Below are 144,179 nucleotides of genomic sequence, written 5' to 3'. Positions count from 1 at the left end.
CTAAATTAATTCTCCAAACAACTATAAGTTTGCAGCCCAAAAATAGAATTTAACATGTGATCCAATCCATATACAATATAAAGATCAGGCCAAGAAAAAAATTCATACTTTAATAGGAATAGAATTGTCTGATAGCCTTCTTATTCAAAAAATATGAGATAAGCATAAAAGCTATTGGTAGAGGGGGAAAAATTGAATAAATTGTTTTTCTAAATTCTCAAAAGCCTACTGACTTTATTACAATCTAAGATATTTTTTGAGTATTAATTTTGGAATTTCCATGTCAAATTTTAGTATTCGAGGGATCCACCTTAGTTTGCAGTAGATTTCACATTTTTTCTAGGCTGAAAGTCTTCATATATTCAGGTTTTTTAGGGTTGGATGTATGTTTCTTTAAAGCATACACAAATTCCCCTAACTACAAATAAATATTTTGCATGAAATGTTGACTTATAAATTTTTTGACTTCAAGTTGACTTTCAAAAACAACTAGCAGACTTGAGAATTTTCAATTTCCTGACAGTCATAAACAATCATTTTGCTTCATTGTTACATTTTAATCAAACATTTTTTCTGCGAAAAATTTGAATTGGACTCACTTGAATTTAACTTATTACTATTGATATATTGAAGGCCAACAGTCATTATTATCTTTCCTTCCAATTAGTGTGTCTCTTGGTTTCCTGAGACCATACATATGTAATGTAATTGGAGCCTACTTGTATGCTACTCCTGCTCATTTGTAAACATATTTTTATATACATTAATCTAATACTCTACAGTCTAGATGTAGCCACTATTGTGGTGAACTAGGATAAATATGGTGTTGTGTATTTGCCTTGTGTCTGCTATTATTCTTCCACATTTAAATCCTTTCAATTGGTATCAGAGCACAAGGTGTGTAGACTAGAAATCAATGTTGAATTTCCAAAAAGATGGAGGATGCAAAAGTGGAGAAATTCACAATTAAAAACTTTAGCTTATGGAAAGTGAAGATGCATTCTTTGTTGGGTAAGAAAGACTTACTAGTCGCACTTGAAGGAAAGTCTAAGAAACTAGCTACAATGTAGGATGAAGATTAGGAAAAGACTGATGAGAAAGCAATGGCATCAATTTTTCTCTCTCTGTCACAAATCATCTTGCTCAATGTCTCAAACGAAAAGACAATGAAAGAAGTTTGGAAAAACTTAAAAGTATGTATAAAATGGCATCGGCTACAAATAAAATCTTCATCATGAAGAAGCTCTACAAACTAGAAATGAAGGAAGGGACTGCCATATCAAATCATATAGATGATTTGAACGCTCTACTATGTTAAGCAACCTGAGTTGGCATGACTCAAGATGATGAAGCCAAAGCCACCATCTTGTTATGTTTCTTTCCTGATAGTTGGGATCTCATAGTTACAGTAGTAAGCACTTCAAAATCCACAAAGACAAAGCTAGCCTATGATGAAATTGTTTCCACCATACTAAATGATGACATGAGAAGAAGTCACAAAGACTCCTCATCTAGTGATGCTCTCACCATGGTCAACACAAAGAAAAGTGGAAGAAGGCATCATAGAGGTAATAACCATTACAATCAAAGGAAATCTAGATCACCCAATCGATCAAGGTCAAGAGGCAGGAATGGACAGTGTTTGTTTTGTGGTAAGCTTGGCCACATAAAGAGAAATTGTTGAGCTTACAAGAAAGCACAAGAAAAAGTGAGAAATATTCAAGCAAATATAGCCTATGAGAAAGATGATTTTTTTTTAATTCTTTCTACATGTGACTCAAAATCAGATTCTTGGGTGATAGATTGTAGAGCCTTCTTCTATGCCACTTCATGTATGGATTGTTTCACAAATTACCATGAAGGACAATTTGGAGAGGCATTTCTTGGAGACAAAAAATCTTGTGAAATAATTGGCAAAGGTAATATTTTGTTACAACTAGAAGATGAAGGACAATGGTTCTTAAAAGATGTTCACCATGTTCCCAAGTTAAGAGGAAATATGATTTCCGTTAAGCTTTTTGCACAAGGATATTATCCATCCTTACATTTGGATACTTGGAAAGTCACCAAGGGTTCGAGGATCATTACCAAGGGAAATAAAGTTGGTAATCTTTATCTTTTTGAAAAGCCTACCAAAGTAGGCATTGTTATGACACTCATGGGCAGTGATGTGACACTTTGGCATTAAAGACTAGGCCATGTGAGAAAAAAAAGCCTTGAAGCAATGCTCAAAAGTGATCAACTATCGAGTCTCCAATCGGCAAACTTGGAGTTTTGTGAACATTTCCTTATGGAAAGAAAATGTGGGCCAGCTTCTTGAAAGATAGACACGACCTAAAAGAAAAACCATTGGAACTTGTACAATCGAATGTCTTTGGTCCTATTGAGGTAAGTTCCTTAGGAGGTGCAAAGTTTTTTGTTACTTTCCTTGATGATTGTACTAGGAAAGTATGAATGTATATATGATGACCAATAAATCTAAAGTATTTTCTAAGTTCAAAGTTTTCAAAGCTCTTGTTGAAAACCAAAGAGGTCACAAGATTAAATTCTTGAAAATGGATAATGGATGTGATTTTTTTTTGTTGGAGTTCAACATTTGTTGTGTAGGTAATGGGATTCATACGGTGAAAGTTGTCCCTTACACCCCTCAAGAAAATGGGGCAATGGAAAGACTCAACAAGACAATAATGGAGAAAGCTTGGTATATGCTTTCAAATGCAGGTCTGGGAAAAGAATTCTTGGTTGAGGCATGTAATATAGCCACATATTTGATTAATCAAAGTCCTTCTTCAAGGTTGAACTTTAGAATTATAGAAGAGAAATGGCAACAAAGACGAGTTTCATACTCTCATCTTTGGGTCTTTGGGTGTGAAGCCTATGTACATGTGCCCAAAGAAAAAAGGACTAAGTTGGATTTTAAATCAAAAAAGGGCATCTTCTTTGGTTATGGAGAAGACCAATTTGGATTCAGAATTTGGGATTTAGTGGAGAACAAGTTTGTTCAAAGTAAAGAAGTCTTCAATGAGAAAACATTTTCAGCACTATATTCTCAAGAAATGTCTAAAAAAGAATTTGTGTCAATCTCTGCACAAAGGAATGTTGGATTGGATCTACAAATAGTTCCTAACACTATCTCATATAGTCAAATCTCTGTCTTAGTTTCACTTCCCTCCTTATCAGTTGAATCAAGGAATATTGATAGTAACAATGATACTAATCTCAAAATAAGACATGAACTCTCCCCTCACTATGAGGATGTCGCACAAGTCAGTAATGTTGAGTGTAAGGTATTGCATTCATATGATTGGTATTCTACAATAGTAGAAGGAGATATTCATCCTACATCTATAGACAATGTAAACACAATTTCTAAGCTTGACTGGCATCTCTTTAATGAAACAGAGGACTCCATCCACCACAACCTTGAGATAGTTAAGAGGCATCAAGACTTTGTTCATTTTCATGGTATTGAGGGAAGCCAAGGTGAATAGGACATCATCAATCAACAACCCTCCACATTCACAACCAATAGTAAGTTCAATAGAATACAAGTGACACATAATACCATATGTGATCTAGGTATCAAACTTGGTGTATGTGCACCCTCCAATGGCACAGGCCATAGTGCTACAAATAAAGATTCTTCCAAATTCAACACCAGCTTTAGGCTTGGGGTAGTTAATCTGTAGGAGACTATCGAGGTTGCTAAAGTAAATCTGCATGTTGCTCTGTCCACCAAGGACAATCCATCATAAGAAGGCTCCTTACAAAACTTACACAAAGCATTCGAGGCACAATCTCATCCCCACCCAATGCATCTAGTCAATGACAAATTCCATCATGGGACAGTCAGTGGAGTTCAAAATCACACTGCTAATCCACCCGAAATGGATATGCATGTTAGTTGTGATCAAACTCAATGAGATAGCACAATTGGCTTGTAGTCACAACCATAGCTTGTTAATAGTATTGTGCAAAACAGAACATTTTCTTGGAGAGGAAGTAACCATGGTGGAGCCTATGAAGAATACACTCGTGGAGAAATTTGTAGTGACAGAAGATTATACAAACAGAACAATGATCTCAATAAGAAAATTGAAGCACAAATTTTAGAACCTCAATCAAGGAGATCCAATAGAGAAAGAAGAATGCCAATTAAATTTTTAGATTATGAGTTGTTATTTGTTGAAGAGGCATAGCCCTCACTTTTGATTTCCAAATTCTCAAAACCAACAACTTATAAATATGCACTCAAAGATGTAAATATTGAAAAATGACAAGCTACAATAAATGAATAAATGGATTCTTTACTCAAGAATCGAACTTGGGACCACTCAGGAACAAGTGGGTATATCGACTGAAAGAGGTAGCAAAAGGCAACAAACACTTCAAGGCCAGATTGGTGATAAAAGGATTCGATCAAGAAAAAGGGATAGATTTCAGTGAAATCTTCTCACCTATTGTCAAGATGACAACTATCTGAACTATTTTCAGATTAGCAACAACTTGGGATCTTGAGTTAGAACAACTTGATATGGAAACTGCATTCCTACATGGTGATGTAGAAGAGGAATTATATATGGAGCAGTCTCAAGGGTTTGTAAAGAAGGGAAATGAACATCTTTATTGTAGATTAAATTGGAGCTTGTGTGGGCTCAAACAAGCCCTGAGATAGTGGTATATAAAATTTGATCACTTCATGACTGAATACAATTTCACAAGATGCAAATTAGATCCATGCATCTACTTCAAGAAACTTCCTAGTGGTGAGTTTGTCATACTTCTTCTTTACATCGATGACATGTTAGTAGCTAGCACAAATAAAAGAATAGTTAATGAGTTGAAGGAGAAATTGGCGAGCAAATTTACAATGAAAGACTTAGGAACAGCCAAAAATATTATTGACATAACAATCACAAGGGATACAAAAAAAGAGGGAAATCACTTTGTCTCAAAAACAATACATTGACAAAATTGTTGAAAGATTTGGCATGCTTTGAATTTTACCCAAAAACACAAGAAGAAAAAGAATTCATGGAGAAAATTCCTTACAAATTAGCAATTGGCAACATTATGTATGCTATGGTTTCTACACACCTCAACATTGCTCATGCGTTGGGAGTTGTGAGCAGGTTCATGAGGAATCTTAGAAAAGCTCATTGGGAAGTTGTCAAATGGATACTATGGTATCTAAAAGGCACTTTAAATTATGTCTTGTATTTTGGAGGAAACTAGGTTCAACTACAAGGTTACACTAATTCTGATCTTGTTGGAGACTTGGACAATCGAAGGTCTACCACTAGTTATACCTTCATGTTTGTTGGGCTTCATAGTTGCAACATTGTATTGCTCTTTCTTCAACTGAGGCTGAATACCTAGCTCTTTCTGAAGGTGCAAGGGAAATGATTTGGCTTTAGTGGTTGTTTAGTGACTTGAAAGTTCATCAAAATGAATATAAGTTGTTTTGTGACAGCTGCAACATAATCTTCATGGTGCATAATGACTCATCACAATGTCACTCCAAGCATGTTGATGCACATCCTCACTTTGTTCATCATGTAGTCAAAGAGGGCAAGTAAAAGTTGTCAAGATTGACACCAAGATCAATTGGGCTGATATATTCATGGAGGTTGTTGCCAAATAGAAGTTTGAATGTGCTAGAACTTCCCTTGGGCTTGTGAAGAAAAGATAAAATCATTTTTGAACAGGGTATTGGGTGATCAATTGCAACATTGGTTGTCCTTCAGGTGTGAGCTTGTTGATATATTGAAGGCCAACAATCATTATTATCTTTCCCTCCAATTAGTGTGTCTCTTGGTTTCTTGAGACCCTTCATATGTAATGTAATTGGAGCCTATTTATATGTTGCTCTTGCTCATTTGTAAACATCTTTTTATATACATTAATCTAATACTCTGCAGTCTATACATAGCCACTATTGTGGTGAACTAGGATAAATCTAGTGTTGTGTATTTGTCTTGCATCTGCTATTATTCTTCCACATTTAAATCCTTTCAATTACACCATTAGTATAGAACTTGGGATTTAATGCATAGATACTTGTCTAGGATTTAATGTAGTGATAAAAGGAAGTTTTTTATGCTAGTGGCAATTGCGTATATCCTGTGGAATATGCAAAACTATAAAAGAAGAACATAAATTTTCATTTTATATATATAATTATTTTTGGTAGGTTACTTTTGAGCCCATTGAATGTAGCATTCAAACAATAGCCTTATCCCAAGAACATATTTATGAGTCAATCACCACATTAATTTTTTTTTTTTAAATCAGGCCCAAATCTTCATCTTAAAACCATGTCCCATCACCATATAACCCTTATATGCGCAAGAGCCCTTCAAAATTAGGAAATCGCTAATATTAAGATCTAATGCCTTAAGGATCTCTGATATTTAAAGAAATTTCAATAGGGATAGCAAATTCAAAAAATAGTTGTGTTCATGCTTGGAACTAGTTTTAGAAACTAGAGTCTATGGTGCAAAGGTGTTAAAAACCGGAGAGATGAACATCGAATGAGAATAGTTGCATCTACAAACAAGCTGAGGTACAGGCCCTGGAAAAATCTGACCAGAAATAAACCCTTAATACAGAAGAAGAACATTTTTACCAAGTTAAGTTGTATAATCTGAATATGCATGAGGATGATAGTGACATTGAAGATATCCTTAAAATAATGAAAACTCTGATTTTTTGTAGTCTTCAAGGAGCTCTGCCTCCGATACTCCACTAACCTAATCAGAACAGTAGCATAAGTGCCAAGACTGGAAGGTATAGATGCATGCAACTGATTTGAACTCTTGAAGTTGCCAAAGTAAAATTTCGTAATGCCTTTTCACATGAGGGGGCGTTGCTATTTCTGAATAAGCACGCAATGTAGGAGCAATTCGAGGGGTGTCAACAATTGACACAATTCACATATCGGCGGCAAGGGTTCCCTTAGTTTGGTGAAATCTATGAGTTAAGGGAATCATTTAAACAGGTCATTAAGCGATATATAACATTGCTAAATCTTATTTCGTGTCCAATGGATATCTCAGCATGCTTTTCGAACAAGAAATAAATTACATTGTCCAACTAATCCCTATCACCGTTTCTGGTCAATAACCAAATAGGCATGCATGAAATGGTGCACTGGAGGGTTTATCCAAATGAGCATAATTGAAACGAATGAACCCTATAACCTGCAAATTCTTTAGAGGCAGCAGAATAAGAGAGAAGGTTTCCCATACCTTGAGTGCCCTCCAAAATCACGTAGTCGTATTCGTCTAACTAGTATGCCCTACCTAATTTGCATAGGGAAGTATTCATATCTGTTGTGTATGGAAGGAGTTCTCCTCTTTCTAATCAGCCTTTTCAGTTGGAAAAGCCACACAAGTGTCACATCTGCATGAAGCAAAAGAAACCCTATCCGAAAGTTGGTGCTTTTGATCATCCCATAGCAAGTGAGGGCCTAAGATCTCGGTTGGTGGAAAAAGTCTGTAATAACCCTAATCTCAAGGTCTGTACCTCGATTTCTGCCTCTTCTCTTACGTTGGATATTGTGAAAGCATTCAGCTGCTCCTATTGCTGGTAACAATCGATGGATATTGTGAAAGCATTCAGCTGCTCCTATTGCTGGTAACAATCGATCATATTCACCAGTTTGTAAAGATTAATTATTAGAAATGAACATATACTAGGGAGAAAATAGAAGTAAGATTGGTTGTGATTGGTTATGCAGTGAAGGATTAATAACCTGTTAACTGAATCCCTCGGCAACAGGAACTAATAATAATAATAAAGTAATGATGATAAAGATAATGATGATGGTATTAATAATAATAATAATATACACATCTTAATCAAATGGGAATTAAAGAACTATCACCTTCTTAACACGTAAATCTAACATCCGTCTAATAGAATTACAATTTTATTGTTTTAATTATTTTGATGACACCAATATTATCAATTACCATTTTCAATTTAACAATGATAATATTAATATAACAATAATAATTGTCACTATGCTTAGTATTTCTATATATTCTTACCTTAATTGCTAAATGCCAAAACAATATCCATTTTAACTAAATTGGTATCTTTTTTATTATCACAGCAATCATTATGATTTAATAATCATTTTACTTTAATCCTTATTACTACTTTGGTGAAGATTCTTTATACAACATATCATTATACCGTTGCCATATTCATTATTATTATTTTAACAAAAGTATTTGATCGTCATATAGTTATCATTATTGTTAGCAATAAATTTCAACCAAATATATTTAATTATTTAATAGTAATATTAATAATAGTATTAATAATATTAATATTAAAAATGATAACCATGTTTAAAAAAAAAGGAATTTAAAGTACTATCAAATTTAATATTATCATTTTAATTACTTAAATAACTTTTATATCTTCATTATTATTATCATTGGTGACTTTAGTATTATAAAAAAAAGATATTAATGTTGATACAAATTTTACATTTTGGTATTATTTATTTGTTAATATTATTATTATCATTATTTTTTATATTTTACTAATAACTCAATACCTCTTTACTGACATGGGATGGGACATGATATAATGACATGAGAAATATCAAAACATACACACAAAATACTATAAACAAGAATGTAAAAGTGAAATCAATTTCAATACCTAACCAAAACAAGGGGGTAATGTGAGTCTCAAGAACATCTCCATCAACCACTGATTTTCCTTCAAGGGAATGTAGACTCAATCCTGTCAATTTAGGGGAATGTGAGGGGTACCTATAGCTGCCTCACAAGGTTGAAACATATTCATATATAAGTGGAAAACAAGGAGGAGGAGTGCAACATTGTGTATTATCTCCTAAAAGAGTAACTATGACTACCTCCCATCTTCCTAAAAATATGCTAGACAATGTGGTAATGTCATCATAATCCCTAGGGTTAGTATTGTTAGTATATGATATATATAACATAAGCATATATATGAAGAACGAAGAAAGAGATCATTACATATATTTAAAACATATTTAAAATGAATTAAGACAAACAATGTAATTCCTTAAGCAATAAGATCCCTAATTGTAATACACACACATGATTTTATGTACAGAAGTAGAAATGTATAATTAACTCCATATCATGAGAAACACATACATACATGATCATCTTGATTATACCATTATGAAATCATGAACATGAAAATAACATCATATCAAAGATCAACATGTGAAGTGAAATCACCATCACATAACATAGTTAAATCAATAATCATCAAGTCTAAGTATATATAGTAATAGAAGCCTCTATAGAGAATCTAGGTGTTATAAATTTAAGAATCATCTCTAGTGTCCACATCACATAAAAAAACAAAAAAAATTGAATAATTGACTTCATGTAGAGGGGCACTAGAAAACACACACATAGCCACACACACACATCCATATGAATTACATACACCTATACAATCATGGTGGGAAAAACTATACCCTTAAGTGGCAGTCTAAAATCATCAAAACATGTTTATATCAACTTGACATGCAATTTTGAGCCATTTATTAAAATTATATTAAAAATGTTGTAGGAATAGAATATGTAGGAAATTGAATGTAGTTTCTGAACTATTAGGCCTTATCTAAAAATAATTTAATCTGATTGGTCAAAAAAATTATATTTTAATGTGGTAGTACAAAAAGTTAAGGACAAAAGTAAGAAGTAGGTGCATATCTAACTGCCTTAATCACAATCATATAATAATTTTTTTTTATAAGATTCTAGATATAAGAAGTAGACTCATGGCTGGATGTGAATCATTTTTGGGTGTTTTTATTTCAAAAAAAATATTAATTATGGATTCTCTATTACAACATTTTCATAAAAATAAAGCTCGTGGCTGATGACCTTAACTAATTAAAAATATTAGTAATTTTTTTTTTCTTTTCTTTATTATAGTAGGCGAAGCATAAAATGTGACGCATCTTTCAGATTTCAAAAATATTTTATGGTTTGAAAGTTATAGCTATTTTTCAATCAATATGTAAATAAACACTTTATAGATATCTTCATTTAAAAATAAGTAATAATAAATTATCGAACTCATATTTTGACAACAATTATATTGCTAGAAATCTAAGAACATCCTCAAGAAACCCTTTTCACTTTAACAAATTTGGTCATATTAAAAGTTGTCAGGTACCTTCTCAAAGTCTAGAAGTCACCTAAATGGGGAGAAATCACATTTTTTGAGTTGACTAAGTTGGCTTGGTAATTACCAAGCCTAATCAAATACCTGATATCTCCCACCTAAATATGTAAAGGAATGAAATTGAAAATGGAGGGTGGGGATTGAAAGTTGAGGAAGTGTCTTCAGTGTCCTATCTATGACCCATGTGAGGTGTTTTTACTATTACAAATGGTATTTTTGTTTATGTGTTATAATATTATATTATATTATACTTTGTTATATTATATTGTATGACATTATATTATATTATATTATATTCTAGTATAAAATAAATTATATTGAATTATATGATACAACATATGTCCCTTTGGGTCCTAGAACCCCTAGGGACATATGTTGTGATGAAATGTGTTGAAAGCAGACATAGGTTAACTTATGACCCCTTTTGACCCATATGATCAATTAGAATATGTCCCTAGGGGTCCTAGGAATCCTAGGGACATATGTTGTCATGAAATGTGTCAAAAGGGGTCATAGATAAACCTATGACTCCTTTCAATCCATACAATTAATCATAATATTATAGAATATAATTTATATTATATTATAATAGAATAGAATAGAATAGAATATATTATATTAAAATATAATATAAAAAAGTTTAATATGAATATATTATATCACACAAATAAAAATATTATTTGTAATATTTAAAACAACTCACATGGATCATGGAGGGGTGATGAGGACCTTTCCTCAACTTTCAATCCCAACCCTCCATTTTCCATTTGATTCCTTTATATATTTAGGCAAGAGATATCGATCATCCAATATATTTGATACCCAATATGCCTTGGTAGCCTTTTGTTTGCTTTGATATTAGGTTTGGGGGAAAATAGTTAGAGAAAATTTCAAATCATTTTTGGACTAGTTTTTTTTCCATATCCCCATTTTTTGGTCCACTATGATCCTACACATACCCAAAGGTATATGTATACATATGCATATACATATAGTGTTAGTAATAACAATGCACACACAACTTAGAGTGGGGAGTAAATCAATTGTGACCAAATTAAAATATTAAACAATCCATCACATATCATATCTAAAAATTTATACGTAATAAAAAAATTTAAAAAATTAAACACTATAATACGTAACATGAGATTTCTTTATCAAAACCCAAAAAGGGAAAACTCCACTCAATAATGTACAAGCATAAATAAAACCCTATAAAAGGTTAATGGGGATTGCACATGCATTCAGGAACTCTCCTAGAGCTCACTTCTCAATAAAAATAAATAAATAGACTTCATTAGATAGTAATCCAAATATAATAAGAGAAACAAGACAATGAGTGAACAACAATTCATTGTAGACAAAAATCCACTAGGATGAACTGATTAAAAGCATCAACTATGCTAATGTAGTTTCTTTGAAGTAAAATATTAGATTTCACTCATAGCTCTTCTCAATCAACTCTAATCTCTATCTTTGATCCAATCTTTGCTTCATATCTTCCTCTCATTAACATGCACCTCTTACATATTCTCTCTTTTGAATTCACAAAAAGAATTCACTCTCTTATATACAAGTCTCAAACACTTATTAGGTCAACTCAACATGAGACCAAATAAAAAAATTAATTAAATCAGGAAATGTGATTCTATAATTGTTAGCTCAAACACATATATATTATTTATTACAATATCAAGTAACATGATATCATATCTAACAAAAAAAACTTTGATGGATGATGGCATGCGAGAGGGTAGGGAAGGGAGTGGGAAGGAAATTTGGGTTTGAATTCCTCAAGTGGGAACATGACTAAACCGTCTAGTTATGGAGTGCAATAAAAGGTAGTGGATGATTCCCCTACTGAGACTAGTGATCCTAATGATGGCAGGTCTTTTGAGGACTTTGGAGTGGGGGGGTGCCAAGTAGAACTAAAAATAGTCCAACTTTTTTGGGATCCATCCAACTAGAAAATATATCTTCTCATTGGTCAAGGACACATCTTCAAAGGATAAAGGTATGTATTCCATTGAAATCCTAGATCAAATCATTGACAAGAATGTTTCTTCTATGGACTCGACTTTGGTTGGAAGGGTTTTAAGGGGCTAGACCCAACCTTGAAGTTGTTAGGGCTTTTGTGAGTAAGAAATCGAGGTTGAAAGGCCAAGTTGATATTATGGCGATGGCCAAAGGGTGTCTTTCTTTCATCTTTTCTTGCGATGAAGACAAGCGGGATATCCTTTGTAGTAGTCCTTGGGTTTTGGGGAAGCATACTTTGATTTTATAGAGATGGACTCCAAATTTCTACGCTTTGGATGCATCTACTATCCAAGCCCTAGTTTGGGTTAGGTTGACTAGCCTCCCACTTGAGTTTTGGGTGGAGGATGTGTTTTAGTGTATTGCAAACATGTTTGGGGAGCTTCTTTCTTTGGATCTTGCAACTATTTCTCAGAGAAGATTGAACTTTGCAAGATTTTGTGTTGGGGTCTACCAAGGCACTAATATGCTAATTCTGTTTTGATTAAATCTAAGTTGGGCATATGGAATCAACACATTGAGTATGAATCTATTCCTTTTGCCTATTTACATTGTAAAAAATCTAGATACTAGGCTAAAAAATGTTCTTTTTTGAAGGGAGAACCTAAGAAGGTCAAGAAAGTGTGGATGAGAAAGGCACATATCAATAGTGTAGAGTTTACAAAGAGAGGAGGTGTTTCTTTGGTTGAGGATGCTACCCTACTAGAATAGAACAATCACACTGAGATCTCACAGGGTGGATGTGGGTCTTTGGGTATGAATGCTTTGTCCTCGGCTGTGGATCCTTCTCATCCCAGTTTGGGAATAGATAAGGAGAAGGGGATAGGAAATGAGGCCGGAGTATAGGAAAATTTGGTAAATCCCTTAGGTGTAGATGCTTCTCATCCTAGTTTGGGAATAGATAAGGAGAAAGGGATGGAGAATGAGGCTGGAGTACAGGAAAATCTGGTAAATCCTAATAGTGATTTTCTTGACAAGGTTCAAGGTAGGGAAGTGTGTCACCCTATGATTGGGATTGATAGTACAAGTGGGCTTACCCATAAGGATCTATCTATTTGTAAGATGTGTGTTCCTTTGGCTTAGGATGTTGCTTTGGAGAGAAACTTTGTAAGTGGTGGATATTATAACTATCTCACAAGAAGAGGAAGAGTTTTGGGAGGAGGAGACATCAGGAGCTGAGTTCCTAGTTGGTAAAACATCTAAAGCTAAGAAGAAAGGAGGATCCAATCATAGAAAGGAAGTGGAGATTATTGAAATCAAAAACAAGAATAAGAAAGGAGACATATTTGGAGTTTCTTATAATATAGTCTCAAAAAAGGGGGACTCTAAAAATAAAAAAGGATAGAGACTATTGTCCTTCTTCAACTCCTAGGAAGATCCTCAAGAATGGGGATGTTGGTTCTTCCCCTTCCTTGTTGGGTAGACCTTCCAACATGCAAAAAGGAACTACTAAGGCTAATAGAAGTATTGGGGATGGTAGTCAGAGGACTATCCTTGAATCAAAAGATTTCATAAAAGATGAAGATTATCTCATGGAATATCTAAGGGTTAAATAATCCTCACAAGCATGACATTTTGGAAAAAATAATTAGGGATAATAGGCGAAATATTTTTGTTATTCAAGAAACAAAGATGTTGAAGGAAAAGGTGGAAGATCTTCCAATTTTTAGGGGTGGGAAGATCATCAGAAATGATTCTAAGGGACCTTCAAGAGGTATGGCTATTTTTTGGAATAATAAGTAGATTCAAGGAGATCTTATTTCTTAGAATAGAAGGATGAATTTTCTTGGGTTCTTACTAATGTTTATGCCCCCAATACCAAGTGGGGGAGAAAGGCTCTTTGGGAAGATATTACCAATCAGAGAGATTTTTGCTGATGAGAGTTGGATAGTTGTGGGGGATTTCAATTCTCCTTTAAAAGAAGCTAAAAAATGGCAAGGCAATCAAACAAATTTGGATAATAGATTAGATTCAATGGACTTTATTGATAATCATCTTCTTCATGATCTTGATTTGCATGGGGTTGAGTACACCTGAACTAATAGAAGAACTGGAAATGATCTTACACAAGTTAGATTGGACTGAGCACTTATTAGTAGTGACTGGCTCCTAAAATATAAATGTTCTCTTAGTGCTCAAGTCCAATTGGGATCATACCATTATCCTATTGTCTTAGTGCTTGACATGCTTAACTATAAGAGAAACTTCCCATTCAAATTTGAAAAACTGTGGACTTTTCACCTAGACCTAGAGAATATCATAAAGGAGTGGTGGGGTATAATTGTGGAAGGTACAATTATGTTCAAATTTCCAACTAAATTGAAAAGTGTCAAGAAAAAAATTTAAAAATGGAATAAAGAAACCTTTGGCAATATTTTTTAAAATAAAGGGAAGATTATGGAGGAACTAAAAGAAATTCAAGATAGAATTTAGGTTAATGGATATGAGGTTGTCTCTAGGGAGGAGGAAATTGTCAAACTAATGGAGATTCATGAAATCATTACCAAGGAGGAGATGTATTGGAAGTAGTGGTCTAGAAAAATAATTTTGAAGGAAGGAGATTGGAATACTATATTTTTTCATTTGACTACTTTGAAGCATAACACGGGTTATAGAATTTCTAGACTCAATAGGGCAAAGGGACTCACTAAGAATGAGGAGACTATTAAAAGGGAGGCAATGGATTTTTTTAGTAATTTACTTAAAGGCTACCATAATTTGGATGTGGCTAAGTAGAATTTGTTTCTTGATTGCATTCCTAATTGCATCTTTGAAAATTAGAATAAATCTCTTACATCCATCTGTCCTTATGAAGAGATCTCTAAGGCTATCTTCTCTTTTGATGGAGTTAAAGCCTCAGGGCCTGATGGGTTCCCCTTATTCTTTTCTCACAAGTACTAGAATATCATTGGTTTTGATGTCTGTAATGGGGTTAAGGAGTTCTTTGGATTGAAAAATATTCTCAAATAAGTGAATGGTACCTTCATTGCTCTTATCCTGAAGAAGCCAGAAGTGGATAGTTTGGATCAGTTCCAAGCTATTAGCCTTTGTAATTCCTTTTATAAGGTTATTTCTAAAGTATTGACCCTTAAAATATAGTCTCTTCTTCCTTCTATTATTTCTAGACAGCAAAATGGGTCTGTTCCCAGCAGAGAGGTTTTGGACTCCATCATTATAGTTCATGAAAATATTCACTCTCTTTCAGTGTCTAAGAAAGAAGTGTTTCTTCTTAAGCTAGACCTTTCTACAGCATATGATAGGGTGGATTAGACTTTCCTTCTTCAAGATCTTGAAGCATTTGGGTTTAATAAGAGATTCAAGGATCTAATCTTTATGCTGGTTTCTTCTACCTTTTTTCTAGTACTTGCTAATGTATCTCCTACCCCTTTCTTCAAGGCTTCTAGAGGTCTTCAACCATGAACCATGTTGGGCTAAGGCTTGGGTGAAAGATATAACACCTAAAATCAATATTTTCTTTTGGATTCTTTTGCAAGATAAGATTTTGATTGTTGACAATTTAGTGAAGAAAGGATTCATTATTATTAATAGGTGTGTTCTATGCAAGAATGATTGTGAATCAATCAACCATATTACTTTACATTGCTCTTTTACCAAAAGACTCTGGGATAAGGTGTGTGACTTATTGAATATGGTCTGGGTCTTTCTAGACACTATCCAAATGTTTTTCACTAGTTGGATTCCCCCTTCCAAGAATGTTTTGATCTTAAGACTATGAGATTTTATTCTTTCTTACCTTTGTTGGTAGATATGGAAGGAGCATAATGATAGGATCTTTAGAGATGTGGAGTTTAGTGTTGATCAAGTCTTTTATAAAGTTAAGGATTTAATTATAGAAAACATCAAAGCCAATGGTTCTGGCCAGCAACCTCAAAATGTGTGGGAAGATAGGGTGATCCAAAATTGGAACATTAGAAGCTTGTTTAAAGATCAACAAGGTCCTAATCCAAGGGATAATGCTAGATGGAATAGTCCACCAGAGAATTGGTACAAGATAAATTTTGACAAGGCCTCTAAAGGGAACCTGGGTATTGTTGGTTGTGGTATATTTATCGAGAATTCCTATGGTGGGAAAGTGGAATTTATGGCTATACCTATTGGTATTCAAACTAATCATGTGGCTGAAGCTTGTGCCGCCTTTCATGGTCTTATTTATGCTAAGAATTTGAATTTGAGGAAGGTTTGGGTGGAAGAAGACTCACTTAATATCATCAATTGTCTTAATAAAATTTCTAAGCCTTCATGGACTATTAGCAATATTATTTTTTAGGCTAGTAACATTATCAATTCTTTTGATAAATGTGTTGTTACTAGTAACTTTAGGGAAGCAAATTGCGTTGCTGATTGGGCAGCTAACTTGGCCTATTTAACTGATCATAAAGTTACTTGGGATTATAATAATCCTTTACCTATGGAAGGTTGCCAAGTTATTGATTATGATAAAGTGATGTGTAAGAAAAGATGTTTTAATGATGATGATGTCAAAGATCTACAATTATTATTCGATTATACTTGGGAAATGATAAGTGATGATTTTGAGAACTCCCAGCTTTATTACACATGGATTGTGGGTTGGTAATACCATTTTGTACTTCGACTGTAGAACTCATTTTTCTAATAGTCTACATAGGTTTTTTTAGAGAAAGCTTATCGATGACATTGAAGGGAAGAAAAAGGAAGGGAAAAGGAAGAGAGTGGAACCCACAAGCTGCAAGGAATGGAAGAAGAAAGATGAAGTATGGGAATTATTGACGAGTGGGAATTTCATGGGCTACATGGAAAAGATCAAAGGAAATAATCCTATCATTACACAATAATTTATCAAAACACGGAGGGATAGCTCTATCCTTGTCAAAAATCAGAGAATGGAGGTAACTAAAGAGGTGATTGTGGAAGCGATTGGGCTGGTTATGGAAGGCATCAACTTATATCAGGATAGGAAGTTGTTTGATAGGGCTATTGAGGAATTTGTGGATTCAACAAAAAAGTGAAATTGATTGGTGAAAATTGGTAACTCTTATTTCAACCCTACCTCTATTTCTTGACCTTGGAGATTCATGTTATTTGTTATCATGGAATACCTTACTCTGGATGGATGGTTCACAAATCTTTATGGTTACCATTTTATGTTAGCTAACCACTTTAAGCATGGTATAAGGACCAGTTTCCCCTTTTATTTGAGGTAGTCATTGGGTTTCTCTATTCAAGCAATTCAAAATGACCTAAATGGGGAACATCTATGTCATGAGGGACTTATGGTTCTTATTATGAATGTTTTAAAATCCAAAAAGGCTTTAAAACCTAGGGGCAATCTAAAGGGGGTTGAGTATGAAATGAAGGGTAGCATTTCAAAGAAAGGCTATGATAAGGACATGGAGGATGAAGTAGAGGGGAGAAATAGGATTTTGAAAGGTGGTATTGAACATAGCTCTGAGAAGAAGAAGAGGAAAGTTGAGGTGAGTGACTTTGACTGCGATAGTGGCTTGGGTGAGGAAAAGATGAGAGGTTCCCAGAAGAAGGGGAACAGTGGAAGGGGTTGGATATTAAGGGTCACAAGGATGACAAGATTTCAACCCCATCAGATTATGAAATTCTTGCTCACATAATGGAGAGGAAGAGAAAATTGATGAGGTCTCAAGAGGAGGGGGTTGAAAATCATATGAAGGTAGTAGTGGAAAAAGAGGATTTTGAGGATCAAGGGAAAATTTTGGATTTTGACAAGGAGGAGGGTGAGGTTAAGATTATTAAAGGACTCTTAGGAAGCCCTGGAACCATTCTGTAGGATGTTGGAAATTTGAAATAGAAAATACAGTTTATTGCTAAGGAAGTGGAGCATGTTAGTAAACTAGCCAAAGGGGAGAATACTTTAGGTCAACATATTGATAAGCTTTTAGAGGTTAAAGACCTTATGAAAAATATTCCATAGATTGATGCCAAAAATAGGGTATTGGAGAAGGCTAATATTGATAATTTGAACAAGGTAACATGCTTGGAGGCCAAGGTGAATAATATGGAAAAGATGATAAATAAAATGACTGATAATAATAGTAATGCTTTAAAGACTATGCCAGATAATGTGAGTAGCCTCCTCAGAAAGCATGAGCAAGATAAAGGATAGGATTCCCCTGATGTTGTTGAAAACCAAGGACCTAGTAAATGCACTCAAGCTCACTCTAAGAAGAATAAGGAGAAGAACAAGATGGAAGAGGTAAAGGTCACTACGGATAATATGTACATCTTGGTAGACCAAGCTACTGACTTGTTGAAGACTATGTAGTTGTTTGGGTGCTAGTTTTTTGCTATTCCTTTGCTTTCTTTTTAGCTCTATTTCTGGTTGGCCTCCTATTTTCCTATTTTCTATGCTCTTTTTAGAGGCCTATTTTTTATTGAACAATTCTTTTAGACTTGGATGGTAGGTTTATGCTTTTTCTCTAGACTTTTGGTTAATTTATAAAAGGTTTGGGGACTTTTAAAACCTATTTTTACTTAATCAAAACATGATATCATATGTAATAGTTAATCATAATGATCCAATCAACACATTTCTTGACTGGGACACATAGGAAATAAATTATGTTTCACTATCCAATAAGCAAATAGACTTTTGATTCATTAATCCTCAAGAAAATCCTTGTGTATCCTCATGAAACATCCTTAATCACATATTGAAATCCTTGTCCACCAAAATTCACCAAAATGTAATAAATCACACCACTATCTAACATAGATCTCAATAAATACTATCAACAACAAGTCTTCAACAACTCCTCTACTACTTTTTAAAATCAATTCTTGTGGTTGTTCAATGAATATCTCTTTAAAAAGATATCAATGGATTATCAATTCCAAAAAAAAAAAAAATGATCATAGATTTGTGAAACCCAATGTGTCAAACTCTTCTTTGATTTTAATTTTTATTGGGTCCTTATAAAAAATAATTGGGAGATTTGGGTCTGATGGTTGTATATCCATATTGACATATTTTAGGTCATTTCCAAATTGAAAAGTATATGCATTTTATTAATTGTATATTTTAGTTATTATTGTTATATCATATTTTTTCAATATGTGGGAGGTTCATGGGATGTAGCTCAATGTCTAGAGTAAAGTCAAACTTGGGACAAATAGAGAGAAAATCCATAACCAAAACCATAAAATGTCTTGTAGAAATTTATTATTTTCATTCAAGTCAATTCTTTTTTTTTTTGTAACTTTTTTTTTTGAAATATTTCATATTAAAAATTTATTATATTATATATATTAAATATGAGCATAGTAAATATCTTTTAATTTTTATAAAATGCAAAGGAAATGAGTTTTATTATTGTCACTAAATATCTTTTTATTTGATTTTAATAGTCTACAATACTAGTCAAATTTATTGGTCTAATTTTAAGTCTAAATATCTTACACCTATTTGGATTTGAGATTATGACCTCTCTTTTAAAATCATGAGCTCCTATAACTAGGTCATCTTAGAGTATGAGTGAAACAATCTAGTGTTTAATTAGTGGTTTACTAATTGGTTCCTCCCAATTTTCTCTATTTTTTATGTTTTTGTCTATTATTTTCTAAAGACAGTTCACATTTATTTTTCTTTAATCTGACTCCTGGTAGAATATTCTCTACTTTCCTTATATAAGAATTTGTTGTGGGTTTGAGCCTCTTCCCATGCCAATATAATCAAATTATTCTCTTAGTTGTGTTGGATACACATTATATGTTATTTTAATCACAACAATTTTTGACTCTTGGTCCATTTGTGTTGGATATAGAAGATTTCTTGATAACAATTACTTCTATTTACCAATGGGTATTTGATCCATTTAAATTATATGTAGGTTATATTTTAATTAAATTATGATATTCTACTAATAATAAATGATACATTTTTGTTTTAATTACTAGATAGTTTTATATTAAGTTTCAGTTGATTTTTTAAAAACTCATTTTAAAGATATTTCACTCTACAATTGAGTTGTTTTGATGATAGTTGTACATATATATGTATCTACTTAACTTTTATTTTATTTTTTAAAAGGTAATGCAATATTTTATTGAACGATGACATGTTGACAAGGTTGGCTCACACAAGAATTATCCCCTTTCCCTATATATTTTTTTAATAAACTATAATTAATTTTTCAAGAAGATTAAGTATATGTTATGGACAATTTATTGAATATATAGAATTGATTTAAAATATATATTAGAAATACATTGTTTATACTTAATTGATATAAAAAGTTGTAAATGGTTTTTGCTTAAAAGATGAGTGGGAGAAAATATTTCTTGTGAAAACATTTTGGAGTGTAGTGCTTTATGAGAGTCTTGGTAGTGAAGGAAATTCTTTTTTAATGAAGAAGGTTTCAAAAAGTTTAGAAGAGTGTGATTTGAAATAATTAGAAATAAATTCTTGAAAGGGTATTTCAAAGGATTTATTTTTTAATTAGTAATGTGTGGAAAGAGTTAGTTTTTTATTCATAATAAATCAAGTTAAGCTTAGAAATAAGTGAATGTTCTTTTTTAATGGAGGGTTTAGACCTGTGAGGTAGCCTAGCAAAGGCATGAAGCATGGAAGATAGCAACCAAAAAAGGCCACCATAAAAAAATTTTAGGAACCTGATATGAGCCCATTCATGCATAAAACCTCTTAGGAAAATATTATGCATGCAACAAAGTTGGTTATATGAAAAAGGACTATAAGTAGTATGCTAACCCTACCTCTAGTTATTGTTATAATTGTTATGGTTATGGACATAAAGCTAGTGAATATAGAAGACCTATATTTAAGAATAATAATATGAATCAAGGTACCAACCCTATAGGTAGAAAACCTATTGGAGGAACCGATGTTATAAGAAATAAAATCATGTGTTATAAATGCAACAACTTTGGATAGGTTACTAGAGATTGAAGTTTACAAATCAATCAATCAAGATCTAGATATGGAAACAATGTGATAGCATGCTAGATTTTTAACAAAATGGGACATAGAAGAAGATTTTTTAGGATGAACAATATGAGAATGCCAAACAACATCAGGAAAAACATGAAAACACCAAACTTTAGAAGGAGTGTGAACAATGATAGAAGGAATGAGAATAGTGATAATAGCTAGAAAGAAAATGTGAAAAAAAATGTAGAAAACCTAATGAAATATTTTTTAAAGGTAATACATCAGCAAGTTCACAAGTTTGGTAGAAAAGAAGTCAAGTAAAATGGCTAAAAAAAAGTTGAAGTTAGTAATAGTCACAAACCAACCTTTATCAATCTAGGAAATCATTTCAATAGAGAACTATATGGGAAATGACATTAGAAAATTATTTGAACCCTTAGAAAAGGAATTAAAACTTGTGTGGATAACATGAGCTAAATATGAATGCAAGGAAACTATACTTGAGAGCACATAAGATTCTAAACTCATATGTGATTATGCAAAGAGAAACATGTTTGTTGGTTAATAAGAACATCTTTTTCACCTATGTGCACTTACACAATTAATGCAAAAGTTAATTAGAAAGAATTTAAAGGATGAAATTATATTTTTGAGCATCATTTGATCATGAAAGAAGTTATGGAGCTTAAAGAAGAAAATTGAAGTGTGTTGAAGTGAATTCTATGAGCCCTAGTTTTACAAATTTAAGGTTATTTATAGCTAAAAAATGGCAATTTGAATGTTTAAAGTGTCAAAATGGCAACAATAACTATATGTGATGTAAGTAAAATACCTAGGTACAAGTTTAAGAAGTATCCATAAATTCCTTAGAAGATGAGTAGAGTTCTACATGTAGAAGATATATATATGCATATATTCAATGTAAATATCAAATAGTTGGAGACAACAACATTCACCAAGATATGAACCTAGTATACAAAAAATGATCTATCACTCAAGAAAGGGTTTGAGCTTATAAAAAGCTTAAATATCATAAAGCATATATTCTTTGAGGAGTTTGATAAATGTGACTAGAGAAGGATAATTCTGAACCTTATTGATGAAGACATATTCTGGGTAGGAGACATTCCAATAATGATTGATAATGACATAATTCACAAGTTGACTGGATTGACTATTGAGGGTAGTAACCCTATTAATGTGAAAAATGTTAAGAATCTAGTTGAAACAAACTTGAAATCAGTATTAGTTGGAAGAAACATGAAAATAAACAATATAGAGGAAGTTGATGTGAGATTGATTAGTAAGATTATAGGATATAAGATGAGTTAAAGTTCAAGAGTAAAATTTGTACCTGTTGGATTCATCCATGCAACATTTATGATGACTATAGAAAGAGAGAATGTTAATGTGTGTGAAATTCCTAGGCAGCAATTACTTGACAACATAGACATAATCAAGAAAACAAAAAGATGAAGCATTCAAGATTGAGTCCTTGTTCACAGATTTTTTTCTTTCAAGTAATGAGAAAATTCTCTAGAATGCCTAATTATGAGTGGAATTCAACCAATTGTACCATGGAATTGATCACACACTATTATAGGAAATAACTTGACAAGCTAATTATAGAATATATATCTAGAATGATGAAAAATTTCCAAGCTAAAATGAAACAAAGATTTAGGATTTCACCTACCATAGTAGAAAAGTATAAAGATGAGATTTTTATTATGGTAGAGATAGATCTATATGAAATTTGTAGAACAAAGAGTCAAATTTATTAACCCCATGTGATATGAAATGACAAAGGAATTGATAGAAGGTTATGCAAAGATAATACTTGAATCTAAGAAGGATAAAGAGGATCTTAGATGGGGCACTAATGAAGAAAATTTTAGAGAAGTGGACAGTCAACTGTATAGGGAGGACATTAGGAACAAAGTTGACAAAATGATAAATGAGATGCTTAAAGAAATTGGCATGAATAAGGAAGAATTCAAAGAGGATATGGGCATATCTGGAGGGATGGAAGAAAGCAAACAATTAGAGATCCTAATAGAAAAAACTTTTAGTAATTGAAAGTAGATTTGTTGAGGAGTAACTATTACAACACTACCCACATAGTCACCCATTACATAATAAACAATAGTTGGACGAGTTCAACCATATTTTGTTCCAATAGTTCATCCTAGAGATGAAGAAGATATTAGCATTGTAAAATTTCAACCATCTACACCTAGAAGAACTAGAAGATCAATGAGGTTAGTAGAGCCACAAAACCACAAGAGAGTAAAAGAGTTTTCTAAAGGTCCAGGTAAGAAGCAAAATAATATAGTGACCTATGTGGATAAGAAAAATAAGAAAGAGACAAAAAAAAAGAAAGAGAAAGTAGAGAAAGAAAAACTTGATGACACATAAAAGAAACACGAAGTTAAACCTAAGGTGTCAATTAAAAAAAGAAAGAAGTGAAAACCAAAGATAGAGAACATGAACTATATGATCATCAATGATGGGAATTTAACAAAGTTAAATAGATTTTACCACTTGTATGATAACCTTGACAAGTTGCAATTAGAAAATGCAATAATCAGATACACGATTTTGTCCAAGAAAAAGTTTCAAAATATTCAGGGACAAATTCCTAATGACTCAAGTGTATGAAATATTGAAAAATAGAATGGAAAGAGTTAAGGAAGAGGATAAATCAATAAGGGAAAGAGTAGTCAGAAAGCTTTGTGAAATTAAGAATGAAGAATAGTTCAAAAGAATTATGAGTAACTTAGAACTTTTGTTGAGTAATAAAACAAGAGTCATTTTAATCATGGGAGGCAACTATGAGGAAGTCAACAAGAAAAAAATAAAGTAGATATTAAGGTCATGACAGAGTTACAAGATTCTTTGATAGAAACTCAGAAGACAAAATAATGTTGACTACTTTTGAACCTAGCAAAGAAGAAGAGAGCTTGAAGTAAGGGGGAGAAACTACTACTCCTATTACCACTATTGAAATTATAGCATAGGACATAGAGATGAGAGATGTGTTAATCAACAGAGTTTCAAAGATGGCTACTGTTAGAGTAAATAATTAATTAATTGTTAATTATTTATTCGATTACTCAAGCTTACTTAGGTTAATGCATGTAGTTGAGGTTAGTTGTTGACAACACGAGAGTTTGTTCCCTTTAGCATACTTATCTATTCCACCTCTTGTGGATGTGTACTTGGTTGTCAACCTTATCTCCTACCTCATTCTAGCTTGTTCTACAAGCTTCCATGAGGCCTTTTTATTCGGTCTCTCATTTATTGTAAATTCATTCCATTTTCACATAGCAATTCTAATTTTCTATTGTGAAATACTCTCTTGTGCGGTATTTGCTTCAAGCTCTTTGCTCCCTAGGTTTCTCTTCAGCAAGCTATTTGCATTGCAGGTGATCTTTGCACATTATCAGAGTTGGATTCTCAACTCCTACATGGTATCAGAGCAACCCTATTGCTTCTTGTTTGAAGGATTTTTGAAGCTATAATTTGGAGTCACAAACCCTAGTTTGTTTGTGCAATTTTCTTCAAATCAGGGGTAGAGAAATTTTTTAGAGCACTTTGGGGTCAAACAGATGCCGCCATTGGATCTAAAAGGCCGTTTACAATCAAGTTTCATATAAAACTTTTCATTTTTGGCTTTAGGCATTTTTTTGGAAATTTTTTAGCCTCCCAAGTAGCCATACAGACAAACAAAGTGAAAAATAAAAATAAAATAAAATTATAAAATAATATAAAACACACACCACCGCAGCAGCACTCACGTGCCACCATGGGGCCACTCGAGTGCCACCAGTGTGCCTCCTACTCACTGCTTAGTCGACAGCTCCCGCCGTAGCACCACTGGCAGACCTCGCCACTAGCGCACCACTTGCGTGCCACTAGCCCATAGCCAGGGAGAAACCACAAGCAGCAGCGCCATTGGGTTTTCCTCTTAAGCGCCATTGCCATTGGTGGTCCTCTCCATTCTATTGCCTTGTGGCCTCTCTGGTGTGATGTTACTTTTTTATCACATGATCTCATCTTTTCATCACCTCGCGTCACTTCCTATCACGCTGATGTCATTTTCCATCAGCTGACATCATTCGAGACTATGACCTACTGACATCATTGTTCCAATGTTTGACATCATCATTTTGGTGACTGATGTCATCATTATGGTAGCTGACATCATCATTCTGGCACTGAAGTCATCTTTTCGGCGATGGCCATCTGACGACCATACGGGCGTCAAATTTAACCTAGTGTTTGTAATTTTCTAGCAAGGTGCAATTTTGGAGTAGTAGTCAATTGTTTGACCATAACTTGAGCATACAGATGTCTTTTTCTGATACAAAAGAAGCATGAAAAATTTTACTCAGAGACAGAGACATTGGTGTTGGTTTCATAAGATTTTGAGTTCATTTTAGCTCCCATTTTCAGCATCAAAGTAGAGGCTTGTGTTTCCTCCTATTTTGCATCAACAAACCCAGGTTCTCTTCCAGTTTTTTGCTTTCCACAGTTGTTTTTCTAGTATTTGAGGGATATTCTTGTATGTTTGTGGGGGTGTGTCTTTCTTTTCTCTAATTTACTTCAATTAAGACCCTTCTACTTCCATCTTCTTTCTCTCAATGGCGGATCCATCTATGACCCGTCTCACACCACACAACTACCACACCTAGAAGGCACAAATGACTAGGATTCTCATGTCAAGAGGTCTATGGTCTTGTCTGGATGAGAATCAACCTACTCTTATGCAACCTTTTGAGGTTCTATAGCATAGGAACAAAATGGATGAAGCCATGGGACTGATTGCACTCAACATTTCAAATAATATCCTATTTCACTTGGATGGTTTGACAACTCCACAGGCTTATTGGTAGAAATTTAAGACTTTTGTTGGATAGGTGAATGAGTTTTGAGCACTTTAGTTGGATGCAAAATTGACTTCTTTGTCACCAAGCAACTTTCTCACCATTGAGGACTTTTTGATGAAGTTCAAATCCCTACGTGCAATTTTACAGGGATGTGGGAAGAACAAAACAGATGATGAGTGTATATTTTTTATACTCCCAAAGCTGAAGGGGCAGTGTTAGGTTTTTTCTTCTACTTTCTACTTGACCATGGATTTCCTTGGTGACAGACATAGGATGCCTAGACATTTGAGACATTTTGTGACAGGTTGAGTAGGGAACAGGCAAAGATCCAACAAGTGGATGGCTCTGGCTCTTCCAGCCAAGCATTGGTTGCTCAAAATTCTAAGGGGAAATCAATCTTGAAGAAAGGAAAATCAAAGAAAGACACATCAAAATCTAATCCTAAGCCTCCAACTAATCCTCCAGAAAACCCTCCCAAGGGTAGAGATTCTTGAAAGTCGGGTGAGTCTACCTCCAAGACCAAGGAGAAATCGAGTGAGAACTGCAGTTTTTGTGGGAAACATGGACACTTAGTTTCTAGGTGTTGGAAACGATTAGAGTCTTTAGAGGAAGCCATGAAGGAGCATCACATTTCAACTCCCTAGTCTTCATCTCCACCTACAGGGAAAGGTCATGCTCTTTCTGCATGAGCTACAACTTTAGCACCTTTATGGATTCTTGATTCTGGGGCTTCTCACCAATTAACAAACACTCCTAAGTTGCTTACTTCACTTGCTCCTTGCACCACCACAGATATTGCAGTTGGGAACTCTTCATAAATTTTAGTTTTGGGTTTTGGCACTGTTGTTTTGGCCGAGGGCTCTCTACAAGATGTACTATGTGTTCCTGATATGTTGATGAACCTTTTGTCTATCTATCAGATTTGCCACTCTAGCTCTGGGAAGACAGTCGAGTTCTCACCACATGATGTGGTTATTTGAGACTTTCATGATCCAAAGATGATTTTGGCTACTGGGATTGTTGACTCTGCATCTTGCCTCTATAGATTTGATGGATTTGAGTCTTCTAATGACACAGGTTCATGTTTAGTTGCACATGCAGATTCAGTAAGCAGACTTTGGCATGAACATTTTGGGCATGTCAATTATAGATATCTTCAGCAGATGAGCACACAAGCACTTGTTCTTGGGCTACCCCAGATTTCCTGTCTAGATGGTGTTTGTCAAGGATGTGCACTTGGCAACCAACATAGGGATTCTTTTCCACATGGATGAGCCACTCATGCTTTAGCACCTTTAGAGTTGATTCATAGTGACCTTATGTCATTTCCTACTCCTTCTTTTTTAGGTGCTAGATATGTTCTTACATTCATTGATGACTTCTCTAGATGCACATTGGTGTACTTTCTTAAGTACAAGTCTGATGCCTTCGACTCATTTTGAGTTTTTAAGGCATTTGTAGAGAAGCAGTTTGGACTTTCTATTTGACATATGCATGGATAATGGGGGGGAGTATGTGAACTAGGCTTTTAGAGATTTCTGTTCTAAGCATGGTCTTCAGCATCAACTTTCAGTGCCCTACACTCCTTAGTAGAATGGTGTGGCCGAGAGGAAGAACAAAACCCTTCGAGAGATGGCAAATTGCATGATTCAGTCTAGGTCCATGGATTCATGTTTTTGGGTAGAGGTAGTCAATTGTGCCAACTACATTCAGAATTAGATGCTTCACAAGGCACTTTGACATATGACTCCTGAGGAGGCTTGGTCCCATGTCAAGCTTGATGTGTCATCATTTAGAGTTTTTGGGAGTACAACATATGCATTTGTACCTGATGCTCAGGAAAAAGAAATGGAACCAAAGAGCCGACCACTAATTTTTGTTGGCTACTATGAGGATGTAAAGGCTTACAGGGTTATTTGATCCTGATTCCAGAGAGGTCCTATTTCGACAGGATGTCTAGTTTGATGAGAGCCCTCCTGTAGTTCATTCCTTACCTCCAGCGACTCCTCCAGCTCCCACTACTCCCTCTTCATTGCCAGTTTGTTCCACGGATGATGGTGATGATGATCATGGTGATCCCAATATACCTCCACCACAAGATCCTCCCCAAATGCCTAAATGGGCTCGAGCTACTGTTGAGGCTGCAAGATCTCTAGCTGGTGATCCATCCACATCCTGTCACACCCGTTCTCACACTACGGGTTCCAATCTACTTAGTCATGTTGTTATTACTGATCCTCAGACTTTTGCGGAGGTGACAAGACATTCAAAATGGGACAATGCAATGCAGGAGGAATATTCTTCTTTGATGAAGAACCACACATGGGATCTTTGTTCTCTTCCCAAGCAGAGAAAGCTAGTGCGTTGTAAGTGGATTTACCATACTAAGTATGTTGTTGATGGTTTCATTGATAAGTATAAGGCTCATCTTTTTGCGAAGGGTTTTTCACAAGTCGAGGGTGTTGATTACTCCAAGACATTTGCCGCTATCACCAAGATGAATTCCGTTCATCTTGTCTTATCCCTCACAGCTTCATAAGGATGATTAGTTTATCAGATGGATGTGAAAAGTGCCTTCCTGCATGGTGATATCACAAAGGAGATTTATATGGAGCATCCTCAAAGTTTTGTACAGGATCCCACCTTGGTTTTCAGGCTTTGACATTAATTGTATGGTCTCAAAAAAGCCCCTAGGGCTTGGTATGAGAAGATGGACTCATTTCTACTATCTACAGGCTTCACTCATTGCCATTACGATCCCATAGTGTGCATTCAGTGTCTTGGTGATGAGATTTTGATTCTTGTTTTGTATGTTGATGATCTTACCCTTACAGGTAGTTTGTCATCCATGCTCTAGGATGTTAAGCATGAACTAATGGACCAGTTCGAGATGACTGATCTTGGTTTGATGCACTACTTTCTTGGTCTTCAGATTCATCAGTCTCCTACTGGCATTTTTGTGTATCAGTAGAAGTAGGCTCTTGACATGCTTTGTCGCTTTCACATGCTTGATTGTAAGGCTGCTCCTACACCATTTCAGTCAGGTGTTACTTTGTTTACCTCCTGCTCTTCATCTATAGTGGATGCTACTTTGTATTGAGAGTTGGTTGGCAGCCTATTGTACCTAACACACACCCACCCTAATCTTTCTTTTGCAGTTGGTCTAGTCTCTCAGTTTTCTCAGGATCCTCATGAGAGTCATTGGCAAGCTACTAGGTGTATTCTGCGCTACATTCAGAGCACACTTATGTATGGCATTCATTACACTATGGGGACTCCACACATTGTTGCCTACACTGACTTAGATTGGGCCGGTGATGTTGATGATCGAAAGTCTACTTCTGGCCTTGTGTTTTGCCTTGGCTCTAATCCCATCACATGGTCATGCAAGAAGTAGCATGCTCGAGCACTTTCATCTACTGAGGTTGAGTACACGGTCATAGTTCTTGCTAGTCAGGAGGTTTTATGGCTTCGTTAGTTAATGATTGAGTTTGGCTTTCCTCCTAATCATCCCACTATTTTGTGGCGCAATAATCAAAGTGCCATCCACATTTCACACAACCTGGTGGAACATTAGCGTACCAAGCACATTGAGTTGCATATGTATTTCATTAGTCAGTTGATTGAGGATGGTGTTATTGCATTGGAGTACATTCCTACCATTGGTCAGGTTGCAGACATCTTCACTAAGCCTTTTGCATTGCCTCACTTTCTTCAGCTATAGTTAATGCTTGGGGTTACGAAAGTTGTCCTTGGGGGGATTGGTTGAGGCCTTCCTTCCTTCACTTCATGTTTTTTTTTAGCATGTTATTTTTTACCTTTTTTGGGGGAGAGTTTTTCCCATGTGATTTTCTCTCTTTCCCCATTTTATAGAGATTGCATTTAGTTGCATTGTACTTGGGTACCTAAAATGGCCTCGTTGTTGAGACCCATTTTGCATTTTTCCTTTGTTTTGTGAGCTTAAGGCATTCCCCTAAGCTGTAGTTAAGGGGGGGTGTTAGAGTAAATAATTAATTAATTGTTAATTATTTATTCTATTACTTAAGCTTACTTAGGTTAATGCATGTAGTTTAGGTTAGTTGTTGACAACACAGGAGTTTGTTCCCTTTAGCATACTTATCTGTTCCACCTCTTGTGGATGTGTGCTTAGTTGTCAACCTTATCTCTTACCTCATTCTAGCTTGTTCTACAAGCTTCCATGAGGCCTTTTTATTTGGTCTCTCATTCATTTAAATTCATTCCATTTTCACATAGCAATTCTAATTTCCTATTGTGAAATATTCTCTTGTGCGGTATTTGCTTCAAGCTCTTTGCTCCCTAGGTTTCTCTTCAGCGAGCTATTTGCATTTTAGGTGATCTTGGCACATTATCAGAGTTGGATTCTTAACTCCTATAGCTACATCAAACATACCTCAAATTACAATTAGTACTGAGACAATGAATACTATGAGCACCAATATTATTGTTAATACATCATAAGATCCTTTTAAGGATTATGGCCATAGTGTTGACAATTTAGTAGGATATACTAGCTTTGATGATGAAGACAAGGAATAAAAATAAGAAAGAGGATAAGAAGTTGAAAGGAAAATAGAAGATGATGAGAAGACAAAAGAAAATATGGCTACCTTAGCAAATGAACTTAAGAGAGTGGACAAGAAGTTACAAGCTAGTTGGAAGACAATTACTCATGAAGCACCTTTATGTATACAACAACTCAAGTACATAGAAAGAATTCTAAGGAAGAAAGGAGATGAGATAAAGCAGTAAAAACATGATAGATAGTAGGTCACTCCAGTTAGAGACATAAGAAGAGATGCATCTAGCTCATCTAAATCACCACCAAAAACCTTGATTGCAAATATGATGAGTTCTATGCCATTGTGATCTATAGAGGACCCTAAAATAGAAATGCTCAGTGAATTATCAAATTTGGCTATAAGAAACATTATTGAAAAGAGTTAAGGGATTAAAGGCACTGAAGAAATTCTTGAGAAAATCATTGGAAAGATGATAAGTTTAATAAATATTTATATCAAAGAGGACAACCCACAAAAGAAGGGAGTAAAATCTTTGGAAGAATTTGACAATCATTGCAAAAATTTAGTGGAAGTAGCTATAGTCAAAGATCAAGTAGAGCATTATGCTAACCATTTTAGAAAGGTATGCCAAAATGTGAAAAATGACTTAGGTAAATTGGATACATGCATCAAAAAATTGTGAAGGTTTGTACATGAAGGCAATGAGCTATATGAGAAATGTGTGCTAGCACATGATCATATAAGTACATTCACAACACATATCAAGGAAAAAGAAGATTAATTGAAGAGTGTAATCAATGAGATCAAGAATGTAGATTCTTGAGTAATTTATAAATTTCACTGCAGTTATTTTTTAAATATTATTTATGTGACTCATAACTTATTCTAAACTACCTACTAGAACAATCCATTTGGGAATATTTTTATGGCCAAGCTATTTTCAAGCATATCTCACCATTTGATGATGTGGAAAGATATGGGAGGCTTAGAGCAAATATGGTATGTTGATTGGGATTTGCATGAGAATTATCAACTAGACTAAAGCCATGTGGAGTCTTAGTGATAATTATTGGGGAAAAATGTAAATGAAAATTGATCAAGGGAGGGAAAACCTTATCTTTTTGCTTTATTGAAGAAAGAGCCAAAAAATGGATATTCATTATAGATTTGTGTATGAGGTAGATGATAATCCCCCAATTATATTATTCATCCATACCAATATAGACAATCCCTATGGTTGGTATTGTCTTGTTTAAGTCTATTAGTTGTGAGTAGCACCTTGATGAGTTGTGATATGTGACTCTATAGTAGTGCTTTGGACTTTTGTTTATATATTTATTGTTCTCTATGTACTTTTATCTTTCTTATGCTCTTGCATTGTGTCTATACTCAAACCTTCTATTTTCTTTAAGTCATGCATTGGTTGGTATGAGGGTAGTCTTCTTGGTGTGAGTGGTATCAACAACCCCATAAAATGTGTTATTTACAAACTACATTCAAATTTCTACATATTTTATTTTTACACATATATTATATAAAATTAATAACTTGTACATATTTTATATCATTTTTTCTAACTTGGTTTTTTTCTAAAATTTAATTTCTACTTGAGAGCCTACTTTGGTGCATCATGATCCTAGACATACCTTAAATGTTAATTTGTCCTTAGTGTTTCCATTTCTATTTAGTTTCCATTAGAGGTCAGTTATATATAGTCTTAGTATTAACATTTTCTAGTTTCTTGATTTCACAATAGATTGAATTAACATACATAGGCTATTTGTATACTTCCCTCAAACAATGATATATTTGATAGATGAATTTTAGTAAATTCATCTACAATTATTGAGTTATTCCCATATAAACCATAATAATATAAGTGATAATTATAGAGGTAGAATTAGACAGTGTTACTATAACATGTATTACTCACTCAAGTCCTAAGTGTGTGTGCATGTGCGTGTGAGTGTGTGTGTGAGTGTGCGTGCGTCTGTGAAACCAAGATTATGATACTCCATTCTAACTCAACACTTTTAGAAGGTTGAAAGTTAACCCCTTAATACTTGTCCTTGATTTGTTATTGGGGAAAGGAGTGATTTTGTTTCTCCTATATTTATAGTATTGCAAAGTGTGAAGTTATTAATAATGTAGAGTAGAACTTGGCTCTATTTTATATTAATATACTAGAATTTCAATAGATAGTAAAATCAACAAATATTATTTTATTGTTGATTTAGTTTTACACTTATAGATAGATATGTCTGTGTAATTTACTTTTTTAATTAGAAAATTCAATACTAACTGATGACAGTGATTTGTACCTTAATTTCTATATTATTTGATTTTTTAAATACCCTTTTGAACATGTATTTTTATGACCTTTTTTCATACTTCAATTTTAAAATAAGTCGAGAAAGTACAATATTGATGATGCCCAAATAGATAAACATGCGTCAATAATAATATTTTCAAAATAGATTACGCATACATTAATCATACTGATGGATAAATAAAATCATTTGAATGCCTTGTCAAATGTATAATGGTGGAACTATTATGATGGTAGTGGCTTCCCAGCCAAAAAGGATTTGATCATGGTCAAGGCTCTTGAAGGTTGATAGCTAGGTACTTCATGCCCAGCTCCTCTAACTGTTGCAAACGTCAAGCCCTTATAAATTACACTAAAACCCCCAACATCTAAGTCTCCATTCATCCAAGGATACCATTCTTCTTCTACTGGAAGGTTTAGTGCATTAATGGAATATCTTGTGCCAGTCACAGGAACAACCGCATCCACATCCCCGCTACAATCAAAATCATTTACCATTAATTAGATTTTGCAATCAGATTCTTCTTATCAAAGACTTCCTATCAATACCATTAAATTTTCACTTTATACCTGTAGACTAGTATTCTCAGTCCTGCTGCCATCATTCTTCGATATATTGGAAACATTGTGGTCTCAGATCTAAAGTATGAGAGTACATCACTATATGAAGAATAAGATTGGAAAATCGTTAGATGGAACTCTTTCAAGTCTTAAACTTTGTAAGGTCAAACAAATAATCATTCATATTTAAAAATACCAAATGCATACAATCATACCTGCATTCGGTCCATGGATAAGACAAGTCTGTTACATTCGCATGAAGAGCACTTTGCACTTCTGGGGTGTTAAGGTAGGTAAATACATAACCAGGACTACATGGATCAAATCCATCTAATCCATTTGTTGGGGTATCATTCTGCAATTTAAAAAAGAATATATGTATTTACTCAAAATATATAGCATAAAAAATGATAGAAATATTGCACTTCATAAAATAAATAAAAAATTATATCAAAAGAGGTTCTCAAAAGTCCGTGTTTATGTACTTACAATAGAAGTAGAAGATGCCCAAATGGGGTCTGGATGGGATGGACAAAGTGGGGCATATATATTATAAGGATTTATCTCTCCATCAGTAGATTCTGCTCTAGATACAAATATGTTGTTGGGAGGTATATAGCTCGATCCAGATGGAGTGCAACGCTGATCTGCATAATCTTCATCTGATATTAATGCATGTGACCATGCATAATCAGTAGAACCACAATCATCTGTATCCGTATTTATTACTCCATTTCCAATCTATTCAACACAATTTTCCAATAATAAGAATTTCAAATAATCCACAATATAAATGTGTATTGTTTACACACATTTTCCTCACTTACCTAAAGAACATTAAGGTTTATTCTACTTTGAGGGATTTTTCCAAAACATAAATATAGTTTGCATAAAAAAAATAAAGGACCATTTTGAGCGGAAAAGGGGAAGGAAAAGTAACCTTACCATAACTCCTTTGAAATTAATGAAGGATGTGCGTGAGTTGTTATTCTTAAGAATTGTGTCTGCTAATTCAGGTACATAGAATCCTATACATACACACAAATAAGTGTCATCTAATGGCTTAATATTTGTCATTAGTTTTCATTTAATAAATTTATTTTAATATATAGAATAATTAAGTTAATTAAAAAAATATTATATAGTATTTTTATAATAATAATATATATTAGTATTTCTTAAAAGATTTTATAATATTTTTAATTGAATGAGAAAAATTAATTTGTAAAATATATATTAAAAATATAATATTAAAAATTTTAAAAATATTAAAGTATCATGTTTTACAATCTAGAGTTAAAATAATATAAATCAGTCGATATAAGAGTTAAAATGATTCATAGAAAAATATTTTATAGAAATTATTAAGTTAAAAATCTTAGATCTAACTATGCACAATGTATTGATTTTATATTTGAAAACATGAGAAGAAAACTTTTAATCACTAGTGAATGTATGAAATGCCAAAAAAATATCGCAACAGTTAGCCTTAAGACACTGGAACAGAGTTAATTTATAACGTGAAGAGGAACTTTGTATATTCAGATATATCAATAGATTTATTGATTCACATACCGGCGTAGCTTTCCCCTGCAATATAGAAATCTCGATTTTTGTACTGTGGAAATCTTTCGAACCAATTTAGAAGAAATGTGTACGCGTCTCGAGCTATTTACCCAAGACAAACATTTGTTCCGTTAGTAAATAAGTATTGAAACATTGTTTCTATCAAGGTATCTTCAGTGTGTGCATTCATGTCACAAAATTTGTTTCATAATTCATAAAGTGAAATACCAGTGTTATCATCGTTTCCATTTTGATAATCAGAGGAGGTATTTGAATATGAAAATCCAACCCCGGCAGGGGATTCCAAAAACAGGGTGTTTGCCGCTGCAAAATACATAAGTTGAATGAATCTCTGGGTGATACTGAATAATGGCATTTCTAGTGGGAAAAAAAAACTTATCATATAAATGATTATAACTAACAGTAATATTATTAAATATCATATATTGAGAACAAAATTATGTTTTGAAAAAATATGTCAAATTCGACAATTTAACACTTTTAGTCTTGGAATGAAGCTCAGTGTATAATGTTCAAGCCATCAGAAATATCAACAGTTATAGATTATATCCATCTGTCAGACAGAACAATTATAAATAAAACCTTGGTTCCATGCATATGGATTTTTAGAAAGAGTTTGGCCATCTGGTTTTACGCGGAATGGACCCAATTCAGTCATTGCTCCCACACCAAATGATGAGCATCCTGGCCCTGAATATACAACTTATAAGAGTAAGTAAGTTGTAATTATTGATGTAGTGATTATATTTCTGATGAGATTCCTTTCCACTATCAGTACGTACTTATAATATGACGACAAAATCTACAGCAATCCCATTTTCTATAGATATGTCTTTCATTGAAAAACAAGAAAAATATGTAAAGAAGAAAAATACCTCCGTTGAACCAGAGGAGGAGAGGCCTTGTAGATGGGTCTTCAGTGGCCTCTGCAAAATAGTAGAAAAGTGCTCTCCCTGCTTGTTCATCAACGGTCACATATCCTGCATACTGTACAAACGTTATTCCTTCTGGTTGGCCAGGCAGAGAAGTTATTTTGTCATTCTCCTGCAAACCATCTTGAGCATACTGATTGATCTTCCATGAATATTCACTGCTAATGAAAGGAGCCACCCATTCCTTTCCCTCACTAGTCCTCACACCAGAGCCCCTCTTCTCTCCAAATTTTGAGAGTACTTCATAGCGACTCAGCTGATGAGAAGGATAAACAAGAACGGCTAATGCTATCGCCAACACTACTAAATTTCTCATTTTGAACTCACCAATACAACGATATGATTGATTTAAAAACACTAATCGAGGCCTATTAAATAGACCAAGTTGTTATGTTGCTTGAGATTCTCCCAATTAACGTACGCCTCCCTTTTGCGTGTTATTATGCTGCTATGTTGCTTGAGATTCTCCCAATTAACGTACGCCTCCTAGTTGTTATGTTGCTTGAGATTCTCCCAGTTATTCAAGCTCAAACAATTTGATCTTGACACGGTGGGATATTCACTAATTTGATCTCACCAACGTCACATGCCATGAATATATGATTTAACGACGTCACAAACAGTATATGTTATAGAAAACTATACTTTCGTAGACAAAGATGCCATCAACCTTGTTATTTAAAAAAAAAGAAAGAAAAATTTGCCATCAACCTTGTTATTACGCGTAGAAAAAGATACCTAAGTTTTACAATCAACGAAAAACAGACTTGCGGCGGGGATTGCGAAAGCACATTGCGTGGATAGGGTGGAACATGATGAGCTATGCATGCGATGGAAGTTGTTCGATAGTTCAACATGGGTGAAGGTAAGGCTATTTCTGGTGGGTTGGCATGCTTATTTCTAGATTTAAGTGTTAAATAATTAAAGTTGATTTATTTTTTCAAACTTAATTTCTCACTAACAAATTCTTTGTTGACTTGCTTTCAAAGTCAACAATCAAGACAAGTGGGTATTGTAGCTTTTCTCCAAAACAAAACACCATTCTTCATTAGTCTACACAAGTTCCTCCTACTTTTTAAAAGTTTGAGCCAAGGCCATCTAACATAAATGATCCATTGGCTTGATATCCTACCGAAGCAAACACATTTGAGACCAACACTGTCAAAGGGCGAGATATACATCAAACACCTTCTATGGACATGATTTAAAAAACATTCAAACAAATGCAATTGACAAGTGTAAATCTAGTCTCTTCAACCTCTGCAAGCGTTTTTCTAGCATGTACGACAATGGGTGTTTTTTGGGGACATGGTATGGGCATTGGTCATGGTATAACTAATAAGGGAATTTTGACAGTTGTTGCTGCCCCTGCCCTAATATATGGATGTGTAAAATCAGATGTCTTAAACATCTAATGGAAATTGTATGTACAGGTAAAAAAAATGAACTTAAAAATTTTCAATTTAATGGTTGAATTATGGGGCCTCACAAATTCATGCAACACTTAAAATTACAAGAAAGAATCGAATGTCTAATATATTGAATTTTGTTTTATTTAAATATTTACAAACTAGGAGATTCATAAATCTTAGTAAACTATTGAATAATGTTCTTCAAACCTTACTAATAATTAGGTCAGCCATAATCTCATCAACCTACTGGATTCCTATAGAGGATTGTCTTTGAGCTATGAATAATTCTTCTAGAATTTTCATAGAGTTACTAGATTCCATACATATACTTGTGTGGAATTTAAGCATAAAATTATAGGACCTCATCCCTAATAATGTGAATGATAGAGAAAATTTTTTAATTGCTTCACTAGATAAAATTGGCAATTTTATGCCAATATTACGCAATCTAGCAATGTTGAACATCAATTGGTATTCAAGCATACTACTAATTCTATGATGTAGTTATATATGAACAATGCAAATATCAAAGGTTATAATACGCACATAAATGGTTTCAAAGATCCATAATCTTGATTGTTGTCCAAGGGGTTTACCTTAGTTGATTCAAGCAATGAGATCTCATTGTGGAGACCCTAGTTCAAATCCCAAGAGAAGCATCTTTGTGAAATTCTAAATTGTAACTCTTGGTAATTTATTTTTTGTATTTCTCTTATTGTAAGAGGTGGACTCTAATTTAAGGGGATTGAATATGCATGTAAGTCTCATGTTGTTTCTCAAATGGTGTAGGGTGAAAAGTACAAGAAAGGATGAAAAGAAAATTATTGTTGTCCAAGTTCTTGAAGAGAGTTTGGAAAAGGATTTGCACAAATATACGAAAGAGTATTTCATCTAGATCTAGGAACAAAAAGGGGAATACTTAGTTAATCTTCTATAATTCTATGGTGTACCCATTGCATACTAAGGTGTGATTGCTAGTTATTATATATTACGGTTGGTGTTTGATTGCAATCAACCTTCAAACCCAAATCTGTGTCATTGTAAATCCAAGTGTTGACCAAACCAAACATTAGTTATGGTTTCTAGGCTCAACTAAAAAGATTGAAATTCAGACAAATAGGAGTTCATCTACATGAAAAATGTTGTATATTAAAAAATTTCCTTTATATGTGACAATAAATTTAAATTATAAAGGTGTAAAACTTAGACTAAAGATTACACTTTCCAATAATTGCAACATTTAAATATGATACATTAACATTAGTATTATGCAATAACTCTTAGCATTATTTTGAATACAATCATATCAGTAATTTTATCTACTTATAGAATTCAACTAAAAAAAAAAGCTTGTTTTCTAGTTCATAATATCATAAAACATAGCTTATATGTCCTATGATCAAGATTTCTTCAAACGTATTTAATCTCATCTAACTGATAAAAAAAGAAATATATAATGGTGATATACACAAACTAGAATAAAATTAATCTCATTTCAAATATGGTTGATTAAAACCTAAATAAAATAGTTCAATTACATTTATTGAATAACTTTAATCTAACATAACAAGATCCCACATTCACTTATACTATGCAAAGCACAAAATATCATAAGGATTACAACTAAAAGTCCACATGGAAAATAGAAGTATTTTTTGATATCAAATAAAATAAGTTTGGGTGATCAAATGCAATTAAAAATACAATGACAATAGTCCATCAACACTCTTATGTAACTCCAGTCATAAATAGAAGCTGGCAAACATATATAACTAAGCCCGCATCAAGCATACATGAAATACTTGAAGAGGTTCATCAAGAATCTTATCCATTTATCAAGTATATTATTCAGTGGAATAAATACATAGGCCATTTTAGGCAATCTTGAAGCTAAAATGAGAGAATATCATAAATAAACTTCTAGTAAAATCAATCTCACACACAACTTGTGTCTCAAGAAAGACACTAATAATCCACATAAGGCTTGTACATTTTTCTAATGTGCCACAAATGCATAAACCATAGGCATGAATAATTAAATACTAATTCAATACATGATTGAGTATGAAATAAATCAATTCTTTATTTCATATTTCACATTTTGGGCATTAATGACTCAAAAAAAAGAGAATAAAATTGATTGATAAAATAAAGTATCAGTAATTCTAGTCTACTAAAATGTTATCCATTCTACTTATAAAATATTTTACATTTTCTTTTAAAACCTTATGGTTATTTATGGATTGAAACAATCATTGATGGATCTTTTTGCAATTATAAGTGTTCTTGAGTTTTTTTGGTTACTAGATGCCTTCAAAAGTCAATTTTTTTAAAGGTCTTTATGATCTCTTTCCTTGTTTGTTGTGGGTAGTCCTCCTAATAAAAGTTTGTGGGAAACCTTTCAAAATCCACTATTATTTTTTAGTTTCCTTGGTTGTGTTAAGTCTTGCATAAAGGTTTTTGTCTAGAAGATGATTTGGTGGGGTTTCCTAAACCCCTCTATTTTTGTTTTGTAAAGGATTTTTCAGGTCTTTGGTTCTCTCTTATTGACTCCTCTCAAAAGCCTCACTTTCTAAATAGAGGTTTTCTCTTTTTTGTGTTTGGTGGTTTTAGTACTTGTTAGTTACTTCCCCTTTTATGCTTGTTTTAATTTTTTTAAGGGTAATTTATCTAATAATAACACAAACCATTTCACTTCAATTCTATTTAGGAAAGAAGGTAACCACTCAAGCTACAATAACAATTTAGCTAGTAGAACACGTTTAGTCATCATTCGCATCAAAATTTGAATGGTTACATAATGAAAATAAATCAAGATATCATCCCACCAATAGTCATATACATTTCACATAAATTCAAGAAATGACACTCAAGGGTTATAGAAATCAATGACCAATGACACATGATAAAAATAGTGATAGCTGCCAATATCATTAAATACTATGGCGACCTAGAACTTTCATACTACAACCACATAAACATGTTAGGTATGATTACCTAGTACAAATGAAATAACCATATCCATCTTCATGCATTCTTCCTTCAAAGTACTACTATCCAACTAGAATTGTTGGGCAATCCCACAATACTTAGTTACACATTTTGACCAACTTTAACATTGAAATCAATTAATTTCACTAAACTTTCACTTTCTAACACGTGTAGCAACTCAACAATTATAAATTTGAAGAACTAAACTTATTAATTGTGTTATTTTTTTGTATATATTTTAAATATTATTTAAAAATAAATAAGAAAAAGCTATGGAAATTTTTACACAACTTTTAATAACTTAATTTCTATGGTAATTAACATTTTAATAAAGTGACATTCACTATAATTTATTGCAGAATTATTCTTGGTAGAAAGAATAAAATTCTTATTCTAAAGCATACATATCTCACATCAATATCTAAGGTATGGAATTATTAATAATTATTCATTGAAATTTTATTTTTTGGTTAATTTTTTAGGCTAGAGTAACTATAACCTAGACATCATTGCATTTCATCATGCATAACTATGTTCATTGTGTTTCAATTAAGAATAAAAAATTCTATTTTTCATATGTGTTAAACAAAGACTTTAATGTTTGATGAAAAGCTTATATTCATATGAAATAAAAATAATAAATTAATGAAATTAAATATACTTAAAATTATACTTTTTGGAAAGCTAACAATAAAGACCAAATACTTACAAATAAAAACTTGTAAATGAGTTCATTACATCTCCATGAAGATAATGTCAAAGTGATTTTTGGTCAATATTTTGATAGGTGCTTGTTGCAAGTATAATTTAAGAGTATACCAGTTTTATTAAAGAGAGTTTAACATATTGTGATTTTTTGTAACCCTCTTCAATTAATTATTTCAAATGAGACCTATCATGGCTTAATTTATTATATTTTTTGTAAAATGTTTGATTTGAACAAAAATTAGGATACATAAAAAAGTGTAACCTAGTATTGTGGGATCACCCTGATATCAACACTTAGATATTTGGGTGAAGAGCATGGAAAAATCTCTTTAACAACCCTTGATAAGGAAATGTTAAGAGATGATAGGATACCAAAATATAGTTAGATATAATGACATCATTAGGGGCAAAATCACTAATATTAGATATAGTAGAAAAATATTTTATCTCACAGTGAACCTTAAATTCAACTACTATTTTGTCTAAAGTGGAATGAGTTTTTAATACATTAGCTATAGAAACATCTAAAGAAAATTTAATCCTATCATCCACCATATTATTGTCAAAAGTACTTTAGACTAGAAAAGAGCACTAGAAAGTAAATTTGTGGTAGAATGAAGAGTATAAATAACCAAAAAATAAGGTGGTCCCAAATACATTCACATGGTAAGAGAAAGATCAAGAATTGACATTTCAAAACCCTGAAAAGTGGAATCTAAATAACCATCATAAATAGAATTAGTAAAAATAGTAAGGAGGTTGTTAGAAGGAGAAAATGAAATCTCCTTAACGATCATAAATAAGGAAATATTAGAAGATGGTAAGCTAGAAAAGAAATAGTTAAGGAGCAAAATTATTAGGGACAACATCATTAGCAAAAGAATTAGTATAAAATTTCTTAATCTAACTATGAATCTTAGAAATAATAATTATTTTTCTAGAGAAAATTTAGTTTTAAAAACATTAGTTATAGAAATAATTGAAGAAATCATAATGCCAAAATCAAGGATATTATGTTAGAAGCAATTTAGACTAGAAAAGAGAAAAAAAAATTAATAAAATTAAGAGGAATTCAAATAACTACATCATAAGTAAGTCCTAAATCCTTTGACACTTTAGCTGGTCCAAGAGGAAAAAAATTAAGAATTGGAAGTTTGAAATCCTTAAAAAAAACATCTTAATCATCCTCATAAATAGAATTAGGAAAAATAGTAAAGTGTCTAGAAAGAATTTTCTCCATTAAGCTAAGGGAGATTGTGTACAAGCACTACAAAAGAAAATAGAAAACAAAATGCTCAGTCATAAACCTATACAAACAATGAAAAGGGATCCTTTCACAGCCCACCAACTAATAACAAGGTATGTTGTTAAACTATAGAATGACTTCATTAGGAAGATCCTTTGAAAGATTGGCTTCAACTAAAATGCAAGGAAATGAAGTATGCCCAAAGTATTTCATCATAGATTTCACCCTCAAGAATATTCCTAAAGTATTAGAAATAGCATCATAAGATTTATTGCACCGAAAATGAAGGATAAGACAATATTACCTACATAAGAAAAATATCAATAGAATCTTTCAATAGGATTACCTAGGGGAACATTGAGATGAGATGAAAATCTTTCTTAAAGTAACACCACTAATAATAACCTTTTAATCATCCTTACAATTTAAGCCCACCATAAAAAACCTCTTGTAGAAGGATGAAGTTGAACTTATACTTTATATTTGACTACAACAGACAAAACTTCACAAACTTAGTGGTCCAACCTTTACATGTATATTACATATGAATGTTCTTATAAATTTCTAAGAATAGACCACATTTATTTTATTACCTTCTATAAACCACTAAACCAAAAGAAATAAACTTTGTTAATGTCAACTTAAATGTTCTCGTATGGTTATTTATTCCTTTGTAACACAAACATTCATCACTATTACAACAAGGGATGTTTGGAATACAATTGCAAAACTTGTAGAATTTGTTTTCAGCCAAGCTTTCTCATACCTTGAAATTATCATAACTTTGAAAATACTAGAATTGTTACACATCATTTTTCATGCTCCATGAAACATCTTTCTAAAAATGTATTTAGATTTCTTATCAATATTGGTGATTGTAGTCTCTATTCCTATACCGTCTTGACGTGATGGAGAAATAATAATTATTTTAAAAAAGAAAAGAAATACTACATGTTTTCTAATTTGAAAAAAACAAGAAATGAATAGAAAAACTTACTTTTCTTTATTAGGTCAACCAATTTACACCCTTGTCTATTCTTCCACATGTTTCTCATATATCTACCAAGGTATTGACAACAACAACATTTGACAAATTTTTTTAATGAATCCAACATTATGTTTAAAAGTTCTCATTTTAAAGCATAGATAAAGATGTTGGAGACAAATTTTTTAAAGTTTTCCTTTGTTCCCACCCATCATATTCAAGTTTAAATTTCTTGAAAAAAAATTAAAAATTCTATATTTCTTTGAGATATTTGGTTAAAAAATTCATGTTCCTAGTCTATGGTTATGTACATTTCTAATACATATATAATTTCCCTTCTAGTTGTCACAACAATAAGTTAGATATTTCTTTTGATTGATTCAAACTTTCATAGAATGAAAATGGTGATTTAAATTTGATTCCACATAATTGGCTAGTTTACACTTGACTATTATAATTTATGAGACTAATGAGGAGAACAAAAAATGAGAATTTTTAGTCACCTTAGTGGTTGAGGCTTAGAGTGTGCTAGCTAAGCCTAGCTAAGAAATATATCTAGACCAATGAAATATTTTTTCTCAGAAAATGATTTTATAAGTTCTGACAAAGTGATTATACTTTTCATTTTATTGTAGAATTCCTTTGTTTAAATTTATTCCCATATATATATATATATAGGCATGGTCATTTTCTATGGGAATAAATTTGGACCAAGGCTAAGGGTTTGATTTTGTTAAGTCATCAATTTTCAAATTTAATGCAGGAGCATCCTAAATGTAAGGGAAATCTTACATAGCCAAAAAAATATTATATATATATTGTTAGTAAGGGTTATCTTAGTGCTGAGTGTTTATTTCTGAAAACTTACTAAATTTGGTAAGGTCATTGTTGAAGCTTAGAATGCTTTAATTTCTTCCCTAAATGTTCAATTTTGATGTATAAGCATACTTATAGTAAAGTTTCATTACAAGATCAAGTCTAGTTTTGAAGATTTTTTTTAGAAAATAGTATTGGCAATAGGGTAGAGAAACATTGAACTTAGCTTTAAAGGCTTTAGAGGCTTTGAAAGGGGGCCAAACCTAGGTTGATTGGAGCTTACATGAGTTTGGCATTGTAGATAACTTCATGACATTTTCTAAAATGGGTTCATAATACCCAATCTAGTTAACTGGCAATGTGTTATGGTCTCTAAAAGTTGCACTACCTAAAATAGAAAACACAAAATTCTTTAAAAAATTTATTTGAGTTTCAAACATTGTGTGAGGCATATTATAATGTAATAACATGTGAATAATAATATATTAGGGGTTTTTGGCCTCAAATCTTACAATTAAATTTTTTACGACCTTCTTGGATAGTTAAAAATTGTCCATTAATGAAGGCTCGTAGGGTTATCTAGGATAGTTATGGAGATTCATATGTTGGCTTAGATTTGCAAAGTATTGTAAGGAAAATGTCCATGTCACGTTGTATGTCATATTTCTAAATATTATAATTATATTTCATTAGAGATAATAGAAAGCAAGTTTCTTGTTCTTGTAATCTATTGTTGTTATTTTTTTTTTTTTTTGTGTGCTTTTGCTAGAGGGTATTGTCCTTCATCAAAGGATTATGGAACATTAGCTCATGAAAAAATGCATATTGATTTTAAAAAGAATAAATATATACAATATAAATAGGAATGTGTCCTTATTCTATACGAGTAATGGTTTAGAATCAAGTGTCCAATCCTATATAAATACCTTTTTTATGCAATGTATACTTATTCGCACCAAGATTTGTTTCAACACATGACTTCCACTATATTGAAATCAATTTTCTATACTTACCCTACAAAAAATCCACTTGGTTATTTGATGGGAGTCTCATTTTCACAAGGAATGAGACCAAACAAAATAGAACAAAAAACTAATCTACTAAACTAGCAACCAAAAAGAACTAGCAAGGATATAACTAATAAATAGAATGAACACTAACGAAAAGAACCACACACCTGCATGAACATCTAGCCCAAAAACCATATCCTAGGACCACTACTTTCTCAATTCATTGACATTATCCAAGATGGAGGGTTTCATGGAATGCCTAGATCAAGTTGCATCTCTAGGAACAACCTCTTGCTTAGCCACCAATTGAAGACCCTCATCTTTACCATGGATTTCCTTGCAACATTTCCTTTTTGTTTCCTTTCCTTTGATTCTGTATGAATCCCACTAATAGCCTTCTCTTCTATGTTACCCCAAGATCATTCCTCTATTGCTTAGTCACATCATAAATTTGATCACCTTGTTTAATATGAGGTTGTTTCATAAATGCATTTGAAATCACAATCTAGTTCTTTTATTCCTTTGTCAAAGGAACCTGAGCTATTAGCTCCAAAATTTGTTCTTTTTCCATTTTTTAATTATTCACCTTCTCCTCAAAATCTCTCCCCACCTCCCATTAGGCCTCATCTATCTTCCCTTTGGTCCAATCATCCACCTTGTGCTAAACCTCTACTGGGCAATCCAATTTATTTATCTTTCTCCTCAAAATTGGAAGCTAGTAGAGGAGCCACTTAGTAACATCTTTAATTTTATTATTATAGATACATAATTCATAATCTTTGGAGCCAATCTATATATGTCAATACTATCATCTATAGTCTTAGGGAGTAGCACAGGTGAAGCAGGTTGTGGAATATGTTGGTCATTGGGGTAACTGAGTTGAGTTTTAGGGGAGGAAAGGAAAAAAGTGGTAGAAGACATGTTCGAGATAGAATAAGGGGTTTAATGTTTAGGGATCCAAGTTGATTTCATAGACCAAGAAGAACTAGATGAGAAATCATCCAAACCCTCCACAATTTTCTCTTTTTTCTTCTGTTGCAAGGCATTTTTAAACTTATCTTTGCGAGAGTGTTAACCCTCATGCCAAAAATAGTGGGAATACTTTGGGGATCACATAATGTTTTGGTCAAGGAAGAAATAAGGGTATATACTAATTTTTTAACTCAATGGATAGGGTAGGGGTAGGCTCGGTTTGGGGGGGTCAAAATATGGTAAAATCCATATAGATAGAAATTAAACTCTGGTGAAAGGGGCTCCACCTTTGACCTTAGCTTTGTCAACTAAAGGCAACAAAGAAGAAAAAATCTAGAAAGGAGAGGATAATTTTACATTCCTTCTGAAATGACTAAGCATAAGGAAGAGATGAGAATGAAAGTGTTTGTACCTTCCCTCAATGGTAGTGAACTTGATGAGAATCTCTACCACCACCTTCTAATCTCTTGGGAGCTTCTCAAAATTGAATCCACTTTGAAGTTTTTGGACCTTTTCACCAAGATCCACAAAGAGCTGAAAGTCCTCTTTGAAGGAAGCTTTGGTCTTCTAAAGAATTTTAGTTCTATACATTCTCAACTTCGTAACCATAGCAAAAGTTTCAGCTATAATGAAAAAGGGAACATTTATTAATAAAAGTGGTAACATATATGAGAGGTGGTAACATAGATTATGATTCATGTAATCTAACATATATGTGTTAGCATTGAGAGGTGGTAACGTTTGAGATTAGTTTATTATTTTTCTGAGCATGGCAGTTTTCTCATCATGATTATTATAACCTATTAGCTTATCAGTAGCTTTTTTTAATATATTTGAAATGACCTTATTTAATTTTATAATGAATTCGTATATTGAACCTTTAGAAATCTATTTGCACTATCTAATTTTTTTAAAGCTGTGAAAGGTACATCTGAGATGCATATATAAGTCCCGAATTATATATTAAAAGCAGTGAAACTTCTATTGATTTTGAACCCCAGTGGTATGATGTGAATAGAGACAATGACAACGGAACAGAATTTATATTAAAACGTTTGGACATTGATACTTCTAAACCTTCAAGTAGCTGAATTAATCAAATTAGAATATAAAAATGAAACAAGCGTGAACACAGCAATGACTTCCATAACGGGCAGCTGCAACACAAAGTGGCATCAGATCAAATTGTAAGGAGAATGCGACATGAGGTAAGATCCATCGCACTCCAACACAAAGTGGCATCAGATCAAATTCTTCCAAACAACAAAGACCGATTTGGTGAATATCCCACCGTATCAATTCATCCTGATGACTCCAATCTTGAGAGAAGTATACGTTAATTGAGAGAATCTGAAGGAAGATAAAAATTGAGGCTATTTATTAAGCCTCAATTAGTATTTTTTTCAAACATATCTTTGTGTTGGTGAGTTCAAAATGAGAAATTTAATAGTGTCGGCGATAGTATTAGCCATTTTTGTTCATCCTTCTCATCAGTTAAGCAGCCATCAAGTTTTGTCAAAATTCTTACAAAAGAGGAGGTCCGGTGTAAGGAGTGAGGCAAAGGAATGGGCAGCTCCTTCCATTGGTAATGAATATTCATGGAAGCTCAATCAATACGCTCAAGATGGCTTGCAGGAGAATGACAAAATAACTGCTTTGCCTGGGCAACCAGAAGGAATAACGTTTGCACAGTATGCAGGATATGTGACCGTTGATAAACAATCTGGGAGAGCACTTTTCTACTAGTTTGCAGAGGCCACTGAAAACCCATTTAGAAAGCCTCTCCTCCTCTGGCTCAATGGAGGCATTCTCTAATTGTGCATATATTTTTCTTGTTTTTCAATGAAGATACACTTATAGAACATAGGATTGGTGTAGATTTTGTCATCATTTCAAACGTACATATTGATAATGGAGAGTGATCTTATGGGAAATATGATGATATGTATTGATGGTGGAGAGGGTGGAGAGGGATCTCATTGAAAATATTATCACAATGTCAACAATTACAACTTACTGACTGTTATAAGTTGTATATCAGGGCCAGGATGCTCATCTTTTGGTATAGGAGCAATGACAGAATTGGGTCTATTCAGCATACAACCAGATGGCAAAACTCTTTCTAATAATTCATATGCATGGAACCAAGGTTTTTAAAAACGAATTATCCCACTCTTGATAATATTTTTCCACTACTCATATGCATGGAATATCTGCAGAAATATTGATATCTTCGGTAGGTTATAATCATTATTGTAATTTGTTGAACATCGTTTAATTTTTGTATATTGCAGTGGCAAACACCCTCTTTTTGGAATCGCCTGCTGGGGTTGGATTTTCATACTCCAATACCATCTCCGATTATCAAAATGGCAATGATGATAATACTAGTATTTCAATTACTAAATTATGAAAGAGATTTGTGACATGTCTGCTTACACTAGTGAAGATTTCATTGCTTTTCAATATATGTTTACTAATGAAAACAAATGTTTTTCATGGGTAAATAGCTCGAGACAGGTACACATTTCTTCTGAATTGGTCCGAAAGATTTCCACAGTACAAGAATTGGAATAATAATTGCATTTAGCTGTTTGTCCCTCAAGCCAAACGCCCACCTACCACCTTTGACGACCTGCACAACGTTTTAAAGATTTATTACAGGTACGTGAGTTTTTCAAATTTGAAAAAGAGGGGGAAATTTTTTGTGGTAGAAGACAAAAGAAATATCACACATTCATTTAGGTTGTTGAAGTTCAGCAGATCAAAGAGAAGTTCATTTAGTGCCTACAATTACACATGCTTTTTTGTGTTATTATTAAGTTCGTAGTTTATTGTTTGATTCAACTTATGAATAGTGATTGCTCCAGGCACCATTGTATGCAGCCATTAGAGCTGCAAGTTAAAGTTTTTTGAAGTTTGAAGTTTTACTAGTTTTAGGGTTATTTTAGGGTTTTCTAGTTGAAGCCGAATGCTCCCAAATTTTGTAATAGTTTGAATCAAAGTTGAATAGAAAGCTAGTAGGCATACTTGAACCTATTGTTCTTCCCTTATTTGTTGCATTTGAGAAATTTATTTTGGAATACTTCAAGCTATGCTATGGTTCTTTGGTTTTAATGGTGGAAAAGTTCACGTTATAGTTCTGTCACTTGGTTTGGTCTTTATTTGAGTTTTAACTTTAGAGTTATTGCCAAGTTCACTCAGCATCTACTTCTACCAAGCTCCACCTTGCAATGGTGACCGAGCTCACTCAGCATCCATTGGTACTGAGTTGCCCTTCACATGCCAAATTCACTTCGCACACTCCTACCACTTGGCTTATTAAGGTACTGACTAAAACTAGCACTCAGCAATAGTTAGTGCCAAGTGAAAATATTAAAGTTATGAATTTATTTTAATATTTCTCACATAGTATCAGAGCTTTGATGCCCCACATCCATAGTGAGTCAGGGCATTTATTTTTTCTAGGATATTTGATATGGCAGGAGATGCACGAAAGATATGGCAATAGCCACCACCTTTCAATGAAAAAAATTATGATACATGGGAAAAGATGATGAAAATTATTGTGGTTGCAAATGATTTGTGAGATTTTGTGATTAATGGGTTCAATGATGTGACAAACCCAACTCAGTATGCTGCTCTCACAAATCCACAAAAGACTCAGTTGAAAGAGTCAAGGAGGAAGGATGCTAAGGCAGCAATGACAGAGATAATTTTTCCCAAAATTGCAGCAGCAAATTATGCAAAGGAAGCATGGGATATCCTTGAGACAAACTTCAAGGGGACTGATAAAGTTCGTACAGTGAAGCTATAGAATATAAGGAGGGAGTTTGAGAACCTTCAGATGAAGGAAAATGAATTAGTTGCAAATTTTAGTTTAAGGACCTCCAATGTAATTAACCAATTGAAGTCAAATGGAGAAGACTATTAAGAGCAGAGGATAGTGGAGAAGATATTGAGGAGTTTACCTCATAAATATGACAATTTGATCATGACCATAGAAGAGGCAAAAGACCTCACTATTTTGACAATGGATGAGTTGATGAGTATTCTTCAAACCTATGAGCATAGGATCAATAGATCTACATCTTCTTCTTCCCAAGAGCAAGCATTCAAGGCTCAGTCAAATCCAAGAAGAAGGAGAAGAGGAACAAATGCCTCAGGTAGAAACTCCAGAGATAGAGGCTGAGGTAATGGAGGACAAAAAAATGCTGCAACAGAAAGTTCAGGAAGAGTAGATGGAGCAAGTAGCTTACAAAATACTTCAAGAGGAAGTAAGAAAAACTACAACTCAAATAGGAGTAATGTAGAATGCTACTATTGTCATAAATATGGGCAATATGCAAGTGAATGCTGGAAGAAGCAAAATGATCAGTCAAGAGAAACAAATGTGGTTGATGTGAACAAGAGAAGTGGAAACAATGCCACTGCCTTCATCATGTGTAATGTTGGTGAAGAAGGAAGCCCTGAAGTTTTGTACCTCAATAGTGGATGTAGCAACCACATGAATGGTAATGAAACTTTGTTTTCATTTATTGACAAGAGTTTCAAATTTGAGATTAAAATGGGTAACAATGGAACCTTAGCAGTAGTGACCAAAGGATCTATTATGGTTTGCATTAAGAAAAGTGAGAAGAATGAAATTAAAAATGTGTATTTTCCCCCTGGAATGAAGCACAATTTGATGAGCATTGGTCAGCTCATTCAAAATGGATACAAATTGCTAATGGAGAATGATAGGTGTGTCATTCATGAAAAGGATGGGAGCAAGAACATACTTGTAGCAGTTCAAATGAAAAAGAACAAAATGTTTCCCTTGAGGATAGAGACATGTTTCTCATCTCAAGTTGATATTGCACCTCCCACACAATCAGCTCTAAGGAGTGTGATTGAAGACCCTTCACGGCTATGGCACCTCAAGTATGGTCATCTTGGCTATGCTAGTTTAAATTTATTGTCAAATAAAAGAATGGTAAAAGGTTTGCCATGTATAGGAAATTCATGTGACAAGTGTGAGGCCGGTATTTTCAGTAAGCAACATAGGCTTCCCTTTAATTTTGAAAATTCTAGGAGGGTTAGATATCCATTAGACTTAGTGCATACTAACCTAGTTGGTCCTATGCAAATTACTTCCATTGGGGGGAGTACTTATTTCATGACATTTATTGATGATTTCAGTTATAGGACATGGTTTTATTTTTGGAAATCTAAATTTGAAGCATTTGATAAGTTTCTTGAGTTCAAAGCCCAGGCTAAAAGAGAATGTGGACACTATATCAAGGTCCTAAGATCATATAGAGGAGGGGAGTATACCTCCAATTCTTTTGTAAATTTTTGTAGAAAACATGGCATAAATAAAGAGCTCACAACTAGCTATACACCACAGCAGAATGGATTGGCTAAAAGAAAGAACATGACCATTTTTGAAATGGCAAGGAGCAAGATAAAAGAGAAAGGTGTTCCAACTAAATTTTGGGGAGAGGCTATAGCAACATCAGTTTACCTAATTAATAGGTATCCTACAAAGGTATTCCATAATAGAATTTCAATGGAAGCATGGTCAAGAGGAAGATGGACAGTTGAACACTTAAGGGTGTTTGGATGTGTTGCATATGCACATGTGCCTAAAGAGAAAAGGTAGAAATTGGATGACAAAGGTGTGAAGTTCATCTTCACAGGGTACAACTTAAAATCAAAGGCATACAGATTGTATGACCCATTGAACAATAAGATGATTCTCTCAAGAGATGTGAAATTTCTTGAAAATCAGTCATGGTATGGACTGATTGATGAATCACCATACATCTCAAGTAAAGTTCCAATTATAAGTAAAGAGGATGCTGATGAACAGGAAGAAGAAGGAGTAGATAGAAGAAAAAGCAAGAAACCTCAATTATTACTGAGCTCCTCTAGACATGACCAAGTGTCAATGCCAAGCAGTAGTGAAGATTCTGATCCCACACTCTCCTCCCTATTACCAAGAAAGATCAAGAGTCTTAGGGAGATATACCAAGATGAAAAGTATGAAGATTATGATGAGAGCATTAATTTTGCTCTATTTTCTCACAGTGATCCAATATATTTTGAAGAAGCTGTTAAGGAGAAGAAATGGTGTAAGGCCATGGATGAGGAGATAGATTCTATAGAAAGGAATGACATGGGAGCTAACTAAATTGCCTCCCAAAAGGCAAGTGATTGGAGTGAAATGGGTCTACAAGACCAACTCCAATGCTAAAGGCAAGATTGATAGGCATAAGACAAGGCTGGTAGTCAAGGGCTACAAACAACAGTATTGTAGAGATTATGATGAGACATATGCCCTAATTGCAAGAATGAAAATTGTGCATGCTATCATAGCAATTGTAGCTCAGCAAAAATGGAAGGTATTTCAAGTAGATGTGAAGTCCTCTTTCTTGAATGGTGTATTGAAGGAAGAAGTCTATGTCGAGTAGCCACCTAGTTATGAAGTTGCAAGTGAAGAACAAAAAGTATATAGATTGAAGAGATCTCTTTATGGGCTCAAGCAAGTTCCAAGGGCATGGTATAGTAGGATTGACTCTTATTTGATGAGCAGTGGCTTTAGGAAAAGCAATAGTGAGCCTACTCTCTACATCAAGGCAGCAAATGGAAATGTATTAATTGTTGTCTTGTATGTAGATGATTTGATTTTTACTTGTAATGACAAGGCTCTAATTGGTGAGTTCAAAGAGGCCATGAAAAATGAATTTGAGATTATAGACCTTGGTCTCTTGAAGTACTTTCTAGGCATAGAAGTAAAATAAATTCATGATGGCATCTTCATCTCTCAAGAAAAATATGCAAGGCAGATCTTGGAGAGATTCAAAATGCAGAACAGTAAGCTAGCCCCCACACCAACATCAATAGGTATGAAGTTAAGCAAGGAAGACTCTAGCAAGAGAATGGATCCAACACTATACAAGAGTATGGTTGGAAGTTTGATATATTTGACTGCAACTCAACCAAACTTGATGCATGCAGTAAGTTTGATTTCCAGATTTATGGAAACACCAAAGGATTCCCATTGGCAAGTGGGAAAGAGTATCCTAAGGTATGTGAAACATACCAAGGGATTTGGAATTTTGTATACTGCAACAAATAAATTCAAGTTGGTAGGTTATACAGATAGTGATTGGGCTAGAAGTATAGATGATAGGAAGAGCACTTTCGAATACATGTTTCATATGGGATCGGGTGCAATTTCATGAGCATCCAAGAAGCAACCTATTGTTGCTCAATCTACAGTAGAGGCTAAATACATAGCAGCAAATGTAGCAACATGTCAAGCTATTTGGTTAAGGAGGATCTTGATAGATTGGAATAAAAGGCAAGAGGATGGAACCAAAATTTATTGTGACAACATCTCATCAATTGCATTGTCAAAGAATCCAATATTTCATGGGAAAAGAAAGCATATTGAGATCAGATATCACTTCATCAAAGAGTTGGTGGAGAATGGGGATATCAAGATAAAATTTTGTAAGTCTAAACAATTGCTAGCAGACATTTTTACCAAGCCATTATGGAACTTTTGTGCATCTAAGAGAGTGTCTTAGTGTAGTTGATTTGGATTAGCAGTGATCCTTGTTCATTTGGCTCAGGACAAAGGGGGAGTGTTGGAATATTAAATGCATTTAGCTATTTTTCCCTGAAGCCAAACACCCACTTACCACCTCTGACGATGTGCACAATGTTTAAAAGATTTAATATGGGTAGGTGAGTTTTTCGAATTTGGAAAAGAGGGGGAAATTTTTTGTGGTAGAAGAAAAAAGGAATATCACACATTCATTTGGGTAGTTGAAGCTCAATACATTAGAAAGAAGTTGTAGAGTAGAGCAAAGTAAAAAGAAAGTGATTAGTAAATCCAGTCATTGCAGAGACAGAAGGAAGTTCATTTAGTGTCTGCAATCACACGTGCTTCTTTGTGTTATTTTGTAAGTTTGTAGTTTATTGTTTGATTTGACCTATGAAGCAATGATTGCTCTGAGAACCATTCTATGCAGCCATTAGAGCTACAAGTTAAAGTTTTTTGAAGTTTGAAGTTTTACTAGTTTTAGGGTTATTTTAGGATTTTCTGGTTGAAGCTGAATGCTCCCAAATTTTGTAATAGTTTGAATCAAATTTGAATAGAAAGCTAGCAGTCATACTTTCCCTTATTTTTTGCATTTGAGAAGTTTATTGTGGAATACTTCAAGCTATGGTTCTTTAGTTTTAATGGTGGAAAAGTTCACATTATAGTTTTGTCACTTGGTTTGGTCTTTATTTGAGTTTTAACTTTAGAGTTATTGTCGAGTTCACTCAGCATCTACTTCTACCGAGCTCCACCCTGCAGTGGTGACTGAGCTCACTCGACATCCATTGGTGCCCAGTTGCCCTTCACATGTGAGTTCACTTGGCTCCTTCTTGTGCCAAGTTCACTCGGCACACTCTTGCCACTCAGCTTATTAATGTATCGAGTAAAACTGGAACTCAGCAATAGTTAGTGCCAAGTGAAAATATTAAAGTTGTGAATTTATTTTAATATTTCTCACAGAATCGAGGTTTCTATATAACATGAGAAAGCTACGCTAGTATGCCAAAGAATTCCATTGATATATGTGTACATAAAAAGCTTGTCTTCATGTTATAAATAAACTCTCTTATGGAACCTTATTTGTGTGAGCATGTAGGGTTCTATGTACCTGAATTAGCAGACACAATTCTTAAGAATAAGAACTCTAGTACATCCATCGTAAATCTCAAGGGAGTTATGGTACGCTTCCTTTCCCTTCCTCTTTACATTGAAACTAATCTATTGTGCATGGTAACTATATTATCATTTTTAAAAATTCCCTCAAAATAGAATGATCTAAAATATGGTAAATAATATTCATTTATATTATAAATTATTTGAAATTCTTATTTATTGGAAATTTGTGCTTTATTAATTGGAAATGGAATTATGAACAAAAAGAATAAATATGGTTAACATGCATTCATTTTGTAAATAATTTGAAATTCTTATTTATTGGAAAATTTTGGTTTATAGATTGGAAATGGAATTATGAACGAGGAGACAGATGATTGTGGTTCAATCGATTATGAATGGACACATGCATTGATATCAGATAAAGATTATGCAAATCAGCATTGTGCTTCATCTCCTTTAAGCTACATAGCAGCAACACATTTCCATCTAGAGCAGTATCTAGTGGAGGATTAAAAGATCCCTACAATATATATGCACCACTATGCACTTCTGATTCTAATTTACTTCGAAGATCTTCTACTTCTATTGTAAGTATATAAATAATGTATTTTCAAGAACCTCTTGACCTTGAAATATCATAGTAATTTTAACTATCATGTTAAATATCATCTCTCTCTATTACAGGGTGATATTCCTACAAGTGGGTTAGAAGGGTTCGATCCATGTAGTTCTTATTATGTATTTACTTATCTCAACACCTGAGAAGTGCAAAGTGCTCTTCATGCTAATGTAACAGACTTACCTTATCCATGGACTAGATGCAGGTATGACTATTTGCATGTAATATTTTTGAACAAACAAATTTTAAGACTTTGAAGATTGCCATCTAATGATTTTCCAATCTTCTTCTCTGAATAGTGGTGTACTTTCATAAAATTGGACTGCAACCACAATGTTTCCAATATATGAAAGAATGATGGCAGCAGGATTGAGAATACTCATCTATAGGTATTAAAGAGAGAAATAATATTATTTTGAAAAAATTGTTTAGTTCAATAAAGATTTGATTAGAAAATCTAATTACTGATAAATACTTTTGATTGTAGTGAAGATGTGGATTTAGTAGTCCCTGTAACTGATACAAGATATTCCATTAATGCATTAAAGCTTCCAATTGAGAAAGCATGGTATCCATGGATGAATGGAGGGCTAGATGTCACGAAGTACCTAGTTATCAACCTTCTAGAACCTTGACCATGACCAAATCCTTTTTGGCTGGCAAGCCTCTCACCGTATTAGTTTTATTTTTATATTTCAAATAACATGATTCAAATGGTTTTATATGATTAGAAGATGTACAATTTATATAAAATTAATCAAGTGTTTATATATTTGGGCATAATGATATTGTGTAAATCTTTTTTATTATAAGGTTTAAAGTATGAAAAGATGTGGTCATTTAATTATATGTTTTTAATATTATAATATTATTCAATATAAAAATATTATATTATATGAAAATAAAAGTTGAAGTTGTCATTATTTGTTATGATAGAACATTTTTAACAAAAATCATAAAAATAAATAGATGTTTGATATATACTATTGTTTAAGAGAAAATTTATTATTATATGATGCAATATAAATTAATGTTAATAGATGTAAATACATTAAATTAAAATTGAAATATTGGTTAAAATATAAATGGAGAACTTCCATAATAATATTTACTTTACTTTTAATATAAGTTTTAATTTTAATTTTTTATATAGAATAGGATGATGTATCACTCCATATTGGCCCCCTCCACTCTTGGGTATATTGAAGAGGTGTAAAATGAAGCTCACCCTCTTCTTTTCCTAATAAATGCCTTAAAACAAGTACAAGTATCTTGGGTGGCTTTCAACTCTTTTAAGACCTTTGAAATGAAGCCTCAAACTTGATTATTGGTTAAGGAATTAAGAGTCACCTCTATATATGGAGGAATCAACATATAATCTCTGAACCATTAGGATGATTAACTAATAGATAACATACTAACATCATTTTCCTCATATTTTTTTTATTATATGATCCATTGCACTTGCAAATGATACATCATGAACATATACACGAGCCTATGGATAAAGGGTACTCCCTTTATTCAAATAGACTCACACAACACACTAAGGAAATAAACAGAAAATTACAAGAGAAAAACAATGAAAAGAATAGGAACACTTTATATTCTATGAAATGACATTATAATATCAAAAAAGTGACATGCTACAACCAATGGTTGTTTCCATTACAATAATCTATAAGACAAAGCCAAAATCTACCCTTCTAAGACTAGGCCCTAAAAACCCCTTCATCCTTATATATTAAAAGCACAATTAACCACCTTAGAATATTCTATAAATTGATATTTTCTCATTTTAATTCTTGACAGTTCAATATAACACCTCAAGTTTGACCCCCCTTTTAGATTCTATAAGGCCTTCAAAATTGAGCTCAAATTTTTTGTGTCACCTCACCAAATTATAAAAATTAATATCTTCAAAATGAGTCTTGATCTTTCCAAGAAACTCTATTGACAAGTGTATATATCTATAATTAACCTTCAAATAAGTAATTGGATCAATATGTACTTATATTAATAATCTGGTAAAATAGTAAACTTGTCAAAAATAGTAACCTTTCTGAGAGATATCCCAATTGAAAAACTAGACAATATTTCTGGGTGATCCAAGATTTCTTTAATATCTAGATGCTCTTGCATCACTCATTATTCATCAAGGATATGATCTCCCACTTCTAAGGTACACTTGGGAATGGACAGACATAATTCATCGAGGCTTCATCTATAGAAGGCATATATTAATGAAATGCATAGGAAGTGACTAATATTTAGCATTAAATAATCATGCTATCATCCAATATAAGTATAAATGTTGCCTCACGAGGAAGGGAGTAATATATGTCTTTATCCAAAGGTTTACCCCATATGGTAGAATTATCAAGGCTAGCAACATCATGCATCACTAAAGATTGATCAATATTGTCTTTGAAAGGTCACTCTTTGGAGAAGAAACGTATTCATGAGAATCAATGAAAGGAAAAAATAAAGGGACATCATATGCATGAAATGGAATATCTTGAAGATCATGAAGAAGTCTTGAAAATGAAGATAACAACTCCATTGAAATGCAATGCAATGAATATGAAATAAATGTTTTTTGTGTTTTTATATTATTTTATATAAAATACAATAAAATCTAAAATGGATGTAATTTATTATGTTCACAATGAAAATATATGAAATGAAACAATGTATTTAATGAAACCTATAGGAAAATAATGTAAAGAAGATAATACAAAAGGATATCAAACTAGATGCACAATGAAGCAATGTAACTCCACAAAAATAAGAAGGGGTTCACATTAGGTTCACCAAAAACATTAGGGGTGAAATGGAAGAAATGAATTTGTTAATGTAAACTAGATGAGATGAATTAATTAGTTAAGCATCTTCACCCTAAGTCATTTAATGTAAGAGAAAAATGGGCCTCTAAACATTACTCTCAATATAACCCAAGTTATATTAGCACAACCCAAGTGAGATGAAGGGATGCCAATAATAAACCCAAAATTCATCAAAAAATTACAAGCAAGTCTTTTTTATACATGTTCTTCACCTTAGATTTTTAATGTGAAGGTAAATTGATTAGATTAAAATGACTAGATTAATTCAGATTGTAAAAAGCATAAATGGTTGCTAAGCACTTAAAAGGTAATAGCTATGGAAAAATGCATACATTTAGAGAAGAAAATAGATAGATGGACAATAGTGTTGATTTTACACTAGCTATAGGTATTAAAATATGAAAGACTAGTAAAGTCCACAAAAAAATTGAAATCTAAGCTAGGTCAAAGTTTGATTTTTCCCAAGTGTAGCACAACTTTCTCAACTTGTAGTGGTATAGGTCAACTTTTTAGATATAGGCCAACATGTTCTTGGATCGAAAAAATCTATGGATCCAAGATTTTTTCCAAAAAGGGTATCCAAATCTATATCTAAAACTCTGAAATTAAGCCTACAAATAAGAGCAAAATAGTTTTTTTTGTTTTTTTTTTGTGTGTGCTTACCTTGGTCAAGCCCTATATTGAGGAGTCAATCTTAAAATTTAAATGTAAATCATCAATAAAATGATATAAAGTAGTATAAATGAATCTAACAATGGATAATATATTTACCAATATAGATGCAATCATTTTAAGTATGAGGTCAAGTATGTAATGTAATAGCCTTGACTCAATACAAAGAAACTAAGACAAAATAATGTGAGTCAAAACCTCATGAATGTGAATGCTTATAATTTGCCTTGATAAATATTTTAAGAACTTGAAGGGGAGCATGAAATATCTCCTTGTTTAAAGTAAAACTCCATTATCACCTTGATGGAAGATGCTTGATGCAAGAAGTGAGAATGTAAGAATACTTAGACTTGATGAATGCTTGAGATCTTGAATATCACGTGTGTACATATGATATCCTTATGTGAATATCACTTGTGTACATATGATATTCTTATGTGTGAAATGAAATTCCCAAGCTCCCTTAAAGGCTAGTTTTAAAGTGTGAAAACAAAGAGATCCAGCTGGGGCATCAAGAAAAAAAATTAAACACCCAAGACAACATAGGTCCCATGACAAGAAACCTATCAGTATAGGCTAACTTGGTGGTCCTATACTAGTATAGGTCAACTAGGTCAACCTATACATAAGGTTATACAAATGAAGGATATTCCTGATGTCTTCGGGATGGTGTAGAAATAAGAAAAAAAAAGATGAATGTGTTGAAAGATATGGCCATAAGGGTGGTAAACATCACCTATGAGGACCATTCATATAAATGAGTAATGTTTTGTAGATTGGAGCACAATTGGAAGATGAAAGATGAACCAAAACCATACTAAGGGGGGCTAAAATACCTCTTTAAATAAGTCCTTCCATTTTAAGAGATTATAGAATACACCTTGAAAGATTTCTTGCAAATGATAGCTTGAATGTATGCTTGCTTATGAAAGTATGGATTTCTTTTCTTAATTGATGGAAACCTAATGGGTCAACTAAAATGGTGGGAAAAAATGAAAACCCCTAAAATGGACCCAAGATCCCAAGGTAGAATACCTCACATTGAGTTCAACCTGGACCTCAACATTAGGTGGAGGTCAAGCTTGACCTACTCCATGAAGATTTATTACATTGGGATTATCTCTAGGATCTTAGAGGTAGACAATAAATAATAATAAAAATAGATATAAATTTGAGGAGAAAGTGGAAATTCAAGCATTTGTGTGTGTGTGTGTGTGTGTGTGTGTGTGTACTTCAAGATTGCTAAAATGATGCCTAAGAAGTATTTGGATCTTCCAAGTTAATGTGTGCTAACTTTTAAGATGGTATACTTGGTAATGGGAATGTTGATTCCTTTTCATATGAATTTCCCTCCTTTGTGGGATCTCCTAGTTGTAAAAGTATAGTCAATGTCAAGAATGTTCTTAGGAAAGGAAGTAGTCTAGTTATAGGAAATGGTAAAAGGCAAGATGTTGGGATGATATAAGGAATTAAGAAAAACCTCTTGTTGAACTTTACTTCTTACCCCAAATTAAAATATGGCTCACTAATCAACATGACACCCCTTTGGAGAGCTGCATGTTTTTAGATTTTAGGTAAAGCTAATTGGAAAGATTTCAGATGACATCTATAGAAAAGTGATGGTCTCCCACCCAATATTACTATCCAACTTTTAGAAAATCTAAGATATGTGTCCCTAATCTTGTTGGATTATTTTTTCTTTCATTCTAGTAAGGATACATGGATCTAGAGGTAAAAATCTTCAAGTTTCTTCTCTATTAGCTCCACTTGTTGGGCTATGGAGAGGACAAAATATAATGAGAAATAATGAAGTTGTTAAAAAATTCCTAATCTTATCGCAAGAATAAGCTATTTTTTGTGGGTAGTTTCTCATGGGAATATTTACATTATGAACAATCTTAATAGGCATAGTTTTTATATTATTAATAGATGTGTTCTTTTTTAATGTAATAATGAATCCATTGATTATATCTTTATCCATTACACCTTCATTTTTTGATGTTTGAAACCCTGTCCTCTCCTCCCTCAATGTGGCTTGGATTATTTCTAGTACCATGTGTTTTTTATTTATCAATTTTGATTCATTCCTCTTACTCATCTTATTCTTGTAACAATTATGGGCCAAAATTCTCCCTTTCGTGACCTGATATGTTTGGAAGGAGAGAAATATATAATTATTAGGGACCAAGTTTATAGAGTTATCTATTATTTTTTTCAAATCATAACACAACAATTTATTAAAAATATTAATGCTTTTCTTTCGAAAAATCAAAAGTGCTTCCTACTCTACATGACTTGTGGATCAATCAAAATTGGTATTCACCATAATGTTCTTAAAATTGGTTGGTCAAGTATTTTGAAAAGAAGGTTAGCCAATTGGATACCTTTGAAGATAGGTTTGGTGAAGTTTAATGTTGATTGTTGTGCTAAAGGCCAATCATATATCTGTTCTATTGTATGAGCTATAAGGGATTACAACATGACTTTCATATAAGGATTTGGGAAGAATCTTAGAGTTGTTCTTAGTAACCATGTAGAAGAAATGGTTGTGTGTGACATAGAATAAAGCATTTCAAACACCTAATTATGGAAAATTTATATTAGAGGAGGATTCTAAAATGATTATGGTTTACTTAGGGTAATGTTAGTTAGTTTTGTGTGATATATATTGAGTTTGATGGAATAATATAAAAGAATGTTATATACTTTAAGCCATTATAGATCCTCCATACTCTAAGGGAGGTTAATATCTCTAAAGATTTAATGGCCAACTAGGCCTCTATTCTCAAGTTTAATGCAAGACTAGCTTTGAGTAATATAATAGAAAAAAATGTTATATACTTTCAACCATTATAGATCCTCCATACTCTTAGGGAGGGTAATATCTCTAAAGATTTTATGGCCAACTAGCCTCTGTTCTCAAGTTTGATGCTAGATTAACTTTTACTAATTCCCTAAAAGGCTTAAAGACTTCTTTCCAATAAAAGAAAAAAATTTATTCCTATGATGCTCCAAATTTGGTGGAAAGTCTTTATTAGTATAGAATGCATTTTGAGCATTTAGTGAATTTTATGTTAGACTAATAATGTTAAGTAATAGAGTATGGATGAGAAGTTTATTTGCCAATCATTTTTTAGGATAAATCTAACATTTTAAAAGTTTCCATAGCAATGGTCAAGTACAAAGGAATAAAACTAGAGGAAAAAAATGTTTTTTCTGTAATTTAAGGAACATAGGATATCCTAAAGATATTATGATGTGGGTATTGAAAATCAAAGTTGTAATTTTATAGATTTTGTGTGATGTAGAAAAGAAGATGAATTTATTAATGAGGAATTCTAGAATGGTTTTTTTTTTGGTGGACTTTTCTTACATGTCTCATCAATGGTAAAATAATTGTGATGAAATGCAAGATAAGAGAATCCCCAAAGGATATAATCATAGCCCCCACAAAATAACCACATAGTTGAAGAATAGTAATAACTCAGAGATTTAGATCAAAATAACACATATTCTCATAATAGAATTATCATATTTACATCCAACATGCCCGGTTTTAAGGCCTTCCAAGTTATGACGAAATACAAAGAAATTATAGTAACAGTTCTCCAAGACCTTGCAAGATCCAAACTCTACCTATCCCATATCCATAATTAGCTAGAAAACCCCACGAAGTGTCTAAATTTTTGCTTGCAAGCCATGAAGAAACCTTCTTGTTTCCCAATCCCACACTTACCTACTAGCTCTACTAAACTTTTCTCCTCTCAATTACTCCATGTTGAACTAAATGACTCAGAACACCACACAACCCTCTACTTATACTAAACAAAGCCACAACTCATCCTAGAAAGTTACATAAATAAACCCTTAAATTGAATAAACCCTCAAGCTATAAGTCGGCATGGAAATAAACATAAAATACATGAAATAACTAAATACTTAGGACAAGCCCTAAGTTCACAATGCATAACTAACTCATATGACAACATAAAAGTATGTGCTCTTAGGCATAGATCCACATACCATCCAACAATCCAAATCTAAAACTGCATAAGCCAAATCCCACAAATAGAAGCTTGCAAAAATTTCTCCAAGGTCTTCCAATAAATCAAATACACATTACTAGAAACCACCAAAAAGGCTCTAACTCCAACATGAGCAATCCAATTATTATGTGGACATAGGAAAAGGTCCACCAATATTCCTCAAACATAAATCTAATTGCACAAAACATAACTCCATAAATTTGAGCTTGATGCTTTTGCATAAAGGATTGTTGATTACCCTAGGCTGCTCCTGCATTAGATTGAGTTGAGTTAAAGTAGCATAAATATAAAAATATAAGGAAATTTGAAATTTATATTAATTATACAAATAATTTTTTATTGATAAAGCTTATGATGTGAATAATCATAATGTTTATTTCTCCTTCACAAATGAAAAATATCACTTAAAATATATGAAAGATAATCTATATAGTGGTCCAAACACTTGTATCATATTAAAGGTTAAGCAAAAAATAAAATTGGTTTAATTTAAAGAGGTGATATTTCCTTCTTCAAGAAGGTTTGGCGTTTGCTCAAAAATAGATGTAGAGAGGTTTGTTTTTGTTTTATTGTAATTTTAGATATTTTGGACTTATTCAATTGACAAAAGGAGGAATGACAAAAAAGGAGGTCCAAATTAGTTTAGAATCATGGGTGGGCCTCCTAAGAAAGTGGAGCTCAAGGATTGTAAGAAGCTACTATACAAAATAGAGAACTGTGGGATGAGTTTAGCTTAGTTGGGCTTACCTAATACATTCAAGCTAGGGCTTACATAATATATTCAAGCTATAAAAGGGTTTAACAACACCCTCTCCATAAATTATACAATTCATGGCACAAAGGTATTGTAGCTATTAAAAGTATAAAATTATGTGTTACATCAGAGCTAATTACTAACACAATGAGTATGAAGTGTGAATGGAAAAAAAGTGGAGAGAGAAAGTGTTGGAGATTGCAAAACTACATGAGATATATTTTGAGAAGGGTGAGAAATTTGTGATTTGGCTAATGGTAATGGGTATAAGAATCTTCCCTTTCCCCTTCTTATGATCTAGTATGTATGTACATTATGAACTAATTTATGTTAGAGGTTCATATTACTTCTTTTCACATATACCATTTTCCCATTTTAAACCATATAAGACATGGAATTTTTTTTGTTGTGACTTGTTTAATTTTCTCTTCCCTAATTAAAGTAATGTCAAGGGTAAATTCTCTTCCCTTTATTAGGGTTAAATCTATGTGTTATATCAATATATATTTGATAAATCTCATTTGTGTAGTTGGTACAATACTTACCCCCAATTGGAGGGCCAAAAAGTTGAAGAATTCCCTTGTACCATGGTCAAAAATGATCTTTTAGGTATAATCCCTCTCCCTAAAATCTCAAACCCTAAACCTAAGAGAAAGAAAAATGAAAAGGAAAAGCATCCACATGCTCTTCCAAAAATTTCATATGAAGAGGCACTCAATGATACTACCCTAGATAAAAGTAAAGCCACATTCATAATTAAACTAACCCTCCAAAATTCAAGGAAAAAAAATCTAGAGCCAAACTTGGTTTTTGATCAAGAATGGGTTAGTTTGCATGACTTTAAAAATTCCTAGGTCACTATCTAAGCACCTCACATACACCACTGAAACTGTCAAAGGTTAATATGTGAGAATTAAGCTTGCAGCCTAAGAATCTATATTTGGACCATCACATAACCATCGTTGGTCCAAGGAGAAGTCTAGTCCATTAGCTTTTTTATATGGAATTTCATGTGCTTGTTGCCTACAACTTTCCTATTCAAATTCATTATTCAACCAACATGTACAACTTATTTTTAGTGTGAGGAGTTAACGTAACGAAGATCAGTGATATGATGTAATGATTAATTGGAGGTTGGCATGGCATATGAAAATGTAGAATGCTTATATTTTGTTGCTTGGATATTTTAGTGGGAGAGAGTTAATTTAATTTCAGAGAGAGAGAGAGAGAGAGAGAGAGAGAGAGAGAGAGAGAGAGAGATTAATTCCCCACTAATTAAAAACTATCTCTCTCCCCATACTAAAACTTCTAGAAAGAAGTTCAAGTTTGGATTCCTCTCTACCTAATTTTTTTCAAAACTACCTCCATCTATGTACTAAAATCATCTCTCACTATGTATTGAAACATTTTTCCCTAATCCTAACCAGTACCAAAGATCTAAACAAGAACTAAAGGCAAAAACAAAGATGTTTCTATATGCAAGAGTAGTTGGTGGTTACAAAAAGTAGTGGTTGAGGAATACACACAAAAGAAAGTGTGAAGGAGGAGATTTTAAATAGTAAGAAATGTTGTGGATGCTCAGCCACCCAAAGCCAGACAAGTGACATGAAATACATTTGACTAAGTGTTCTAATCTTTGGTCTATTGTAAATGATTCTCTGGTCACTTGAAAGTCTATACATTAAAGTCTTTCATATTTTGAGAAACATGAGGTAATATTTTGACTGAAAGCCATTAAGAGTGGTTCAAGTTTTTGGAATGAAATTAGGTACTATTTCTTTGTTTTGCAATGTATCCCTTGTCACTTCTTGGAGCTCAATGAATATGTGGATATGTATTTGAGATACAAAACCATCAACATCAAAATTGTTAAGTGTAGTGTACTATGTGTGGGCAATGTATCTAAATGAGACCTTTCTCAATTGTACATGAATTGTTTGATAGAATGTCTACACTAAGCATCCTTTCCCTATTGAAAAGGTAGAAAATATACATCACTCCTTAGAACCATTTCCCTACTAGGAGGGAACCAATCAGAAGTATGAATGGTTAGGAAGTGACTGAATTTTATGTGTGTATTTAGAGGTAAGTGCCTACAAGCAAAGATAGATGAAATGGAAACTCAAAATATGACCATAGACAAGGTGCATGACCTATTTGGAAAATTATCTTTCACTTCTCTAGCCATGCCATTTCATGGGTACATATACAAGGTATATAATTTGTTTTACTAGCTTTAATTCACCTTCCAACTTGTGGCATTCAAGATATGATGAGCATAGCAATTACAAGGTCTGTGAGCCATTATATCATCCCATGGCTATAATTAGTCTAATTAAAAGACACTCTACTAGTAGTTATACCATTTTAAAATTGCAGTTACATTTTTTTCAATGTAGGAGTTTTGAACAAAGTCAAAAATACATATGGGAAGATATTTTAAATCTAGTAGGGAATGATGCTTCATGGTGGTTAGGTTAATGACTTTCTAATGAAAACACATACGATGATTAATGGTTGTGTGAATATAAAAAATATGCAAACTATTTGATCGAATGCCTCTATGCATTATGCAAATCGTCGCCTTCACAAAGTTTACTGAAATGGATGCATGGAATGGAATGGTTTTGGAAGTTTACAATTCGAATAAGAATTGAAAAATCATAAACTATTCTTTATAATGAGATCTCCTTGCTTATAAGTGGGCAAAATTTAGAGACATTAAAAAAAGTTGTTTGAATTCCTTGCATGCCAATGCAAAAATGTGATATTTTGAGTATTGCCACCATGTGAAATGTGGAATGTAGAAGATGCATAACATGTGTTTAAAAGAATGCCTCTTAGAGACATCATTGCATTGGATAATATGATTGAAAGCATCCTAACTATTTGACAAAAACCCTCAATCAATATATTGAATATTATTGGTGAAATGTTAAGTGGAAATAAATCCACACTAAGAAGATTCATTGGTCAAAGGCCTACATATACATAAAAACTTTGAAAATCATGAAGGAAATTTAGATTTGAAAAGCATAAAGTTAAATTTTGATATGATACTTTAGGTGAATTTGTATACTTTGAAGCTAATGGTCTGAAAATATAAAGTCAGAGGAACATCTATTAAGGATTTTGGCAAGCAATACTATGTGGTAAAAATTCCAAGGCAAGGAGCCTCCTATGATATTAATAAGCATGCTTCCCGAGATATCAGATACAAAGATGAGATATGTGGAAATTATAGATTCTTGGAACATGATGAGCAGAGAAGGTAGATCACCTCTAGCACAACAAACATTGGAAAGTGGTCTAGCCCATGTAGGAGGACATCCACTTGCATTTCAGTGTGTGGAACTAATTTTGGAGTTTGTCAAGACATGTGATTAGAATTCTAGGGACATCAAGATCTCAAGAGGTAATATTGTGGCAAGGCTAGATCTTGAGTCTATTTCCATCACATTCAGATTGCAAGTAAGGGAAGAATTCATAGAAATATCTAAAGAAGGTGCTCAAGGATACTTCCATCAGAATAAGAACACATGTTTGAATGTTATTACTAGGAGCTGGCTAGATCAACCTAGAAGAGGATAGTCATAGTTACCAAGAGTGTTATGTAGAAATATCTTTAATGAAGACATTTTTTATATGATAATTCTCCTCAATAGAGTAATGGGAAATCAAACTATTGAAGACTTTTAGGATTGTATTTTTTTGTACATTAGTACCATCACCACTAGAAAACAATTTATAGATTGGGGAGAAATGATTAGTGATGCCCTTCATCACTAGTTAACTAAATTCAATGCAATTCAAATTTTTTACATGTCCTCATTGTTAAAAGTAAAGGATATCTAATAGATAAACAATTAAAAATATTTGTTTATTAATTCTAAATCAAATAGGTAAAATGATATTACTTATCTTCACTATTTTGCAGCAGGTTCTAGAGTTCTTCCTTCTTTAGCTCTGATTGCTTTTACTAGATCTCTGTAAGACAAATGAAATAATAATAGCAATTGATATTCTAATGTGAATATTATACTGTAGGTACTTGTATTTCCTTTTTGTAATATGTTCACTATAGTTGAAGGAACTCAAATACATATGCACCCAAAAGCTATGACTCCAAAGGGTCATGCCACTACGTGATCCAAGGGCCATGTAGGGACATGGCCCTTTGAAGTCAGTAAGAGTGCCAAGTCATAAGTTGTAAACCCAACACAAGATGCAATATATATTACACAGGTTCTAGCATCCTAATTGTACATTTGTCAAGGATAGCAATACACCCAACAATAATCATCAATCATGAGTAATACAGAGTTCAATAGTGATATATGTCATGATTTAAATGCAAAGTTCAATAGCAAGGTTTGTCAAGAGTAATGTGAATCTTGACCAGTTAAGTTGGTCGATAATGCATATAAATACTGTCACAATATATGTACATAATAGGGATGTATGTATATGTACATGTATGCATACATCATTATGAATACATGTATGTATATATAGGTCTCTATCATGTATATCAGATAGTGATGCATATGTACTTCTCTACAATATAAGATAGATATCAAAGTTAGAACACAAATTTCTTATATCTTTGAAATATAGTTACAAATAGTAAAATTGTTGAGAAACATGTGTCTCAACCTTGCAATCTTTTCTTGGAAAATTCCAGAATTAGTTTGTGGGAGTTTTCCACTTGTTTATGCATTGGAAAGTGGTTAGTGAGTTGTTAAATGAGTCTTGTCCTTAGTAGAATATAGGTAGGCTATTTTTAGAGCCTTGATGACTCATTTTGTGACTTTTATGGGGGTCTAGACTAAGAAACAAAATTGTGGACAGGATTACTATTTTTAACCTGGTTGTTGTCAAAAATGGGTAACATGTGGCATGGTAGTTTTGCTCATGGTTTTGTAAAACCATAAGTGGTTTCCAGGTTGTAAAATCACTATAAAAGGAGGGCTTGGGGAGGTGTTTGTGTAATTGAGTTTAGTTTACAAGACTGGTGCTAGAAGGAGTCTCTCCAAGTTCGAGTTGTGGTGATATGCTCCTATAAGAACTTGCATTGCAAGTGTATTGTAATCATCTTGGTTTGATAATACATTGTGCGAGTTTTGGAGGGTGGGGTTTTTCTCCCGGAAGGGTTTCCCCATGGTAATCATTATGTTGTGTGTTCTTTGTTATTTTGATTATTCAATTATGCATTTCTTGAGATCTTTGCAATAGTTACTTTGATTTGCATAATCGTCCTCTCAAAGATTAGCGTAGGAAGTGATTTCGTGAACCTTTGCTTCCTTACAATTGGTATCAGAGCCTGGCCAGTTTTGGTTCTATTTGTTGGGTACAAGGTTTTTTGAGCTAATCAAGGTTTGAGTGGGAGCTTGTGCAGAGCATTTAATTTATGTGTTGCAGGATTGAAAAGATGGCAAGCATGTCAGGGAGAATTGATGTTGAAAAGTTTTTTGGTACAAACTTTGAGATGTTGAAGTTGAAGATGGAAGATTTGTTGACTGATTGGGATCTATAGGATGTGATTGATGAGAACAAGCCGAGGCCCACAGATCCAACATTAGCTGCACAATATGATGTGAATGATAGAAAAGCTAAAGGTCTCATTAGATTGTGTCTTGCAGACTCGATTCTGATTAATGTCCATGAAGAACCTACCGCGAAGAAGCTTTGGAAAAAGCTTAGTGAGATCTATCAAGCGAAATCACTTGTGAATAAGATTTTCTTGAGGAAGAAGTTGTATTCCTTGAGAATGGAAGAAGGTGGACAAATTTTTGAGCATCTGGAAAGGTTTAATATGTTGGTGACTCAGTTGACCTCAGTAGGGGTGCCAATGGATGAAGAAGAAAGGTGTCAAATCTTGTTATGTTCATTGCCAGACTCATGGGATAGTCTTGTGATAGCTATAGGGAGCACTTCAGTTATCTTGAAGATGGAGGACGTTGTTGGTTCTCTACTTTCTGAGGAGATGAGAAGGAAGGTCTCTCTGAATGCCAAAGAGGCTTTGAGTGTTCACGGAAGACCAAAATAAAAAGGCAAGAATGAAAAGCAGCATGGCCATTCTAAGTCCAAAAATAAGGGGAGATCGAAATCCCCTAGTAAGTCCAAGGCAATCTGCTGGAATTGCAGCAAATCTAGACACTTTCAAAAGGACTGCAAAGAGGAGAAGAAAAAGAAGAAGAAGAAGAAGCAAGATTCTGATTCTGAGTTTGAGAAGGAAGATGGAGATGCTTTCATTGTAGCCTTGGCCACTCACGCAGGTGAAAATGCATGGTTAATAGATTCAGGTGCATCTTTCCACATGACTCCTAATAGGAACTGGTTTAGTAAGTATGAAAATTTTGATGGTGGTAAGGTGTATTTGGGTGATAATTTAGTACTTGATATTGTTGGTTGTGGAAGTATTCGTGTGAAATTTTTTGATGTAGAATTAGAAGATTTGATGGTGTCTTGCATATCCCTGGACTAGCAAGGAATTTGTTATCTGTTAGTAAGCTAATAGATGCGGGTGTGCATGTACAGTTTTCTGAAGCAGGTGTAAAAATGGTGAGAGGCGCTATGGTAATAGCAAGAGGGAGTAGATTGGGTATATTGTACCAACTTGATGCACACATAGTCGAGTGCAATAGTACTTTTGACAATATTGTGAAAAAGACTACTCAGTTGGAGAAGGAGAGATTTTCTCTTTCAACAGATGGTCATGGTTTTTGGGTACCCAAGGGTGCTCTGTCTACTGAATCAAAGTTTCTTGCAGAGAAGACTATGTTATGGCATGAGAGACTTGGCCACATAGGTGAGAAGGGCCTACAGACCTTGAAAAATAAGAACCTTGTTGATGGGTTGAATGACTGCAATCTTGACTTTGATTTTTGTGAGCATTGTATCTATGGTAAACAAAACCGCATTCATTTTTATTTGAGTTCTCATAAGTCTTCATGTATTTTGGATCTAATTCATTCGGATGTATTTGTTCTAGTTGATGTTCCTTCTATTGGTAGATCAATTTATTATGTTTCTTTCGTTGATGATTTTAGTAGAAGAACATGGGTTTATTTCCTTAGGAGTAAAGCTAAAGTTTTCAGTCATTTCAAAGAATTTAAGGCAATGGTTGAATTGCAGACTGAAAAGAAAATAAAATGCTTGAGAATTGATAATGGTGGTGAATTTTGCTCCAATATTTTTGACACATTTTGTAAAGATTGTGGTATTAAAAGAGAGAAGACAACTCCATATTCTCCACAGAAGAATGGAGTTGCAGAAAGAATGAACATGACCTTGATGGAGAAGGCTAGGAGTATGCTGAGTGGTGCTGGACTAGAACAAAAGTTCTGGGCTGAAGCTGTAGCCACTGCCTGCTACTTGATAAACAGGTCTCCTACATCAGCTCTTGTTGATAAGATGCCAATGGAAGCGTGGTCAGGCCACAAGCCTTCACTTAGACATCTGAGAGTGTTTGGTTGTGAGGCATATGCTCATGTGCCAAAGGAGAAGTGAAAAAAATTGGACAACAAAGCTGTCAAATGTATCTTCATCGGATATAGTTATGGTGTGAAAGGATACATGCTTTGGGATCCTATTGCACAAAAGGTATTTTATTCCAGAAGTGTTAGTTTTAGAGAAACTAAGCCTTCTTCTGTTACAGTGCAGCCAGAACAAATTAAAGAAAAGAAAGATGTGATTCAACTTCCTACTACACCTGAGAAAGTTGAATCAAGGCCCTTAGAAAGACGAGATGTTGAAGAGAGCTCTATGAGTTCTGAATCATCAGAGGAAGAGGGAGAACCTAATCACAAACCTGAACCTCTTGAACCTGAACCAGATCTTGTTCAAAGATCTACTAGACAAAGGAAACCACCTGAAAGGTATGGGTATTCTCCTGATGATTGGAGGTGCATATTTTTATTGAATGCTAACATTGATGAACCGAGATCTATAGAAGAGGCTCTTGGTATGAATGATTCAGAGTCCTGGAAAATAGCCATGGATGAAGAAATGGAAGCTCTTAAGAGGAATCAAACATGGGACCTTGTACCATTACTTGAAGGAAAAAAGCCTATTGGTTGTAAATGGGTGTTCAAAAGGAAGATGGGTTCAGATGGAAGCATTGAGAAGTATAAAGCACATTTGGTTGTAAAAGGTTACTCTCAAGTTGAGGGAGTAGATTATGGTGAGATTTTTTCTCCAGTAGCCAAAATGACATCCACTAGATTTTTGCTTTCTATTGCAGCAGCTTATGACCTAGAGATCGAGCAAATGGATGTGAAAACTACTTTCCTTCATGGAGATTTGGAGGAAGAAATTTACATGTCACAGCCAGAGCACTATGTGGTGAAAGGTAAAATTCATTTGGTCTGTAAATTAAAGAAATCCTTGTATGGTTTAAAATAGAGTCCTAGGATGTGGTACCGGAAGTTTGATACATATGTGTTGAGTTTGGGATTTGTGAGATCTAAATCTGATCATTGTATATATTTCAAATCTGATGGTGATGGTTTTCTAGTTATTGCCTTGTATGTCAATGACATGTTGTTTATTGGCAAAGGAAAAGGTTTGATTGTAGAGTTAAAATCTCAACTCTCAATAAAGTTTGAAATGAAAGATCTTGGTGTAGCTAGGTACATTCTGGGAATGGAGATTATAAGAGATAGACAGAACAAAAAGTTTTGGCTAGGCCAAAGTAAGTATGTTGGTACTATTTTGAAAAGATTCAATATGCAAGATTCAAGACCATTGAGTGTTCTGGTTACTATGGGAACAAAGCTTTCTAGCTCATAGTGTCCTACATCCCCATTAGAGATGGAAGAGATTAGTCGAGTACCATATCAGAGTGTTGTTGGAAGTTTGATGTATGCTATGGTTTGTACAAGACCAGACATTGCCCAAGTAGTGGGAGTACTTTCCCGTTATATGTCTAATCCAGGAAGAGCACATTGGGATGCAGTAAAAAGAGTTTTCAGATACTTGCAGGGTACCTTAGAGTACTCAATATGTTTTCATGGAACAGGAAGTGAGCATTCCTTGGATATTCGAGGCTATGTGGATTCAAACTGGGCTAGTGATGGTGATAGAAGAAGATCCACCAGTGCATATGTGTTTACATTATTTGGTGGTGCAATTAGTTGGATGAGTAAACGACAGGCTGTGGTCGCTTTGTCCACTACTGAGGCAGAGTATATGGCAGCTACTCATGCCTGCAAAGAAGCCATCTAGCTAAAGAGATTGTGCTCAGATATAGAGTTCAAACAGGGTGTAGTAACAATTTATAGTGACAGCCAGAGTGCAATTTGCCTAGTAAAGAACCTAACTTTTCATGCGAGGACCAAGCACATTGATGTACAATATCATTTTGCAAGAGATATGGTCGAGGATGGCAACGTGAAGCTGGAAAAGGTAGAGACTTTGGCGAATGTTGCTAATGCATTAACTAAGCCCATGAGCACAGAGAAATTCAGATGGTGTTCAGAGTCCATGGCCCTCTCGGCCCCTAGCAATTAAGTCCATGATATTTCAGATCCCCTGACTTTTGCAAAGTGTTTGACAAGTGGGAGAATGTTGAGAAACATGTGTCTCAACCTTGCAATCTTTTCTTGGAAAATTCCAGAATTAGTTTGTGGGATTTTTCCACTTGTTTATGCATTGGAAAGTGGTTAGTGAGTTGTTAAATGAGTCTTGTCCTTAGTAGAATATAGGTAGGCTATTTTTAGAACCTTGATGACTCATTTTGTGACTTTTATGGGGGTCTAGACTAAGAGACAAAATTGTGGATGGGATTACTATTTTTAACCTGGTTGTTGTCAAAAATGGGTAACATGTGGCATGGTAGTTTTGCTCATGGTTTTGTAAAACCATAAGTGGTTTTCAGGTTGTAAAATCACTATAAAAGGAGGGCTTGGGGAGGTGTTTGTGTAATTGAGCTTAGTTTGCAAGACTAGTGCTAGAAGGAGTCTCTCCAAGTTCGAGTTGTGGTGATATGCTCTTGTAAGAACTTGCATTGCAAGTGTATTGTAATCATCTTGGTTTGATAATACATTGTACGAGTTTTGGAGGGTGGGGTTTTTCTCCCAGAAGGGTTTCCCCATGGTAGTCACTGTGTTGTGTGTTCTTTGTTATTTTGATTATGTTATTATGCATTTCTTGATATCTTTGCAATAGTTACTGTGATTTGCATAATCATCCTCTCAAAGATTAGCGTAGGAAGCGATTTCGCACACCTTTGCTTCCTTACAAAAATCATGGAAGATTCAAATTTATTTCTCCTGACGCTAAAAATCAACACTCCCTCTTTAGCTAGGGAGAAGGATAACTTGATCAGAGTCATCTATTAAGCAATACTATAAGAGTAGTAATTGATCTCTACTTGCACTTAAGCAATGTCTAGAGACAACGCAGACAACCTCTACTTGCACTTAAGAAATATCTAGAGGAGCTTAAAATAATCTCTACTTGCACTTAAGAAATGTCTAGAGAAGCCCAAAAATAATCTCTACTTGCACTTAAGCAATGTCTAGAGAAGCCCAAAAATAATCTCTACTTACAAGATCGTCACCTTGTAAATAATTAAAGATTACTAAATATGTCCATGAAAGATCGTTACCTTTCATAACATATAAAATAGAAGAAACAAAAAAATCTTTTATTTCAAAAAAAATTCATTACAAATAATCATACCAAGCCTTTCCTTGAAATATTTCAGTTTCACTTTAGCAAGAGGTTTGGTAAGAATATCAACTGATTGATCATTAGTACATATATATTCCAATTGAATAACTCCTCGATTAACTATATCCCTAATGTAATGAAATGGAATTTCAATATATTTAGAGTAATTGTGAAACACAGGATTAGAGGAAAGCTTGATACAACTTTGATTATCACAATAAATCACAGTAGGCTTCAATGGTATTTTGAAGAGATCTAAAAGCAAATTTCAAAGCCATACCACTTCTCTGGCACATGGGGAGGATGCAATATACTTGGTTTTAGTAGAGCTCAAGGCTACAAAAGTTTTTTTCTGACAAGTCCAAGAGATCATACCGAATCCAAGATTAAAATAGTATCCTGAAGTACTCTTGTACTCAATAGAACTTCTAGCCCAATCAGAATCAGAGTATCTAGTTAGCTCAAGATTAACTTTGTTATATTTGATTCCGATTTCAATAGTACCCTTTAGATACCTCATTATGTATTTAGCTTCCTGCAAGTGTATCTTCTTAGGTGAGCACATGAACTAACTTAAGGTATGAGTTGCATAACAAATATTAGGACAAGTATTAACAAGGTACATTAAGGATCCAATAATCTATCGATAATAAGTAGGATCCACATCTTCATATTCATTCATGTCATCTTTTAGTTTGTGTAAGTTTATCTCCATAGGTGTAGTAGCTAGTTTGCATTCCATCATACCAAATTTGGTTAATATGTCAACTATGTATTTTCCCTGATTTAGTATAATGCAGTTGTCTAGTTACCAAATTTCTAACCCCAAAAAATAGTGAAGTAACCCTAGGTCCTTCATTTCAAATTCGGCAGAGAGATCTTGTTTGCATTTTTCTATAAGATGTTCATCACCTATAATAAGTAAATCATCAATGTATAATACAAAGATAACCATATCATCACCTTCAGTTTTGAAGTATAAATTTGGATTAGCTTCATTTTTCACAAATCCCAATTTCAGTAGATAATTATCTATTATTTCATACCAAGCTCTGGGAGCCTGTTTAAGAGGTCATAAAGTGCCTTCTTCAATTTACAAACATGAGTGTGGTGATCAAATATACTAAACCCTTCTAGTTGTTCAACTTAAACTTCTTCTTCAATCTTACCATTGGGAAATGTTGTTTTGACATCCATTTGATGAACTTTCCATCCTTTAGAAGCAGCAATAGCTAGAATTGTTCTGACTAAGGTATATCTAGCAATAGGGGCAAAAGTCTATCATAATCGATGCCTTCCTTTTGAGAGAATCCTCAAGCTACGAATCTTGCCTTGTATTTTTCAATACTGCCATTTGCAACATGTTTAATTTTGAACAACCATTTAGAAGAAACAACAAATTTGTTTTTAGGTCTTGGTACTATATCCCAAACATCATTTTTCAATATGAATTATATTCTTCAATCATGGCTTCCTTCCAATATTGATACAAAACTGCTTGTTTAACATTGGCAGTTTCAAATTTTATGAGTTCAAATAATAGAGCAACATAGCAGGATTGGTTCCTAGTCCTTTTGCTTTCCTAAATTACATCATCTAGTTCAACTTGATTTTCAGCTAACACCTTTCTAGCCTAGAGGGGTCTCTTCTTATTGTTAAGGTTGATGTTTCCCAATATAGAGTGAGGATAATGATTTTGAATGTAGATGGTTGTATTGGAGGCTTCAGCCCAAAAGAAGTAATGGAGTTTTTGATCATGTAACATGGCCCTGGCTAACTCAACAAAGGATCTATTTTTTCTTTCAGCTATTCCATTCTTTTGAGGATTATAAGGTACATAATACTCCCTCTTAATCCCAATAGAAATAAATTTTTTTTTGAAAATATCAAAAGTGAATTCACCCGCATTATCATACCTAAGGGTTTTGATCTTTTGTCCAGATTGATTTTCAACTAGGGCTTTAAACTCTTTAAACTTGGATAAGACTTCAGAAGACTCCTTTTGTTTCAAAAAATAAATCCATGTTCTCCTAGAGTAGTCATCAATGAAAGTTACATAAAATTGACATCCATTTAGAGAGGGAACTGACATAGGACCACAAAGATCTGTATGAATCAACTCAAGTATGTTTTCAGATTTATGAACACTATTGGCAAATGAGTGTTTAGTGTTTTTCCCCAAGGCACACTCGTTACAAATACTTGAGTGATTTGAATTTAGATTTGGAAGACCTTTTACAATTTTACTTATAGATGCTAAAGCTCAAAAAACTAAGATGACCTAATCTTCTATGCCAAATTTCAATAGAGTTAGTCTTATTTCCACTAAGAGTTAAGTTTAACTCTCGGTTTTGAAAATTATATAGTTCGCCATCTTAATGCCTTTTAAAAAAATTCTTTTTCCATGGTTCACCATCTTAATGCCTTTTAAAAAAATTCTTTTTCCCTTAAATTAGACTCAAAATTTAATATTTGCAATGGTTTTCTTATCAGTGCAGCCTTGATACCATGTTAAAAGTAAAGGATCTCTGGTAGATAAACAATTACAAATATTTTTTTATTAATTCTAAATCAAATAGGTAGAATGATATTACTTATCTTCACTATTTTGCAATAGGTTCTAGAGTTCTTCCTTCTTCATCTTTGATTTCTTTTACTAGATCTTTATAAGACAAATGAAATAATAATAGTAATTGATATTCTAATGTGAATATTATACTGTAGGTACTTGTATTGCCTTTTTGTAATATGTTCAGTATAGTTGAAGGAACTCAAATATATATGCACCTGAACAGCCATGACTCCAAAAAGTCATGCCTCTACATGGCCCAAGGGCCATGTAGGGACATGGCCCTTCAAAGTCATGTTTGGTATAATTTTTTTGTGTTTATTATTTTGTTGCCCGATAACATAAGGCATAATCTCGATATTATTAAGAGTGCCAAGTCACAGGTTGTAAACTTGACACAAGATGCAATATATATTGCACAGATTCTAGCATCCCAACTGTACTTTCATCGAGGATAGCAATACGCCCAGTGATGATCATCAATCATGAATAATATAGAGTTCAAAAGTGATATCTATCATTATTTAAATGCAAATTTCAATAGCAAGGTCTGTCAAGAGTAATGTGAATCTTGACCACTTAAGTTGGTTGATAATGCATATAAATACTATCACAATATATGTACATAATAGGGATGTAGGTATATGTACATGTATGTATATATAGGTCTCTATCATGTATATTAGAAAGTGATGCATAGATACTTCTCTGCAATATAAGACAGATATCAGAGTTAGAACACAAATTGCTTATATCTTTGAAATATAGATACAAATAATAACATCATGGAAGATTCAGATTTACTTCTCCTCACACTAAACATCAACACTCATACCTAATGTATGCAATTTTTAGTTTGAAGTCATGGCTCGATCTTAATCTTTATAGGGACTATAACTTAACCATGCAAATTTATAATTATTACCTCCAGTTGCAATTAAAACAAAGCAATTTACACTTCTATGGGGTGAATGATGCTTTCCCTATGCTCACAACTAGAGAGCTACAGGGAGATATAGGACTCTGAACTTCTCTTGAAGTAGCCAGTCTCATCGGAACTTATGCTACCTTTTTCATTCTTTACCCTTGATTCACTTACATATACATTGGAGGTTTTCAGTATTATCCTCTCATGTTGCCTTGCTTTGTAGATGATAGGTCGGTGCTTTCTGAAGTTTGCAAAAAAAATAGTCAGGTAAACAAAAAGTGCATGAACAAAAGATCAATTCCTTTCTCAATTGGTATTGGGTACGATAGTTTTCTTTCTTCTTCTAATGCTGAAAATATCAAGAGATCTATGCTAAACATTACTTTATACTCTTTCCACAGTCATTTCCCATTTGATGGTAGTGAGCATGTTAAAAACAACTTGGCACTAGGATCTAGCTATTTCCATTTCCCTACAATGGAAGACTATTGGGAAAACTACAAAAATGACTTTGAAGTGAGAAGAAGGGACTAAATAAGATTCGTGGTATAATAAATCATTGATTACAAAATGAGATGGAATGTGATAGACATAAAAGAGGATGGGTTAGACTTAATTGATCCTTTCTTCTTTGAGTGGATACAATTGTTAGAATTGTCATATATTAATTGGTCTCTATCAAAATCGAAAGACTTCAAGGAAAAAACCTTCTTTGTGATTCAACGACCTGAGAATTGGTTAAAGAATAAAGTCAAAGAAGCCATGGCCACTAAATCAACAATAAGAGGTAGTGCAAAGGGAAAAAAAAATTCTTAGGAAGTTACATCAGTTTCAGCCATTCCATCTTCTATCCATACTTCTTCAGGTGCTTTACATAGTACACAAGGTGTAGATGATGGTGAAGATATGAATAAATGAGTTGATCTAGTTTCGAGATGTGAACTCAATGCAGTCACCAAGAAGAGGAGATCAAAACCCAAGGATAAGACTTTAAAACCAATTCAAAAGATGATAAATGAAGCTTCTGAGATGAACTATTTACCATCATCATTCATAGATGAGATGATTCAATCCATAGCATCCCCTACATGCTCATTGTCTCCTAAAAGTGCAGAAGCAACTCAAGAGATGCCAGTTGCAGATAATGTGCATAACTTGGATTTATCATCTATAGTCCTACAAGTTCCTTCAGTAATCGACTCATCTACCGATATCTCAACATCTTGGTTACAACAAAATTTGGAGAGAAAGAAGAAAAGGATGATCCAATTAGAAGCACCAAATCTAGATGTCATAGCTGATTTAGTGCATAGAGGTATGAATATGAAGAAGACTAGAATAGATTCTAAACTAGCAGTGAATCCTACCTCTAGAAACCTATTTGTTGAAATTATAAAACTTGTCATAGAGAAGGACATAAATGAGGCAGACAAAGCTTATTTTAGCATAAATAAAGTGGATCTAGGCTAGACCACTCACAAAGGAAGAGAGCATAATTTTTAAGTGCCAGTTGTTGTCTTGACGGAACAATCAAGGAGAGATAAACAAACTAAAAACCAACTTAAGTGTCAAGTTCGAGCCCTTTCTGTTAGTCTCATAATGGTTTTGACATTTGAGTGCCAACACACTTAACCACTTTCTATATTGAAGCTGAGTACACTGTGTATGCCGAGTCAGAAAATCCAATAGGTGCCGAGTGATCTTCAAGACTTGATCTAAATCCTTTTACAACAAGCTAAGATTAGATAAAGTGGAATTATGCACAATAACTAAGATAATAAATGAAAATACTAATTTAATTGATTTAATTTGAAGTAGTAGACCTAAATAACTTTCCCATTCTAATAGTGAAAATGTTTGTGATGACAATGTAAGGAGAGATTGGAACAACCAACAATCTTGGGAAAAAGAGTGGACAATTTCAGAAGAAAGTGAACATTAAGGGCTCATTTGGTTGATGGACTATGATTTTAGAATTGGCATTTGGAATTTGATTTGGGACCATTTGGGTCATCAAGAATTTATTTTGAAAATACACATTTTCTCTGTTTGGTTGCACATTTCTAAAATTGGAATACAGCCTCTGCTCATTTTTTATTTTCTCAAGTTAATCATGCTAGCCTTATTATTGATAGATTGATAGTTAAAGCTTCCTCTACTGTCCAAAGACTATGTAGAGGAATACAATGGTGATCAATACAATTTCGCCCAATGTAAATCCCGATTTGGCATGGTCTGCTCAACGAGGGTTTTGATGTAGACATGGCTCAGCTTTGATGTCTTGAATATATCAGTGAGTGATCAGACTTGATTAATGTGCTCACACAGATTGGATGTGGTTGGAGTATTTGGATGCAAACCCGTGATTGGTGGGTTCACTAGTCCGCATTATGGAAGGAGATCCGTAGCCGAAGTATGTCTGATCGGAAGGCAAACCCGTCAAAGGTGGTGTCACTACTCAAGGAAAGTCCGCTTCATGACTTGACTGTAGCAGAGCACGGGACAGGAAAATGTGATTAAGCTGAGAAAATTAAAAATGAGCAGCGGGCAGAGGCGGCAACGAAAAAAAATCCCATGTTGCGAAAATGAGCACCAAATCAACCGGAAGTTAAAAAAAAAAAAACAATTTTATTTCAATAATTTGAAATGTTTGTATTTGGAAAAATGGAATTAGAATAGGTATTTGGACAATTCTACTTATTTAGATAGAAGATGGAATTCTGATTTGGGAGTAAATGAAGATACCATATTTTTTTTTTTCAAATTTCCATTCTGATTTGACAAACCCAAACAGTAGATTTGAAAATTTTGATAATTCCATATTCTAATTCTCACTCAAATTCACCATCCAAATGGCCCAGACTTTCGCTAGAAGATTCTAAATTTCCAAAATGTATTCGATGAAGAATGGGTTGGTTTGCATGATTTCCACAATGCCTAGGTTATCGTAAGATTTAAACCCAAGAGCCCCACATCCACCACCAAATCTATCAATGCTTAATGTGTGAAAATTAAGCCCAGCCTGAGATTCTATATTCGGACCCTCACCTAACCATCGTTGGCCCAAGGAACAGTCTCGTACGTAAGCTGCCTGTAACTTTCCTATTCATATTGATCATTCAACCAGCGTGTAGAATTTCTTTTTATTGTGAGGAGCCGAATGCATGACTCATTCTTTATGACTAACTGAAGATCAGGGATATGATGTAATGACTAGTTGGAGGTTGGCGTGGTGTATGAAAAATGTAGAATGCTTACATTTATTTAAGGTAAAATGTTTACTGATCTCCGTTTTGTTGTCTTTTCTTTTCAGTGTCAGGAAGGGCGAGATTTTCATGAATCATTAAAACTCGGAAATGGCAAGATTAACTTGTATTCAATCATCTTTGAAGCTTCAAACTCTGGAAATCCTTTGAATAATTAATCTCAAGTTGTGGAGTGTACTCTCAAGTCTATGATTTAAATCTTTATCTTTACAATCTGCTTTCGAATATGAAAAAAAAATTAGTTGTGCATCATTTTGTTATAAACGAACCCTTGTTCTGTGAATCTAAATCTTGTTCACTGAACCTAAAACCATAACTAATGTTTAGTTTGATCAATACTTAGGATTTAGAATGACAGAAATTAGGGTTTTAAAGCTTACTGCGATGACAACAATGACGTCTATAGAACAAGGTTGATGGCATCTTTGTCTACAACAGGATTGTTCTCTAGATATCGTAAATGGTAATATGACATTGGTAAGAGAAAATTGTTTGAGCTTGAACAATACTAGTAGTGGATTTATCTATTAAGCCTCAATTGGAGAGTCTGACGAAGCAACGTAGCAATTGGGTCTATTTATTAAGCCTCAATTAGTGTTTTTTTCAAACTTATCTTTGTGTCGGTGAGTTCAAAATGAGAAATTTAATAGTGTTGGCGATAGCAATAGCCGTTCTAGTTCATCCTTGTAAACGGTTAAGTAGCCATCAAGTAATGTCAAAATTCTTACAAAAGAGGTCTGGTGTGAGGACTAGTGAGGGAAAGAAATGGGTGGCTCCTTCCATTAGCAGTGAATATTCATAGAAGATCAATCAATACGCTCAAGATGGATTGCAGGAGAATGACAAAATAACTTATCTGCCTGGCCAACCAGAAGGGAATAACGTTTGCACAGCATGCAGGATATGTGACCGTTGATGAACAACCAGGGAGAGCACTTTTCTACTATTTTGCAGAGGCCACTCTTCAAAGCCTCTCCTCCTCTGGCTCAATGGAGGTATTTTCTAATTGCTCATAGGTTTTTCTTGTTTGATCTCAATGAAAACATACATACAGAAAATAGGATTAAAACTTACCGAATGTTGTAATTTGTCTGTTATCAGGACCGGGATGCTCATCTTTTGGTATGGGAGCAATGACAGAATTGGGTCCATTCCGCGTACAACCAGATGGAAAAACTCTTTCTAACAATTCATATGCATGGAACCAAGGTTTTACATATATTATCCCGCGCTCCATAATGTCTTTTCCCAGATGGATACATACATATATAACTGTTGATATATGAAATTGGTTATAATCATTTATATCAAAAGGTTTTTTTTCCCACTAGAGAGGACATGGCTGAATATCACTCTGAGATTCATTTGACTTTTGTATTTTGCAGCGGCAAACACCTTGTTTTTGGAATCACTTGCCGGGGTTGGATTTTCATACTCCAATACCGCCTCTGATTATCAAAACGGCAATGATGAGAACACTGGTATTTCAATTAATATATTATGAAACAGACTTTGTGACATGAATGTGTATAGTGAAGATTTAATAAAAACAATTTTGAATACTTATTTACTGACTAAAACGTTGTTTTTCATGGGTAAATAGCTCGAGACGCATACACGTTTCTTCTAAATTGGTTTGAGAGGTTTCCACGGTATAAGAACCGAGATTTCTATATAGCAGGAGAAAGCTACGCTGGTATGTCAAGCAAGGAATTCTATGGTATCTTCATGTTATAAATAAACATAGAAAGCTCATCTTCATGTTATAAATAAACATTCATATTTTGTCATGTGCAGGGTTCTATGTGCCTGAATCAGCCGATACAATTCTTAAGAATAAGAATTCCCATACATCCTTCATTAATCTCAAAGGAGTTATGGTACGGTTACTTTCCCTTGCTCTTTCTCCTCTGAAACTAATCTACTGTGGCGCAAGCTAATTATCTTATTGGAAAACCCATCAAAGTAGAATAATTCTAAATGAAGGAAAATATGGTATACTTTGGAATTCTTATTTATTGGAAAATTGCGTTTTATAGATTGGAAATGGACTTATGAATGATGAGACACATGCATTGATATCAGATGAAAAGTATGCGAGTCGGCGTTATGTTTCATCTCATTTAAGCTATACATCAGGAAATCAATATCTAGAGTACAATCCAGTGGAGGATCTATCGATCCCTATAATATATATGCACCACTATGCACTCATGATTCTAATCTTACGAGATCTTCTACTTCTGTTGTAAGTATATAAATAATGTTTTTTCAAGAATCTCTTGACATGGAAATGTTACAGTAGTAATGCCATCTATTAGATTATACATTTTAAATAAACATAAATACCATACTCTCTCTATTGCAGGATGATACTTCTATAAGTGGATTAGGTGGATTTGATCCATGTAGTTCTGATTATGTATTTAGTTACCTCAACACCCCACAAGTGCAAAGTGCTCTTCATGCAAATCTAACACACTTACCTTATGCACGGACTGGATGCAGGTATGACTATTTGTATGTAATATTTTTAAAATAGACAAAGTTTTTAAGACTTCGAGGGTTGTCATCTAATAATTTTTCTATCTTCTTTTCTTAATAGCGATTTACTTTCATGTAACACATTTGCAACATCAATGTTTCTATCAGCAGGATTGAGAATACTCGTCTACAGGTATAAAATAGAAAAATAATATTATTGTGAAAAAAGTGTTTAGTTCAAGAAATATTTTAGAAAAATAGCTAATTAGTGATAAATGCTCTTGATTGTAGTGAAGATGTGGATTCAGTAGTTCCTGTGACTAGTACGAGATATTCCATTAATGCATTAAAGCTTCCAATTGAGAAAGCATGGTATCCTTGGATGAACGGAGAGCTAGATGTGGCAGGTTATAGTGTAATTTACAGAGGCTTGACAGTTGCAACTGTGAGAGGAGCAGGACACACAGTACCTAGTAATCAACCTTCGAGAGCCTTGACCATGACCAAATCATTTTTGGCTGGCAAGTCTCTCCCGGCATAGTAATTCTACTTTTCTATTTCAAATAACATGATTCAAATGGTTTTACAAGTTCTATTATTATAATTAGAATATTTACAATCTATTGTAAAAGGACCTCACAAAAATACTATTAAATAATAATTCAAATATTTATATATTTAGATTAAAAAATCATTTGGTATAAATGTGACTTATTATAAGGTTAAAGTATTAAAAGAGGTCATTGGAATATATTTTCATAAGATTATGATAATATTAAAAATAAATGTACCTCAAAATTTATTCAAATAAAAATAAATTTTTTTTTAATTTCTTATTATATAAGTTTGTTTAGCTTAAATTATAAAAGTCAATAGATATTTAGTATAGAGGATTATATAAGAGAATTCTATTAATTTGTATTTGTAGATGAAAATACATTAGTTATTATTGAAATATTAGTTTAAATATAAATAAAGAATTGTCATAATTATATTAACTTTATTTTAAATTTGAATTAAGATTTTAATCTAGAATAGAGTTAGACATCACTTCATATTGATCCACTACATGTTAGATATATTGAATATGTATAATACAAACCGCCCTCTAATTTCACTAATAAAGGCTTCAAAATGAGTGCAAGTATCTTGAGGTGGTCTTTCAACCCTTTTTTGCCTTGCATTTGAAGGTTAAAACTTGTTTATTGTATAAGAAATTAAGACTAGGAAGGGGGGAATCACTAAAGAATCTCTCAATCTTTAGGATAATAAACTAATAAATAACATTCGGACATCATTCTATTTGCCTCCATATTTGTTAATTATATTATTGGTTTAATATATGGTTTATTCACTTATACATGGTACATTATGAACAAGTGTATAGGCCCATTGCTTTGAAGTTTTATAATAAATTCTTTTATACAATATAGTGGAGAAATTTAAAGAAATAAACTAACTAAACCATTTTCTAAAATTACACAACTAAGCAAGTATTACCTTCTACAAACCCAATGCTAGTAGTACCTTTACATATAAAAAATCCACCATATGTAACCAATATTCCACTATGAAATGAGACTAAAATATGGTAAACCACCATGCCTAGATCATAACATACTTTCAATATTTTATTATTGATCAATAATTTATGGATCTTAGCTTGTATCTTATTTATGCCCTTGTACATAATATTTATTGAAGATGGCTTATTTAATTTAGCTATTTAATTTTTGAGCAATTACAACCTTTAATTGAAATAGCATTCAAATAGTATAATCATTCATGTATTTACTCATTAAAAAAATCTTCAAAGTTTGTTTGAAATAAATAAATAAAAATTTCCCTGGAAAACCTACCTTCTTTAACAATATAGCTCTAGTATAATTTAATTTTTCTTTTCACACCATAGTTGAAAAATCTTTTGAGTTGTATTAGATCCCTCAAGGATTCCCTATATTAAACACTTTCTAAAAGTGTGGTACAATTTTAAAATTAAAAACCATACAAAATTACCAAAACCCACAGCAACTAGGAGAATATCATGAATATTCAAAGATTTGCAAATGACACTTCATAAATAAATCCAATGCTATAAAAGTAATCAAGGAATATCTAAGTAGACAAAATAAAAAATGTTTAACCATGACAAAAAGTCAAAACATACTCATGCATTCTTCCGTTAGACTTCATCTTGAGTTTGTATAAATGTCACAAGTATAAAAGATTAATTAATATTAAAAAAATTACTTTACTAAAGATGATTTAATTCATAAAAAATAAAATAGACGAGAAGGTATGAAGAAGATGATACAACAATTGTGACCATATATACAAATATATTGATGAACAATAATAGTAACTCAAATGGAGGGATATATATATAGCAATTTATAAATAAATCAATTGGTTTCAATAAGTAAATAAAGAAAAATATAAATATAAATTATAAAAAAATATGATTATAAATATTGAGTTTATTATAGTAAAAGTGCAAAAATAACCAAAAAGTGTCTAGACTAATAATTTTAGAAACTAGATGAGTCTCACAATAATATCTTGATGAAATGTATTGAAATAGAGTTCTATCCTAGAGACATAACCTAAGATTCAAATTAATATCATTTATCATCCAAGAAAATAACAAGAAGGTCTAACTTTAATCCCAAAGGGGAGTTGGATTTTTTTAATGAGTATTTCTTCTTTTGATTTTGATTTTATTTTAATTTGGAATGACTAGGTAAAATGGTAGAAATTGGCAAAACTCTTGGCACAAAGAGAAACAGGTATTCACCATAACATTATTAGTATTGATTGGTCAAGTATTTTGAAAAGAAGGTCAACCAATTGGATACCTTTGAAGACGAGTAAAGTATAATGTTGATTATTGTGCTAAATAGAACCATAGATCTTTGTTTTTGTGGGAGATATAAGGGATTTCAATGGGGATTTCATGTCAAGATTTGTAAAAAATCATAGAGGTTGTATTAATAACCATGTAGTAGAAATGGTTGCATGACAAGGAATAAAACATTTGAAAGACCTGAATTATGGAAAAGTTTAATTAGAGGAGGATTCTAAAATGATTATGGATCACTTATAGGGTAATTTTAGTTTTCCATGATATATATTGAGTATGATATAATAATATAAAAGAATCATATATACTTTTGACCATTATAGATCATCTGTACTCTTAGGGAGGGTAATATCTTTGTAGAGGCCTTAGTTCTCAATATTTTTGCTATATTAACTCTGAGTAATGCTCTCAAATGCCAAAAGAAATTATTTCCAATAAAATAAATAATATTGGTCTTATGATGCTTCAAATTTGGTGGAAGGTCTTTATTACTATTGAATGTATCTTGATCATTCAATGAATTTTGCCTCATAATAACAATGTTAAGTAGTACAATGTGGATGAGAAGTTTATTAAATAATATTGGTCTTATGATGCTTCAAATTTGGTGGAAGGTCTTTATTACTATTGAATGTATCTTTATCATTCAGTGAATTTTGCCTCATATTAACAATGTTAAGTAGTACAGTGTGGATTAGAAGTTTATTTGCCCATCATTTTTATAAGGAGACTGATATGTATCAATGTTAATGGTCGAGTATAAAGGAATCAAACTCAAGATGAATACATTTTTTTCTCTAATTTAAGCTATAAAGGATATCCTAAAAATATTATAAATATAGGTATTGAAAATCAAAGGTGTTTTAGGGATTTTGTGTGATGTAGAAAGGAAGATGAATTTATTTTAATGAGGCATTATAGAATGTTTTATATTGTGTAATTTTCTTGCATGGATCACCAATGTTATTATGATTAGGTTGATTTGAACTTGCATAAAGGTGAAGAGATAAGGAAAATTGAAACTTGTATCAATTATGCAAATAATGTTATTTTATAGATAAAGCTTATGACATGAATAATCATAAAGTTTATTTCTCCTTCAAAAATGAGAGACAGTAATAAAATATTTGTCCAAACACTTTTTTCATCATTAAAGGTGAGACAACAATCACATCATTTTACTACAAAAATGCGATATTTCCTTCTTCAAGAAGGTTTGGCATTTGTTCAAAAAGAGACGCAAAGAGGGTTTTTTTGTTTCATTAAAATTTTAATATTGTGGGCCTATTGAAATGAAAAAAAAAGGAGACCCAAATTAGTTAAGAATCATTTGTGGGCCTCTTAAAAAAGTGGAGCTTGGGGATTGTAAGAAACTATTATGTAGAATAGAGAACTATGCGATGTGTTTAGAAAAGTTGAGTTCACCTAATACATTCAAGTTACAAAGGAGCTTAACAAAACCTTTCCATGAAATTATATAATTTTTTGCACAAGGGTGATGTGGCTTTTAGAAGTGTAAAATTATGTGTTACATCAGCACTATTTACTAAGGAAATCGGTCTAAAGTGTGAAGGGAAAAAGTAGAGAGAGAAAGTGTTGGAGATTACAAAAACTCTATGAGAAAATATATTAAGAAGCATGAGAAATTGGTGATATTGGATAATGGTAATCGATATGAAATTCTTCCCATCGCCCTTTAAGAAGTGCAAGAAATTAGTGATAATGGTGATCGATATGAAATTCTTCCCTTCCCCCTTCTTATGCTTGGGTATGTCTCCATGTTATGAAGTAATCTTTATTACAAGTTCATTTTACTTCATTTTACATATACCATTTTCCTATTATAAACCATATAGGACATGGAGAAAAACTTAATGTGCCAAGTTGTTTTATTTTTTATTCACTAATTAATAGTAATACCAAGGGTGAATCTCCTCCCCTATTCCAGGGTCTAATCTATGTGTCATATCAATATGTGTTTAATAAATCTCCTTTATGTTGATGATAAATTGCTAGTGCCTAATTGGAAGGCCAACAACTGGAAGGATCCCTTTATACCATGATCAAAATTGATCTTTTATTTAGAAGTCTTCTCCTTTAATTCTTGAAGCCTAAACCTAAGAGAAATTAAAAATTTAGAAAAAAAACCATCCATCAAATGTTCTAAAATTTCCATATCAAGATACCCTCATTAATACTATCTAGCCAAAAGGAAATCCTCGTCCATAATAAAGTTAACCCTCCAAAATTAAGGAAAACTAAATCTAGAAATAGAATTTATGAGGATAAAGAGAATAGGGAAGAGGAAAATAATTCATAGGAAGGTCAAAAGATGGAGAGATCTTGTAAAGATAATCGTGAATTGAGTTCCAGTGAGCATAGGTTTGCCTACTTGAGGAATAAGAAAGATGTTAAAGGGAAAATGCTTGAAGAGGAAGTGGCCCCTCAAATAAAATTCAAGTATGAACCTTACAATACTAAAACCATTGACAATTATAAAGATGAGAACTATGAAAAAGAAACTAAAGAGTTGGATGAGATGGAAGAAGATAAATCCCATGAGATAATAGTGAACCTTGATGACTTGGAAGGAATGGTGAATATTGATTGTAATACCCATGTTCTTCTAGATGATGATTATAGGAAAAATATTTCCCCTTCTCCTAAATTGAATCCTAGGAAGGAGAATATAATGTTGGATGAAATTAAGGATCTACAAAAAATAATGGCTACTCTAAAGAATTCTATTACTAATGAATAGTTTAATACTGCTATCTCTATTCTATGCAATTAATGAGAAGCATTATGAATAAATTATCTCCAGCATGGCTAAGAGAAAAAGTAGGAGGAAGAGAACAATGAACAAGAAGTAAGAAGGGCACAAGGATGACAAGTAACCTTAGGGAATTACTAAAAAATACTAGCAAAAGGATCTCAATTATCTCTCAAAGGGATTTCCTAAGACTATCTCAAATTTAAATTCTAGTTAATTGTTGGGATTTTTTTATTTGAATAGGGACTATGTGATTATTTATATGTGGAACAAGAAGTTATTATTTGTTTAATCACATGATGATAGGGGTGGGTGCAAGAAGTTACGTCCCACTTTTGGGAAAAAAGTGGAAGTGTTTTTCCTATTTTTAAAATTTCTTCTCACTTGATGTCCAAATTTGAGGCACTACAAGATTGGATCTCAAAAAAATTCACTAAAATAAATTGTATTGATTGGGGTCTAGTAATAAAATATGTAATACTTTGGAACACCCATGTGGTAAAAATTATTATTTGGCGGGCCTGTTCAAATGCCACCTTTTGAAAATGCCTATTTCAGGATCATACCTCACTCATGTATCATCACCCTTTTTTGGAGCAAAAAAATAAAGTTGTGTGATTCCTTTGGGGAAATGTACATAACACATAAAATATTGATGAGAATATTTTTCCTTATTTTTAAATAATTATTTTTTATTAATTTTTATGTGACCATAAAGTGGGTTTTGAAAACCTCTAGTGTATGACCACCATAATTTGACGAAAACTTCACCTTTTTCTTTTTCTTTTAAATATTGAATTGGATTTGATGTAGATTGGTGACATATAATTCATTTTTCAAAAAATGTAAAATGAGAAAACTTATTAAAAAATTTGTTAACCATACTATTTGGGGTTTAGGTACCACTTTGATTTAGTAAATATTGTAAAAATATTAAGATAAATCATATCACTATAGCATTTAAATTTTTGGAATCTAAAATAAGATTACTATATTATTATTTTTTTCATCAAAAAAATCATTTTAAAAGTCCTTAAAAAAATGATGGCAATGTAAAAAATTTATGTTGTCATGCCTTAGCCATTTTTTGGCTGGCACAAGCACATGCTTGTTCCTACCAAGGATTTTCCAAGACAAAACCCAATGAAATCTATGGATTGTGAAATTTGAATTTGAAGAAATAAGTAAAACTTTCAAAATGAGCACCCATTTCTAAAAGTGGGTAAAAAGATTTTTTCTACGCCAAAGGATTTTTTTAATTTCTCATAAATGGGTAGCCATTTTGAAATGTACATAAATTATGAAAATAGTAGGCACCTAATTTTTGAATTTAGGATCTAGCAGATGAACCTAAAATGGGTAACCATTTCTAGAAACAAAGTGTTTTTTCCTCAAGGACTTTCACAGTTTTTGTACTCAACTTCTTGCATTTACGCATAGAAAATAGTATACATAATAGTGAAAATGGTACTAGATTAGGGGAAAATAAGAGTACTGAACTATTTTTTTGATTAATTTTGATCATTTATGAATTTTTGTGGCTTTTGGTTGTAATAGCCCAAAGTTTGGTCTATTATTTTTAGATATAATGGGATTAACCTATTGAATGGGTTCAAGGCCCTCTCCTTTCCATCTTAATAAAAAATAATCTATCGAGAAAAAAACTTTTCCCTTTACTAATAATATTCTAATTAAAATAATATTTACTTCTAAATCATAGTTAAAAATATTTCATGGATAATAGTTTTTTTAATGGGTTCATTATGTACTTGATCTTTAGAGGATTCCACATACTCCATGCTTTCTAAAATAATGCACATGTTAATAAGAAAATATATATTAGAAGAACTCAAACCCTACATGTAATAGAACAAATGGAAATTAGAAAACTATCATGAAGAATCCAACCTCTATAATGAAACCTCAAAAGAAATCTAATTTACTTTAAAATGTAAGAAAAAATCAACTAGAAAAAGAAAGCAAATTTAATAGTCAATGAAAGTCTTGGCATACTCGTGCATGTATTTGAAGTATTAGATAGTAGCCAAAAGAAAGGAGCGTTGACCTTGGATTACAAAAAAGCTAAATAATTAGTCAAAGGTTACCTCCCACCTATTTAATTAATACCAGTTATATACATCAAAAAATGATAAATACAAGCTCCAAAATGGAGCAATCCTTGCCATCATTCCTATTCCTGACAAGCATATAAAATGAAAAAACACACCAACAACAAGGAGGCATATTGCAACTATAGGGCACCAAGTTTAGTGGGATCCAACCAAAAAAATAGAACCAAGTCTAGTTTCCTACTTTCGTTCCCCATTCCTCATTCTTCTTTTCCTCAGGCTCCTCCATGTTTAAGTCTATCCCCTCCTCTTTGATAAGTTTATTAAGGAGCATCTTCAGCCAATCCTCTACTAGGAAACTATAAATGGAGTCGGTAGTTTCACTATCCTTGCCCAAATCCTTCTCATCCTTTTTGACATATAGGAAATAGAGAGTGGTGGTAATAGAGTGCATGACATTCATGGACAATTCCACCAAGGTGTCATATTTTTGGAAAATGGCAATGTAGTTACCCACCAGCTCCTTCGTCGAATTCTCTAGCCTCTCCAGCTGAGCCTTGCTTTGGCTTTGTCCATGACTATGTTTTCCTTTCTGTTGCCCACCTTTGCCAGTGTCTTTCATGAGGGAGGTGATTTCATCCCCCCCATCTATTTGGTGATGGGATGACTTCCAAAGTGTCTGAGATGTGTGAGGGATTAGGTGGGCTAAGGACTACCTTCTTTCCAATGTCCTAGTGTGGCATATTCCTCTTGGTGGGCTTTTTCTCACTCTTGGCAGACTCAAATTTAAAGTCTTATTTAGGGAGGGACTTAAATTTCTCCATATAGAGTCATTTACTAGCTCTTCAAGCACTTTTCTTTCTCCTCATCATGTCTGTATCAAACTCAATAAGGCTTATCTTTACCTTAGAATGAGGGGTTTTTTGACATTTTACTGGATTGAGCTAGGGCTAGGGTCCATGGAGATTTGGGGAGTAATAGTAGCCAACGGATTGACCAAAAGTGGTGGGTTTAAGGCAACGTGGTGTTTGTAAAGTTTGTGCATGAAACCCAAGTGGACGATATAAAATGATTTTCCTTCCTCTTTCTTTTTCCTAGCCTTAAAGACACATTCTCCATGGAATACAAAATAAGGTACAAAAAAAATCAAATCATGGCTCCTTAAATGGTTGAAAATACAAAAATGGTAGTAATATAGTGCCTATAACCAATCTTCAAGGGTAATATACCTCATAATAGTATAGTAAATCACATCCCAAGGCTCCAGAAGATCCTCTCTAGAAATCCCACCACACATGCAAACCAACTCCTCATTAGGTCTAAAGAACTTCCTCAAACTATTTTTATCAGCCACTCTAGCCTACTTGCACTAATTTTGGCCCTCTAGGGAAAAGCCTCTTACCCTAGGAACAAATTCCTTCATGATTTTAAATGTCATCTCATTGATGTTAACCTTCCTATTAGTCCAAGATTTGATGAATTGCATCAAGATGTGCTTGTCATGATTTTGCATTCCTTCCATGAATGATAGTAATCCTCCTTGTAGATAAACCCAAGCAACCTCACTCTTTCTGATGTAATCCTTAACCTCCACTAACACCCATTTCTTCACCAAGCTCAACTACCAACTTCTCAGAGTTTTCTGATGTCCCCTTATTAATGACCAAATTTTGGTAGCCATGGTAAATTAAATAAATCACACCCAAGCTAAAAAATTTAAGGCAGCCAAAACCCATCATAAGATCACAAGGTTTCCCAGAATTCAAAAAACCTCTCTCAATGGCATGTGTGATCAGTAGCTTTCCCTCTAAAATTAACCAACACCAGTTGTAGTTGGAGTGGGTTTTGGAAAAAGTATCCTTGTCATCCAACTTTTGTCAATTTTTTACATCTGAACAGATCCACACTGGCCATCCTTTTCCTAAACTAATTAATGTTCATGATGAGAGAATCACAAAAGAAAATCCTTAGGCAATCTTTCCAAAATTTAACTTTATGAAAGAAAATCCATTGACCTTCTCGCCCACAAGGATTCATAAAGGTGCACCATCTTTTTTATTGATTCATATGACATTGTGAGAAGTACACTTGTATTCAATCATTACTTGAGTTGATGATGGTGTTTTCCTAACATCCTCCCCTTTGATTATTCATGTGACATTGTGGTAAATTTTGCTAGCTAATCTGCCACTCCATTTCCTTCATGGTAAATGTCGTCCATGTGAATCTCTTGACACCCCTCCATCAAATTAAAAATTTCTTCTATTATTGTCTTGATCTTCCATCTACTTCATCCCTCTTCTTTAACTAATTTAATAATCAACACCAAATCCCCCTCGATTGCCAAATTGTTAACTTGTCTAGCTCTCGCAATTCTCATTCCCCACAAAAGAGTCAAGGCTTATGCTTTGTTTTTTGAATGCCCTTCATAGTACCCAGTATAAGAAACCACCAACTCCCCCATACTATTTTGTAAACACCCCTAACTATAGTGCTTTTAACTATAGTCAACCCATCAAAATTAAGTTTTATCCATGTGTCAAAACGGGCATGACATGTCATTCTACATTGGCCATAGCTTTGGAGTTATTAAACTGTGCCACCATCAAGCCTAACTCCCAAGTAGAAACCCACTTCATATCTAATCTTCATGAGGGGTTCTAGAGGGATTCCATCACTACATTCCACTATATTCCATTAAGATTCTTGTAACCTATTGGACCACTAATGAATTAATAGTGGCTTTGTTCCTGAAGATTTTGTTATTTTGCTCCTTCCAGATTTTCCACAAGATATACATGGGGATCATTCTCCATATTGTTTTGAGATATGGATGACTCAACAACCCATCCCAATGAACATATTGATGTAAGTTCACATTAGCACACCATCAGACCTCCCATAATGCAAGGACCTCCCTCCAAAGATCTGATGCAAAAGGAAAATGGATGAGAAGGTGTGGGATAGATTTTGCTTCTTTGTAACATAAAACACAACAATTAGCTAATTGATATAGCTTTGAATAAAAGTACCATTATGTCTAGTACAAGACTCTCTTGAGGGTTGGAACCTAGTGTGCATGAGGAGATCATCTTAAAGCCATTAGTATTCCCATAATTCAATGTGGTTTCCATCCCCCATCACCTAGTGAGTACCCATGTTTAGAATTTTATAGGTGTGCACTACATTGTTCCAAATTTTAAACCCTTAGGGGAGAGCATGGGTCCAAAGGAAGTGATGGAATGAGTCACCTCCAGGATACTTGGTCTTCATAATGTTGCACCAACTACCCATGGATTTCATCAATCTCTATTCAACCTTAGTTAGGAGGGCTTTATTCATATGCCCTATCCTCTTATTATTGAAGCCCCCAAGGGCCTTAGGTCAGTAGACGTTTTCCCATCTCACCAAGCTCATCCTAGATTTCTCTTCAAAACCTGACTATAAGAAATTTCATTACATTTATTTTAAGAATGTCTTTATATCTACCTAAGAGTTGAAATGTAGAGAGGAAATACTCATGCATGTTGACCCTAAAGGAAATCTTGATATTATCTTTTAGTGTAAAAACCATAGCCATTTTCTAGGAAATATTATGTTGAAATCAATTATTCAATTATATATTGTCATTGATCTTACACAAATGTCACACTCTAATCAAGAATAGCTATTGTTAGCTGAGCTTAGTCAATAACTAAAGAAGACTCCAGTATTAGTCGAGTAGAATTATGAAGGAACCAAGTTCATTTGGTCATCGAAGAGAATTAGTGTAAAGTGAGTTAGGTTAGTCAATGAAGGGTATCAGTGTAAACTGTGTAAAGTCAATTACCAAATGAATTCAGTGTAAACTAAATTAGGTTAGTTACCAAAGGAATTTGGTATCAACTGAGTCATTCATTTTTATCATTAGCTGACTAATAGTAGAATAGTTTTGTTAATTAAATGGTTAATGCAAGTCAACCTAGTGGATGTTAAATGGTTTTTTGAAAGGGTATTTAAGATAACTTGACATTGGGTTTCATATATATGAAAGGTCAAGTTATGGATTGAAATGTGGAATTGTAAGAATGAGAAAGATTTGAATTAAGGAGGATATTTGATTAAACATAGAACACACAAGGAGCTCCAAAGAATATTCTGACTAGGGAAGATCTAGAGGATAAACTAGAAAAGTGATTTGATTATGCAAAGTCATTTTCCTCATCAATCAAGTCAATCATTGTTACTCTCTAACAATTGTAGTAGTGAAGAAATCTCTTAACAATGTTGACTTAATAGTCATTTTAAAAATCATCTAAAAAGGTGGCATTTCTAGATTGAAGTGTCTTCAGACATCTAACAAGGCCACTCTTAATAGCGTGATTCAAATCCTCTAATAGGGTCACACTTAAGCATTTATTTTGTAACCTTTAATAGGGTTGGCTCCTAATAGGGCTCACTTCATAAGAGTGAAAAGTTGTAACTAGTTGCATTGGTAGTTTTCCCAATTTGGGTTTCCATGTTAAATCTTTGTATCTTATGTGTTCATGTTATTTTTGTAATGCTTTATGTTTCTATAAATAGATTACTAAAGGTTAATTCATATCAATATCTTAAGACTACTTTGTTAATTGAGTTACAATGCATATCTAGTTGTAACTGAGCAATGCAAGGATTTGTCTTAGAGAGAAATTTGTATTAACACCTAAGGGATTTAGAAAAAAAAATTGTGGTAACTGATTCACCCCTCCCCTCTTAGTTACCCCTTTTAAATTTCCAGCAATTGGTATCAGACTTGTTGGTGCTTGTGGGAAAGGTTTCAAAGACCTAATCTAAAGATCAAGATGTCTTATAGAAGAGAGATCCCCAAGCTTAACAAAGATAACAGTTCAGCATGGCAAGAATTGATGAAGCTACATCTAGGAACCATTCAAGATACAAGTCTACACTTCTAAGAGAAATAGTATGTGGCACCTCCAAAGCCTTTAACTATGGATCAGATGGTGGACATGAAGAATTATAACACAATGATGATTGATATTGCTTCCTCTCCCAACTATTTTGAATTTGATGAAGTCAAAGATTTCCCTACTACCTATGACATGTGGAAAGAAATAGAAAAGATATATGAAGGAGATGATAATATGAAAAGAGCCAAAGTAGAAAGTCTAAGAGGCCATTTTTATTAGATAAAGATGAAAGAAGATGAAAACATTGAAAAATATAGTGAAAGAATCAAAACATGTGTAAGTGAAATTAGAGCTATAGGAGGAAAAAGAGATGATACAACAATAGTTAACAAGGTATTAAGAACTCTTATTCCTATTTATGCAATTAGAGTTTCATCTATTCCAAAGATGAGATGTGATCCAAAAATTGATATAGCTTTGGATGCACTAGTGTGAAGATTAATAGCTTTTGAGTTGCATAACTTTGATAACTATCTTCCTAACTCTCACAACATAAAATCAACATTCAAAGCCAAACTAACCCTTGGTAGAAATTGAGGAAACTCAAAAGGAAAATAGATTAAAAATGAAGAAGATGACAATTCTAAGGATGACCTTGAAGCTGTTGAAGCCCTTCTTGCAAGAAGGTTACCAAAAGAAACATGAAAATATAAAGGTAAACTACCATTGATTTGTTTCTCTTGCGAAGAAGTTTGTCACATTTCTGCAAGGTGTCCAAACAAAGAAAACAAAGATGACATAAAATTCAACAAGTTCAAGGGTAAGAAAGATTTCAAGAGCTACACAACCTACAAAGATAAAGGTAAGAAATCTTGTTATATTTCTAAAGATTCTAAAAGTGATGATGAAGATGAAATGGTATATATTTCTATTAAAGATGAATCAAATGATGAGGAAAACGAAAATATTGCACTTATCTCTCATGTAAGCAATAATGACACATGAATAATAGATAGTGGCTATTCTCAATAGATGACTGGTGACAAAACTAAGTTTGAACAGTTGGAGACTATGATGGTGGAAGTGTTAGATTTGGAAACAATGAACCATGTTATGTGAAAGGAAAATGATGTATTGCATTAACTAATGGACTTAAATGTGAAAATGCCCACTGGTTTGAAGGACCAAGACAATCTTTTGAGTGTGGCATAGTTAAACAACATTAGATACAAGGTAGAATTCATGAATGGAAAATCCAAGTTGTTGGATGGTAAAGGAAATCTAGTTGGGACTAGAAATCAAACCAAAGGTAATCTATTATATCTAGATCTCACTGAAAGTTCATGTTTTTTGGCACAAGTAGAAGAAAGTTGGCTATGGAATAAAAAAATGTTTCATGTAAACTTTGATAATCTAGTTACAATAAGCAAGAACAAAAGAGTGACAGGTATTCAAAATCTAAAGAAACTTAAAATGGCCATATGCAAACAATGTCAGAATAGAAAAATGGGGAAAAGAAGTTTCAAAAGTAAAAATTACAATACTAAAGAAGTTTTGGAACTAGTTCATACATATCTTTGTGGACCAATAGGTACAGAGAGCTACAGTGGAGACAAATATTTCATTTTGTTTCTTGATGACCATTCTAGGATGATGACAATGGTGTACCTAAATGATGAACCTAGATCTTTTTAAAAGTTTAAGTGGTATTTGGTTAGAGTTGAAAAAAAAATCAAAGAACTTAAAATGCCTAAGGTCAAATAGAGGAAGTGAATTCATCTCTAATGAATTCAATGAGTTCTAAAATGAAAAAGGGATCAAGAGACAAGTATTTGCACCTGTTATACCTTAGAAAAAAGACATAGTAGAAAGAAGAAATAGATCCATCATGGATTGTGCAAGAACACTGATGATAGAGAAAAATGTTGCAACCAAATTCTGGAAACAAGCAATCAGCATAGCAGTTCATACCTTGAACTAATTTTAAATGAAGAAAGGTAAAAATCAAACACGTTATGAGTTATGGTATGGCTATAAACCTAATGTCTATTATTTTAAAAATTGGAAGAAAATTTTATATCTTGAAAGAAGAAAGGAAAGGAAACTTTGATGAAAAATGTGATGAAAGCATATTCCTAGGCTACTCCAAAAATAGCAATGCATATAAATGTTTGAATCTTGCTACTCACAAGGTTATAGAAAGTGTACAAATTGATGAGTTTATAGAAAAGAGTGAACAACAAAGTAGCAAGGAACTTGAAGACTATAGAAAATTTATTCACTACGAGCCTAAAATTTTACCCAATCTTCGAGCAAGTATCTTTGAGCAATAAAAGATAGCACCACCCCAGAAATCAATGCCACCCAAGTCACCCAAGTTTGTAGTCAAACTTGAGTTGCAGCCAATGAAACCTAAGTCTCGAATAGAGGAACGTAATTCTTAGACAAAGAAACCCAAGTCTAAGATAGTGGAATCGAAGAAAAGATTAGAAGTTCACAGACTCATTGAACATATGAATCTAGTGAAACAAGTCCAAAATCTAGAAGGAATGAACATGTACTTGCTAGATATGTCATAAGGCATCATGCACCTAAAAAAATAATGAAAGAACAAATATGATGCATAATGGCAAGGAACAAACTAAAAGGTACATGTTTTCTTAGTGAATTTGAACCTAGAACTATAAAAGATGCTTTGAATAATGAAAGTTGGATAGAGGCAATGGATGAATAAATTGAGAAAATTGAAAGGAACAAAACCTCAACTCTTGGTCCTAGATCCAAGGAAAAAAATGTAATTGGTACAAAGTTGGTTTTTAGAAAAAATTGAATGAAAATGTTGAAGTGTCAAGGAATAAGGCAAGGCTAGTGTGTAAAGGATATTCTTAAGAAGAAGGTTTAGACTATGGAGAAAAATTTTCTCATGTTGCTAGACTTGAAGGAGTCAAAAAACTACTTGCATATCTTGCGCATAAAGGATTCAAAGTGTATCAAATGGATGTAAAATCAGCTTTCTTGAACAAAATTTTGGAGGAAGAAGTCTACATTTATCAGCCTAAAGGTTTCATTGATCCAAATAAAAGAGACATGGTCTGCTAATTACACAAAGCTCTTTATGGTCTAAAAAAAGCTCCTACAACATGGTATGAAAGGCTACATGGATATCTAGTAAGGATTGGTTTTAAAAGAACAAATGATAATAGAAATCTATATATTAAAGAAGGACTACAAAATAAGATATTGTTAGCAAAATTATTTGTGGATGATATTTTATTTGCAAGTCATGATGACTTATGTAAATCATTCTTTGAAGAAATTAGAAAAGAATTTGAAATGTTAATGTTTGGAGAGATAAAAAAAATTATTGCCTTACAAGTTCATCAAATGAAGGATGACATCTACATTACTCAGTCAAAGTACATCAAGAAGATATTGAAGACCTTTGGAATGGAATATTCTAAACTAGTTGGAACACTTATGTGTACTGAACACAAACTATCCAAGAATGATGATACAAAGGAGGTAAATTAGGCTGCCTTCAGATCCATGATTGGGAAACTTTAGTATGTAGTGCACACACGACCTGATATTGCATTAGTAGTTGGTATAGTTGCATGGTTTTTTGCAAATCCTAGAGAAAATAATAAGATGGTAGTCCAAGGAATTATGAGATATCTAAAAGGCACTGAAGGCTATGGTCTATGGTACAAGAAAGGAAAATTTTTTGAGTTAAAATGCTTTACTAATGTTGATTCAGTTGGAAACATTGATGATAGGAAAAGCACCAATAGAGGAGCATTCTTTCTTCGAAAGAGGTTAATATGATGGAAAAGAAAGAAGCAAAAGTGCATCTCTTAGCCTATAGTAGATGTAGAATATGTTGCTATAGCAGTTAATTATTCCAACATAATTTGGTTCAAGCAACTATTGTTAGGAATGAAGGAAGAAATAAAGGATCTAGTAGTTATCTATTGTGATAAAAAAAAAGTGAAATCAACATATCCAAGAATCTAATGATGCACACTAAGACAAAACACATTGCAATCAAGTATTATTTTCTAAGAGAATTAGTTCAAGATAAAGATGTTAGGTTGGAATATGTGAACACAAAGGAGCAGGTTGCTGACATATTCACCAAGACATTACTAAAGATGCATTTTTGTATCTAAGAGGTAAGCTATGGGCCATTTCCCTATCTAATGCTCACTAGACTACAAATTAATGATGCATTGATAGAGCTTTAAATTGACAAACTATCAAGTTGATGCAAGATTTTCAAAGCACATTGCATATGAATTGGTTCATCAAGTACATTACAATTTCATCATATAAAGTCTTTGGCATTTGATGTCAAAGAGGGAGAGATTGATGTCATGTCAAAGAATCAAAGGAAGAGATGTTTATAAGAGAAAGAGGGAGAATTTGATCAAACAAAGTCTGAAGATAAGGTGACAGAGGAAGGATCTCAGAGGGATTTCTCATGGATGAAGAATCAAAATCAAACTAAGGATATTTTCTCTAAAGCTTTCTTTTCATAATGACATGTTGTGTTGCCATCAATTCCAAAGAGGGAGATTGTTGAAATCAATTATTCAATTGTATATTGTCATTGATGTTACACAAATTTCACACTTTAATAAAGCATAGCTAGTGTTAACCAAGCTTAGTTGGGCACTGAAGAAGACTCTAGTATGAGCTGAGCATAGTTCAGAAGGAACCAAGTTCAATTGGTCATCGAAGAGAATCAGTGTAAATCAAGTTAGGTTGGTCAATGAAGGGTATCAATGTAAACTAATTTTGGTTAGTTACCAAATGAATTCAGTGTAAACTAGTTAGGTTGGCTACCAAAGGAATTCAGTATCAACCAAGTGATTCATTTTTAGTGTTAGCTGGTTGACAATTGAATACTTTTGTTAATTAAATGGTTAATGCAAGACAACCTAGTGGGTGTTAAATTTTTAATTTGAAAGAGTATTCAAGCTGACTTTACATTGGGTTTCATATATATAAAAGTTCAAGGTATGGATTAAAATGTGGAATTGAAAGATTAAGAAGATGTGAATTAAGAAGGATATATGATTACAAAAAGAACATCCAAGGGGCTAAAAAGAACATTCTAGTCGAAGATGATCTACAGGGTAAACTAGAATAGTGATCTAAATCTGAAAAGTCAGTTACTTCATCAAATAGGTCAATCATTACTACTCTCTACCAATTGTAGTGGTGAAGAAACCTCTTAATAGATTTGACTTAATAGTCATTTTGAAAATCCTCTAACAAGGTGGCATTTCTAGACTGAAGTGTCTTAAGACCTCTAACAAGGCCACTCCTAATAGGGTGATTCAAATCCTCTAACACGGTCACACTTAAATGTGTGTTTTGTAACCTTTAACAAGGTTGGCTCCTAATAGGACTCACTTTAGAAGAGTTAAAAGTTGTAACTAGTTGCACTGGTGGTTTTCCCAAATTGGGTTTCCATGCTAAATCTTGGTGTCGTATGTGGTCATGTTATTTTCTTAATGCTTTATGTTTCTCCAACTAAGTTACTAAAGGTTGATTCACACTAATATCTTAAGACTTCTTTGTTAACTGAATTATAGTGCATATCTAGTTCTAACTAAGCAATGCAAGGATTTAGCTTAGTGAGAAGTTTGTATTCACATCTAAGGGATTTGGAATTATTTTTGTGGTAACTGATTCATCTCCCCTAATAGTGCTCACCTCAAAAGAGTGAAAAGGTGTAACTAGTTGTATTGGTAGTTTTCCCAAATTGGGTTTCCACATTAAATCTTGGTGCCACATGATTTCATGTTATTTTCTTAATGCTTTATGTTTCTCCAACTAAGTTACTAAAGGTTAATCCACATTAATATCTTAAGACTAATTTGTTAATTGAGTTATAGTGCATATTTAGTTCTAACCGAGTAGTGCAAGGATTTGGCTTAGTGAGAAGTTTGTATTCACATTTAAGAGATTTGGAAAAAATTTTGTGGTAATTGGTTCAACCCTCTCCTCTTAGTTTTTGATAAGAAAAATAGGTTTTATAAGGATCTCGAAACCCAAAAGTTGTTACATAACAAAGGGTTGTAAAATAATCAAAACAAGCCCATAAACAATACTACCATCAACAAAAAAGACAAAATAAAAATAGGCAAAAAGCCAAAGAAAAAATAATAGAGACCAGAAAAACCAAAGACAAAACTAGATAAACCTTCACTTAATACTCTTCCTTTCTATCAAGGTCCTGAATGGTTTCTTCCACTTCATTGGCATTCTAAACCTCCTTTTCCATTCACTCCTAGTTCTTCACATAGGTCTGATCCAAGTGGTTATAGGTTATGTCTGTTATGGTGTCCTCATCCATCCTATCCTTTGCTTTTTCTTTTTCATCCCTCTCCTCAACAAAGATCCTACATTTTAGCTTACGAGCCAGGGTAATAATATTTTCATTCAGAGAGTTCAGAATAGAGATCATCTAGTTAGCCATGTTCTGATTATAAGTCTCCAGATTATGCATCCTTTTCTCAAGCAACCTGATATGATCACCCTGGTCTATTGGACTCACTTTCTACAACATCTTCCCCTAGCTTTCCAAATATCCCATTCTTTCTTTTACCTCCTCTAGTTCATGAAAAAGCCATTTAATTGATCTAAAATTATCAATCATGTTATTTTTTGCATTTTTTAGCAAGTTCATTCCCACTTCCCTCACATTGTCAGTGATGACCACTAGTGCCAGTTCAATTAGTTCCTCGAACTGGATCTTTCCTCCTTTTCTTCAAGGGTTTGAGGATTCATGACCTGTCTTACAATCTCCATCTTTGAGGTTATGGAATTAATTTTTTTCCAAGTCATTCACCTATCTTTTATTACCACCTCTCCACTTCCCTCCCCCATTTTCTCCTTTTCTTGCTCTAATGTGGGAATTGAAGAGGGAGGAAGCACACAAATCTCCTAATCAAAATTAGTTTTCCCCTCTAAGGCCAAATCCTCCTCTGCTTCTTCTCCTTTCTATTCTCATCATCCTCTCACTTACTATCATCATTTGTATCCATGTCTTCTCCTTCCTCATTATACTCAGCTTCACCCTGTCCAGTAGCTTTGGGTCCATGGCCCTTAGGCCTTTTCTTGCATGGAATTTTTTGGAGTAGGATTATCTTTATCTTTTCCCTGGGCCTTCTTTCCAGACCAAAGATAATCTTCTTCCTCCTCTGAGCTTATACACTGAACATTTTCCAAATATGAGTAGAAGTTAGAGCTCCCCATCTCCTCAGATGCCACCACAACATGTGACAAGGATTTACTCCTAGCTTGGGCCTTAAAATGTTCATAGATCAATAGAAGTAAACCTTCATGTAGGGCAAGGTTAGGACTAGGTTTTTTCTTATACCCTAAAATGTTCTTGTGCATGGAAGAATAAAAATAAAAAAGAAAGGAAACCTTCATCCCATAGCAAAAATGATTAAGTAGAACAAAATGATGGTTTCTAACCCTATCAAATCTTGTATCCAGATAAATAATCTCAATAATGGCCCTCAGCACATACCTCCATACCTTCTTTATCGAGTCCATCTCATAGTAGGTTTCACTTTTCACCAGTTCCTTCTTCTCCTCCATGTTCTTGGCAAAATCCTTAACCACATTTGCCGACTCCATTTTGTCTTTGTAGAATTTTAACCCCTCAGCTAGGATTTTAGTGACATGGGTAATGAACTCCATAGTAACTAGATATGACACCCCATCAATTTTGACCCTACCATCCTTCGATGAATTTACCATAAGATTGGTAATCGTTGGGTCATACCCATGAAGTTTGACAATGTAGTTTGTGATGCCACCCTTTTCTAGTTTCTCCCAAACTTTATTCCGCTGCTTCCATTTGTTACCCTCACCAACTAGTTCCTTCCTACTCCACTCACCCACCATCTTGGTAACCTAAGTAGTTTCCTTTTGCATAAACACTTCCCTCTTTTTAGCTTACTCTATCCATTGTATACTCTATTCAAAACTACTTTTTCTTTTACTACATTGTCTTTCAATTCCAAAAAATTGGTAAAGACAATAAACAACCCATAAAGCATGGTGATTTGACACTGAAAATGTCATCCACCTATTCCTCATGTATTTTTCATAAATGTATTGGCTTTCACACAAACTAGATTTAATTTCCATTATTAACTTGAGATTTTACTCATACCTTCCTAGATCTTCTCCTAATTAATTAAGCTTTTGGTCACTCATAGAATATTCCCATCAGTATTCCATATCATCACCATTTCTTTCTTTATTTCTTCATTGGTAAACCAATTAGCCATTGAGTTAGCCTCCCTGTACTCATGACTAACATGAATATTTTCAAAATTTTCAAGTGTTGTATGAATTTCTTCAATTATATTTTCAATTGTTCAAGCAGGTTGGAGAACACCAGCTATACATCTAATGATATTGTTTGAGTCCCCTTCCAACCATAAATTTTTGACTCCCACATCCAAGGCTAATTTAACAGTGTGAAGAGCAGCACTGGCTTCAGCATTATGATTTTTTTGGATTCCCAAGGGGTAGGAAATAGCAACAAATCCCTCATCATAACAATTTCTAATTATTCCTCCACGTCCCAAAGGACTAGAGTTCCCTTTAGCTGCTCCACCAAAGTTGGCTTTATGCCAACCCTTAGGTGGGAGTTTCGACTTCACCTCCTATCTTTTAGTTCCCCTATCCTTTTCCTTTTCCTTGTTCTAGCCTCCTTCTTCAATATCTCTCCCCTTCCTTATCAAGAAATTTTCCTTCATGTTGCTATTGATTTTATCCACAAGCACATAAGCAGGTTCCTACCTATCTCTAAAAATTTGATTGTTTCTCTCCTTCCACACTCCCTAGCAGAAGTGAGGCAAAGTCCAAATGTTTAAACTATGCAACTGTATGCCTTTGTACATACTATCCCATTGAAAAACGAAGTTTGAAACATTACTTGGCTTACACCAACTAATTCGATAGTCCTTAATGAGAAAATCCCAAACCTCCTTTGAATATGGGAAATGAATAAAGATATGGTTTACTGATTCCAATTGATTCTTGCAAAAAATACATCTATTTGAGATAAATTGGCCTCTCTTTACCAAATTATCCAGAGTGAGTATTTTATCTTGTAGCATTAGTGAGAAGAAAATGTTAATTTTAGGGGTAAGGCTAGGCAATTTGGCCTTAGCCCAAATAGGTTTCTCCTTCAGGCTCCAAAGGGAGTTATACCCTGAGGCCACTGAGTAACAACCATTGGGATTACCTTCCCATAGTAATTCATCCTTGTTATTGTTCAATGCTGTTGAATTTAGCATCACCATTATTGACTTGAGATCGTTTGAAATGAAAGATAGGTCTCTCCATCCCCAGTTTGTTCTATAATCTCTTTCATTCCAAAATGTCTAATATAAATATTTTCCCAATTTTCATAAATAGGTTTACTGATGAGAGGACCTCGGATCAACTAGTTATACTGCCAAAATAAGATGTCTTCTCCATTTCCCACGTTGCACTTGGTCTTAGAATTAGCCAGGGTTGTTACCTTAAGAATCTCATTCCAAATGATCGATCCATTTGGGATGTCAATGTCATTGAGAAAAAGCCTTAGAGATGGTCTCCTAATGTACTTCTCCACCAAAATGTCTCTCCATTCCCCAATGCTATGGAAAATGTGCTAAACTTGCTTAACTAGAAGAGCATAATTGAGATGTCTAAGTTTTTGAATTCTGAGAGCCCCATAACTCTTGGTGAGGCAAAAATTATCCCAAGCCACAAGAGGGTATCTTTTATGTTCATCAAGACTAGACCACCAAAAATCTCTCTGGATCTTTTCCATTTTATCATCATATTTTGTTGAAATCCCAAAGAGACTCAAGGCATACATTGGAAGATTCTGAAGAGTAAACTTCACTAGCAGACATTTTCTAGCTTGGCTTAGGGTAGTACCTTTCCATCTAGGTAGCTTCTTATTGAACCTATCAAGAATCTCATTCCAAAAAGAATTTGGTGGCTTAGTTCCCAATGGAGGACCAAGGTAGCTAGTAGGCAGGTTGCCTACCCCACACCCAAGTATACTAGTAATCTTCCTTTGTCTATCAATAGGAGTATTAATAAATAAAATTGAGCTTTTTGCCCAATTAATGAGCTGACCAGTACCCCTAGTATACACATCCAATAATCTCTTCATTACCCCTCTCAGTTACTCCTCTTATATTTCCAGCATGTTGGTCGGTCAACAGTACAATCGAGCCACTATACAGGTAAAACAAGTCTAATGTAAAGTGTACATATTCAATTCATGTCAAGATCTAGTTAATGCTAACTATACTTAAGATTCATGAAATAGTTTAATAGGTGTCGAGTGATTCAAGATACAATATATGATGAGTGAGATAGAGAAACTTTATAGTATAAGTCAAGTAGAGTTAAGGCCAAGGGACATCATGAAGAATGGTATGTTTTGAGCATTAGAAGAGTGTTAGTGTCAAATAAAATAGTTTTTTTAATATGAGTTTGTAATGGCACAAAAACTTAAATAAATGCAAACCATTTTTGTTGAGTTGGAAGCATGCCTTACATCTTGAGGATCTAATCAAGGTTTTGATTACGTATGATAATAAAGATAATTAATCCCTATGAAATACAATCCACCAATCATAAAATTTCAAGGACCAAATGACAAAAGGGATGAAACTAGATCATTGATCATGATCTAGAAACTTAACCAAATAGCTATATAATGAGGGTTTTAGACCTAATTCATATGTAATGAAAAGACTATACAATTGAGAGGAGTTTGGATGTAAATTTTTGAGGTGAATGAAAGGTGAAAGATAGATGTGACCATGCAGTGTAGTCAGAATTTTTTGAAGATCAATCATAGCGAGGTGATATCATACTGGATAGAGGATTTTTATTACCAGCATTGAAGTGCATACCAAAGGATTAGGTATTGAACTTCTAACATGTATTTCAGGGTTTAAATTTATTTAAAAAGAGGCTTTAACAAGGCTTTGTAAATCTCCTAAAAAAGTAGTCACTTTTTTGTCATGTAAAACTCTTTAATCAAGGTAGACCTAATAGTCTTGTAAGCTTTTAATAGGGTAGACCCGCCACAAGGTAGATCACCAAAATTGATCAAATATTGTAGCCTTAACATGCACACTTTATTTCTATAGTAGTGAAGATTTCATAGGTGTCATCACCACTATAGTTTTACCTACACCTTGGAGGGTTTCTGTGTTACCAAATATTTGTGTTAAGTGTGTTATGTGTTTATGAGTTTTATTCAGGCAATTAGATATTAGATCTAATGTTATGTTGAAGTGCATGATTACATTGATACAAGGTTAAGGTTTAAATGAAGGTTTGTAATGGACACATCAAATGTGGTTTATGTTTAAAGTGTTAAAGTTTCATAGATCCTGATTCATCAGTGCCACCCCCCCACCCCCCTTCTTAGTATCTTACTTTCCCTATTAGATTTCCAACACTTGGTATCAAAGCTATGTACTCTTGGTAGAAAATTAACCCCTTTGGAGTTTGAGATCTTGAAGATCCAATCCTAAAAATTGGGAAAGATCTTTGAGAACCATTAGCTTGATGTTCAACTTGCATTTGAGCAAGTCAAGATTTCAAGGGAGACATAGGTAATCTTTGAAGAGAATGAAAGAGATGACATTTTAAAAAATGATACATAATACAAAGAAGAGATTGTTGAAGAATTGTTTGATGAAGATAGTTCTAATGAATTTGATCTAGCAATAACAGTTCTATTAGAGAAGAACAACCTTTTGAATGAAGAATTTAGAGCACTGAAAAGAGAACATGAGAAACAAGCAGTAAGAGTATGTGAATTGACTGAACAAAAGAAAAGGGTCAAAGAGGATAGAGAAAAAGTTGATGAAGATGAGGAAAATGACTACAGGTCTTGATGATAGGATCAATGAGGTACAAAGGCTGAATCACAATCAATTTGACATGATCAATCAATTAATAAATGTTAATCATGAGATTGCTAGAAAGGTGGAAGAGATTGCAAATTTGAGATCTAAGAATAATCAACTGAAGAGGGAATTGAAAGCTAAAAAGGAACTTATTGAAAGGTTGGAAAAACCTAATGAGGCTATGAAATTTCTCAATGACCATATGAATGTACCAAGGAGACCTCATGAGACTTTTGGACTAGGCTACATGTTGAGTTCCTATTAGATATCGAGCAAGGAGAGTCATCAAATAAAGGAGAGCAAAGGAATGTGATAGAAACACTAAAGAACAAGAAGCCTACATGGGTAAAAGTACAAAGTTGTGTCACCTTTTAGGCTGATTTATCAGAATGACCAAATTTGAGTATTTCTATCTAAAATTGATTTTTTTTTTTAAATATGATCTAGATAAATTCATTCTAGCTAAGTTATATATAAGGTTTTACACTTTTCCAATTGGAAATGTTTGTTAAATGCATGTTTTATACTAGTTTGTATCCAATTACTAAAGAAATAAAATTATTTCAAAAAAGTGGCATTTCAATAACTCTTACTAATTTTTATTAATTCTTTTAATAATATATAAACATCATTTTATAGAGCTCAAAGTCAAGAACATTCTCTTGTAGAGTTTATAGTGTTTTAATTAGATATATTATATTGTAATTAAAAAATTCCACAAACATGTATTTTAACACTCGAAAAGATGTCAGTTTTGAGAAAGAAAAAAAATATTAAATCATATCAAAAAATTAAAAAATTATATGAAATTCTAGAGGAGAGAGTCATCTTCTACAATGTATAACTTTTCTCCTAGTTAGAATATATTTGTTTTGAAAAATGTGGTGAGAGATAAAAACTATCGATTTTAGGTGACTTGAAATTTCAATATGTATGAAAGAGAAAATATAGATCTAAAGCCAATTTTCAATTTTGATTATTCTAGATATATATGTTAGCTATAGCATAGACTAAAATCAAATGAAAACGAGTTTATTTCCATATAGTTTTGTGGTGGGAACTAGACCCCTAATTTTTAGCATTCTTCAACACCTGAAAATTTGTCTATAAAAATTAGGAAAATATATCAATTCTTATTCCAAATAATTATTAAAATTTATAATCCTAAAATTCATCTATTTCTAAACATTTCAATAATTTACTTCATTTGCAAATTCAAAATAATAATACCAATTTTATGTCTTTGAAGGTGAACAATTATACTTTCATTAGCCTTTTCCTTTACAAAAGGGTGACACAAGTTTGTGCTTTTACCCACATGTTATCACTATGGAAACTAGGCCATACAAAATTGATAAGTCAAATCTTAAACCTATACTCAGTGGTTATTGCTTCAATTACAAAAAACAAGGTCATCAATCACATGAGTGTAGATCAAAGGTCAATAAGAAAACAACTACTTCTAGATTTGAAGGTTATTGTTATGCATGTCATGTAAATATGGTCATAAGGCACAAGATCGTAGATCTAAAGTAAAGAAAAATTGGACACCTAAAGGTCAAGGCAAAGTACCTAGGCAAGGTAATACCATAAATTGGAATTACAATACTTGGGTGAATCGTCAATATTGAGGAATGTATGGACACATTGCAGAAAAATTATGCTAGGATACATCTCAAAGGAAGATATAAAAACTAGAGAAATTTTGCACTAGTATGTTTCAACTTCCATAAGGTTGATCAGCTAAGAAAGAACTGTATAAACCGAGCTTCAACACCTAATGTTGAAGAGAACAATGAAAAAGAAAAGGTCATACTAAAGAACTAAGAACTTAGATTATTCAAACTTGGAAGAGGAAATTAGATGAAACCAACAATACAAATGGTGAGATTATGATCACCTAATCCAATGGATTAGGTGATTCCCTTAGCTCAAACTAAATTATGAGTTATGTATGGAACTATGTTTCAAATTTCAATAGTATATAGTAGTTCTTAAGATTATTTCCATAAATATCCAAATCAACATAATAGTAGATGCATGAGGACAAGATATGAAGTTTGAACCAATCAATATATTCTAAGCTGAATTGAGTAACATGTGATTACCAAGTGCTAGTGTTGGAGTCTTTAAATGCTAGTGAAGACCGAGCTATTGTAGTCACTATGTTGCAACATAAATTGAGTTTGAAGATTGAAGTGGTATTGACTGAGAGAAACCTAAGTAAGTATGATTGCCAAGCTTTTCAAAGATGGTTGAAGACAGTTGTCACACACCAATTGTATGTATGATACATTAATGAGGCCCTAATTTTGAATTTTTGGGGTATATATCAAACTTCTCAAGTTATTTAACATACTGTGCATTTGAATCTTCAAGAGATCAAAGAGTAAGAGTGACTACATGTTTTTGTATAGAGATTTGAGCAAATATTTCTTAGCATGCCTTTGGCAATCTAGTGTGATTTATTGGTTGTGTTATTACCAAGTGAAGTAGAGTTTATTGATCAAACCCTTTACACAAAAAATGGTATCAAGTTCTGCTACAATGGAGATATGAGAAACATTTAAGGTTAGTGATAATCATTTATTCTATAATGAAGAATGCAATCCTCCTAAGTTCAAAGAATACCCTAAATAGTAGTAAAAGGGGATGCATTTGGAGCCCTATCATTTGTTCCACCTAGGGTTATCTTAATCCACGATGTCAAATGTTGCTACATGTGTAAGATTGGTGAAAGAAGAGACTTTGAACTATTAAATGCATATGACAAGCTTTGCATTGATGGAAAATTGAAGAAGGAACATAAGCATATTGTTGAGAAAGGGTTAACTCTTCCACTAAAATTTTGTAAGGTTTTCAAGAAAAATGGATCAAGATCATTTTAAGTTATCTACATGACATAAAGTTTTTTTTGAATGGATGATTTATTGAAATCACCAAAAAAATTGTTCACTGTGTCACAAGATACTCTGTTCTTGATAGGGTCAAATATATTCATTGCCAAGGAAAAGAAGTGATTGAAGCAAATACTTTGGCAAAATGGAACAATCTTGAGGGGAATGTGTATCTCTACCATCACACATCCTGAGCTAGACTTTGTAGTGAGGGTCATGGCTTACAACTTATATCAATCTAGTAGACTTGGAAGTGTATTATGTGTTGCAGTTGATGTGGCATGGAAGATTGTGAAGAAAAAACATTCTTATGATCTTGCCAACTTGCAACTACAACAATTAGAGGAGAACCTAAAAAGCATCTAGAAGGAAAAGAACATCATGTGTAATTTTGGCTCACTATTAGTTTGCATATTATTTTATGTGAAAAATTCATTCCCTACCATTGGTAATGTGACTTAGAGTAAGAAGCCAATGGTTAAGAAAATCAATGTGTTTATCAAACAGTTAGGAGATGATTTTCAGAAACTAAGAGATGGTTATTTTGAAGAATTCAAACAAAAAATGAAAAATAGGTCAAGGATACCTAAATTATTGGTAGACAAATACTAGAAAAAATATGTTTCCTAGATGATACAAATTGGTTCTATATTCAAGCAGTTATACCCAAAATTGCATGGTTGAGGCCATTAGGGTATGAAATAAATATTGATGAGGTTATAGCTACCATTATTGCATTATTGGATGAATCTATTAATAAATACATTGAGTCATTTGGAACATATGAAATAGCTGAGATAAAATTCATGATCTAAACCAAAGTGCCAAAGATGGAAAGAAGATGATAAAGACCTTGGAAGGAACATTTCATAAAGAACCATTGCATATAACATAGGGAAAAGGTGAAGACCTAAGTAGTAATGAATAATAAGAAAAATAAGAAGATAAAGGCAAGGAGATTGTGGCTTCTGAGCCATGGGATACTAAAGAGAATTAAATTGTTGTTATTGAGCCTGAGGTAAAGAAGAGACTAAAGAAGATTGTTGTAGAAGTGACACGACAACTAGCACTATAATTACCACACCTCAAAAGAAAGGATTTTTTGAGATAACAAAGCTAGCTCAAATTAGGAGCTCTACAAAGAGGAAAGTAGCCTTTGAGGAAGAAGAGTTGAGAAAACTGATTAAAAAACCAAGGAGAAGGCTTGTGTTTAAGGATGATGAAGAAGAGGAAGAAAAGAGGACTAGGTCAAATGACTTGAATCAATTCAGGATAGCTACTCACAAGAAGCCACAAGACCTAGATGAAGTATGTGAAAATATAAGGAGTAGTGTAGGACTATCAAGTTTTCATTTGATAAAATATAATGCACTAAGTAATGTTGATAAAAGAAAAGTAGAGGAAGCAATGGTAGGTATGATGGTAACTTTTAAGTACATGCCTATAGAATTATGTACGATGATTCCAGAAGAGATATACAATAAATTTGATGTTAAATGGAAATGAGAACTAGTGACTAAAAGGTAAATAAGTGAACACAAGTGATGAAGAAAGAAAAGATGAGGAAGACAAAGAGGTAGGTAAAGTGGAACTCGACAACAAAGAGGATATGTATGATGGTGTTGACCAACTAGTTGATACAATTTAGAGAATGGCTCAAGAAAGTGAAAAATAACTAGAAATTATCACCATAGAGGATGAATCCATAGAAGATAAATATAAATATGAGACTGATGCAAAGGAAGATCCAAAGAATACTACATTGGCAGAACTAGAGTAGAAGGAGAAAGCTCCTGCACAAAAGTCAACAGAAGAGATGTTGATGAGCACCAACCCTGTGCTAGTACAAGTGAAAGAATATCCTAAATTGGATACACAAGTAACTTCTCAATGGAATTAACAAACACCTACTTCATTTTATGCTCTAAATCCTATTGATAGTCAGGCACGTACAAATGTGAGTGTTGTCAAGCAATAGACTATGCTAACTAATGTAGGTGATAGTGCACAAGGGCCTAAATAGATCAATAATGATAATAACGTAAGTGCATGTATTAATATAGAAGGAGAGGTGAAGGAAAATAGTTCACATTCTATGGTAGATCATTCTAACTGTATATGTGCAAAAAAATACCTCAAGACCTCTGATTGAGGGAAAAAAGGAGGTTGTACAATTGAGTTCAACAAGTGAACTCATTTCTACTAAAGAGAAGAGTAAGGTTAAAGCACCTAAATAGTAGGCAATAGGTATTTAAGAAAGGAAAACTGGTGAAGAGATAAGGAAAAAAAGTGTTGAGGAGTCTTAGAGACCAAATGTGTAAATTCTAACTTAAAGTCTACAACTATTTATGTTGAGCACTAGCACCCCAGATTCAAAGGGAAAGAAATCTAAGAAAAGAATGTTAAAACCTCCTGGAGGAATATAGGGCAAACCTGTTACACTTGACAAAGAGATTTTAATTCCAAATTGGGGCATAGATAATCTAACTTGTGATCAAATGATGACACTTCAAGAGTTGCTAGAAAGGAGAACCATACAAGAGGAGATCAGAAGAGAACAACAACAGAAAGAGGTTCTTTATGAGATCAAGGACTTATTCCTTGATACAATTTTTGTTGATAATCTAAATAAGCAAGCTCCAACCATTGAACAATTGGTTCAAATTATGGAGAGATTAAATGACCTAGTGATTGATAGAAATGAAAGACTAATGCAATAGTCTTAGAGGGAATTTGAGAAGAAGGTCGGGGAAAACATTGTACAAGAGATTGCTATAAGACAAGTAGATATTTCCAAACTTGTAGATAATTTTGAAAAAGACATTAAAAATGTATTTATATTATTCAAGAAATTATGTGATGTATCTATCTTCACAAAATAAATAAGATCTCTAATGGATAAGAATGAATCTTATTTGAGCTATAGCATTAATACATTAAACATGGATGCAAGTTCTAGTTCACTACATTTTCACAAGTTAAGATTTTTACAATGGAGACAAGCCAAGTTGCAAGTAGAAGATAGTCGAATAAGAGAAAATCTTATTTCAATTCCCTCCAAATGCATTTACAGAATGAAAAAGATATAATAAAAAGATATCCAAACTTTTCAATAGTAGCAAATATGCTAGATCTGATAACTGAATTGGAGATTGAGATTCAAGTAATAAAGTCTTTGAGGAATGCTTGGCATAGCTCATTGGCAATAATTTCATAGATTCATAAACCATTTTTGGATTATATGACCTCACAAAAATCATGACAAAATCAAGGGGTAAATGATGTATGATCAAGATCAAGGGGAAATAAAGATGGTAAGAAAAGGTATGGAGCACATCCTGAATGGGAGTTTTTGTAGATTTTGAAATTTTGAAGTTTTGTTGGGCATGACATTTTGATCATGATAAGTGTTTTTCCATGAAAAAGGGGGACAATGTTGACCCTAAAGGAAACCTTGGCTTTGTCTATTAATGCAAAACACTTAGTTATTTTCTAGGCAATGTTGGTTGATCAACACTATGACTAAGACACTATATAGGTTGAGCAAGTCTAATGTAAAGTGTACATATTTAGTTCATGCCAAGAACTAGTTAGTGCTGAGTACACTTAAGAGTCACCAAATAGTTCAATGAATGTCAACTAATTCAAGATGTATAGGATATGCCAAGTGAGATAGAGAAACTTTACAGTAAAAGCTTAGTAGAGTTCAGGATGAGGGATAGCATGAAAAATAGTATGCATCAAGCTTTAGAAGAGTGTTAGTGACGAGTAAAACACTTTTTTGTATATACATTTTTAAAGACATAAAAACTTATGTATACCAATTTTGTCGAGTTGGGAGCATGTCTTATAGATTGAGGAGATAATCAAGGAGCTCATTACATGTGATAATGAAGATCATTATTCACTATGAAAGGGAATCAACCAATCATAAAATTGCAAGGACCAAATAACAAAGGGGATGAATCTAGATTGTTGATCATAATCTAGAAAATTCACCAAACAACTATATAAGGAGGTTTTTAGACCTAATTCAAATGTAATGAGAATAGTATATGATTGAGAGGATTTTAGTTTCATATGTTTGAGGTGGATTGGAGATGAGAGACAAGGGTGACTGACTAGTGTAGTGAGGAGTCATTGAAGATCAATCATAGTAAGGTGATATCATATTAGATAAAGGGGATTTGTTACCAAAATTGAAGTTCATACTAAATGATTGGATACTGAACATTATAAAAGGTGTTTCAAGGTTTAAATCTCTTAACAGAGTGGCTTTAATATGCATTTGTAAATCTCCTAATAGTGTACTCACTCTGTTGTGATGTAAAATCCTTTAATCAAGTTAGACTTAAAATTCTTGTAAGACTTTAATAGGACAAGCCCCTCATAGGGTAGACCATCATAAGCGATCAAGCAGTGTAGCCTTAACATGCACACTTTATTGATGTAGTAGTGAAGATTGTATGGGTGTCATGCCCACCATAGTTTTACCTTCACCTTGGAGGGTTTCGACGATACAAAATCTTTGTGTCAAGTTATTTATGTGTTTATGAGTTTTATTCATGCAATTAGATATTAAATCTAATTTTATGTTGAAGTGCATGAATGCATTAATACAAGGTTAAGATTTAAATGAAGGTTTGTAATGGAGACATCAAATGTGGTTCATGTTTGAAGTGTTAAAGCTTCATGGTAAAAGCACAAATTAGGTGTCACATTTTATAACGAAAAAGGATATTAGAATGTGATCATTCAACTTTAATGACAAAAAAATGGTATTTGTGTTTAGAATTTGAAGATGATGTAAACTAATGAAATATGTAGAATTGGATGAATTTTATACCTATAATTTTTATAATTTTTTGAGTAAGAATTTATTTGTTTTTTTTTTAATTTTGAAATCCTTTTTTTAACTGTAAAAAATATAGGGTGTAGTTCCTATCAAACAAGTATATGAAAATCATCTTTTTTTATTTTGATTTTAAAATATCTTATAAATGGCATGTATAGCTAGGGAATAAAAATGAAATAATTATTTTTTATGTATATTTTCGTTGTTATAATTTCTCAAGGTCAACCTTATCAAAATCCAATAGATTTCTCCTCCCATCAAAACTTCCCTATCAAATCTACACCTTTAAAAAATATATATATTTGTGAAGAGGACTCTCTCCTCAAGAGATAAATATTGTTTTTCTTTAAATATATAATTTTACTCTTTTTTTCCTTTTTTTTGAGGGAGCATCTTTTGAATTGTTGAAATATCAACTTATAATATTTTGAAATTATAACATATTATAACTAATCATAACACTCAAAATTTTATATAACGATGATATTGAATCTGGGATCTATAAAAGGGTTTTTTTAGTTTTTGAAAAAAAAAGAGTTTTGATAGAGAAATGAGATTTGACCAAAATAGGTTTTGGTATCCTAAAAGATGACACAGATCTGTGCTTTTACCCTTCATAGATCATGATTGATTTTACATGAATGTCACAAATTTCCAACAATGCATTCCTCTATAAGGTTCTGGATTGATTTAAATACATGAATGTCACCAATACATAAGATAGATTAATGATAAAATATTACTAACATTACAAAATATTATTTAATGCATTGAAATATTGCATCGGAAGAAGATATAAAGAAGATGATCCAAATTACATAACAATAATAATCACATACATATATTTTCATCAACAATAATAGCAACTCGATTAGAGGGATAAGTATAATGATAGCTAAATGAAGTGGTTGAAGTAGGAAATAAAGTATGCTAAGAAATAAATTATAATAAAACACATGATTATAAATATTGAGTTTTAATTTAATAAAAGTGGGCATATTGTAATGAAGGCCTAGCTTAGATACACAACCTAATATCTAAATCAATATCATTACTTGAAGAAAAATAATCTTAGATTCTAGAGGCAAGTTGGGTTTTGTATATGATTATTTTAAATTTTAAGTTTAATTTGATTTGATGTGAATGTGTAATGACCAAGTAAAGTTCTAAGAAGATGAAAAGATTCCTAACATAAATATAAACATAAAAACTATAACCAACACAAAATTACAAAATAGAAATGAGATGTAATAAGGAACTTGTTATTGGGATTTGAAATCGAGTCCTAAAGACCTTGTATTTGTCAATTAAGGAATTTCATTTTGGATCAAATAATGGATGTATTTTTTACAAAAAGAAAAGATTTCTTTATCTTAAAAATAAAATTTCATCATAGTTGGCTTGTAAAAATTCTAAGCACTCACATAGAATATTGATATAGTTTAAAACAAAAAGGGTAAGATTTTGTAACTATCTTTTTAATATGTAATTTATTTTAATATCAAGATGATAAAATTCTTTCATTGATTATTTAACAATGGTCTTGGTCAAGAGGTGAGTGTGTAAATATATAAATCACACAATCTAATTGGAAGTCAAAGTAGCATGAAGAACACTAATAAGTAGGAGATAATTTCCACAGCAAGTCAAATTGTGATATTGCTATCAAGATTTAACTGTGTGATTTTTGAGTCAAACTCATTGACCCATATTTCATGAGTAGTGATTCAACATGAATCCATCTCTCATGAGAATAAATGGAACACTTAGCACTCATTAGATCAAGGTGATGCTCATAGGGGTGAAGCACCGGGACTTCCCGGGAGGTCACCCATCCCAGTACTACTCTAGCTTGAGTGTGCTTAACAACAAAGTTTCCTCCATGGTTAAACCCAAAGCTTGCAACCCCATTTGCTAAACCTTCACCAAGTTTTGTGCCTTATGAACCATTCATTAGAAAGCCCCTTAAGCTCATCAATTGATAAGTAGGAGATAATTTCCACAGCAAGTCAAGTTGTGATATTGCTATCAAGATGTAACTGTGTGATTTTTGAGTCAAACTCATTGACCCATATTTCATGAGTAGTGATTCAAAATTCATTGAGTGCTAAGTCTTCCATTTATTCTCATGAGAGATGGATTCATGTTGAATCACTACTCATGAAATATGGGTCAATGAGTTTGACTCAAAAATCACACAGTTAAATCCCGATAGCAATATCACAATGAAGAACACTACTAAAAAGGAAATTACAAAGATAGTTAAATAGAAATGCTCTAAATTATGTAAATGAGGAACAACCCTCATCTTATTATTTTTGTAAATAGGGGAATGCCCCTATATTTTTCTATATCTTAAGTGGACATAAGTGTGGGGCAATATAGGAGGTTTTCTTGACTCCTTTCTTTTCTACTAGTGTCGTCTTGAAAGAAGGAATCATGTATAAATTTTATTAGCTAATCATAAAAATCTTGGCCTCGAACTTTTACCAATGAAACAAAATTATAAAAGTTGATTTTGCAAAGGATGTGCCTAGTTGACTTTTTTAATCTAATATAAAAAAAATTTAAATAGTATTATATGTCATTTCAATTTTATAAACTATTTTTTTAAAATAATAAATAAATAGAAAAATATTTCTATTTTTTTTTTATATACAAACATATGTATATGTACATATGTATATATGTATATATACATACATACATGTATATATAGGTAAATATATACATATATACATATGTGTATATATATTTATGTGTGTGTTTATATATACAATTTAAATGTGGTCCAAAGCTAATAATTGAATTTTTAAACTTCAAATGGTAGAAAAATAGTAAATTACTAACTTAGATTTATTTTGTTAATTTTTTAAACAAACATAAGTTTAGGTTTGGGTACTTCCAATCCTTAATAAATAAAAGTTTGGTTAAAATTTATCTTGTGGATTAGTTAGAATATTGAATATGAGGCAATAGGGTCTAATTTTGGGACAAACTAATATAATTTTAATTGTTAAAAATAATAGAAAATTCATAAAGTCTCCTTATCAATTTTTTTCGGAACTATTGAAAGATAATTGTTAATCTTATTGATCTTTGTTGGGAGAGATAGGTGAATCAAGATCTAATGGTTTTAGCAAGACATGCATAATAAGTGCAACAATAAGAAAGATCTCAACTACAAATAAACAATAAAAAATATACTTTAGAATTGTTAATTTGCAATTGAGATAGAAAGTGTATGAAAAGATGATAAAATGACGATACACCTAAATAACTCCCATTCTCATTCTAGCAGTGAAAATGTTTGTGATGACAATGTAAAGAGAGATTGGAACAATCAATAATAATCTTGGAGAAAAGAGTGGACAAATTGAGAAGAAATGAAAATTAACGTTTTTGCTACATGATTCTAAAATTCCAAAATGTATTTGATCACGAGTGGTTTTGTTTGCATGACGTCAACAATGCCTAGTTTACTATAAGATTTAAGCCCAAGAGCCTCACATACACCACCGAAACTGTCAATGCTTAATGTGTGAGATTTAAGCCCAGTCTGAGATTCTATATTTGGACCCTGCAACTTTCCCAATCATATTCGTCATTCAACCAGCGTGTAGTATATCATTTTATTGTTAGGAGTCGAATGGATGATTCAATCTTCCCCCGTCTAACTGAATATCAGTGATATGATGTAATGGCAACTTGGAGGTTGGCGTGGCGCATGAAAATGTAGAATGCCTACATTATTTAAGGTAAAATGTATTGTGATCTTCGTTTAGGTGTCTTTTCCTTTCAGTATCAGGAAGGGCGAGATTCTCACACGCAAACGGGAGGCGTACGTTAATTGGGAGAATCTGGCCGAGCAACATCCCAATTGGGTCTATTTATTAAGCCTCAATTCGTGTTGTCTTTGCAGTATATATTTCTATGCGGGAGTTCAAAATGAGAAATTTAATAGTTTTGGCGATAGCATTAGCCGTTCTGATTCATCCTTCTCATCAACTGAGTAGCCATCAAGTTTTTTCCAAATTCTTAAAAAAGAGGTCGTCTGATGTGAGGACTAGTGAGGGAAAGGAATGGGTGGCTCCTTCCATAAGCAGTGAATATTCATGGAAGATCAATTAATACGCTCAAGATGGATTGCAGGAGAATGACAAAATAACTTCTCTGCCCGGCCAACCAGAAGGAATAACGTTTGCACAGTATGCAGGATATGTGACCGTTGATGATCAAGCAGGGAGAGCACTTATCTACTATTTTGCAGAGGCCACTGAAGACCCATCTACAAAGCCTCTCCTCCTCTGGCTCAATGGAGGTAAATTTCTTGTTTACATATTTTTCTTGCTTTTCAATGAAGATATAAGTATAGAGGATAAGTATAGAGCATAGTTGCTGTAGATTTTGTCATCATATCAAAAGTACCTACTGATAGTAGAGAGGGATCTTATCGAAAATATAATCGGTACACCAACAATTGCAACTTACTGACTGTTATAAGTTGTATATTCAGGGCCAGGATGCTCATCATTTGATGTGGGAGCAATGACTGAATTGGATCCATACCGCGTACAGCCAGATGGCAAAACTCTTTCCAACAATTCATATGCATGGAACCGAGGTTTTTAAGAATAAATTATCCCACACTTACAATGTTTCTCCACAATTCATATGCATGGAACATTTGCAGAAATATTGATATCTTCAGTTTGTTGTAATCATTATTGTAAGTTGTTGAATATTAATTGGAGATTCATTTTGTTAGATTTATTACATTATTCGGGTTAATTTCTAAATTTAGTTTAAATAAATAAATTAGATATATAGTTGCAGGAAGGTATTCTCATAAGTAGTTTCTGTAAGGGAAAATAAGGCTAGATGTTTAGACATCAATGTATATTATTATATTCAATATCATTTCAGTATCAATTTTATATTTTAGTTCTTTTAATAGATTTTGGATGACCAAACCCTAACTTATTGAAGATAGGAGGTTGGAGGCAATAGAAGTTGGAGGATTTTTATCATCTCGAGCTAGCTTCTCACTCAGAGATGATTACTAGATGAGAAGCACCTATTTGTGTCCCTGTAAAGTTGGGGCTTGGCAAACTCATCCCTGATGATAAGAGAGGACTTGATAGATTTGTGTCACTGAAGAAAAGAGGGAGCTTGGGGGGGCAGGGTTTGAAGAATGACGTTAGAGACACTCGGAGGAGATGTCAACTTTCAAAGGAAAGACATTCATCTACATATTAGTGGTGATTGTTTCTACAACACTTGACGAGGCATTAGACACACTTGGAGGAGATATGGACTTCTGGAGGGAAGACATCTCATGTGTAGCACCGAAGGAGGCATTAGGCACATGCCATGGAGATGTGAAATTTTGGAGGAACTATATCTCAGAGGTGGAAACAATCTTATTATGAGGACAAATTCAAGATTTTCTATCTGATATGAGGGCAACTTCAGGATTAGAATTTGCAATTGAAGTTGCAGAGATAAAATCTACTTTCAAAGATTGGTGAAGGAGCTTCATCAAAGTTTCCAGAGGAATATTGGTGAAGGCTTTCACTTATTGAATTAATGTAATAAGGAGGAATGTTGGACTAATTACATTAATTTCTTTTTCTAATAAGGGAGAATGTTAGATATGTTGGATTAATGTAATAAGGGGAATGTTAGATTTATTACATTAATCAAGTTCTTAATTTAGTTGAAATAAATAAATTAGATATATAGTTGTCAGAATTTATTCTCGTAAGTAGTTTCTATAAGGAAAAATAAGGCTATATAAAGATCCTCAAACATCAATGTCTATTATTATATTCAATATCATTTTAGTATCAATTATGTATCTATCTGAATGTATCCAGAAAATTCACATTTAACTTTTATATTTTGCAGTGGCAAACACCTTGTTTTTGGAATCGCCTACTCGGGTTGAATTTTGTTGGTAAACAGATTTGTCATAGTAGAATTTTCCCAATGGAGTGTGTAGAAAATTGTTCACAACAGTTGAATAGGCCCTTGGTATGTGACCTTCCACTGCATTTCGAGGGGTAGCTCCCTCGTATGATATGATTTTGAAGTTTTACGAATAAAAATGAAATCAAAATTAAAAGGTGAGAAAGCTCATGATGGCGAATGCACCACACGACTTCAAGGCTTTCGTGGACTACTAACTAAAAACTCTCTAATAACAACAATCAAAATCTATGCTTGAAAACTATTACTAGCACAATGCTGATTCACAAATTCATAAACATTTACACCATACTGTGAGAATGCTCAATATAAAGAGAATCAACATTTCTAACAATTTAGATTCGAAAGAAGGGAACTCAAATTGAACATTCCATTATTTTCTTGCACCAAGAACTTAAGAGGATTTTTTTTTTACTACCAAGACAAAATCTGTACATACTTTCCAAATATCATCTTCTAATTTAAATTTTAGCATAGTGCTCCCTTTTTCCAAAGCAAAAAAAATCCCTTTACAAAGCCAAAAGGAGTCCTTAGATAGATATAGAGGTTAATAACTACCTCTTCGTGGTTAATAACTATCTCCCAAATATGTAATTTGGGTGAGGTTAATTAACCTGAACAAAATTAACCAAGAATGACTTGAAACTTAGACCTTACACCTTTTGAGAGGAAGATTGAATAATTAATCATTGCTGATCTCCTTTTGATATTTGAATGATTCATTCTAGTTAACACACTTTATTAATGAACTCATATCCTCCTTCTCGTGAAGAGATCAAGGTCACGTGGTGTGTATGAGTGTGCTGAAATAATCCCCCATAGCATACATGCAACTTGTGAGAGCTATTGCAGTGCTACATGAGTTGGTGGGAAACTCATTATAGAAGAAATTCAAAGCAAAAAAAAAAGCAAATGGTGAGGCCCTGTATCATACACTGTGGGAGAAGCCAAAACACTAAATTGGAGCAATGGCATTTGGGTCATCCAAGAAACAACAATAAGAGGGTCTTCACAAGGGTAGTTGCAAAGCTTGAAGAAGTTCGACATTGTTATGCATGGCATCACATCTTTGACTCCCATCTGATACGCCACATTCAAAAACTCACTTTCAAATCTTGTCATCTAAAAACATATTTTGAAAGGTTTATAAATAAAGTCATGAAGTTTAGCCGGCTCACTCCTCTCAATAAAATGGACAAAAGTCCAATCTTGAAATTCCCCAAGCTTTTTTCAACGATGCTCAAAAATGGGCACTATTTTTGCATCCAAGATGAAAATAACCTCTTTGATGGATTCAACAGGAGCTTCAACACATTTCTTCAAGTATTCCAGGCTCTTACCATTTGTAGCTGTACAATACCCAATTTCCCCTCTTTCTGCAATATGTTTCATTAACTCAATTTCCACCTGATGATTGGACAATTCTTGGCTGTCATATTTCTCAATCTCTATGAAAATGATTCGTCTTATTGGAAGATTATGGAAACTACTTGCAATGACATCTGTGACTAATAAAACAACTTTGTCATGGGTCTCATGAGAATCTCTCAAGAATTTTTCAGATGCTTCAATAATAAGTTCTAGTTGTAATTTGGGGCATAAAAGAGTACATTTTATGCTAGGATCCCACTACAAAATTGCTCTTTTAATTTCTTTCAATTTGCGCACTGAGAATCCAACAAAGTAATCCCTAGATTCAATTCCAGTTTCTCCAAGAACAAATTCTTTATCTTCTACAACTAATTGACTTCTCCCATGGTTTTCCACCATTCTCAATTCGTCCCTTAATAATTTACAGAGTTATTGAATGACTTCCACCATGCTACTCTCTCTGCACAAGTGGATTTCTTCAACATTTAGCCCAAAAAAAACCCATGTCAAACCCCCACCTTTGAAACAATCTTCAATCATCTGAACCTCATCTATCACACCCACTTCCCACTTTTTACTTAGATCCACCAATTCCACAAAAGAACAACATTTTAAAGAACCCAAATGATGTTTAACATTCTCCCCCATCTCAAGATCACACAAAATTCCTTCCTTATTTACACTTTGGTAGACTTGCATTGCAAACAGGGGAAATGGGGCACAATATATTGCAGTTTGTCCTTCTGCCTTGAACCTTTTCAAAGCCTCAAAACTTCTCTTTCTATTTGTTGGGCCAAAGTGAAAAATAATTGTACAACTAGAGTATCTAGTTTGTCTGTGATACCGACAGCAAGGAGAAACCCGGCTCAACCTCGCTTTATCAAACTTGTCCACAAACTTCACAAACATACTCTTGAAGAAAATACATCACTCTATAGACTAATGCGTGAAGTCTACAATTATGTCCATTAATGTTGAAGGACAATAATTGTTTGGTGGTAAATAGATTTCAAAAATTCGTTAGTTTGTTTCTTCTTAACCTTCAATATGCCTCCTATCTCGACACCTACCTTTTAGATGATCTTACTTCCAGCTCTTGATCTTAATTAGCTAAACAAAAGAGGTTAATAACTATTTCAAGGAGGTTAATAAATACATGTTTTTGGAGAGGTTAATTAGCCTACTCCAAAATATGTAATTTAAAGCTTATCATTAACCTTTTTGAGATGTTAATTAACCTACTCCAAAATGCGTGATTTGAGAGTTATCAGTAACCTATTTGAGAGGTTAATGGTTAATGATAAACTTGAAAATGCTCAATTTGGGTCTTTCCATTAACTTTCAATAACTTGTGGCTCAGAAGTTGGATTTTGAAAATTTCAAGTGCTAGGTGGAGCTGGGAATGAGCTGGAGATAGTGAAGGACAAGATCTTTCAAAAACTCAGACATGGAAAGACCAATTTAAAGCTTAAAATGAGGAAAATTTCAAAAATAACCATGGCTCAAAAAAACAATTTTATAACCAGGCAACAACTGGCTCTAATTTGGGACAAGGATTGACAAGGACGAAGCTCAAATCCAAAATAATTAGAATAGTGCTTTATCCATGGGGCTATAGAGTCACCTGAGGGAACACTTTGTAAAAGGGAGGAAACTAGCACCAAAAGCCAGACAGCTAAAAGAAAACTAGGCACAACAAAAACTCCTAACTAGACTATATACAAGGTAGGTTTCCCTGCCTCTAGTGACTCCAGGTATAATCATGCAAATCCATTCACTAGGTGGGAAAAAAATGTACCATGGTGTACCAACATGTGACAATTCTTAAGCTTCCATGGGTTCAAATATAAATGTGTTCCTTGAATTCTTACTCTGAGATTCATAGCATGCCCCACATCTCTGGATGAAAGAATATATCCAAATAACCAAGCTTCATAAAAAATCTCAGACTTTAAAATTAATCCTGCTTCCTGTTGCATGTCATTGATAGCTTCATTTTGAAAGAGTTGAAGTATAAGATTCTCAAGTCTCTAAATGCATTTCTAATCTTCCCCTCTATTTGGCAAGCCCTCTAATTGGATTTCTAGTGATTGATCATCATGAAGTCTTGAACTTGTTTCTGACACTAGATACTCTTGCTTTTCCATGGGCATGGTCATGGCTGAATCCTCTATAAAATTACTCCAACTAGGATGCACATCCATGTTATATTGAATTTTCTCATGATAAATTTATTCTTCCTTATCTTCCAAAAGTTTATCTTGAAGTCTTAGGTACTACGAAGTTATATTGATATTATGGTCAACATGGTTGGTCATCACTTCAATTTCCCTTCCATTAATATCAAAATTCTCCTTCTAAAGATCCTTTTGGTGATTAAGACTCAATGATATCAAACCTCGTATTGTATTGCCTTCATATAATCTATGATGTGAAGCAACTTGTGGAGTTATAGCCATCAAACCTTGTCTTCAAATACCAACTTGAGAATCATCAATAGAAATGCTTTTCTCTATGAATAGAGGATTTAAGTAAACATTTTCTTCATAGAGAAATTTACCATCCAAAGATTTTGAGCACAATCTTGGAGTAAATACATCATAAGATTTTTCTTCACTGGATTCCTCCATGAGATCCTCTGCTAACTCATCACTTTCTTCATTATGGTTATTCTTCTCATAGAAGTTCTTTGGCATAGAATTTCCTATTTGATGAAAAGACTCAAAAAGAGGATTTCCTTGAACTTTGAATGATCCATAGGAATTTAATTTCACTTCCGTTGGAATAGTAGAACTTGTTTTCATATCCATATAGCTTTCATTTTCAACATGTTCAATGATATCTATCTCCTTTTGAATCATCATTTCTTGTACAAGACATCCTTTATGAAATGTAGAAGTTGGTATGTGTGCTAAAGAATGAAGACCAGATGGTTCATCTTCTTCTCTTTGAAGCTGATTTTTAACTTTTTCATCAACCAATCTTTTAATCACAAGTTCATTGATGTCATCAAAGGTAAAGGTTTCCATTTTTTTGAGGAAAGCAGATATTTGTAGAAGTTCATTGGTGCTCTTATCTCCATCAATGGTAGTAGTTTCAGATTGTTCTATGATATTTGAAGTATTGATATTATCAATAGATTCATCATCATGAATGGTCATTGAAGGATGATTTGGAAGATTTTCTCCACATAGGAAGTCATCATTTGAAACATCAAGGCACCAAGAAGGAATAAAAGTTGTATGAAATTCACCTTGATCCACATTTTCTTCATCTTCAATCATATGTTATGTAGTTTCCCGAGATTTCAATATTTCTTTTTCTTTCTCATTAGGATTGAGATGATTGAATAATTTCTCTTGGATTTTGAAATCTTCATAGTCATGCCTTGATGCATTAGCAAACCCTTCTTCTTCTATAGATTCTATTCCTCGACCATCTCCTTCATTACACATAGGGTCCCCGTCTTCTTTCATGCATAAAGATTTAGATGAATCCTTTCTAACATTTGGATCAGGAGATGTTCTACTACCAATAAAACAATTATTACACGGGTCTTCTTTCTCAAGTTCTCCTAGCATTGGAAGTAAAGAAGGATGTACTTTGTTAGGATCCAAGCATGCATTACCATAGAATCTTTTCAAAAATTCAACCTGATTGGGATCACTAGAAGTATGATTTTGATGAGCAATAGGTGTAAACATTGGGACACCTTTTTGACCACCACTATCCATCTTCGATTGACATGAATCACTTTCCTTATCAAGTTCTTCCTTATTCTTGCATGTGAAACTTCATTTTGAAAATGATTTGGGTCTATGAGAGAAAAATTGATTATCTTTACCATCATCTTCATCTATCTTTTGCAAAGTTCGGAGCAAAGATGGATGAATCAGTCCTAGGTCAAGTTTCTGTCCACCATAGAAACTTTTCAAGAAGCTTGCCTGCTTAGGATCAATCTAATTTTTCTGAGATATGGGTCCATGAGAGACATTTTTAGTATTCCTCATTGCCGATTTAGATGAAACACATTTTTCAGCAAAGCCTTCTTTATGTTTATATGTTGAATCTTTTTCCAAAAAGAATTCTTGATCATGAAAAAGAAAACCATAATCCTTTCCATCCTCTTCTTCAATCTTTTGAAAAACTTGAAGTAAGTGGGGATGAACCATTTTAGGATCTAGCATCTTTCCGCCATAGAAATTCCTCAAGAATTCAACTTGCAGAGGCTCATCATGAATCTATTTCTTGGGATATGAAAAGTATTCATCATCACTATCGCTATCACTATCACTTTCAACTTTTCCCTTGTACCAAACCATGATTCTAAATTGCCACCTTCAAATAGAGTCGCTGATAATCAATCTTTAAAATAGAGTCACCAACCTTCATTCCAGGGAAGGTACCTTTTGTCAACCATGTTATTGATTATTGTTCACTTGGTTTTGGATGTGACCAAGATTTTTCCTATTTCTCTTTGGGATAACTATTATTATTTCATTGACTACAATGTTATGACCAATAGGAGCTCTTCGCAAGATTTCCCCAAACTCTTCTTCTTCTTCAAGAACTTGATTCACTAGATGGCATTGTTGAGCACTTCGTCTACACCTCCAGGCTAGAGTGTTCAAATCTGAAATAATATCCTCTTGGGTGTCTTGGAAGCCAAGTTTTCATTGGAGATCTGGAAATATGTTCTCATGTGGTAATACCATCTTACTCCATTGTAGGAAACTGATTAGTCTTTCTTGTTCGAATCCCCAGCAGAGTCGCCAAAAATCTATTGGTAAACAGATTTGACATAGTACAAATTTCCCAACAAAGTGTATAGCAAATCGTTCACAATAGTTGGATAGGCTCTTGGTATGAAGTCTTCCTCTGCGTTTAGAGGGGTAGCTCCCTTGTATGATATGATTTTGAAGTTTTGCGAATAAAAATGAAATCAAAATTAAAAGGTGAGAAAGCTCATGATGGCGAATGCACCACATGACTTCGAGGCTTTCCCAGACTACTAACTAAAAACTCGCTAATAACAACAATCAAAATCTACACTTGAAAACTATTACTAGCACAATGCTGATTCACAAATTCATAAACATCTACACCATACTGTGAGAATGCTCAATATAAAGAGAATCAATATTTCTAACAATTTAGATTCGAAAGGAGGGAACTCAAATTGCACATTCCTTTATTTTCTTGCACCAAGAACTTAAGAGGAATTATTTTTTGATTACCAAGACAAAATTTGTACGTACTTTCAAAATATCATCTTCTAATCAAAATTTTAGCATAGTGCTCCCTTTTTCCAAAGCAAAAAAAAGTCCCTTTACAAAGCCAAAAGGAGTCCTTATATAGATATATAGGTTAATAACTACCTCTTCATGGTTAATAATTATCTCCCATATACACAATTTGGTTGAGGTTAATTAACCTCAACAAAATTAACCAAGAATGACTTGAAACTTAGACCTTACACCTTTCAAGAGGAAGATTGAATAATTAATCCTTGCTGATCTCCTTTTGATATTTGAATGATTCATTCAATTTAACATAATTTATTAATGAAATCATATCCTCCTTCTCGTGAAGAGATCAAGATCATGTGGTGTGTATGAGTGCACTGAAATAATCCCCCATAGCATACATGCAACTTGTGAGAGCTATTGCAGTGCTACATGAGTTGGTGGGAAACTCATTATAGAAGAAATTCAAAGCAAAAAAAAAAAGAGCAAATGGTGAGGCCCTGTATCATACACTGTGGGAGAAGCCAAAACACTAAAATTGGAACAATGGCATTTGGGTCATTCAGGAAACAACAATAAGTGGGTCTTCACAAGGGCAGTTGTAGAGCTTGAAGAAGTCCAACATTATTATGTATGGCATCACATCTTTGACTGCCATCTGATACACCACATTCAAAAACTCACTTTCAAATCTCCTCATCTAAAAACATATTTTGAAAGGTTTATAAATAAAGTCATGAAGTTTAGCTGGCTCACTCCTCTCAATAAAATGAACAAAAGTCCAATCTTGAAATTCCCCAAGCTTTTTCCAACGATGCTCAACAATGGGCACTATTTTTGCATCCAAAATGAAAACAACCTCTTTGATGGATTCAATGGGAGCTTCAACACATTTCTTCAAGTATTCTAGGCTCTTACCATCTGTAGCTGTACAATACCCAATTTCCCCTCTTTCTGCAATATGTTTCATTAACTCAATTTCCACCTGACGATTGGACAATTCCTGGCTGTCATATTTCTCAGTCTCTTTGAAAATGATTCATCTTATTGGGAGATCATGGAAACCCCTTGCAATGACATCTGTGACTAATAAAACAGCTTTGTCATGGGTCTCATGAGAATCTCTCAAGAATTTTTCATACACTTCAATAATAAGTTCTATTGGTAATTTGGGGCACAAAAGAGTACATTTTATGTTAGGCTCCCACTACCAAATTGCTCTTTTAATTTCTTTCAATTTGTGCACTGAGAATCCAACAAAGTAATCCCCAAATTCAATTCCAGTTTCTCCAAGAACAAATTCTTTATCTTCTGCAACCAATTGACTTCTCCCATGGTGTTCCACCATTCTCAATTCGTCCCTTGATGATTTACAGAGTTGTTAAATGAGTTCCACCATGTTTCTCTCTCTACACAAGTGGATTTCTTCAGCATTTAGCCCAAAAAATACCCATGTCAAACCCCCATCTCTAAAACAATCTTCAATCATCTGAACCTCATCTATCACACCCACTTCCCACTTTTTACTCAGATCCACCAATTCCACAAAAGAACAACATTTTAAAGAACCCGAATGATGTTTAACGTTCTCCCCTATTTCAAGATCACACAAAATTCCTTCCTTATTCACACTTTGGTAGACTTGCATTGCAAACAGGGGAAATGGGGCACAATATATTGTAGTTTTTCCTTATGCCTTGAACCTTTTCAAAGCCTCAAAACTTCTCTTGCTATTTGTTGGGCCAAAGTGAAAAATAACCGTACAACTAGAGTACCCGATTTGTCTGTGATACCAACAGCGAGGAGAAACCTGGCTCAACCTCGCTTTATCAAACTTGTGCACAAACTTCACAAACAGACTCTTGAAAAAAATACATCACTCTATAGAATAATGCTTGAAGTCTACAATTATGTCCATTAATGTTGAAGGACAATAATTGTTTGTTGGTAAATAGATTTCAAAAAATCGTCAGTTTGTTTCTTCTTAACCTTCAATATGCCTCCTATCTCAACACTTTCCTTTTCAATGATCTTACTTCCAACTCTTGATCTTAATCGGCTAAACAAAAGAGGTTAATAACTGTTTCAAGGAGGTTAATAAATATGTGTTTTTGGAGAGGTTAATTAGCCTACTCCAAAATACATAATTTGAAGCTTATCATTAACCTTTTTGAGAGGTTAATTAACCTACTCCAAAATGCGTGATTTGAAAGTTATCATTAACCTATTTGAGAGGTTAATGGTTAATGATAAACTTGAAAACGCATAATTCGGGTCTCTCCATTAACCTGCAATAATTTGTAGCTCAGAAGTCGAATTTTGAAAATTTCAAGTGTTAGGCGGAGCTGGGAATGAGCTGGAGATAGTGAAGGACAAGATCTTTCAAAAACTCAGACATGAAAAGACCAATTTAAAGCTTAAAACGAGGCAAATTTCAAAAATAAACATGACTTTGAAAAACAATTTTATAACCTGGCAATAGATTTTCCTGCTCCAATACCACCTCTGATTATCAAAATGGCAATGATGATAACACTGGTATCTCAATTAATATATTATGAAACAGACTTTGTGACATGAATGCATACATTGAAGATTTAGTAAAAACCACGTTTGAATACTTATTTACTCACTAAAGGTCCGTTTGGTTCATGGAATTTAAAAAACTTGAATTTGTACAAACCTTGGTTTAGCCAAATCAAAGTTTTGTATATCTTCATTTTGATTTTTGGGATTTTCCTAAAACCATTTGTTTCACTCGGAAGATGCATGTGAAGACACATTTTTATGCATAAGCTTGGAGTTGAAGGCAAATTTCAAAAAATAGTCCAATCTATTGTTTTTACACTCCTTAAAAAACAAAACCAGGTTTTGATTTTCAATTCCTACATTTTTTAGGAAGTCGGAAAACCTGGTTTTGAGACAAAATTGGAAGTCTCGTATGCTAATTCCATTTTGCAAATTTCGAAACAAACGCACAAATTTTCAAATCCAGGTTTTGAAAAAGCCAATTCCTGTCATCTTCCAAAAACCAAACGGACCCTAAAACAATGTTTTTCATGGGTAAATTGCTCGAGATGCGTACACGTTTCTGCTGAATTGGTTTGAAAGGTTTCCACAATATAAGAATCGAGATTTCTATATAACATGAGAAAGCTACGCTGGTATGTCAAGCGAGCAATTCTATGGTATCTAAACATAAAAATATCATCTTCATGTTATAAATAAACTCTCATATTTGTCAATGTTGGGTTCTATGTGCCTGAATTAGCAGATACAATTCTTAAGAACAAGAATTCTCGCACATCCTTCATTAATGTCAAAGGAGTTATGGTACGGCTTCTTTTCCTTCCTCCTTTTCCTCTGAAACTGGTCTATTGTGCATGCTGATTACATTTATCTTATTGGAAAACCCATTATCCAAGTACAATAATTCTTAATGAAGGAAATATGGTATTATTTAGAAATTTTATTGATTGAAAATTTTTGGTTTATAGATTGGAAATGGAATTATGAATAAGGAGACAGATGATTGTGGTTCTATCGATTACATATGGACACATGCATTGATATCAGATGAAGATTATGCTAGTCAGCGTTGCGCTTCATCTCCTCTAAGCTACACATCAGGCAACACATTTCCATCTAAAGTAGAATCTACTGGAGGATCTATAGATCCCTATAATATATATGCACCACTATGCACTTCGGATTCTAATCTTATGAGATCTACTTCTATTGTAAGTATATAAATAATGTTTTTCTAGGAATCTCTTGGTATGGAAATGTCAAAGTAGTAATGTTATCTATCACATTGTACATTTTAAATACCTACTCTCTCTCTATTGCAGGATGATACTCCTACAAGTGGATTAGATGGATTTGATCCATATAGTTCTGATTATGTACTCACCTACCTTAACACTCCAGAAGTACAAAGTGCTCTTCACGCAAATGTAGCAAACTTACCTTATTGATGGACTGAATGCAGGTATGATTATATGCATGTCATTTTTATATAGGCAGTTTAAAACTCAGAAGATTGTCATCTAATGATTTTTCAATCTTCTTCTTTGAATAGTGGCGTACTTCATATAATTGGACTGCAACCACAATGTTTCCAATATACCAAAGAATGATGGCAGCGGGATTGAGAATACTCGTTTACAGGTATAAAAGAGACAAACAATACTATTGTGAAAAAGAGTTTAATCTAACAAAGATTTGATTGCAATAACTAATTAGTGATAAATTCTTTTGATTGCAGTGGAGATGTGGATTCAGTGGTTCCTGTGACTAGCACGAGATATTCTATTAGTGCATTAAAGCTTCCAATTGAGAAAGCATGGTATCCTTGGATGAATGGAGAGCTAGATGTGGGGGCTTATAGTGTAATTTACAAAGGCTTGACATTTGCAACTGTGAGAGGAGCGGGACATGAAGTGCCTAGTTATCAACCTTCTAGAGCCTTGACCATGACCAAATCATTTTTGGCTGGCAAGCCTCTCCCATCATAGTAACCAACATTCCTATTTCAAATAACATGATTCAAATGGGTTTATAATTATTCTTATAAATGGTATATGTAAAATCTGTTGTTTTAAGAGGAGGATCTCATAAAAATATTATAATTGTATAATTACTCAAGTATATATATATTTGGGCAAATAAATAATTTTATATAAATTTGATTTTTTGTCTAGTTAAAATATGTAAAGTTATCTTTGAAATATATTTTCATAAGATTATGATATTATTAAAAATTAAGATATATCAAAGTATATAGTAATAAGGGAATAAATTATCATTGTTTGTTATTATAGAAGTTTGTTTAACATAAATTATAAATATAAATAGATGTTCAATATATAGGAATATATAAGAAAACCAAATAGCAGATGAAAATACATTACTTATTATCAAAATATTAGTTAAAATATAAATAAAGAATTGTCATAATTATATTAATTTTACTTCAAATTTGAGTTAAAAATTTAAGTTATACATCACTCCATATTGGTCCACTACATGTTGGATATATTAGAGAGGTATAATACCAAGCACCACTATATTAGCTAATAAAGGCAAAGGTAGGTGATTTTCTAATAGGAAGAGATGTTATAAAAGAGATAGATTAGTGCATGGGAGAGTTCAAGCTTCCCTCGGCCTTTTAACTTTTTGTCATCCTACATATGAAGACTAAAACATAATTCTTGTTTAAGAAATTAAGAATCCCATATGTATGTGTGGGTGGAGGAATTAGTAAAGAATCTCTCAATCATTAGGATAATAAACTAATATATAACTTGCCAACATCATTGTGTTTGCTTCCATATTTCTTAATTATATTATTGGTTTTATATATAATCTATTACACTTATAAATGGTACATTATGGACAAGTGCGTAAGCTCATTTTTTTGAAACTCTATAGTGCATTCCTTTATAGACTATATAGTGGAGCAATTTCAAGTAATAAATTAACCAAACCATTCTCTAAAATTACACAATTAAGCTTAATACCTTATACAAACCCAATTCTAGTAGCACCTTTACAAACAAAATATCCATCATAACAAACATTCCACTATTAAATGAAACCAACATATGTTAAAAAATCAAGCCTAGATGTAGCATAATACTTTTAATATTTTATTTTTGTATCAATAATTTATGGATGTTCCCTTGTATCTTATTTATGCCCTTGTACATAATATTTCTTGAAGATCACTTCTTTGATTTAGCTATTTGATTTCTCTATCCTTTACAGCCTTCAATTGAACTAGCACACACATAGCATAATCATTCATGTATTTACTCACTAAAAATAGTTTCAAATTTTGTTAGAAATGAATAAAAATAATATCCCCCAAGGAAACCTACCTTCTTTAACAATATAAATTTAGTAGAATTAATTTTTCCTTCCACAACATAGTTGAATTTTTTTCAAGGATAATGATTTTGTATTAATGTCAAGTTATACTAGATCCTTGAAGGATTCTCCATGTACTTCACACTTTCTAAAAGTGTTGTACAAATTTTAAATTGTAAAATATATATTAAGAAAATACTTCCATGTACCAAAAACCATAGAAACTAGGATAATATCAATATATTCATTTGGTTGCTGGAATACAATAGGAATAAAAATTGAAAATTAAAATTTAATTTGTATTCTTCATTTGGTCTGTCAAATCAGAATTAGGAATAGGAATGTTTAAATTCTCATTTTTGCCCCAAAATGAACAGTTGTTCATTCCCAAAAAAATATGTTATTGAAATAGACTATTCCTATTCTTTTTTAAGGATCTACTTCATTTTAACTTTCTCCTTAATCTCCCCGAAATCCAAGATCAAAGATCATCGAGCCTTTTTCATGTTTTTCAGCTCAGTATGGAAATCGAATGAGCATGCCAAGTTATTGGGAGTTAGAGCGAGCAGAGTGTGTAAGGATGGAAAATGTATGCATAGAAAAGGAGAGGAGGTGGGTGGCCATGTTTACACCTTTCCTTCACCTGGCCCGATGGTAATACTACACTGTAGTGAAGACAGGAGTTAAATTCAATATATATGAAGAAGCCTAGAGAAATGTGTATTGTGTGTAAATAAAGTAGCAAACAAAATGTAGTAAAATTGAACGTAAATGAAAGTAAGCAAAATGCGTAGTGGAGTTCAATAGAAGTAAATAGTATAGAATGACTGGATACTCTGTCATCTATAATGGACTCCTCCCGTTTCTACCGTCATAACTCTCCTTGACTCTCTCCATCGCCACCAAGTTCAAAATCGTCAGTTTTGTCCTGTACAAGACCAATGCTTTGCTACTCATATAAGGACATTCATATTCCCTATGCTCCAAATTTGGTGGAATGTCTTTATTAGTATTGAATGTATTTTGATCATTCAGTGAATTTTACCTCAGAATAACAATGTTAGGTAGTAGAGTGTGGGTGAGAAGTTTATTTGCTCACCAATTCTTTTTAAGGAGAATGGCATGTTTCTATGCCAATAAGGGAATCAAATTAAAGGCGAAGACAATTCTTGGCTAGTAATTTGGCTAATAATTTGAGATTTAGTTCAACTTAAATTGCCACATTTTATAAAATTTAGTTTGAAAATATTCTAAATCGCTAAATAATTTGTTTTATTAAAAAAATTTGAATTCAAAGATTTGCTGTAAAATACATGATTAAATTTTTTTGATGAATAGTGACCTTTTCTATTAATAAAATATACTCAATTTACAATTCACAAAAAAGGGGTCGGGGGATACAAAATCACCCCGCAAAAGAGTTCAATCGGTCAAAGCCGGACTAAAAACACGGCCGCAACCAGAATTAGAAACTATTCATGAAAAAAAACATATAAGGCAACCTCAGGTTGCCAAAGCAGTACCAGCCGATGGTGGTGGATCATCTTTATCTTGAAAACCCCAATCATCTTTAGGATTGGGGGGTGGGCTGAGAACAGTCCAGCCATCATCACCAGCAATAGCAATAGTGGCAACCTCTGCATTTTTAACCTCTAGCCACAGAGGAGAAATCACCAAGTCTAGGTGAGGCCACTTCCCTAAGTGCACACAATGGAACCAAGAGGAGGAGCTGGGGAGCAACCAGTACCACCACGAGGTGGGGAAGCTAAGTGGCACCTCCATTTGCCATCACCACCACTGGGAGAGTGGTGGCGGGAAGCCTGGGAGCACAGGGTGTGTGAGCGGCAGCCAGAGGAGTGGCACCGAAGATGGCAGCAGTGGGGCATCAAGGTCTCTACTGAGGCATCTGGAGGAACTTTGGCGACAGTACAAGGAGCATTTCTCCAATGATTGAGCAGATCTTGGAAGTGAGCAACTTCAAGTGCAACTTTATTAGCTTGTAGTTGAATCTGCATAATTACATTATTACAAATGCATGCCTTAGTATACATAGCAATGTTAACATTGAGGAAATCTAGGAGAGTCACCTAGTAAAATCATATACCAATAATTTTGAGCACGCTTGTAGAACCAAAAAATATGCAAGAAAGACTCTGGTTATCCACAAAAGGGGCATCTAGGGTCAAGAATCCCAATGTGTTTGAGCCAAGGCCCCAAGGGAAGACCTTGGAAGGCCAGGTACCAAGCAAAATGTGCAATCTTGGGTTTAGTTATAGCATTCCATATGGTGTCAAAGCATTTTCTCCATTGAGAAAGAGAAGATTGCAAATGCCATCTGTGGTTTAGTGTATGCACCATGGGAAGATGAGGTGAAAGCCATCTGTAGCCCAAACTTGGCTTGTAATTAGAAAAAGGAGTGGCAGGAAACCACCTCCAATCAAGCCACCAAGGAAAAATAGATAGAATCCCCACTTTATGAACTAAGTGAATAGGGATGGAAGAAAGCAGAAGGTCAAAAGTCTACCAGTCTAAATGGACAAGGCAGTACTATACTTGCATATCTTCTCAAGTCCTGAAACTCATGGTGACCCATGAAAAGAGGTCCTTTGGAGTTCTGATGCCACATTTGAAAAAATGCAAAGTACTGGCACCTTGAGTCTTGGTGAGGGGAGTACCCTGAATGGAAAATAGGGGAGACCACCATATGTTATGTTGATTCAAGAAGAGACCATTGTAGAAATCATCTCCAGCCCATCAAAGCTAGGGCTTAATAGCCTCCTAGGCTTTCTAGATGCTCTTGATGATGAAGGAGTCTTGAATGACCACGGGCTTATGCATAATGAGAAGGGTTTCGAAACTAATCCCCTTCCAAGTAGGCTTATTGATAGGGAAGCTGGAAGAAATGCAATGCTGAACCAGAATCTTCCAAGCTTCGTCTCTTGAGAAAGCCTTAATAATCTATTTTGCACAAAGAGCAAGGCCTTGTCTTCAAGTGGAAAGCAAGCCAAGACCATTGGACTCTTTTGGGAGTCAATAGAAATCCCAAGCCACTCTGTGAAAGCCATGGTGATTAGAACCAGAGGCCTAGAGAAAATCCTTGAACAATCTTTCTAGCTTCATGTAAGAAGCTTTCGAAGGAGCTCAACAAGAGGAGTAATACACAGGAGTGGCTGGAAGAATCTTAAAGAAAATTTGGAATTTTCACTTGAGGGAGAGCAGCTTTGTGATCCAACAGTCGAGCTTTTTGTTAATCTTAGCCAGTATAGCATTTCAAAGTTCCACAGGCGATGCCTGGAATGAAAAAGGAATGCCAAGAAAGCAAAATATTTCTTTGTGAGCAACTCATTTCCACTCAAACTAGCTAAGCCAAGGTGGAGCTGGCAAAAAGGACTGGTAGAAGCAGAGCATTATATGCCATTGAATGGTAGAACTAGAAGCTTGACAAAAGGTGTCCAGGCAACTTAAAACATTATTGATGTTTTCTTCATCCTCTAAAAGATTGAGAAAAGAATCATTAACAAAGTGTCCATTGACTAATTGGGAGGATGATTCAGGCAAGGAAATGCCACAAACTAGTCATGAGGACACATAATGCACAAGTAAATATCCAAAACCTTTTGCAGCAAGGACATAAAGTGCAAGAGTTAGCAGACAAACTTGTCTGATGAAATGAAAAAGTTCAAAAGCCTCTAATTGAAAATTGTTGATGGTAATGCAAGCATTAGCATCCCCAAAGAGCATCTCCATAGACTGGAGGAAGTTGGGGCCAAAACCTAGAGCCTAGAGCATAGCCAAGATGAAGGGCCATTCAATGCGATCATAGGCTTTAGCAAAATCTATCTTTAAAAGTATGGCCTTCTGATTGGACTTGTAAGCCCATTCCATTTCCTCCCATACACCAATGATGTTATCAAGAATATATCTAGACTTGATGAATCTAGTTTTCTTTGGTTGCACAATTAAGGGCAACATGTGCCTAATTTTGGGAGAGAGTGCCTTAGCAATGATCTTGTATGACACATTTAGAAGGGTAATGGGTCTCCAATTACATATATCCTCTAGATCACTAGCTTTAGGTATGAATTTGATATTTACTTTGTTTATAATGGCTCCTAAGCTTTTAGAGTGATAGGCTTCAAGATAAACTTTGTGTAGATCAGGACCTATATGCTCCTAGAGGTGTTTGCAGAATTCACAAGGGAACCCATCACACCCAGGGGACTTGTCATCTGCCTCTATTAGGTCTTAGAGGGAAAGAAGTTGCTCATAGAAAGTGCATTGTTTAGCTGCTAGACAGTTTGGATTAATAGAAATATACTTTCTGAGAGCTTCCTCCTGAGCAACCGAATTTCCCTTTGAAGTAAACATGTTCTCATATTGATGAACAAATTCTTGCAGGATGGTAGGGAGACTAGACAAAACAACATTTCCTTGTTTGATTTTTTTAATCCCAACATTGGTATGATGAGCACGAAGAGCCTAAAAAAACTCCTTCAAGGCTTTGTTGCCAACCTCTAACCAATCGAGACAAGCTTTGATTTGGACTCACCACGTAGCATAATTATCAGCAATTTGTTTATCATGGTGAAGCTTGGCAAGTTGAATTTGCAAGTCCACATCAAAGGGATTGAGGGTGAGGGCCTCTGAGGATTTTTTGACGGCAAGCATGCTAGCTTCATATGACCATTTACAAAACATAGCCAATTTTCACCCATAAATGCACAAGAACATAGCAGCTCTAGTAATGGCATCATTCCACCATTAAATCCAACCTCTTTGAGAATGTAGATGTGGCTCCAAGTTCCAAACATGTAGGATGTGTGAAATGGTGGAAGCATGCATCAACACAAATGTGTTGAGGAAGAACTGAGACTTGGCCACCTTTGGGATAGCTGTTTGCCATGAAATGACAAAATAAATGGGGTAGTGGTCAAATAATGTCACATCTAGAAAGGGAATGACAGGTAAATCTCAATCCTCAAAAAAAGAGGAAAAATATTGTGCAATGATCATAGCACAATCAAGGCATTTTAATATGCGGTTAGAGCCAACTCGAAAGTTGGACCAAGTGTGCCAAACCCCACTATCCTCGTGGTGGTTGGTATTAGGATCAAAAAGCCCCAATTTATTACACATGTAATACTAGGCTTGTCTTTCCCCAACTATCTAGCAAAAAGGTAGAATGTCATCTTTTTCAAAGGCCACTTCAATGATATTAAAGTCCCCACACATAACCCAAGTAGCTGGAGGCAAGTTATCAGCCAGCCAGGCCCACATCTGGGATCTTTCCATAGCATCATGAGAAGTATAAACATTAATGACTCCAAAAGAATGATTGTTAATGGAAAGAAAAAGCCAAATAATTCTATGCATGGGGTCAGAACCATGCAAAATAATGGCAAAATAAAGGTGAGGTGAGAGGAGAGTAACTACACCACCTCAACCAGCTTCATGCTAGGAAGAAAACATCACACCATCCTACCAAATTACATGGCATGCCGAAGCAAGCATGAAACCAGAAATTTTAACTTCTTGCGAATAGACATCCTGAACATAGTACTTTTTGGGGAGGTCTGTGAAACCTGGAACATTCCATGATAGGAAGTTCATGAGAACTCTTCCATATCATCTTCATCCTCAAGAGAGGAGTAGCTATTCTGCAAGAAGGTAGAAACATGGTTGAAATCAAATAGAAAACCCTCTAGACTTACAACCTGGCATTTCACCTCTAGTATCTCTGCATGTCCAGGAGGACTATGAGAATGTTGCATCGCTAGTGGTGCTATGGAAGAGGCAGCAAGAGGAGTTTGCACCCTAGCCAAGGCAAAAACCGTAGTGGCTACCTTAATTCCCTGTGAGCCAGTAGGGTTTGAAATGTGCAAAAATCTGGAAGTAGTTCCTTTGTCCACTACTTGCATCCCTACACTGGCTTGAATGGATGCTCCTATAGGGATAGAAGGAATTGTAGTGACTACAACATAAGATTGCTTGGGGGGCAAGGGATTCGAGGGGACCTTGCCCTTACGCCCAATAGTAACCCATTCTTCTTTTTTCCCTTTAGCCTATTTGACAAGCATCTCTTTAGGCATGGGCTTGACCCTAGGCATAGCCAAAGGGCACCTTGATCTTGTGTTTCATAGACTAGCACCTATAACAAGTGTTGGGGAGGTTCAAGTAAAGAACCTTTTGAGAGAAGGTTTTAGTCCCAATCTGAATTTCCATAGAATCCTTGAGATCCTTGGAAAGATCCACCTCTATGCAAACGTGTCATTGTAGATGAGTATTGAAAAATTGCTTAGGCTCCCTGGTGACAAATTTTCCAAGGGCTTTGGCAATGGACTTAATGAAAGGCTAGCAAGGCAAGGGTAAACCTGGGAACTTGACCCATATAGGAACCTTAAGATTTTTATCATCCAAGACTATGAAGTCTCATGACCATTTTTGAAAATAAGCAAGGAAGAATGCACAGACCATGGTCCATTGTTAAAGACCGTGTCTACCTACGAGGGGTTAGCGAAGTGAAATAAAAGAAAACCTTTGGTAAGGTTTTGCACAACTTCAAGGCAGACTCCATGAGGAGTCCAACTCTTGTTAACCCATTCTCGGAGCATAGCTTCAGGGGGAGTCCTACCCATAAAGTAACCTATTAAGGTGTGCTATTCTAACCAATCACATGCAGCATAAAATTCTTGAAAAGGAAGGATAATGTTAGGATTAACTCATGAAAAACCTTTGGGACAAACTTGCACGCACGCTTGTTCTATAGAGGCGCCATGGCGGACCGAAGTAGTAGTGTGAACACCACAAAAAACTAGTTCATTGCTAGCTGGAGCCATTATATCCTAGCCTAAAAAAATCCTTCAGTAAATGTGGTGTGACAAGTGGAGCTAATAGAGGGAAAGCTTAGACGAAAAGTCATACACAAAAAATTGAAAGATCCCATGAAGAAAGAAACCCTAGCAGAGCAAAAAAATGCCCCAAAACATGATTACATTTTATTAACCTAAATATTATATATAGTATTAGAGAAATTAAAATTAATCTACCAATAATTATAATTATTAGTTATTGTAAGATATATCACGAATATTTAGTTCACTATTGATGTAAAATAAAATGTAATGATCCTCATAATATTCCATCAGGTAAAAGATGTTCAATTTTGATTTAATATTTAGTGATGATTAATGAACTTCCTATTATTATTGATGTTCACCAATATAAGTAATATTTATAATTTTAAAAAATTGAGATATTTTCCAATAAAAATATTTTTTTTTTTTCTAATTAAGAAAACATTCACCAATATTTTATATATTTTCCTACAAGAGGGTTTCTTAAAGTTTTCTTGCTCTAATTTAAGGAGTAAATGATATCCTAAAAATATTATAAATCTGGGTATTGAAAATCAAAGGTGTTTTTGGGAGTTTATGTGATGTAGAAAGGAAGATGAATTTATTTCAATGAGGCGTTGTAGAATGTTTTCTGTTGTGGAATTTTCTTTCATGGCTCATCAATGGTATTGTGATTGGGTTGATTTGAACTAGCATTTTTGTGAAAATGCAAGGAAAATTTAAACTTGTATCAATTACGTGAATAATGCTTTTATTGATAAAGTTTATGACTTGAATAATCATAATGTTTATTTCTACTTCACAATTGAGAAATGTCACTTAAAATGTCTAAAAGATAATTTATATAGTGGTCCAAACCCTTGTGGCATTATTAAAGGTGAAACAACAACCACATTGGTTTAATTCAAAAAGGTGATATTTCCTTCTTCAAAAAGGTTTGGCATTTGTTCAAAAAGAGATGTAGAGAGGTTTATTTTTGTTTCAATATAATTTTAGATATTGTGGGCCTATTGGAATGAAAAAGAAAGGAGATCAAAATTAGTTAGGAAACATGGGTGGGCCTCTTATGAAAGTGGATCTTAGGGATTGTAAGAAACGATTGTCCATAATAGAGAGTTATGGGATAAGTTTAGCATAGTCGAGTCTACCTAACACATTCAAGTTATGAAGGGGTTTAACATAACTTCTTCATGAAACTCTGTAATTATTTTCACAAGGGAAATTTGTCTTTAAGAAATGTAAAATTATGTGTTACATCAAAGCTAATTACTAAGGCAATGGTTCCAAACTATGAAGGGAAAAAGTGGAGAGAGAAAGTGTTGGAGATTAGAAAACCTATGTGAGAAAACATTTTAAGTAGCATGAGAAAATGGTGATATTGGCTAATGGTAATGGGTATGAAATTCTTCCCTTCCCCCTTCTTATCTCTAGTATTTCTCTATGTTATGAGGTAATTTTGATTACAAGTTCATTTTACTTCATTTCAAATATATCATTTTCCTATTTTAAACCATATAAGACATGGAGAAAAACATAATGTGCCTTATTTTTTTTCTTCTTCCCTAATTAATAGTAATACTAAGGGTGAATCCCCTCCCCAGTCTAATCTATGTGTCATATCAATATGTGTTTAATAAATCTCCTTTATGTAGTTGGCAAGTTACTTGTACCTAATTGGAAGGCCAACAAGTTGAAGAATCTTCTTGTACTATGATCAAAATTGATCTTTTAGGTAGAAGACCTCTCTTTGAAATCTTTAAGCCTAAACCTAAGAGAAAGAAAAAAATAAAATAAGCATCTTCCACCAAATGTTCTAAAAAATTAACTATGAGATCCTCATTGATAAGTTGCCTAGCCAAAAAGAAAGCCCCATCCATAATAAAGCTAACCCTCCAAAATTTAGGAAAATGAAATCTAGAGCCAAATAGAATTACTATGGATAAAGAGGATAGGGAAGAGGGAAATAATCATAGCAAGGTAAAAATATGGAGAGATCTTCTAAAAATAATTATGAATTGAGCTCTGGTGAGTATAGGCTTTCCCACTTGAGGAATAAGAAAGATGTTAAAGGGAAAATTCCTAAAGATGAGGTGGTCCCTAAAATAAAATTTTAGTATGAACCTTACAACACTAAAACAATTGATAATTATGAAGATGAGTACTATGAAAAAGAAACTAAGGATTTGGATGAGATGGAAGAAGATAAATCCCTAAAGATCATAGTGAACCTTGATGACTTGGAAGAACTAGTGAATATTGATTACAATATCGATGTTCTTCCATATAATGATTATAGGAAAAGTATTCCCCCTTCTCCTAACTTGAATCCTAGAAAGGAGAATATAATGTTGGATGAAATTAAGGATGTACAAAAAATAATGGCTTCTATGGAGAATTATATTACTCCTTCTATTACTAATGAACAATTTAATATTGCTATCTCTATTCTATGCAGATTAATGAGAAGCATTATGAATAAATTATCTTTGCTATGGCTAAGAGAAAAATTAGGAGGGAGGAGAACACAAAGAAGAATAAATAGTAATGCCACAAGGATGACAAGTAACCTCATGGAATTACTAAGAAAGACTAGCAGAAGGATCACAATTATCTCTTAAAGGGATTTCTCAAGACTATCTCAAATTTCAATGGTAGTTAATTATTAGGATATTGTTATTTGAATAGGGACTATGTGATTATTTTTATGTGGAAGAATAAGTTTCATTTTTTTTAATCACATGATGACAGGGGTGGGTGCAAGAAATTGAGTCCCACTTTTGGGCAAAAAGTGGAATTTTTTTTCCTATTTTTAAATTTGAGG

General features: G+C 33.4%; 1 protein-coding gene and 3 pseudogenes across 1 annotated transcript; 3 read left to right on the top strand and 1 right to left on the bottom strand.

Annotated features, from left to right (window-relative positions):
- Positions 1-33,038: 33,038 nt before the first annotated feature.
- LOC149575237 (serine carboxypeptidase-like 26) lies at positions 33,039-36,353 on the bottom strand. The gene is made up of 9 exons (XM_089812189.1): positions 35,952-36,353; positions 35,659-35,766; positions 35,284-35,379; positions 35,065-35,157; positions 34,435-34,517; positions 33,979-34,230; positions 33,705-33,844; positions 33,499-33,588; positions 33,039-33,403 (listed from the first exon to the last, which is right to left on the bottom strand). Exons 1-9 carry the CDS (start codon positions 36,322-36,324, stop codon positions 33,154-33,156), a joined length of 1,485 nt encoding a protein of 494 aa, XP_089668315.1. The 5' UTR covers positions 36,325-36,353; the 3' UTR covers positions 33,039-33,153.
- An 11,229-nt stretch (positions 36,354-47,582) lies between these two features.
- LOC149575236 (serine carboxypeptidase-like 26) lies at positions 47,583-80,489 on the top strand (annotated as a pseudogene).
- Positions 80,490-81,869: 1,380 nt separating this feature from the next.
- LOC149575235 (serine carboxypeptidase II-3-like) lies at positions 81,870-84,260 on the top strand (annotated as a pseudogene).
- A 35,713-nt stretch (positions 84,261-119,973) lies between these two features.
- Positions 119,974-133,150, top strand: LOC149575234 (serine carboxypeptidase-like 26; annotated as a pseudogene).
- The last annotated feature ends 11,029 nt before the right edge of the window (positions 133,151-144,179 follow it).

Source organism: Cupressus sempervirens, chromosome 2 (genome assembly GCF_028749045.1).
Source record: "Cupressus sempervirens isolate cs-2001-9-10 chromosome 2, ASM2874904v1, whole genome shotgun sequence".
NCBI classification, from domain to species: domain Eukaryota; kingdom Viridiplantae; phylum Streptophyta; class Pinopsida; order Cupressales; family Cupressaceae; genus Cupressus; species Cupressus sempervirens.
The sequence above is the reverse complement of the archived record's forward strand: the minus strand, read 5'-3'. Positions and strand labels throughout refer to the sequence as shown.

Bases quoted from the DNA above. Each gene is read 5' to 3' on its own strand.
- LOC149575237 (XM_089812189.1), bottom strand. From the start codon at position 36,324: ATGAGAAATTTAGTAGTGTTGGCGATAGCATTAGCCGTTCTTGTTTAT. The intron at 34,231-34,434 runs GTAAGGTTACTT...TGTGTTGAATAG, and splicing joins TTAATTTCAAAGGAGTTATG to ATTGGAAATGGAGTAATAAA. The intron at 33,845-33,978 runs GTAAGTACATAA...TTTAAATTGCAG, and splicing joins GGGCATCTTCTACTTCTATT to AATGATACCCCAACAAATGG.